Below are 144179 nucleotides of genomic sequence, written 5' to 3'. Positions count from 1 at the left end.
ATAATAACAAATCAGGATTTTTAAAAAATCTCCAGGATTCTACAGCTCTAACAAATCAGACTTCAGTTTTTTTCTCCTTCCCCTCTAGTTCTTGCCCTAGGCACCTGCCATTTTTAGTTTTAATCACAGCCTAGTATAAATTTTGCATTCTGGTTTTTTCTCCACTGAATGTTTTTGATTAAGAATATTTGTTCATGTTGCTGTAAGGTCTTTATAACTATCTTAAGAGGGCTGTAAATAAAATCAAATGAATATACTAAATTTAACTGCTTTTTTTTTTTTTTTTTTTTTTTTTTTTTGTCCACGGCTTGCAGGATCTTAGTTCCCCGACCAGGGTTTGAACCTGGGCCCCGGCAGTGAAAGCGCCAAGTCCTAACCACTGGACCGCCAGGGAATTTCCCTTAGCCACCTTGTTAAAGGACAAATTTTTTTAGGAAGTAAAATCATGACTCAAATACAAAATGAACATGTTAAAGATTTTAGTTAACTCATTAATTAGAGAACCAGTAAGACGTTTTAATAATAAGTCCAGTAGGAATGCTGAAATGAATTTGCTTAATAGATACAAAACTGGCAAAATTGGCCAGTATCCACAGACAATCAGTTAAATTCCACTGATGAAATCTGCATTTCTCTGCACAAGAATCATCTGCATTATCAGTTTCCCTCAATGTACATCATTGTAAAGTAGCTTAAAGAGAGTGAAAGGTGGAGACAACCCAGAAGGGGGTGGAGGGTGGATGGGTAACTGGAACACCCAGTAACTGCGGAGGGAGGGAAGCTCTTTCAAAGTCTTTCACAATGTTTCCTGACACCCTATTGTTGGTTACTTAGGTTATTTCCAATCTTTTGCTTTTATTAAAACAAAAAGTCAATATACATCTTTAAACACGTAGTTTTTTTCTTTCCTAAATATCTTGATTCTATAGGATAAAACACTAGAAGGAGGACTGTAGGGTCAAAAGAGATTTTTATGACTTTCAGTTCATGTTGCCAAGTTGTATAAGCCTTTCCCCACACACCGAAAACAAATCCCACCTACGTTGCATGGCAGAAAATGGGTTGTCCCTTCCATGGTCTCCTTAAAAAACAAGCACTTTCTTTTTCGAGACACTCACCCACCCACCCACTTTTCCCTCATGTTCCTTGGTCAGAATTAAATCTGTGGAGAATTGACTGATCTGGACCAGAGACACATCACCCCTTCCCCAGTGCTGGCTCCCCTGAAGCCCAGAGCCCCTGAGCCCCAGAACAGTATCCAGGATCTACTGACTTCATTTTCCTTTTCTTCGTTTTTGTTTTATTTTTGAGAAGCATGACGGTTATATTCACAGTCCTAAGATTCAGGAGAACTCTAATTCTGCTTCTGACCTTTGCTACAGCTTAGACACTGAACTACCCTGTTTCTGAGTGTTTCCATTTGTTGAATGGATTCGGGGTGGGGGCTGGGGCATGCATGGTAGGTCAGAGTGACCAGGTGAACTTTAAGATAACTTCCAACTCTAAAACTGTAATTATCATGTGGCCACACACCTCCCCCGCCCCCCAATAACCAGGATGACAGTTTTGACTACAAAAAAACATTCTACTGACCCCTATTTGTTCCAGGAAAGGGCTGGCCACACACCCTCTGCCCCTTCCTCTTTTGAAATGTCCCCAAACTGCCTGGCCCCTTGCAGCTAACCGAGGATGCCCAAATGTACTTGACCAGTTAGTCTGTCCCTCGCTCCACAAATCCTGCCTTACGGGAACGTTTTCCAATGAGATACTGCGTCAGTATTTCCTTTTTATTCAATAAAATATACTCCCTGACACCTTTGAACCGCTGCTGAAGCAAAGGTGACAGCAAAAGAGTTCCCATGCTGCAAGTTTCTGAATAAACAGGCTTTATTAACTTTATCTTGGACTTAGATTTGTCTTTGACACATGTGGGATGTGTGTCTGTAAGAATTCTGCCCTCAGCATGCACCTGCTTCCTGGATAAATGTGGGTTCACTTTGGTTGACAGCCTTGGACTGAACCGTGTTCTTAGGAACCACCGAGAAAGCAGAGTTTAGGGATTCTTGTTCAGCTCTCTAATTAAATTCAGTGAATTAATAAGAGACAGCTGACACCAAAAATGCATTAAAATTAAAATGCCAAGGGCAGCACTCCCCTGGCTTCTGCCCAGAGTGGGTCTTATGAGTTCCCCGAGTTCCCTACATGCATTGGGCAGATTGATTACGGACCATCAGGAGCCAGGCTTTGCAGCAGCTGCCCTATAGAGTACACGGGAAAACAGCTGCCAGCTTTTATTAGGAAGGTGGAAATATTTGCTAGTGAGTATGTAGGTCTGATATATTGTTGGATCTGTCTGCCAAATGCCACTGTAGTTTTTCCTAGTTTAGAATTAATTTGTATATTTCTCAAAGCAATAGATGCCCAAGATTTAGGGAAATAAATTCAGTTAACCACAGAGTATGGTATGCCATCCCTGTGATCAGTGCTGTTCTAGGTGTTAGAAGTGAATACAGGATAGGAAAGAGAAAGGTGCCACCTGCAAGGACCTTCCATTCTAGTGGAGTTCCAAAACATGAACAAATAAATAATGTCAGGTATCCAGAGTGTGACAGCAGTGAGGAGAGCGGTGAAGTAGCCAGCTGAAGGCTGGGAGGAAAACTGTTCTAGGATAATGGAACAGCAAGTACAAAGGCTCTGAGAGGTGGTGAATTAGTGGTGCCAGGAAAACAGTAAGACCTTTTGAGGACAGCAGAGGTGTGAGGGGCAGAGTTGAGCAAGGGCCAGGTAAGGCAGGGTGTTACATTACAGGTTTATATAGTGAGCATGGTGGTGGCACTGGTGGATTTCAGCAGGGGAGTGATGTCTGTTTTTAGAAGATGTCTCTGGAAACTGGAAAATTGAAGGAGATCATGGTAGCTGGTCTCCACAGACGGCCCCCAGTGATTCCTATACTCCCCTTGATTCTGGGCTGGCCTCATGACTGCTTTCACCATTAGCAGGCAGTGGAAGGGATGTTCTGGGACTTCCAACCCCAGACCTTAATAGGACTGCCAGCTTCGACTTCCTTCCTCTTGGAAGCTACACGGAAAGGCCAAATGGAGGAGAATTGAGGCCTGCAGCCCACAGTCCCAGCTGGCGACTCAGCCAACTTCCAGCACCAACTGCCAGCCAGGTTGAGGGAACCACACCTAGACGTTCCACCCAGCCAAGGCCCCAGCAACAGCACATAAACGAACAACCAAGGCCCCAGCAACAGCACATAAACGAACAACCAAGGCCCCAGCAACAGCACATAAACAAACAACCACCTCACTCAGCTCAGGGAAACCACAGAACTGTGAGATTTAAGACACGGGTTTCGAAGTGGTTTATTTCACAGCCATGGATAATTGAAACGGGGGTAAGGAGGGAAGCACACACCAAGGAGCTGGCTGTTGGGGTTGCTTCGGCCGGAGATGAAGGAGGCCTTGACCCGACTGGTAGGAGCGAGGGTCGTAAGGAAGCGGTCCGGTTCAGGACACACTTTAGCAGTGTGACTTTCAGGCTGGACTGTGAGGGAAAGAGCCCTCCTTTCCTGCCTGGCCCTTACTCCAGCCAATCCATAGAGACAACTAGTTCAAACTCCTCGCTCTCTCTTCTACAGTTACCACCGTGTTGCACCAATTGCTTATACTGTTGTTGTTGTTGAAGAATATAAGATTAAAGTAAATCTTTGGAAAGAGCCTGCTTAATCAAGAAACAGAATCTCAGAGACATAAGGGAAATTATTGATAGACGTGATCACCTAAAAATGAAATAAAGAACAAAACTGCTGTATCATACAGAATACCATAAGCAAGAGAGCCATAATGGAGAAAAAATTTTTGCAAATATAACAAAAATCTCATACCCTAAATATATAAATAATTCTAAAGAAAAAGGCAATTTAGTAGAAAATAACATTGAGCTACTCTAAGAATTTTACATTACATTGCTGTGTCTCGACCTATCACTTTTAGATATCTATCTTCTCATGTGGCCTCTTGTCCTCCAGTAGACATGCCCAGGCCTCTTCACAGCATGGTGGTCTCAGCTCTACCCTGCACTAATGTGATCGGTGGGGTGGGGAGGGGAGAGGGGGGCAGGGGGACACCCCTCCCCCCCACACACACTCCACAGCATGCTATGGACAGCGCAGGGTGGAGCCCTATCATTCTCCTTGCTCTGCACTAAGCAAAGGTAACAAAGGGGCAGCACCCACCCCCTCACAGCCAGAGTGTGTGGGGAGGGTTACAGAGAAGGGGGAGCTGCAGAAAGAGATTCTTTCAGTTTGTGTATGAAGTCCTGGGCACACACTCAAGTGTCCTATGCGTGAAACCCACCAGAATTAACATACCAAAATCTTTGAGAACTGAACTGTGAAGTGGAATACTGCATGGTTTCAGATTGGCCTCTGGGTAGCACACAAGCGAGGCAGACCAAAATAGCCCTGAATTTGGAACTAAATTGACATTCAAACACACAGACCACAAAAGTGAGCCATGATGTGCATTCTGAACTGAAACAGGTTGAATGCATGCTAAAATGGAAGGTTTTAAAAGGGAACAGAGTCTTGTAACATAATACCCAAAAAGTCCAGGATAAAATCAAATATTACCAGTCTGAACTGGAATGAGAAAAGGCAATCAACAGATGCCAATATCAAGATGACACAGATGTCGGGACCATCTGACAAGGATTTTAAAGCAGCCATCATAAGAAAAAAGGAAGAGGGGAGGGGGAGAAAGGAAAAGGAAAAGGATCAACAAGCAACTATTAACACTCTTGAAACACAGAAATACAAGATATAAAGGAAAACCAAATGGAAATTTTAGAACTAAAAAATACAAAAATAAAAAACTCGTTGGATGGACACAGTGGCAGAATGGAGATGACAGTGGAAAGAAGCAGTGAACTTGAAGATGTACCAATACGAATTATATAACCTGAACAAAGAAACAATAGATGAGAAAAACAAACAGAACTTTAGGAGCCTGTGGGACAATACCCAATCCGCCAATATTTATGTCATGGGAGTCCCAGAGGAGAGGAGAAAGAGTGCAGTGCATTAAATATACAAACAAATAATAACTGGAAAATCCCCAAATTTGGCAAAAGAACATAATAAACCTTCAGATTTAAGAAGCTGAGTGAACCCCAAACTGAGAAGACATAACAGTCCTAAAATAGTATGCATTAAAAGCCAAATTCATAGAGACAGAGAGTAGAATGGTGGATTCCAGGGGCTGGAGATGGAGGAAACTGGGAGATATTGGTCAAAGGGTACAAACTTCCAGTTGTAAGATGAATAAATTTTGAGATCCAAAGTACTGCATGGTGACTATAGTTAACAATACTGTATTATGTACTTGAAAGTTACTAAGAATGTTTTCACCACAAAAAACGAAATGGTAGTTATGTGAAGTAATGGCGGTATTAACTAATGCTACTGTGGTAATCATTTTGCAATACATAAGTGTATCAAATCATCACATTGTATACCTTAAACTTATACAATGTTATACATCAACTATATCTCAATAGAGCTGGAAAAAATGCAAAGTGGAAAAAAATCTAGAACAGAATATCTATGAATTGTGGGACATTTACAAAAGGTATAACATACACATAATGAGAAAACGAGAAGGAGAAGAGAGAAAGAAGCAGAAGACATATCTGAAGTAGTAGTGACTTACAATTTTCCAAAATTAATGATAGACACCAGACTACAAATCCAGGAAGCTCAAAAAATACCAAGCAGGATAAATACCAAAAAATCTACACCTAAGCATATCATATTCAAACTGCAGGAAACCAAAGACAAGAGAAAATCTTGAAAGAAGCCATAGGGCTGGGGGGACATCTTACTTGCAGAGGAACAAGGATGAAAATTACACTGGACTTTCTCATCAGAAACCATGCAAGCAAGAAGAGAGTGGAGTGAGATATCCAAGTGCTGAAAGAAAATAACCACCAATCTAGAATGTTGTATCCAGCAAAATTATCATTCAAAAATGGAAACACAAACTCTTTCTCAGACAAACAAAAAAGTGAAGGAATTTGTGCCAAGTAGACCTGCCTTGCAAGAAATGTTAAAAGAAGTTCTTCAGAGAGAAGGAAAATGATATAGGTTGGAAACTCAGATCTACATAAGGAAGGAACAGTATCAGAGAAGGAAGAAATGAAGGTAAAATAAAATCTTTGTTGCTTGTATACCTACCTAATCTTAGAGATAATTATTTGTCCAAAGTAATAATAGCAAGAATGAACTGGGTGATTATAGCATATGGAAAGTGAAATGAATGGCAGCAATGTTATAAGGGATGAGAGGGAGGAATTGGGAATACACTGTTATAAGGCACCTGTACTGTATACCCATGAAGTGGTATAGTGTTATTTGAAAGTGGACTTATAAATAAATATCAAATCACTATGTTATACACCTTTCAGGTAATATAATGTTATATGTCAGTTGTACCTCAATAATTAAAAACGTAAAAGAAAGTGGACTTAGATTTGTTGCAACATATATTGCGCACTCTACGGAAACCGTTAACAACGTTTTTAAAGAAGTAATTGAGAGAAGAGAGAAAATGGAATCATAAAATTAGAACCCAGAGAAAGTCAGGAAAAGAGGGGGAATTTTTAAAATAAAAATAAAACAAAGAAAAAGCAGGATGAATACAAAACAGTTACAAAACTGTAATAGCAATAATGACTTTAAATGTGAATGGTTTAAATACACTAACTAAAAGATCAATTCAAATCCATTGTCAGCGTGGATGAAAAAACAAGACCCAATTATATGTTTTCTACAGGAAACCCACTTTATAAAGACACACATGGATTAAAAAGTAAAGGGATGGAGAAGGATATACCATGCCAACATCAATCAAAGGAAATCTGGAGTAGCTATATTAATTTCAGACAAAGCAGACCAGAGCAAGGAAAATTATCAGGGATAGAGAGGGGCATTACATAATGATGGAGTCATTCTATAAGAAGCAATACAAATCCTTAATTTGTATGCACTTAACAACAGAGCAAAAAAGAATATGCAAGGCAAAAACTGATAGGACTGTAAAGAGAAACAGATGAGTCCACTGTTAGAGTTGGAGATATCAACACCTCTCAATCAGTAATTGACAGATCCAGCAGGCAGAAAATCAGTAAGGATATAGGTGAACTGAATAGCACCAATGATCAACTAGATCTTACTGACGTTTACGAAATACTTAACAGCAGCGGAGTTCACATTCTTGTGAAGTTCACAGGGAACATTCACCAAGACAGACTACATTCTGGGCCATAAACACACCTTAAAGTTTTGAAAGAATAGAAATCATACAAAGTTTGCTTATAGACCACAATTGAATTAGTTAGAAATCAATAACAGAAAGACAACTAGAAAATCTCAAACTATTTAGAGATTAAACAACACACTTCTAAATCGCACATGGCTCAAAGAAGTCTTGAGAAATTTTAAAATATTTTGAGCTAAACCAAAGTGAAAATACAACTTATCAAATTTGGGGGATGCAGTAAAAGCAGTGCTCAGGGGGAAATTTATAACATTAAATACATACTTTAGAAAAGACCATTGATTAATCTTTTTGCTTAATTATTGATTAAGCAATTATCTGAGCTTCTACCTCAATAAATGAAAGAAGAGTAATATAGGCAGAAGAAAAGAGATAATAAAAAATTAGACTAGAAATCAATGAAATTGAAAACAGGAAATCAACAGAGATCAATGAAACCAAAACTGGTTCTTTGAAAAACAATCAAGTAAAAAAGAAAGAAAACACAAATTACAAATATCAGAAATGAAGGAGGGGTCACTTTTATTGATCGTGTGGACATTGAAAGGATAGTAGAGGAATATTATGAATAGCTTAATGCCTACAAATTTGGTAACAGGTGAAATGGACCAATTCCTTAAAAAACAAAAACTACCAAAACTCATAAAAAGTGAAACAGATAATCTGAATAGACCTATATCTATTAAAGAAACTGAATCAATAATTAATAACCTCGCAAAACAAAAAGCACAAGGCACAGATGGTTTCACCGGCTAATTCTACCAGACATTTCAGGAATAAATGATATCAGTTCTCTATAATCTCTTCCAGAAAATACTTATAGAAGCAGAGGGAATACTTCCTAACTCATTCTGTGAGGCCAGTGTTACCCCAATACTAAAAGCAGATTAAGACATTTATAAGAAAGGGATATTACAGACCCATATCTCTCATAAACATAGATGCAAAGATCCTCAAAAAAATCAGCAAATTGAATCCAACAATGTATAGGAAATTATACAGCATGACCAAGTGAGATTTATTCTAGGTATGGAAATCTGGTTCACCATTCAAAAATCAGTTATTATAATCCCTCACATCGATAGGCTGAAGGAGAAAAATCATACGATCATATCAATAGATGCAGAAAAAGCACTTGACAGAATTTAACACCCATTAATGATAAAAACTCAGTGACCTAGGAATAATAGGGAACGTTCTCAAACTTATTGATAAAGGGCATTTACAATAATACTACAGTTAGCATCATACTCAGTGGTGAGAAATTGGGTGCTTTCCTCCTAAGATTAGGAAATGCAAAGATGTCCTCTCTCACCACTCCTATTCAGCATCACACTGGATGTCCTAGCTAATGCAGTTAGTAAAAGAAAGGTATATAGATTGGCAAGAAAGAAATAAAACTGTCTGTGCACAGATGACATGATTATCTATTTATAAAATCATAAAGACTTGACCAAAAAAAACTAGAACTAATAAATGATTATAGCAAGGTCACAGAATATAAAATTAATATGTAAAAATTGATTGCTTTCTTATATGCCAGCAATGAACAGTTGGAATTTGAACCTAGAAACACAATACCATTTACATTAGCACCAAAAGTGATTAAATACTTAGGCATAAATCTAACAAAATATGTACAGGGTCTACATGAGGAAAGTTATAAAACTCTGATGAAAGAAAGAAATAAATGGAGAGATATTCCCTGTACATGGATAAAAAGATTCAATATTTTTAAGATGTAAGTTCTCCCCAGTTCAATCTATAGATTCAACACAATCTGAATGAAAACCCCAGTAAATTTTTTTGTTGACATTGACAAACTGATTCTAAGTATATATGAAAAGGCAGAAGATCCAGAACGGCCAGCACAATACTAAAGAAAAGTTAGAGGATTGATACCACCTGACTTTGAAGCCTTATTATAAAGCCACAGTAATCAAGACAGTGTGGTATTGGTGAAGGAATAGACAGATTGATCAATGGATAAATAGCCCCAAAATAGACCCACACAAATATAGTCAACTGATCGTTGACAAAGGAGCAAAGGCAATTCAATAAGGGAAAGGATAGTCTTTTTAACAAATGGTGCTAGAATAATTTGACATCCATAGGCAAAAAAAGTGAAGCTAGACATAGCCTTTAAATTTACCACAGAAGTAAATTCAAAATGGATCTTAGACCTAAATGTAAAATGCAGCACTATAAAACTTATAGAAGATAAATTAGAGCAAATCCAAGTGACCTTGGGTTTGATGATGAATTTTAAATTCAGCACCAAAAGCACAATCCATAGAAGAAAAATTGATTACACTGGACTTTATTAAAAGTAAAAACTTCTGCTCTGTGTTAGAATGTTAAGAGATTGAAGAGGGAAGTCACAGATTGGAAGAAGATATTTGCAAAACACATATCTGATAAAGGACTGGTATCCAAAATATACAAAGAACATTTTAAACTCAAGAGTAAGAAAACAAACAACCCAATTCAAAACTGGGCAAAAGATCTGAACAGACACCTCACCAAAGAAAATGTACGGGTGGAAAATAAGCATGTGAAAAAATGCTCAACATCATATGTCATTAGGGGATTGCAAATTAAAATGAGATATCACGCCATACCTTTTGGAATGGCTAAAATCCACAAAACTGACAATACCAAATGCTGACAAGGATATAGACCAAAAAGAACGCTTATTCATTGCTGATGCAAATGCAAAATAGTACAGCCACTTTGGAAGACGATTAGCAGTTTCTTACAAAACTAACATATTCTTACCATACGATCCAGCAATTGTGCTCCTAGGTATTACCCAACTGAACTGAAAACATGTCTACACAAAAAAACTGCACATGCATGTTTATAGCAGCTTTATTCATAATCTCCAAAAACTGGAAGCAACCAAACTGTCCTTCCATTGGTGAAAGGATAAACAAACTTTAGTAACAACAAACCTTGGTAACCATCCTTTTGAGGAACTACCTATATTACTATATTGGTTCTCCTGGAATTCGAGGGAATGTGAATGTGAAAGACCTTCTGGCATAGCAAGCACTCAGCCTTTTTCTCTGCTCTGGAAGGATCCTACCCACTCAGAGAAAGTAGCAACAACTGCCAGGTCCTACAGGGAAAGGGAGAAGCCCAGCCATCACCTGCTGCATCTGCTATTGCCCCTGTGGCCACCTTGCTTCCATGAGATCTGTACCCTTGGCTAAATCCTTTTGATATTAGGGTGTGCATTTGTGTGTGTGTTCTCTTCAGGCAGCCTGGTGTCCCCACGGCCATCAGTTTAAAAGTGGAAAGGGAGCAGAGATTCGGAGCAGGGAATGAGGCTGCCTCTTAACCAACTTCCCCTGCAGCACAGCCTACAAGAAAGGAGATGGCCGAGTGACAGGATTGAAAGAGGAGGTCATTTGGGGCCCCAGTCCGGGCCTGTGGGGCCTCTGCAACAGCTGGACACTGTGAGGACATTTCTGTACAGGCTGGGAGAGTGGTGGCCACAGTGGCAACCATGAGGCAACTCCAGTGGCAGGGCTCACTGGCAGTTGGGGGCATCCAAAGCACTGGAGATCAGCCCCTTCACGTGAGGGGGGCATTACAGCGCATTAAAGGCCTACGGATAGCTAGGCAGCTGGAGCAGGACGGGTAACAGCAAGCAAGGCTGCAGCAGCGTGGGTTCGACTCCTAGAGAGGTGTCCAGGGTTGCAGCAGGCATGCATTTGTCACTTGCTTCTGCCCCTAGGCCCGACCTCTCCATCACCCAGGCTGAGTAAAGCAGGGGAGGGATAACCCATCCTGTTGCAAGCACAGAGAGGGTGTGACTTCTTAAAGACACACAGCTTGTTATAACGAGTTAGGCCTGGGACTCAAGAGGCGATGGCTCCCTGTTCTGGGCTCCCTCCCTCCTTCCCTCATTCACTCCTCTCTGGGGATGCCCAATGGTTAAAGCTTGCGTTGATCATCAAAATGACACTTACCAGGGAATGAGCACAGTGGAGGGCCAAGGGTGGGCAAAGGGAGGCTGCGCAGTGCAGGCAATGAGCGGGGTGTTATCTGTAGAGAGTTTAGAAGCAATAATGAAACCACTGAAAGTTGCCTGCTTTTTATTATCACTCTGCACTGGCAATTCTAACCGAAGTCAGTGATTAAATTTCTCCTCCTGGTAAAAATCTTTTGTTAGTCTAGGTTCTAAATAGTCACTGTAGTTACTGTTAAGTTTTAATAATAGGCTATTAGCACATTTTAAAACTACTTTTCCTGTAATAAACACTGTGTTCTGCATGGAAGCTAATGCAGAGAACTTCATCATACACTTGGCTCCCAACACACCCAGATTCAACTACAGGCATTCGTTTCAAGTTTGGTAACAATTTGTAACGGTTAAACTCAACTCCAGACACAGCTGGTGCACCCTCCGGTGTTCTGCACACCCCTGCACCTGAACAGCAAGTGAATAAGCAGTGACAGCGCTCTGACCATGAGGGACAGAAACGGAGCCCGACTGACCTCACGCCATCGCTCCATGTGCAGATCACACTCCAAACTTCTCGGATTCACTTTTTTGGAAGCATTTCTTAATGTGTTGTTTTTTGTAAAAAAGAAAAAGACATTAATATGACTTAAAAGTATTAATTCATTACTGTTTTCCTTTTTTTGTACTATAATACTGTATTTGTTGATTTAATGCATTATTTTTCACTGCCACAGTTATATAAATGTGAAGTCTAATAAAAGAACATTTTCACAATGAATTTTTTTTCTGTACATTATTCTTGTTATTTTATTTTGTGATTATTTATGACAATAACTATGTTGCATACAGGAGGGGGTAGTGAGAAAACAGCTGATCATGAAGACTAATTCCTAGTCAGGCTGTGCTCAGCCCTGACCTCACCCGAAACTTCACATTGACCCCATGAGATGGGCTTTTGTAGCCCATTTTACAGGTGAGGAAACCGAGGTTCAGAAGGGGGGAAAGAACCCAGGATTACACAGTTAATAAGTGGCAGGAAGAGGATTCAAATCCAAGCTTGGCCTGACTCCAGAGGCCATGTCTGAAATGCCAGCAAGTATTGGGACCCTGCCAGAGAAATGCACAGGGACATGGACTGGGGTGGTCAGGGAGGGCTTCTTCTTGGAGGCTGTGGTGCCAGGAGGGCCTATGGGGAGCAGTGAAGCATGAGGACCACGTGAGGAGTCAGAGAACAGGGGTTCCAGCCTGAACCCACGTCACTCCCTGGCCATATGGCCTTGGACAAGTCCCTGGGCCTTGGTGTTTCCTCTCTGGAGTTTTCAAAGGCCCAGGATTCACGAATCAGGCTGAGACAGTGGTCTGGGCAGTGAGCTTGGCTGGTGACCGAGTATGATCTTTCCCTGCCCCGGCTAAGAACTGGACCCACAAGCCCTCCCTGGCCCACCCGACCCCAAACCTCTGGGGTTAGGAGCCCCGCTTCTGGCTGGAAGTCCAGATGGAATGAGTTACAAACATAAGGCTGGGTACTGGACAGGCCTGGCTTTGAGTCCCAGATCCACCACCTCCTTCTCAGATGAGTGACCTTGGACTTGACACTTCTTGTCCCTGTCCTCAGTGTCCTAAACCTTAAAGTAGATCATATTGATCTCAAAGAGCAGTTGTGAGAATGAAACAAAATAATAATACCTGATATTTACTGGGCAATTCTGATATGCCAAAACTGCTCTAAGAGTTTTACATTGATTTTTCTCATTAAATCTTCCCAACGACCCTGTGAAACTATTATTCTCATTTACAGGTGTGGCAGCTGAGGAACAGAGTCATGTCACTTGTCCAAGGTCCCACCTCGTTCTGCTTAGCTCAGCGCCTGTCCCACAGCAAGTGTCTCATAGTTATGATCGTAACTACAGTAGTTCTGACACATGGGTCCCACACACACATTTCACTGGTTCTGGAATGAGGATGTGTCCCACAACTGATGTCCAAGGAACATGCCAGCCAGCAGGCAGAGGGGGAGTTTGGTGTCCTCACTGTCTGCTTCCAGTTGCTCGGGTGGCTGAGATCCAAGCCTGATGGAATTTTACCAGATTGGATCCCTAATTATCACTTAAAGTGACTTCTAAAGTGATGCCACCTGGAAATAAAAGGTTATTGAGTGTTCAGAAGGCTATCATCAGCCAGGCAAAATAAAAATTGCTGAATTCATCCAAAGAATGTGAAGAACTTTGATCAAGTCACCAAAGAGACTGTGATGTGCAATTTTAGAAATAAAAACATACTACTGTCCATTTTTAAAGGGCACACCTAATATGCTTCTTTTTTTCACCAAGAAGTTATTAAATACTGTAGATATATTTTTCTTTAAAAAAAAAATCTAACAATTGATGGTGTCATAGAACCAAGTAAACCCCAAAATGGTCATGATTCTTTAGGTTGTGAGCACCAGAAAACCCACTTCAAACTGGCTTAAGTGAGAAAGGTATTTTATTGGCTCTTGGATAAGGAAAACCTAAGGGTAGGCAGTAGGCTTCAGGCACAGCTGGACTGGAGAGACCAGGCTACAGAGCCAAGCCCTGACGCCCCGGTCCCCAGCTCTGCCTGCTCTGCAAAGGCTCCATTCCCAGCAGAGGCAACTACAGCCGCCAGCCCTCCCAGGTTTGATGCTTCCATTCTTCTCAACATTTGGGACAAGTCCTAAGCCCGACTGCTGGTGACTGGAACAGGGCTGCATGACTACCCCTTGGACAGTTCACCGGAGCCTCAGGGAATGGAACTCAGGCGTCGGCCTGGCCTGGTCACTCTTGTTCCCTTGTAGTCAGGGGTAGACTCAACTCCACCCACTGCACGAGGCTGAGGTGGGAGGAGGAAGGCTTCCCCTGAAGAAAACTGGGGGTTGATGCCATAAGAAGGGAAAGTGGATGCTGGGTGACCCCCAAATTACAGCCATCTTTGGAAGATAATAATTGGTGATGAAAGGAAGGTTCAGAGGGGTGACTTGTACCAGATCATCCACCTGGGCAGCTCAGGTGGCCCCAGAAAGGGAAAGTGCTGTTGGCAGACCACCTGTCAGAGTGGGAAGAGTCCTTGGAGGTCCCTGGTGTGGTAGGGATGGGAAGCTAGAGGCCCAGAGAGGGAGAATGACTGGTCCAAGGCCACGCAGCAGCCCCCGGCAGGGATAAAACCAGAACACAGACCTCGGGTATCCTGGTTCCCCATCCAGTGCTCCCAGCTGAACTTGTGAGGGCAAGAAGGCTTCGGGAGGGGGGCCTCCAGCTGGTTCATCATTCTTGGAGGAGAAGCCCCATCGGCCTCTTTGGAAAAAGGGCTTTCTCCCAGCAGATGTAGTGGAGTGGCTTTAACAATCCCCCGCCTCATCCCTGCTGCACCGGGGGATCCCAGTCTGTCTCAGTTGGGAGTTGAGTAAGAGGTGCCCTAGATTCCCACGTGCCTTCCCAGTCGTTGGCGGTGCCAATTTGACGCCTTAATCTTGTATAAAATGCAAGCCCCAGGCCAGCGCCCCTACCTGCTCCAGCTACCCAGGCCTTCTGGAGATTCTGGAGCCACCACCGCTGGCCAGGCTGGGTCTTCCCGTGTCTCCCGCGGCTCTGGGAAGGGCCAGTCTTCATCCAACCGTATCCTAAGAAACCTGCAGTGTTTCCTCACCTTGTGTTCAAAGCTGGGAACCGGGCAAGAACGAACCCACCAGCCTGAAGTCTCCGGAAATTCTCTGTGGGAGGAGCTTGGGTGCAGCAGTCTGATTGGGGTGGGAAGGAGGCCGATCTTAAAGTTTCATTTGCGTAATAAACACGTCATTTTATCTAGATGGTGCGTCTTTTTAGGTGGTGGAGGTGCTTCTGATGGAGATTAGGAGGTTCTTAAGCACCCACGAGCCCACCCCTGGGTGCCACCAATTTAAGTTAGAGGAACCAGACCTAACTCAATGTTAGGGCACCAGTGGTGGAAATCCGGGCGCCTCAAATGGTACGGGGTGGGGGCTGGGTGCATGGACAACATCTCCCCAGCATGTTAGGACTTTAAACAAGGATAACTGAGGACTATATTTATGACATAGAAAGCTGTTAATGCTTTAAGTGAATAAAGGAAATTTACGAGAAAATGTGGGGGTGGGGTGGGGTAGGGTGTACAGAGTTTATGGTGGTTAAGAGCATAGGATTTGGAGCCACACTGACTAGGTTCAAATCTCGCTTTCACCTCTTACTTATCTTGGGCATTTTATTTAAACTCTCTGTGCCTCAATTTCTTCATCTGTAAAATGGGGCTAAATAGGGATAAGGTGCGGATTCCTCTAAAGCGTTGAAGGCAGGTCCTGGCATACAGTGAGTGCTCAAAAGATTGTTAGTCGTTAATCTCATTAGTCTCCTGCGCAGAGACCTCGTTCCCAGGCTTTGTGGCCGCCAGGCCCCAGCCGGCCCCACCCCTGCTCCGGAAACCAGCAGCCCCGCTGCAGCCGCGGCCCATTGTTCCCACCTTCCTGCTCAGCCCTGCTCTGGGAAGCCGGCGGAGCAGCTCCAGCCGGCTGGGGGCGCATCCGGGCTGAGGGCCCCGCCCCCGCGCCCCGCCCCGTGTGGCGCTCCGCCAGGCCCCTCCCGCCTTGAGCGCCGTGGGTTGGAGCACTGGACTGCGAGTCCCGAGGCCTCGGTCCTACTCACCCCAGTTTCCTCTCTGGAAAAATTGAAAACAGCGGAGGTGCTCAACTCACAGGGTCGTCTGAGGGTTCAATGAGATCACATGTGCAGAAGGCTGAGCCCCACGCCTGGCTTCCCACCCTGAGCGCGGCCGTCCTCGCAGGTACTGTCTCTCTGGGGTCGGCTCGCCAGGGTGCAAGGGGGACCCGTTCAGTCCTAGTGTCTGGGCCTGAGTGGAGTTCTTAGATCACGCTGCCTCTCCTCATCCCACCCGCTCCACCTCTCCCCCAGCACAGGCCAAAAGTGGGTGAAAGGGCTGGGCAGCTTTCCCAGGCTGGCAGCCAGAAGAGATAGGACCTGGAGTCCTTGCATCCTGGCTCTGCTATGGAATTGCTGTGTGACCTTGGGCAAGGCCTTCCCCTCTCTGTGCTCCAGTTTCCATCCTCCAATGGCTGTAGAACCCTGGCTGTACCACTGGCTGGCTGGGTTACTGTGGGAAAGCTGAGCCCTCCAGGACTCAGTTTGTCCTGTCTGCCACATGGCCTGCACACCTAGATTAACGGGATAACTCCAGATCTCGGGAAGTTTCTTTCTTGTCTTTCTGCCACCCTGTCCCCCATTTCTGCGCTCAGAGGAGGAGTTGTGCCACCACACTGGGGCTGGCCATTTGAGGCTTCTGGAAGTGTGCATCCAAGCCTTATCGGCGTGTCTCTCTGCGCTGGGCAGGACCAGGATCCGGTTTTTGATATGCTTTCTCTCCATCCTCTGCCCAGGAAGCAGAGCAGGCCTCCGTGTCCACCGGTTGGCTTTGATGTGACACGGACAACACAGAGCAGCATGTTGAGTGGCCGCTGTGCAGGAGTGAGCCTCCTGTCGTCAGAGGGAGTTTGCTCAAAGCCTGAGGAGTGGGAAGGAACTGGGGCTCACATCACATCTCACCTCCAAAGCCTCGCCCTATTCTGAGAGTAGCCTCCTGCTGCCTTCATGCACCCAGAGGACTTCCCTCGCGGTTATGTACCCGCCACCCTCTGTCATCACGCTGCCTTCCCTCTCCTGCTCCCCTCTTTTTGCTCCCCCATCTTGTGGACTGCCACAGGAACCCCCAAGTCTTCTCTTCCTGTTATACAGAACAATTGATCTGTTCCCAGTTTCGATGGGGGGGCTTGGATGCCCCCATAATCTCCATCAACTCCCCCCAAACCATCCCAAATAAACAAGGTCACCCCCAAAGAAATCTTAGGAATATTTTGTGCTTTTTAAGCACAGTCTTTAAAATAAGCCCCTTCCAACCCGCCTCCCACAAGCTCCTGCTCTCAGATTTTCCCACAAGAGTTCATCAAAGGGCTCAGAGGGCAGAGGGTCTTCCACTGAAAAGTATTTCCTTCCGTGGAAGGCTGCTGGGAGTATAAAGGCACATTTCCCCATGTTACTCATGTATTTTAATTAATCTTCACTAAAATCTGCCGGTTGGGAAATACTGTTCCAATTTTGCAGAAGAGGAACCCGGCTCCTGGCTGGATTGGAAGGCCTGTCTGGCATGACAACCCCAGGCTCTGGGGTGTCAGATGTCTTTCTTCTCTTCAGCCCCCTCACGCCAGGTAGGTCCCCGCTGGGCTCAGTGCAGCACCACCCCACCCCCAAGACATAGCTGCTCCCTCAGCCCCTGCGCAGGTGACCACAGCTGCCTGGCAGACACCCCAGACAGAGGCCTGAGGTGGTCCTCAGTGTCATTCTCCATATTATTTCCCAGGCTGCGCCCTCCAGGCATGTGAGTAGATGGCACTTCCTGTCTCCTTGTGATCGAGTGGGGTCATTTGTCCAGCCCTGGCCGATGAGGTGTGAGTAGAAGTGACTTGTGTCACGTCAGGCTGGAGCATTCAGTTGCCAGGTGGAGACCCTCTTCCTCCGCTGTGGCTTCGGACGGGCTTCGAGGTGGTGGCTGCTGCATCGCCCGGGCCCTGGGGGGGTGGGGGGCGGCTGGAGAGCCCGGCCAGCCCTCCACAGACGTGCAGGTGCCTGGGAGATAGCTTCGTGTTGGGAGCCGCTAAGACTTGGGTTATTTGTTATTATTGCAGTACGACCTCGCCTACCTTGACTAGTACAGATCTCTGGAAAGGAAAACCAAGATGGAGCTGAGAAGTGGCGTGGAGGACATTCTGTCTCTGGAGACCTGTTTCGTATTCTTTTATGAGATGGTCCATCGGCTGCGGCCACAGAGGAGACAGAGGAGACAGAGGAGAAGCTCAGGAAAACAAAGGTCCTTCTACGCACAGGTCCTAGAGACAGGAGGCATGCATGCCACATGTGGAAAAACCCAGGGTGGTCAGGAGGGGGAGGGGAGAATGCTTAGGCCACAGCCTTTATTGGGGTTTCCATGGGAAAGACAAGACAGGGCAGGGTGAACACTTTGGGCTAGACTGGTCTGAATAATTATAGTGGGCTCTGGGCTGTAGGGGTCTTTAGCTGCTGGGCCCCTGGCCCTGGGGTGTTTGAGGCAGAGGAGTATGGCCTCCTGGGGTGCACGGCCTGATAGAGAGGTCTGGCTCAGCATGTGTGATGCCAAAAGCCCAGGCTGGATACCTGTGGTGTCTCGGCCCAGCAGGGACCAGGTGCCGCTGAGTTGGCCCTTTGTTGGATCTTAGCACATCTTGACATGAGTGACTGAGATTGCTTGTTGCCTACCCAGTACCCACGCTTCCCTTGTCCTTTGTAACAGAGCCCCAAGATTATCTGGCAATGTGCCCAGCCTCGCATGCCACTGCGTGGCCATGTGATTAGATTCTTGCCGCCTAAGTAAGTTGAAGTCCACCTGGACTTCTTAGTGGGCTTCCTACAGGAGCTGACTCAGCTGGAGGTCCTTCTGCCTCCTCCTTCCTGCTACTAGAAACATAGCTGTCGAGGCTGCAGCCCCAGCAGCTGTCTTGGGTGGTGCAGGTGGTAGACGGTGAGTGTGAAAATTGTGAAGACTGGGAAGATGTTTCAATATCTAACGAAGGCGTCATAAAATCTATAAAAATTGACTGTCCAGGAAGATGGGCCCCAATTCCCATGTGGCTTTGTACCCAGCTAGCAAAGCCCTACTATATCAAGTAAGTCACAGAAGGGGCTGGAAGAGATATCTCTGGGTGGGCTGAAGGCACTGGGGACATTTCTCCAGCCCTGGAGGAGGGCAGTTCTTCGGCAGAGCAACTCAAAGAACTGGAGAAGCAGGGCTTTGAACGTACATTCTAGGGCTCACTTCAGCTTCCTTCTCCTGCCCAAGTTGCACCAGGGCCCCCGCACGCCCACCCCACAGCCGCCCCCAGAAGCTGGCTCTCCGCCAGGCAAAGGTAGGGGGGAGGGGTTTTCCCAGCTGGCTCTCCAAGCTGCCTTCAGAAGAGCTGCCGGGCCTCCCCAGGAAATGGGGCAGAGAGTTAGTAAGAGAAGGCTGGTGCGGTGAGACCCCAGACCTACAATGACTGCTTCTGAGCTAGACAAATCCCTCCCCCCAACTTAGGTTCCCCATCTATAAAGTGGGATAATAGTACTCACCCTGCCTCCCTCCCAGGGATGCTGAGGGGTCAGCCTGCTGAGCTAGGAGGCGCACAGGAGGCGGGTGAAAGGCAGGTGTGCAGTCTGGAGGGGTGGGGGGCTGGTCCCAGTCACAGGAAGCAGAAAGCAATGACATATGTCCTGGTGGTCCCCAGCCCTGGCTCAGGTGTCTGATGGACCCAGGCTCGATAGCGTGACCTGCCACTCACGCATCTTATGATCCTGGACCTGAGCTTTCTCATCTGTAAACTGGGCATTATTTCTGTAGCTAAAGATTGAAGCTAACAGATGTGAACCACTTGGCGCAGTGCCTGGTGCATGGCAGCCCTCAGCAACTGGTGGGTCTTTGACCACCCGTTCCTGGTCTCAGTGGACATCTGCATTCTTACTGGATGCCCTGTTTTCAAGCCGCCTTCCCATGTCTGGTGAATGCCCCACCTAATGACACTTCCAACAGAGCAGCCTCAATTTACCAGCACGCTTTGCATAAGGGCTGAGCACAGGACCCACACTCCCCCAGTCACACCCCCCCAGCACAGAGCTTTGAGGGAATCCATGGCCAAGGAGGCAGGGGCACACAGACCCACTTTGGCAGTGCCTACATCCAGTGTCTGGAGTCACCAGGGACAGAGGTTCTGCAGGGACTGGCCAAGGTCTGGGTGTCAGCGGGACAGGCTGCCATGTCAGTGCCTCATGGTGGGGGGCTGAGGGGTGATCTGGCCATGAGGCCTCCAGGCTGGGCTCTCTGAGTCTCTCAGAGGTTATGGGCTCCCCAGTAACCTTTAATAAGTTCCCTTCCTGCTTAAGTAACCCACAGCCGGTTTCTGTTGATGGGTGATCACAAACCCCAGCGGACTCCCCTCCTCAGGCCCAAATGCTGACACTTTCCCTACCCCAAGTTGCCTGTGTAGATTTAGATGCTCCTCCTGTGCCTCTGGCCAAGAAGCTTGGCTGTAGCAACCAGCTTTCACCAGCAAATTACAAAGTTAGACCCTGGCCCAGACTAATGAGGGTACTCAGGCACAGCCACATTTATGGGAGAGCAGCATTTGCAAGGGGAAAGCGGACAGATTCTGGGTTCAAATCGCAGTTCCACGGCTTACCACGTGTGATCATGGGCCCACAGCATACCTCTCTGAGCCTCAGTTTCTTTTTCTGTCACAACACCCCAATGGTCATTTTTTGTATGTTTTAGGGGTTTAAAGGAGGTAAGGGATGGAAAGCCCCTTGCCTCATGCTTAGCTCACTGTAGGCATTGGATCTGAGAAGAAACTGGGTCTGGAAGGAGCAAGACATTCGTTTTCACGTTATAGTTCACATCTCAGTCACCTGGAAAGGTAAGTCAAATGCAGAGCTGGATGCAGCAAGCCTGGCTGTGCCCCTGGGATCTGTATTTTTAGCAAGTGTTCCCTGCCCATAGGTCTTTGTTGCAGGTGGCTGGGGTCAGTGCACTTGGAGAAATACAGGATCCAAGGGCAAGAACAGAGGAGGGGAGGGCGCAGATAGCGGGGCCACCACAGCAGTGGGGCCTCTGAGGACCTTAGCTTCCCTCTTGCTGGAAGCTTCTACAGTGACCGTCTCAGGGAGGATCCAACCTGGATTTATGTTCCAGAAAGGATGCAAGTAATTTCTGTTTGTTTGATCTTTGATCACATTTAGAACAATAATGGATACATTTTTCTCACTTGGATAATGCAAAAATCCAATAATGTGCATATTATAATAGATCAAATTTAGCTGGCTCTTCCCATGAGCCCCGCAGTACTTTGTCTGTGCTAATAAATACAAAGTGAAATCATTCTCCCCATCTCACAGGTGAGGAAAATGAGGCCCAGAGAGGTAAAGTGACCTGCCCAAGGTCACGTGGCCTAAGCGTAGGGATTTAAGCCCAGGCAGGCTGGGATTCCACAGCCATACAATATGCCGTGGCCCCTTTAGGATATCACTTTGGGGTACTGTAAGGGCATTATAGGTTGTGGTCTCTGGCAGGTGCCTGTGCTTCCAAGCAAGGGGCTGGGGTCCTGGGCAGGACTAAGTGGGGTGAAGAGTGAGGGGGTCAGCCCCCCGCCGGGCCTCTGACTCACCAGGGCCCTTGGCCACCACCTGGGAAATCCATGACTCAGCTGCGTGGGGATGGGAAAGGCTCCTGGAGCCCCAGTGTCTGCATTCAGTTCACAGCCAAGGCCTGTTCACACACTCAGGCTGTGTGACCTTGGGCAAGGTGCTCCACTCTCTGAATCTGGGGGCTGCTGGGAACAATGTGAGACCGGGTTCTACCCCATGCCCAGCAGAGTGCCCAGCATGCAGACGGAGCACTTCCTGTTATCATTCAGTGGTACTGATGCAGCTGTGGTGATGTAACCTGGGTTTTCTACACCATCCCGATTCCATGCAGAGGGTAGAAGTGCACAGCTGGTGCTTCTGTCTGCCCAGCAGCCATTCCCCCTTCTTCCCCAAAAAGCACCCCCATTTTCACTTGAACCGATGACTTTTGTTTCTGTAACTTGTAGCTGGACTCATTCCAAGAGGAAGTTGGAAACTTACATTTATTGAGTGCCACCTATGTCCTAGGCACTGCACATGATTCATTTAATCCTCAGGACAAGCCTGTAAAGCAGGTACCAACACTCCATTTGTAGATGTCGAAACCGAAGCTCAGAGAGGTTTAGTAACTTGTGCAATGTCACAGATCTGGGACACAGATCTGATGCCCCAGCCCAGCCCATATTTTAAATGAGTTAGCCATTTCATTTATAACTGTGATTGACTTTTCTAGGAGGGGCATTCATTCACTCAATAGATACTTACTGAGAGCCTACTATGTGCCGGGCATGATGCTAGGCCCTATGGATAAGAACCCCACAGACAAGTCCCTGCCCTCAGGGAGTGCCCATTCCAGATGGCACAGAGGTTTCATCTCACAGGCCAAATCCAGGTGGCACTAGCTACCTGCAACATTATTGTTAGAGAATTCTGAGCCGCCTCTGGGCTCAGCAGGAAGGGGTAAAGTGGCTGATTACTCAGATCTGTGAAGGGTGGTGGTAGAGGGTTTCCAAGTATATGGTCCATATTGGATACCCATGGTTTAGACTTTTGAAGATTGTTCATACAAATGTACAACAAAGCAGAAACATATCCTGGTCAGAGCACAGGTTCCAGTTTTCATTTTGAAAATAGCCACTGTAGATCTAATAACTAGGCCATACCCTCAAGGAACTTAGGGTCTAATTTGTAGCCTAAGACAGATGAACAATACAAGATGATTACTATGAAAGAACAGAATGGAACAGCACAGTCTGATCCAGAGCTCAGAGGCGGGACGGGCCACGTGGATGGGGGTGACAGGGAGACTTCCTGGAAGACGAGCTCAGTGGATTTGGCCAGGCGGAATGGGGGCAGGGGGAAGGCATTCCGGGAGAAGCAGCAGCACAGGCCTTTGCCTGGAAGTGTGAGGTGGGAGTGGAGAGGACTGTGGCTGGGCTGGGGTAGAAGCACTGGGGGAGCAAGGCTGAAATGGTAACGGTGGGGACGGACCATGAGCCTCAGTGTCAGGCCCGGGAATTTAGTGCTGCTCCTCCCCCTCCCCCCTTCCCGCTGCAGTGGGGAACCACTGAAGACTGAGCGAGGGCATGGCAACAAAAAGTCCTCTTGTTGGCTGGAACAGGGGAGAAGTCAGAGATGGAGGAGGCTGTAACACCAGGGCATGGAGTGAGTGCCCCTGCATGTAGGTGGAGGTGAGGGGATGTGGGTTCTAGTCCCAGATCTGTGCCAATGTGCTGTGTGACCGCGGGCAAGTTCCACACCCTTCTGGAAAAGGCCCCTTTGAGACCTTGGCTGAGTGAACTGAGGTATGTATGGGGGCAGGGGGTGTCACTTGGTTCAGTTAGGGTCTCTATTTTCTACTTTTCTTTGGTCTTGAAGACCTGACCTAAGGTGGGTCCATCACTCATGGTTTACCACATGCTTCAGGACCATATGGCTCAGCCCTTGGGTGTGTCCACACCTCAGCTTCAAGTGCATTTGTCTCACAGAAGAGAAAACAGAACCTTGGAGGCACTCTGCAGCTGTGTTACTTGAGAGAGGGACTTTGCCTGTCACCTGCTTCACAGGGATGGCAGGAGCCACTGAGATGATGACTGTGAAGCACCTGGGGCAGGACCTCGTACTCTGCAGGTCATGAGGGCTCCATTATTGGCCACTGCCTTTCTTGCTGTTGTCTCCAGTGTGGGCCTCTTGGCTGTAAGCCCCTGAGGCTGGCAGTGTCTCCTGCATGGGCTGAACACCAGCTGAGCCCCGGTCGGGATCTGACACCCAAGGCTAGTGCCCCTCTGCCCAGGATCGTCACGGGGACTGTGACGTGGGCCCGCCTGGCCTGCCGAGCAGCCCCGACGCTCACCCCACCCTGGGCGACTGCCCTGCATCATTCCTCCTGGGACCACCCAGCACAGGGGGGGCGGCCCTCCGCAGGCGCCAGGTGTGACAGGTACCTCTATACAACCAAACCCACCAGGACCTCAGCTAAATTCCTCCCCCTTTTCTGTTTAATTTTATATGATTATTTGGGGGGATAGTCAAAAAAAGTTAAATTTTTTCAAAATTTAAAAGGCACCAAAAAGTGCGCTATTCAAAAATCCCCTCCCACCTCAGCACACAGCCGCCTAGTTCTCCTTCCTGGAGACAACCCATCTAAATTCCTTTTTAAAACAATTAACCCTAATTTGATCCCCCCGATTACAAAAATCATAAACATTCAAAGCAAAAACTAACTTCAAAAGAAAACAAAACAAAACCCCACCACCTTGAAACAGACACAAAACTACAAAGCAAAACCCCACCCACAATCCCACCATCCGGATTTCCAGCGTTTTAGGATATGCCCTCCCAGACTGTTTTCAGTGCATATTCACTTTTCAAAAAATGAAGACAAAACACAAGATGGTTATCACAATATTGATTTTTCAATATCTTGCTGGAACATTTCCTCATGGCTTCTTCCTTAAATGACGTTGACAGCTTTGTGATCTTCCGCAGATGCTGCCTTATTTAACTGACCCTAGCGATGGGCATTTGGGGATCTCTAGATTTCCCTATTATAAGAAACACGGTGATGGGCCCTGAGACCTCACTGCCTACTTGTTTATTTTCTTGTAACAAATTCCTAGAAGAGGAAATGCTGGGTCACAAGGTATGGCCATTTTTTAAGACCCATCAAACTGCCCTCAATGAGTTCAGCAGGACTAGTTGTCCAATCCAAATCTGATTTCCTCAAGGCCAAGAAGTCTTGGTTCATAACCCTCTCAACAGGAGCTGTGAGCCCCTAACCCCACCTCCACATCCAGACTAAGGCCAAAGCCCTCCTCTGAACCTGGTAACCTAGGGGCGGGCTGACTCAGCCGCAGGTCCTTACCTGGGCCCATCCCAGTCCTGGGTGAGTCAGCTGACCAGGGAGCAGGAACCCAGCTGGGACAAGGGCCACCACCTTCCAGGGAGGGGACCAGACTCCGTCAGCAGTGGCTAGAGAAGGACGAGCAGCAGCACCTGGCCTGCAGGTGAGAGCGGGGCAAGGGGCCCCTAGAGGTGGGGACAGGGCTAAGGGAGGCCTGCTCTCACCTGTCTTCTTCCCTCCCTGTCCCGACCCTGCTGGGACTTCCAGGCCTTCTTCTCTCAAGGTGCTTTTCTCTGGCAGTGAAATGTGAACTGGGGTTTCCTCTTCTGAGCCCAGCCCTGGGCCAGGTTCGAGGGCTGGGTGATCTTTATCCAGACATCACTAGGGCTCCAGGCTCCTCCTCACTGCCTGGGTCAGTTCTCACGGAGACGGGACCCACACTTCGCTCCTTGAAATGGGCCCCTGGAAAGCCAAAGAGCAACTCCCACAAGGAACTGAGTGCAGGCCTCAGTTTCTGTCACTTACTTCTCTGCCTGAAGCTGTTTCCATTAACAAGCTCCCTACCACCGCAAGGAGAACCTGCTGGGGGAGCTGGGCCAGTGGCCTGATCTGAACACTGGTTCCCTCCTGTGGGGACTCCCATGCAGTCAGGGGAACTGAATGAGGTAATGGATATAAGGGGCTGGAACGTGCCCTCCACACAGCCAGCCTCAGAAAATGGTGCTTAAGATGGGGCTGCTGTGTGCTGGGCCAGCACTGCACTGGCTGCTGTACATACGGTGGCCCCAACTACTAACAACTGCACCACCATCACTTCTCACCTGGGCTCCCTGTCCACCCGTGCCCCCTAATCTATCCTCCAAACGAAAGTCAGACCATGTCACTCTGCTGCTCAAAATTCTCCAGGGGCTCCCATCTCATCAGAGTAAATGCCAAGCCCTCAGCATGACCCACAGGCCCTACAGGATCTAGTCCCTCTCGCTACCTCTCCAGTCTCGTCTCCTACTACTTCCCCTATGAACAACTGACTTCAGTCTCACTGGTCAGATGTTCCCTAAACAGAGGGCAGTGGCTTGCCCTCAGCCTCAATGCTTTTCCTTCCCCACTTAGGCTTTTGCTCAAAAGCCACCTGTCACCCCCCCACCCACCCCCTGGCAGTGAGGCTCTTCCGGACCTCCAGGCTCTACCCTCCACCCTGCTTTATCTTTCTCCCCATCACTTCCCACCACCTAACATGGCATAAGCACTTATTTAATCCAGCTAGAAAGTGACACTCAAGGACAGATTTTTCTTTTGTTCCCTGCCTTATTACTTGTACTTAGAACAGTACTGGGACTTAGGTGCCCAGTAAATGTACTGAATGAACAATAGCTAACGATTATTGCATGCCCTTTATGTACTAGTGCTTTCTGTACATATCTCTTTTATTTAAGAATCTTTTAATTAATCTCCACGATAACTCTGTGATGCAAGTATTGTTACCCATATTACAAAGGAATAAATGACATGCCAAAGGGACTTGTCCATGCTTGCTCTCCCAAGTCAGAGGCAGCAGTCTGAATCCATCCTGCCTGCCTCCAAGGTCTTTGGCTCCCGCTCTGCCTCTCCTGGGCCTGGGTTCAGGAGTGTCCGCACTCCTTGAAAAAGTCCACAGCTTTTCTCCAGCAGGTAGTACAGCCTGAGAGAAGGAGAGGAGTATATGCTGGTGGCTTAGCAACAGCCTCTTCCTTTCCAACTCACCACATCCCTGGGCTAATTTGGCCTTCCAGGAGCTATTCCTCTGACACTCTAACCCACGCTTCCCTCCCGCACACTGTCTTCTGAAGGATGGATGAGTTGTCCACAGGAACAAGTGGGCGTCCCGTAGTTTCAGCTCTTTGGAACAAAGTGTTCCAAAGGAGTGTTCTCATTCCAAAGTCCAAAGATGGGGGCTGGCGACCCCTTTTCAGCCCTGCTGGTCTCTGAGGACCTGATTGCTGCTTTGTTGTGGGAGTTGTTATTGCTCAGAATATTACAAAGTACAGAAGCTCAGGGATGGAAATCCTGGAAAATGCAGTGGGAGAGGAAAATTTCTCTGGGTGAGGTAGGTTAGATCGGTTCCTTTCTTTTCAGAGGAGCTAGTTAATTTCAGGAAGTCATCAGCACGGAACTGAGCAAACTCTTCCATTGTCAGACTGCAGGAACCAGCCTTTCAATCTACCTCATCAGGGCACTGTTTTTACTCCCCTTCTAGTCCCAGGGATTTTCTTCAAAGGACTTTTTGGGGCTTTCTCTTCCCCTTGGGTCTGCTTTTCTACTTCTTTAAGAAACAGTAACTGGATGCCTGCTGTGTAGCAGGCAGTGGGCACAGCACTGGGGCTTCAGAAATGAGCCACATTCCTGACCAAAGAGGGCGACAGGCAAACAAATACAGCTCAGTGGAAATCCAACCCAGGAAATGCAGAAGACCTTGCTCACAGTGGGTGCTTAATAAACAGTAGTGGAATGAATGATGAATAGGCAAATATGAGATTCTGTGGTCTAGAGAAGGGAGGCTTGCCTAACTCTGTGTTTGGTTTTGGGGATTTGGGGGGAAAAGAAAGAGGAGTTCACCAGATGAACAAGGTGGTGGTGGCTGGGGGGAGGTGTCAATGGCATTCAAGACAGAGGGGACAGCACCTGTAAAAGCACAGAGGCATGAACTAGCAGGGTGAGTTTTAGGATCAGCAAGCAGTCTAGAATACATGAAATGCAGGGTGAGTGTGCAAGAGTGAGGAGGTCACCAGGAGTCAGTGGAGAAGGTACCAGGGGTCACGTCATAGAGATTGGAATATCAAGTTGAAGTCCCATATTTTCTCCTGAGGGCAAGAGCTGGGTATGGCTGGAGAGCAGGAGCTAAGGATAACTCCCAGATTTCTGGCTCAGACCATGAGGTGCATTTGGTGGTGTCACTGTAGAGGGGCAGCAAAGCTGGGGAAAAATGAGTTCAATCTGAATAAACTGCAGGAGGTAGTAAAGATCTGGGAGGCAGCTGGACTCTTGGGCCTGGGCCTCCCTATCCCTGGAGTAATACTCCACGCTCACCCTGCTGAACCTCCATCCTTCAGGGTCCACTCGGCGTCTCCTACCTTCCTCCAGGCCTTCCCCGTTGCCCTAGACTTTTATCCTGCACCCCGCAAACCCAACTGCCCGAATCTCTAAAAATGTGCAGTGGGTCCAATGTTGCTGTGGAAAGTGATCTGCCTGGCCGAGCCCAAGACCTCTACCCTGGGGGGCAGGCACTCAGTCATTCTTGGGTGGGATTCCAGAATAAATCTTCGTGGAGTGGGGGGTGGGGGGTGGCACGTGCAGTTCAGCACTAGGACAGGAAGGCAGCGCCAGGCAAGAAACCTGGCACGGTGGGAAGGACGGTGACGTCACAACGGTAGGGCATACTCGGGGATCCAAGGAGCTTCCGAAATCGTAGGGAACGAGGGAGCTTCCTCTTCATTGTGAGCAACAGGCAGCCCGGAGCGCAGGCGTGTCAACTTTGCCCTCCTCCCTCCCACAGCTGCCTTAGGACGGAATCTTATCAGCCAGCAGGGGGCGGCTCAACCGCACCCTCGCCCCTTCGGGAGGCCGTTAATGGACCGGGGGTCGGGGGCGTGGGGAGGCGAAGGGACACTCGCCCCTTTAAAGCGCGATTTGATCCGCGTAGACTCCAGGCACGTAAAGAGCGGACGCGGACCCTGACTGAGGCTTCCCATCCCTTACTCTGCTGCTTTACCTGATTTTGTGTGTGTGTGCGCGTGTGGGCGCCAGCCACGAGCGCCTGGAAAAAGCAAGAGGCCGGGTGAATTTAGCCGGCCAGCAACCCGCGGTGCAAGGAGACCGCCATTTGCCACCCCGCAATCGCGGGATACCCTGCGAAGCGCCCGTAACCATGCGCAGCCCTGGGTGGGTGACACGCATGCGCCCTAGCGGCCGCTGCGCGTTCCAGCGGCTTGGCGGGATTTCTGCGCAGGCGCCGTAACCCATAGCAACCAGGGGAGGCCTCACGCAGAGTTTGGCGCTACCGGAGCGTCAGGGTGGGGAGTCGTTTGGAGAGCTTTGATCCAAGATCGTTGGACAGATTGGGAAACTGAGGCCTGGGGTGAAGAACAGGCCCTAGGAACCGTTGGGGCTTTCTCCGGTGCCCGAGTGCTCGGAGTTTTGTGCCTGGCTGCGTTCAAAAACCGGGAAATTGAGGCTGAGGGAGGGGGCGGGTTCGTCTTGAGTGGTGGTTCAGTGCCCCCCCCCCCACCCAAGGTTAAAAAAAAAATCAACGTGATGCCCTCTCTGTACTATAAAGGAGAAATGAGAGCAATGAGCAATGAAAGTAATTTATAATAAACGAATATGCCCTTCACTATGTAAAAGCTCAGACTGGGTGACACCCGGTCACGTCTGTACCTAACTTAAAATGAGAAAGTTTGGATTTAATAGATAGTATTCAACTAAATTTTGCCAAAGTTTACATGCGGCATCTTTTTTTTTTTGGCTGCGTGGGGTATTAGTTCCCCGACCAGGGATGGAAGCCTCCTCCCCTGCATTAGAAGGCGGATTCTTTACCACTGGACCACCAGGGAAGTCCTTATATTTGGCGTCTTGAGTCAAAGGTTAAATGTGTTTGTATACAGGCGTGGCATCACTGTGACAGCTACAAACGCAGACACACATGGGTGCGTTCTGGCGACTCACCTGTGCTCAGAAGGATTGACAGTGATTTTCCACAATGGTGAACAAAACAAAGAATAACTTCCTCGGTTAAGCTGGTGTATACATTTCTGGATCATATATTATATATTAAAACCAGGGAAAGTTTCATTGTATTGGTATATAAAACAGGTTATAAACAGGTTTTTTGCCTCCATGAAGGTTTGGCAGGGTATTGGAAAGTTGTGCAGGACAGCTTTGTCGTGGTAAGCTGTTCTGTGCATTACAGGAGGTCCGGGCCTCTACTCCCTGCTTCCTAAATGCTAGTAGTGTCCCCTCAGTCGTGTGACACCCAAAAATGCCCCCACAAATTTCCAGTCTGTTCCTTGGAAAACCACTGATTTATTCAGTCGAATAGCAATTTTTGCCGGCATCCACGTGCTGGGTGCTGTTTTGGTGGGGAGGCATAGGGTGGTGAACAGGACACAGTCCCCACCCTTCTGAGTTGGGGCCCAGTATGAGGAAATACCCAGGTAATAATCATATAATATGATAAATAACTTGACAATAGGGACAGTACGAGTCAGTTTGGGAACACATGAAGACCCGGCCAACTAACAGGGCGTCCCATGGTCTGAAAAAGCCAACCAGAGAAGAAACATTTGAGCTGAGCCTTGGAAGAGCACCATGCAGAGAAGGGTGGTGTGCCAAGCAGAGGGATCAGCACGACTGAAACAGGGCCAGTGTTGCTAGCACGCAGTGGACACTCAAATGTTGTGAATGAGTAGATGGATGACTGAATGAGACACGCATATTTGCTGGCAGGGAGCCATTCCCCACTATATATCATGAACCGCTACATGGCAGGCGAATACCTGCCTCTTGATTCCACCCAGAGCCCAAACCTTAGTTGAGACCCAGAGTAGGTGGCAATGGTGAAAGGGTCCCAGACACAGAGGAAGGGTTGTGTGGTCTTAGCCTGGGAGTGATTTCCAGGAAGTAGATCTCTGATTCTGCTCTCCCAGAGGGCAGCTGCTAAAAATATAACTGGCTCTGCTGCTTCAGTGTTTGAAAAAGCAGGGCAGGGGTGCCTCTTATCTTCACACCTGTCGTTCATGTGTGATCCTGGTAGCAGGGCATGTTTTTGGCAGATGGTACCTCCTGAGGACTGTCCTGAGATAAAAGTCTCCCAGAGTGTGTGCGCAGTGGGGAAGACCACAGACAAAGTGGTCTCTTCCCCCAGCTGATTTAAAGGAGGTCAGGGACAGTCTCTCTCTCCCCCTAGGACAATCCCTGTCCTCTTGAGATGATCATTCCTGCCCCAAAGGCTAAGGCAAAGATCTGGAGCTGCCTGCCTGCAGGAGCCAAACAGGCAGCGTAAGTCAGCTGGATGGGCACTTCAGGAAACAAGGAGGCGTGTGCAGCCCCATCTTATGGCAGGCTGCAACTCAGGCCTGGCTGACTGTTGCCGTGTATGATTTCTGCTCTTGCATTGCCAAATAGTGTGATTTTTCTTTTCTGTACAAGTTAGAAGTGAAGAATTTTATATTTCCAGATTTTAAAATGTTGGCACTAATTCAAATGAAAACAAAAAACAAGCCTGTGAGAGGCGAACAAAACCTGTTTGGGACCTCTCATCCTTGTTTCCATCCTAGGAAGGTGCATGTCCATAGGACATCAGAGCTTTACTTTACAAGGAGAAAAGTGGAAGCCCGGGCAGAATGCATTGCTTCTGGAAATTTTATTGCGTTGGTGTCCATGCTAGGGGCTAGGAGTTCCATAGCAAATTAGAAGGTCCAGTTCCTGCCCTTCTGGAACTCCCAATAGGTAGACAAAGAAGCAACTACAGGAGTAGTGAATGATCAACAGAGTAAGAACATGAGTTGGGTGAGGAGGGGGGTTTGGGGGCGGGGGGAGCACAAGTCAAGACAAGCTTCCTAAAAGAAGAGCCCTCTGGTCTGGGACTTGAAAATAATTGGGAGTTAGCTAGGTAGGGAGTGGAGGGGGTAGAAAGTTATTCCAAATAGAGGGAATAATAATACATGCAAAGGCCTGGGGACATGAGAAAATTCGATTAATTCAAGGATCTGAAAGCAGCTCATTATGGCTGAAGCTGAGGGTGGGGGTTGGGAGAAGGACGTGTGGAAAGAAATAAAGCAGGAGAATTAGGCAGGGGGGCGCAAGCAAATGTCTATAGGGTCTCAGTGCCAGTGAGTAAAGCGGTCTTGATGTAAGAGACAGCAGAGGCTGGTGGGGTCTGGGGCGCCCGGGAGTCAGCTGCGACTCAGCTGTAGCCACTCAGCAGCGGTCCAGGGTTGCCAGAGTGTCCTGTTTTTCAGGAGCAATGTGAAGTTAGATTATTAAAAGCAGCGTCTTGGACTTCCCTGGTGGAGCAGTGGTTGGGAATCTGCCTGCCAATGCAGGGGACACGGATTCGAGCCCTGGTCCAGGAAGATCCCACAGGCCTCGGAGCAACTAAGCCCATGCACCACAACTACTGAGTCTGCGCTCTAGAGCCCCTGAGCCACAACTGCTGAGCCCGCGTGCCTAGAGCCTGTGCTCCGCAGCAAGAGAAGCCACCGCAATGAGAAGCCTGCGCACCACAACGAAAAGTAGCCCCCACTCGCCGCAACTAGAGAAAGCCTGTGTGCAGCAACAAAGACCCGACACAGCCAAAAATAAAATTAATTAATTAATTAAAAAAAAAAAGCAGCGTCTTGAGTTCTGCATTCAGTGGGCTAGTTTGAACGTATAAAGCACTTGGCAACAGATTTGTTTTTTAACATCTTTATTGGAGTGTAATTGCTTTACAGTGTTTGCATCTGGCCTTTGAGCCACCAGTTCCAATCTTTGGAGGAATCGTAAAGGGAATGTGGGCTCGATTCTGAGAGTGCGGAGCCACTGGGGGCTTTCAGCAGGGCATGACATTCCAGGCTCATGCAGAACGGGCCTGTTGGCTGGAGAACAACAATAGAGGAGCTAGGACTCATTGGAGATGTTGTGGTACCTGCAGAAGGGCGGGGAGATGGTGGAGGTCTGCAGACAGCATGGGGATTAGGGATGGCATGTGGGAGAGATGGGATTTGATGGCAGATTAGGAGGGATGGGAGAGGTCGTTGGGGAGTGTTAAGGTTGATACGAGGGTCAAGGCAGCAGGTACAGAGGAAGGATGAGGAACAGTGATGGATGAAGATGACCTCAGCCCCTGTGGGTCACTCAGGGGAGATGCGCAGAGGATCTGGACCTGGTCCAGAGAATGTGGGCCCAGTGGGGTGAATAGGACACCCCTTGACCCCAAGGAACTGCAGTTCAGGTGGGAAGACAGACTAAGGACGATTGAAGAGTCCAGGGCCGGAGGCTGGCCTAGAATCTCTTCTGTGGGCAGGGTCTTTGGGAGCAGCAGTGACCTCATTGCCTGAGGAGCCAGGGTGGGAGGGCGGGGCAGAGACATCCAGCTAGTGACGGCTGGCCCAACAAAGGCCCGGAGATGTGACAGAGACAATGTGCTAGTGGGTAAACGGAAAAGAATCCAGAAAGACAAACTGCTCCTTCCTCACATTTCAACTAGGAAGGAAGTAAAGCATTTCTGTGAGGTAATTTCTTTGAATTTCTTTTGGTACCTTGCTCCGAGGTCCTAGTGGTTCTCCTCTGGACAGGTAGAAGGCGTTCAGTAACTGTTTATCGTGCTTCCCCCCATTTCCTTCTCCCTCTGGAGCAATACTCTGCTGAGTGTATAAATTCTGCTACAGTTTGTGTGCATGTTTTTAAGAGTTTCCTTTGGTCTTACCTCATTGTGGTCAAGATCAAGAGTCGCCAGCGAGACCGGAAATGGCTGGTATGCGGTAGGAACTCAGATGCCCAGAGACGGAGAGGCGTGTGGGGGGCTGGGGAGGACTTCTAAAGTGCCTGCTGCCTTTCTGTTGTAATATCAAGTCCCCGCCCACTTGACACTGGACTGAACCCCGCGTAGTTGCGGGATGATGCTGAGCAAACCCCTGACGGTGGCCGGGTATACAGCAGGTGCTCACTACCCACCAGCTGGACTGGATTTAGGTCTTGAGTGATCAGACCTCATAAGCCTGTCTGACCTTTGAAACAGGACAGGGAGGGACGTGGCCCCCAATCCTGTTTTGCCTGGTCAGCATGTGCTAGGTGACCCCGGGTCTCAGGTTCTAAAGCCCAGAGTCAGCTGAACATGGTGGGATGGGATTTTTGCGGGGTTGAGAGCACGGGCTTGGGAACCAAACAGACTTTGGGTCAAATCCCAGCTCCCCCATCTCTAAAATGGGGACAGTAATACCTTTGTGACATCTCTCTCGTCCTGAGAGTGCTGAGTGGCACACGTCCGTGCCTCCTCTCAGCCCTCAGCCCTCCCCACCCTCTGTGCCCTGCAGCGTGTTCCAAAGAGCAGCCATGTCCGCCCTGTACCCATCTCTGGAGGACCTGAAGGTGGACCAAGCCATGCAGGTAAACTGCCAGGCCATCAGCCTGGGGTCCCCTGACGGGGCCTTCTGGATTACGCCAGGGTAGCTAAGGGAGGCTTGTCTTGGGTCAAGTGTTGGGGACCGCTGGGAGTTCCTGACTGGCCCCAGGGCATGCAGGTCCCCACTGCAGGGCCTGCTGGGCAGAGCAGGTGTCCAGAGGCCAAGGCAATGGAATTACAGCAGGTGGAGAAGACCAAGCAGCTGCAGACCGGCCCGTCTGGTGCCTGCTCTATCCCAGTGCTTCCTCCATCCGGGTTCGTGTAGAACCCATGCTCTAGGACGAGCTTCCAGAGTAAACCCTGTGGCCGTGGCGTTTGGCCTACTCAGCCCCCAGAAGCCCTTTTCTCCTTCCATCCCACATGAGGTCCTAGTGGGTTTTGAGAATTGGGGGCTTTTTGACTGAAAATTTGCCTTGGCTGCCTCAGGTAGTAAACGAGTTGTGACATTTGGTGGGTCGCGGGCCCCTGGGAGAACCTCCCTCCAGAAGCGTGGACATCTGCAGAGGCCACATTTACTCCAAGGGTCATGGACACCCCCCCTCAGGCCGCCAGCATACCTAATGCCCTGACCCCCAGCCTCAGGGAGCCCCAGGCCTCAAGGGCTCTGGGGCTCATGGCCACAGCTGACCGGCACTCCCCATCCGTCCCCAGGCCGAGGCCAGAGCCGTACCCAGGATGCCCGCCCTGCCACGGCAGGGAGCAGACTCCCAGCCTTCAGGTGAGTGAGTGGGCTGGGGTTCTCCTGGCTGAGAGTGACCTCTGCTGGACATTTCCAAGAGCCTGCCTCCTTCCTGCCGCTGAGCTGTGGGCACTATGCAGGTTGACCCTCCGTAGAACCCTTTGAGGGGGTCACTGAGAAAGCTGCAGCTTTGTGAGGGCACTGACCGCCCTGACTTGGGGCCACCAAGGAAGGTTGCATGTGGAGACCGGGATGCGTGTGGTGGCCCTGGAGCTGCTCGTGGCCCTCTTGATTCAGGCCCTGTGGTAGCAAACTTGAACTCAGGCCCAGCTCTTCTCCTCACCACGCAGTTCCCCAGAGCTGCCCTCGGGTCTGGCCGGTGCCAAATAAAGTCAGTTAAATTGAACACCAAAGTGATACATGAGGTACTCAGTGTCCCAGGCCGCTCCTGGAGAAAGCAGACCGTCTGAGGGGAGGACCCACAGTGCCAGCGAGCGTTCCTGGGAGTGTGGAGCCATCTCTGGGATATACTGCATTCTTGGGAGTAAACAGCATCCCCAGGCCCTGTTTCTTAATAAAAATGAGTGACCACCTGGGAGCCAGGCAGGTGTGGCTAATCTCAGGCCCGGAGTAACACCTTTCTTCTTCCTTCCTTCCCTTCCCATCAGTTCTGTACCCAAACTTGGCGGAATTGGAAAGTTATATGGGTCTTTCGTTCTCCAGCCACGAAGTCCAGCAGAACCTGCCTCAGATTCCAGAAGGTGCCAGTGTAGGTATTTGTCTTTTGCCTGATGTGGGCCCTCCTTCTTGGTCTTACCATTTAAACAGACTTGAATCTCCTCTTTCCCCAGCGTTGCTGCGGCTCTGTTTTTTGATGGCACTTTGTATTTTCAGCCTTCATTAAAAGTGCTGTGGGGTTTCGTGGTTTCCCGCGGGCCTTGGGGCTGAAGGGCCACTGCCTGCCCTTTGACCTCTGACCTGCTGGCCTGAGCCTGCTGGATGAGACTGGAGGACATGAAACTCGGCCTGAGCCTGGGCGCTGCTAATGAAGGGCTGCCTGTGACTTGACAGCAGCTGCATGGTTAGGCAGAGCCCAGTGGGGAGGAGCTTGTCATCCAGCCCCACTCCCCAAATTAAACAATAATGCTTGATTCCTGCTCCCCATGGCTTCAGGGAGCAAAGGAAATCATAACATAGAAATATTCACTCCTGAAAATGTATTCACTTATAGAATCAGTCCCAAACCCTCTCCCAATCAGCTCCAGCCTCCCTGCGGGCCATCTGTCAGTTGTCCTTGTCTGCCAGCCCCTCCCCGGTCCAGTGCAAATCGATTGCAGAGTGCAAATGCAAATCTTGCTAAGGCTGCAGGATTTCATGAAATTGATGGAAATGAGGATGAGAACTGCCACACTGACAAATGAGGATTTCATAGGAAAAATCAGAAAGGATGAGGACATGTGGGACCCTGAGAAAAACTGGTGACACCCTGGGGTGTTTCTCCAAAATGACCCTCCTGACAGTCATGTAGGGAAGTACACACATGAAGCAAAGTAGGTCATGTTGTAGATAGTCCAATTTTAATCCATCGATTTAATCCCTCTTTGGTCCAATAATTAGGACAACCTAAATTTTGATTAAAAATGACAGATAATACATTTTTATAATTAAAATTTTAAAATTATTTTTATTTCATTTTAACTTTCTACTTTTAAGTAATCATAAATTCATAGGAAGTTGCGAAGATAGAGAAGTCCTTTGTACTCTTTACTCAGTTTTCCCAGTGGTTCCATTTTATGTAACTACACTGTAACGTCAAAACCAGGCATTTTACATTGGTACAATGTGTGTCTGTGGTTCAATGTCATTTTATCACCTGCAACCACCAGCACAATCAAGATAGAGAACTATGTCATCACCACAAAGGTGTCTCTAGTGTTGCCCCTTCATAATCGTTCCCAGCCTCCCCCTCACCATCCCCAACCCCTTGGCAACCACTAGCGTGTTTTTGTCCCTATAATTTTGCCATTTCAGAAGGTTATGTAAGTGGAATCACACGGTGTGTGACTTTTTCAGATGGACTCTTTCCACTCAGCATCATGCCCTGGAGATCCTTCGAGGCTGCCTGTATCAACAGTTCATTCCTTTTTATCGCTGGGTTGTGTTCCATGGTGTGTCTGTACCCCCAGTTTGTTTAACCTCTTGAGGGACATTTTAGTTGTTTCCAGTTTTTGTCTATTATAAACTAAACTATTATGGATGTTTGTGTACAGATTTTTGTACGGATATAAGTTTTTGTTTCTCTGGGATAAACCCCCAGGAGTGCAAGTCCTAGGTAATGTTATAAATGTATGGTTAATTTTTTAAAAAAGAAACTGCCAAACTATGTCCAGAATGGCTGTACTATTTTATTTTCCTGCCAGCAATGCATGAGTGTTTTCAGTTTCTTCACATCCTTGCCAGCATTTGGTATTATCACTATTTTAAATTTTAATCATTATGGTAGGTGTGTAGCAATGCCTTATCATTGTCTTGATTTCCATTTCCCTAATGCTAGTGATGCTGAACATCTTTTCATGTGTTCATTTACCAGCTGTATATTCTTTTCGGTAAAATGTTTCTTCATATCTTTTGCTCATTTTCTAAATGGATTGTTTTTTTAAGTCAAATTTTGAGACTTTATTCTAGAGTCCTTTGTCAGATATTTGATTTGTAAATATTTTCTCCCACTGTGTAGCTTCTCCTTTCATCGTATTAAAAGGGTTTCTTGCAGAGCAAAAAGTTTTTAATTTTGATGAGGTCCAATTTATTGAATTTTTTCTTTTGTGGATTATGCTTTGGTGTCCTAAGAAATTTCACTGAGCCCTAGGTCCTAAAGATTTTCCCTTTTACTTTCTTCTAAAACTGCTATAGTTTTATGTTTAAATTTATGATTGAATTTGAGATAATTTTTGTATAAGGTGTGAAGTCAGTGCTCATATTTTGCCTACGGATGTTCAATTGCTCCCGCACCATTTGTTGAAAAGACTCTTCTTTCTCCAGTGAATTGCTCTTGCACCTCTGTTAAGAAGCAGTTGCCCCTCCTTGTGTGAGGCTACTTCTGGATTCTCTCTTCTGCTCCATGATCCATGTGTCTGTCGCTCCCCAATACCACACTGTCTTAATTACTATAGGTATATAATAAATCTGGAAATTTGGTAGAGTGATTTCTCCTGTTTTATTCTTTTTATCAGAATAGTTTTAGCTATTCTAGTTCCTTTGTCTTTTCATATAAAGTTTAGATTAACCTTGCATGTATCTACAAAACATCTTGTAGAGATTGTGATGGGAATTGCATTAAATCTGTATATCAGTCTGGGGACAGTTGACAGCTTTACTATGTTTTCCCAATCCATGAATACAGAATGTTTCTCTATTTATTTAGATCTTCTTTGATATCTTTTATCAGTGTTTTGTAATTTCCAGCATACAATTCCTGCATATGTTTTATTAGATTTACACCTAAGTATTTCTTTTTTTTTTTGAGTGATTGTAAGTGGTATTGTATTTTTAATTTTAGTTTCCACATGTTCATTGTTAGTATATAGTACAATTGATTTTTTTGTATACGTTGGTCTTGTATCCTGTGACCTTGTTGAACTCACTTATGAGTTCTAGGAGTTTACTTGTAGATTCCTTGGAATTTTCTAGTGAAGTATCATCTCATCTGCAAATAGAGACCATTTTATGTCTTCTTTTCCAGTCTGTATGCCTTTTATTTCCTTTTCTTGCCTTGTTGCTCTGGCTACTTCTTCCATTACTGTATTTAATAGTAGTGGTGAGAGTGGACATCCTGTCCTTGTTCCAGATCTTAGGGGGGAAAGCACTCACTCATTTTGGTACTTTTACCTTAATTTTTTTAAAGGCAGAGATCAAATTGAGCACCTTTCCCCCCCATCGTTCACTATTTTCTGTGGAACTTTTATTTTTAAGTGGATTTTAAAAGGCTCTTCTCCTGACACCAGTTTGCCTTGGAAAACGAGGACCCCTTTCCTATTTACCTGTCCTCTCTTCTCGCCCTACTTTCCTGGCTGTTTTTCAGGGGTGTGGACTTTGACGCCCCCTAGTGGTTTCATTGAGCCATGTTCCCTCTCGCCCGCATGCGGGAAAGTGTGTGGGCTGGGGTGGACTGCGGCCCAGGGTCCACTCCATTCTCCTTACCCCATCCCTGCTCCCACCCCGGGGACTCTTGTGGCACGAGGCCCCAGGCGCTGGCTGACCGCCTGCTCTCCTGATGTCTGCAGGCAGCGGTCTCGGGCCCCTCACCGGACCAGGTGGTGGCGCCGGTGTCCGGGAACAGCATGGGCGTGCTGCCTGGGGAGGTCAAGCCTGGGGTGCGCGAGATCCACCTGTACAAGGACGAGCGCGGCAAGACGGGGCTGCGGCTGCGGGCCATCGACAAGGTGGAGCTGGGGGTCGGGGGGGAGAGGAGGGGCCCCGCGGAGGGCGGAGGGCGAGGCGGCGTGCTGGACAGCGCCCGCCCGCCCTCAGCCCGAGCTGCCCGCCCTCCTCCGCGCGCCTCCGGGGTTCTGGCCGCCTCGTCCACCAGCGGGTGAGGAGGCAGCGCGGGGAGCCCCATCCACAGTAAGGAAGGGGCTGCGCGGGCTGGGAGCCGAGGCCCACCTGACCCCTAGGCCAGGCTCTTCCTCTCAATCCCCTCCTACAAGGCCCTAGGGCTGGCTCTGGGTTGCGCCAGGGATCCTCTACCTGCCCCTCCGTGGGCTCCTTGCCTCCTTGCCCCCCAGTCAAAGGGATCTGGCTTCTGGGCGGCTGTCTGCAGACAGTGGAAGCCGAGGGCCCCGGATGCCAGTGTGAGAGGCCTTGTAGTCCAGTGGTTGGGGGTGCAGCCTCCAGTCGGGGTTGAATTCCTGACTCCGTTGCTTCCTAGCTGTGTGGCCTGGAGTGTTTCCTCGCCAGGAAAATGGGGTTGCCTGTGTCTGCTGCGCAGAGCTGCAGCCCCAGTGCCCTGTAGGCTCCGGGAGGATCAGGGGGCAAACAGCAGCTTGGAGGAGGGCCCTGGGCTCATGGTGGGCCGGGAGGGCTGACTGTGGGGACTGCCTCCCCCAGGGGCTCTTTGTGCAGCTGGTCCAGGCCAACACCCCCGCGTCCCTGGTGGGGCTGCACTTCGGGGACCAGATCCTGCAGATTGACGGGCGCCAACTGTGTCGGGTGGAGCACAGACAAAGCCCACCGGGTGGTGAAGAAGGCGTCAGCTGAGAAGATTGTCATGGTTGTTCGGGACAGGTGAGTAGCTGGGTCCCAGGAGCCTCTCTGCCCACCCCCAGCCACGCCCCAGGCCCAGCTCACGGTCCCTCCCTGCCAGGACATTCCAGCGGATCGTCACCATGCACAAGGACAGCACAGGCCACGTCGGCTTCACCATCAAGAAGGGGAAGGTCATCTCTTTGGTCAAAGGGAGTTCTGCGGCCCGCAGTGGGCTCCTCATCAACCACTACGTGTGCGAGGTGAACGGGCAGAACGTCATTGGGCTGAAGGTAAGCTAGGCAGAGCAGCAGCTCTGTCCCGGGACATCAGGGGCTGGGACACGCCAGGCGGTGGGCAGGTTCGTGTCTGCGGGTGGGCTGCTGCCCCGACCCCAGCCTCAGTTACTCATCCTAAGGCTGCTACAGGGATTCAATGTGACAAGGTACACAGAGCTTCAAGCACAATGCAGGCACAAAGTAAGTGCTCAGTAAATATAAGCTATTGTTACTTACACATGGAGGCCAGAGGTGTGACAGGGAGCCGGGGGGTGGGGTGGGGGGGGGTGATGACCTGTGTAAGGACGTAGGTGCCCAGGTGGCTCCTGGCTGCATGGACACCTCCCTACTCTGTGTGGCACTTCTGTTTGTATCCTGGATCTTGTTCAGTAATAGGAATACTTTAGAAAATTGCTCTTCAGAGGTCCATTGCTTACCTCTTTTTTTTGCCCTCCCGAGGGGGTTTGCCTGGTGAGTTTTATCTTTAAATACAAGAAGGAGCAAGTGTCCTAGGCCCAGTGCTGTGACCTGGACTGGGGGGTGGGTGCCTTTGGGGAATCGAGCCTGGAGGAGGATGAGTCACGCCGCTTCTGGTCCCTGGATAAGCGAGAGTGGTTTATCCCGACTTGATGCCACCAGGACCGAGAGTGCTTCTTAATCCCAGCTGTGATTTAGAGTGAGGGTCCCTGCCGTCCTGCAGCCAGGGCTTCGGGGCTCACAGGTAGGGCTCCCCGGGTAGAGGTGGCTTGGGCGGTGGCATCTCACTCCACAGGTGGCACAGTCTTTTAAGCCAGTTCTCCTCCCCTTCACAAGGGCCATCACCATCACCATTCCTGTCACACATCTTCTTCCCTGTGCTTGACAGTCTCCCCACCTTCCTTGGAGGCTTGTTCTGCTGGCTCATGAGCGTTGTGATCAGGAAGTTCTTCCTAATGTCTGTCTGACATCCCTCCTGCTGCATCTCTCCCCTTCCTTGGGGATCAGGCATGACAATCCAAAGGGAATCCATTGTAGCTAAAAAGCTGAGTACAGTAATACCAATTCTGAGTGGCTGGCTCTACTGGGTGTTAGTGAACTCACTCCTTTCAAAGCATGACAGTTCTTTGATCTTAACTGTTCTGGAGAGCAGTCATTCTAAAACGTGCTGCAGATTCTCTCGTCCTCACTGATGGTTCAAGGCTTCACTCTGAACTTAACAGTTATCCTACCAAACAATGGCGTAAGGCTCTAAGGACCGGACCTGTCCCTTTGCTGAATGGCCCCAGATAGCTATGCTTCTTGAGATCATTTATCTTCTCAAAGGTCTGTCTATTTCTACTCTGGCCATCACTAGTCCCACCTAGCACATCCTCTCCCATTTATCCTGGAACAGCTAAGAAAACATATACCTGGGTTAGACATCTGTGTAAAGTAAAGGTCGTGGTGTCGGAGTAAGGGCCAGAGGCTCTTCTAATGGCCATAGCGTTTGTCTTTGGACTGTTTGGCACACTTTGTGTAGATGCCTTTTGTTTCTTGTTCTCCCCATGATCTGAATGGCTTCTGCGGGCCTCTCTTTTCGCTAGTCAACAAGATGTAAGAGGAAGAAGTACCACACGGGCTCGGCTCAGGCTGACAGGAGCCCAGTGAAGGGGGTGGGTGGGAGCCCCTGCTGTCCCCCCACTGCACGGTTATTCTCTTTGTGCTTTGGGTCCAGAACCCGAGTGTGACAGGGTCCTGGGAAATGGCATACATGTGTGCTTGGTGAGATTCCCAGGGCTCTGTGGGGGAAGTCACGTTTGTGAGGCCCTGTTAGGCGTCAGGCCCACACAGGCCCTCGAGCTGAGGGTGGGAGGGGCACGCTCATTTTACTGAGAGGGCCTCAGGTGGGAGGCCCACGTTCTTGCTCACCTGAGGGGCAGCCCTGCCCCTGACGTCAGAATGTCAGTGGCATCCTTCAGTGGAGGCCATGCTGACCTCTGCACAGAGGTGCCTTCAGAGTTGCCCCTGGCCCCCGGGGTGACCGCTCACTCACCCCTTCTCCAGGACAAAGAAGTCATGGAGATTCTGGCCACAGCCGGGAACGTCATCAACCTGGCCATCATCCCCACTGTGATCTATGAGCACATGGTCAGAAAGTAAGGCTGCTCCCCTCCTGCCTCCCCCCCTCCTCCCCACCTCCCGTCCACCCCGGCTTCCTCAAGGCTCCTGCAGAGCCCAGACCAGCCTGCCCTCCGCTCTCCTGCCCTTGCCTCCCTTCACGCTAGCCAGTGGCTTCTGGTGATTTGAAAGTCTTAGACTTGGAAGTGAGGGCCCACAAGGCATGCACAGGCTTTGCGGGGAGGGGAGAAGGTGCTGCCAGTTTGGGCGACTGTCCTTGTTGCTGTATCTAGGTTGTCCCCAACCCTGCTTCACCACACCATGGACCACACCATCCCTGACATCTGAAGCCACGGGAGAGCAGCTCAGCCCTCTCACCCTCCAGCAAGAAAGGGAGAGTCCTCAGGGGACAGGCTGTGGAGGCCTGCTGCCTGGGGGCGGGGCTGTCTCGAGGTGGGCGTGTTCTGGGTGGGGCAACATTGGATCACATGGGCCTGTCATTTATACACACTGGCCTCCTTGGAGCCTCAGCCGCTTAACTGGGCTAAGGCAGGGGCAGGGCCCACAGGCAGTGATTCTCTGAGCCGATTTAAATGCTGGGCACGTAGGCAGGCCAACTAAACACTTCCTAAAGTTGCAGCTGGGTCCCTTTCAAAATTTTGCCTCTACCAGTAAAACATTTCCACGGTTTGAGAGAACAAATACATGTTTTTGTGAGAATTGTTTCTTTTTCCTTTACTTGTTCTTTGTCACAAACGGTATTTAGTTATAACCCTTCACTGTCTTTTGAATAAAGATTTGATTTTACATAAAATCACTTCCTCAAAAGTAACTGAAATTCCAGAATCTTCTGTCTCATGACATGCCAGAGCTGGTTTTCTTTTAAGCAGTGATGAGACCAAGGCCTTTGCTACGTATTGCCTCTGAGCGCAGTGACTGTGCTTTGCCACCATCACATGCCGCCTGTCTGGGGCATGGATGACTAGAAGGGGACGGTGTGGGGCTCTGGAAGGGGGCCCTGGCTTTCGCGCACCCCCTGCTCAGCAACTGCAGCTGGCTTCCGCATCTGCAGAACGGGTGTGAGAACCACTTCAAGGGTGCTGGAGAGGATGGAACACGTGCACTTACAGGGCCCCGCGGGTCTGACGGGGGGCGTGGGGTGCACCAAGTGACCCCCTGAAGGGGAGTCAGAAGCACGGCAGAGCTGAGCCAGCACACAGCTCTCTGGTTCCCTCAACCTCAGGAAAGATCTCTGTCCGCTCAGCTTTTTCCAGGATGCGTGTTATGACTCCCATGCAGGTGGGGACAAGTGTGAGCCCCCTTCATCCCCCTCGCCCCCACCCCCAAAAGACACAATATAAAGAAAACAGGCCAAGGGTCTTGTTGTGTTTTCATGCTTTAATTCAGAGCTGTCTGCTGTAGGTACAACTCTGTCTGATCAAAAGGACAAAGAAGACAAAAGTGAAGACCCTCTCCCCACCTCCCCCCTTCCTGTATCCCCCGAATTCTCTGTCAAGGGCATGGCTGAATGTAGCAGTGCTCTGTGACGTGTGTGCCCTGATTCCTAGGTCAGAGGGGGTCATGAGTTCCCTGGGCAGGCGCCCCTCTGTAGGCCTTTACCCCAGAACCTTGTCATCTGCCCCCACCCCACCCCCCAAGGTGCTGCCAGATACCCCTGTGCTAGTGGCGACTGGGAAGGGTATTCAGTGAAAAGCTAAGTTATCCCCTTGGGAGATATTTGGGCTAAACTCCATTTGAGGCCAGCTCTCTGAGCAGAGTCCCGGCCCCGGACTCTGATTTCTGCTTTGAGCCTGGACCACAGGGGCAGCAAAGCAGCTCTGGCCTGGACCCTGTAACTTAGGAGAAGCCACTTCTGTCAGTGGGACTCCAAGGGACCAGCAGTTCCAGGAGGTGGTTCCTGAGAACACGGTCCCTTAGGATCTAATCAGCTCTGGCCAGAGGCTGGGGAGAGGGGAGACCCCAAAGATTTCTGTGCAGAAGCGGAGGGCGAGAGGGAAAGGTCACAGCCCAGCAGGAGGTGGTATTAAGCAGGAAGGAAAAGGGGAGCCTTGGAGGATGAGCACTCAGCGGGAGGCCCCCGGGCCCCGGCCTTGCGTCCTGGCCCCGCATCTTGTGTCCTGCAGTCAGGGCTTGGTGCCTGAGCCCGTGGGCCGCTGCGCCTCCCTCCGCCTCCACCGTTGGGAGCTGCCCAGGCAGCGCTGCCCCTTTTGCATAGATGCAGGATACCGAGCACACACACGCACACACGCACGAGCCGGGCCCTGGCCGACATGGTCCCAGCGTCTGTCCCAGGCCTGGGCCAGTGAGCTGCCTCCTCCACCGACAAGAGGCAAAGCCCGTCAAGGTCCCACCAGACCCCCCAAAAGAGACGCCCCCTCCAACACTGTCGGCTGGAGCCCCTCTGACCAGACAGGCAGGTCTCGAGCCACAGCAGGAGCAGAGGGCGGCGCCAGCTCCGCTCACCTGGTCCACAGTCCTTGGTCCACGCTCTTCACGAGGGGCTCCTCCAGCAGCAGGGACAGAACGGACCACAGCCCTGGCCCTGACCACGTCCATCAAAACACAAGACACAGTAGGAAGGCCACAAACACCAAGACGCAGACCGGAGCAGAGGGGCTACGCAGCTCGACTAGATTCCAGTGGTGAAAAATATATAGATTTTATGTTGTCAAATATAATAGTCATACATTTATTTTCTCGGCAAAGCTTTTGACTATTTCTAAGGAGACACCACGCAGCTCCGTGAGTACGCGGCACGGGAGGTGGGGTCCGCAGCCAGTCCTGGCTTGGCTTTGGATTGGGTTTGTCCACTGCCCCTCCACGTCACGACCCCCAGGTCCTGTGGGGCAGCCCAGCCCGGCCCCCAGAGTTTGGGTTTGGTTCGACTGGGGTGGAGGGGTGCTCCACAAAGGATGGCAGGTCTGAGGTCCAGAGCGAGGAAGGGGAGCTTTGGAGGCACAAAGCGCGTGGCAGAGGGGCTCTCCCCCCGATGGCTGGGCCGGCTGCCCACCCCCAGTGCATGCAGGCATCCCCCCTCAAGCAGGGGGCACAGAGAGGAAGGGCAGAGCCCACGAGTCAGGCAACAGCCGTCGGAGCAGCGGGGGTTGGCAAGCAACCTTGGCAGAACCAGAGTGGCCCCTAGGCCGGAGCGGTGAGTGAGACACAGGGTCCCACCAACACCGCCCCACCCCCAATGTAGGGCCTAACTCTGAAGAGCGGGTGGGATGACGAGATAGGTATAAGCCCTGCAGAGGAAGAGGAATGGGCTTACTCTGTAAAATAATAATGCTAATAAAATGTCAGCAGCTTTGCAGGGGACCTAGATGTGGTCCCGGGGAAGGAGGGGGGCCAGTGAACCTTCCCAGGCTGACTGGGCTTGGGCTGGGAGCCCCACTCCACCCCCTACCTGGGAAACATCCCAGGGCACCCTGCTTAGGCCTGGACGAACATCATGGCTTCAAAACCTCATCTTGCCAGTCATCCTGCTGGAGTTCCCCTCAGAGGCAGAAAGGTGTAAGATTTAGGAATCCTCATCCTAGAAAGCAAGCAGCCACCTCACAGGAGACCCTGGGATGCGTGAGAACCAAGCCCCAAAGTGAACACAGTGCAAAGCAGAAGTTGGTCCTAAGGTCCCCGGAAAAACGAGGGCAAGCTCCAGGGCAGTCAAACCTGGAGCAGTCAGCTGGCCGTTGCTGAGTCCAGCCCTGCCTCCCAGGCTGCAGGGCCCTGTCTCAGAAGGCTGGAGGTGCCCCCTTAAGCTGCCAGCCCCCGCCTCCTCCTTTCCTGCTGGCAGCGTCTCCAGACAGGAGCTGGGCTCAGGCTAGCATTCACACCCCGGCACTCGCCTGTCCGGCTCTCACAAAATTACCTGACACACTCAGAAGCGCCAGGAGGAAAACAGATGTGGGGAAGCTCTGGGATGAACAGACAGACACAGAACCCACACTGCCCTCTGCCCATCACCATCTTTCCTCCAGCCCATGGCCTTGACTGTGCTCCCGAATCCCAAAGCGGGGAGCAGCCTGAAGGGGGTGGAGCTCAGCCCAGGCCAAGCGGTTCCAGACCTGCTCGGAGTCCCGGTCAGGTGCCTGTACTTTGGGTCACAGCTGCCTCCATCTGAGGAGATAATACCGGCCCAGAAGCCCGGGCTGAGGGCAAGGGGTGGCTTGGGAGAGAAGGCTTGGGGTGAGCAGGGAACTGGACAGGACATGGGGGTGGGGGACGGGGAGGCTTGGCAGACAAGTCAAGCCCGGCCTCCCCAGATCAGCACACCAGAGACTTCCTGAGCAGGGGCTGCCCTGTGTGAGAGGCCAGGTGGGCAGGGGGGCCAGGTTGGGGGCCTCACCACCTTCCTTCTCTGCAGTGGGTCCCATCCCTGTGCCTCCCTGCCCTTGGCCTCTCTTCCCTTCTCTCCTGTTGAAGTTTTGGGACACCTTCCCCCAACCCCCACTCCCAGCCCCTGTCACTGTTGCCATTCTGAAAACACCACCTCCAAACCCAAAGCTAAATAAATAAGATGATGCCCCACGGGAACGTGCGAGAGGGAGGATGGCACCCCTACAATCGGTAGTCAGGCCGCCGGAGCCCGGGCCGGGATGGGGCCCGCTCAGAGCTGGGAGCTGCCGCCTGCCGTGCTGGCGCTTGGGCCCTGCTGGCTCAGCGAGCGGCAGCTGATCCGGCGGATGGAGTGCAAGGCCACGGTGCAGCAGCCCCGCAGCAGGGAGCTGATGTTGTAAATGGGCTGGCCCTGGCGCCGCTGGGAGCGGCAGAGCCAGGCCACCGTGGGCACGGCCGGCACCACCACCGCCAGCAGATCCACGATGTAGTGGCGGCTCCAGTAGCTCTTGGGCTCCTTCTCGGCTGCGGCCGCCTCCTCCTCCTCCTCCTCCTCCACGGGGCACGCCACGCTCACCGACGGGCTGGGGTTTGGGTTGGCACCAGGGTGGTGTGGGGTGGGCCCCCGGGTGATGGGCTCCGGGGCCTCGAGCTCGTCACCCACCATCACCACCACTGCAGAGTTGGGGTCTCTGGACCCCAGGGGGTGGGGATCCGAATCCGGGCACCTGTCCCCTGGCTTGGGGACCGTCCCGCAGACCTGGGCCTTGGTCACTTTCTCCAGGATGGTGTCCAGGTCCGGCTGGTACTGCACGAAGTCCGTCTGGATGGCGCGCTCCTGCATGCAGCTGGCCTGCACGCCGGCCTCCGTGCCGCACAGCAGCTTCTCGTAGGTGTTGCTGGCGGGGAAGCGGGGGCCCAGGCTGAAGGAGCCGTGCAGCGAGGAGCCCTCCTCGGGGCCGCAGTCCACCCCCGAAGACAGCAGGCTGCTGGCCTCCAGTGCGTCCGTCCGGCTCAGAGTGTCGTCGGTCGCCACGAAGCCACTGTCAGCCCCGTCCTCCACAGAGGCGCCGGGCTGGTCACCGGGCAGGCGGTCGCCGCAGACAGCGGGGTCGCTCAGCTTTGTGTAGGTGGAGCTACGGGTAAGGGAGCGGGCGGGGGACCCGCCGGCCGACTCAGCGGCGCCGTCCTCCTTGGCGAAGCCGTTCTGGGCCACCTCCATGCTGTGCAGCAGCGTCTCCAGCTTCTTGTTCTGGATGTTGATGTCCACGAAGTACTTCTGCAGCCCCTTGTCCTTGTCAATCAGGCTGTTCTTGACGGTGTCGATGACCTGCTTGAGCTGCTTGATCTCCTTGCGGGCCTCCTTCAGGGCCAGCTGGGCCTCCACGCGGTGGCACTCCTCCTCGATCCAGTCCTCCTGCATGCGCGACAGCTGCATCTTCAGGTCATCGATCTCCGTGTCCCTGTGAGCAGATGAGACACACATGCTCACCGCCTGGCCTGTCACCGCCACCAAGGACAGACAAGGAGGGGGTGTCCCCAAGGACACAGGGCCTGTGCTGCTGCCCCTCAGAGCTGAAAACAAAGGAACGACTCAGAGCTCCTTCCTCACCCTCTTCATTCCATCGGGGAAGCAGTGGGGACGGGAGAGGGGCCAGGGGTCAGGACACGAGAGGCCTCCTCTTCAGGGACAAGAATGAGCCACCACCTCATTCCCACCCTCTAGAGCCAAAATGCAGACGACTGTCCACATTTACATCCACTACCCAGAGAAGAGAGTAGACGATAAAGATTCTCAGTTTAAAGATGCTATAAAAACTTGATACATCCATTTAAAAATCTTAACATAAAACAACAAAAACTAAACCTAAAATCTCTACTCTGCAGAAGGGGATGTGGCCTCCTACAAAAGCCAGTGGTGGAAATTTTCAGTGGAGGGCTGTTTGGCCAGAGACGCCGGGGAGAGGGTGATGAGCCGCTTTGTTTCTATGAGAGAAATTACTGCCTTGAATGTAGCTGATAATTTTACATCTTCCCTCAAGTGGAGGGATGAGAAGAGGTGGATGAATCAGAGGAGAATGATGAGAACAGAGTGGCTGTCTTCTATCCATGCTAGATGTTTCCTCTCTGTATCTACCGTAGAGAGGGAAGACCCAGAAGATTGACAAAAAAGGCACAGAGCTATTCCCGAAAGAAGAGGCAAGAGCAGGCAAACTAGACGGTCAGAAGACTCCTGTCCAGAAACTCTCAGGCTTTTAAAATCCCTGAGGCATAGATGAATCCGGGGGGTGCAGGGGAGGGAGGTGAAGTAGAAAATGATGTCATCAAGTCCAGAGGTAAAGCCAGGGTGAGACTGAACAGGACGGACCAAAAGCAGTGAGAAAGGAGGAGACTCATTCATGGGACTGAACTCCCACCCTGGGTGTTCCTCCTTCAGCAAACGTCTTAGTGATCCGGCCCACACGCAGCCACTCAGCCCGAACCCTACATTCACGTACATAAAATCCAAAATGGCACGACCATCACTTTGGATTTTATGAGTCTAGCAGAGTGACCAACCCAGATCAAGCACCATGCGCTTTTCAAAGTCAAATTAGAAATTCAGGAAATGGGCCCAGGAATCTCACTCCACAAAACACTCAAGGGACTGGGCCTGCGGGGCTGCAGTGGCCACAAGGTCAGCAATGGCATCCACTGGAAGGGGAAGGAGGGGAAGGGCTGCCCAACAGGATACAGCTTGGTGATGGAGGTGGGATGGCAGCAGGGACCTGGAGCTGCTCAAGAGCCACAATAACGGACGTCCCCACAGGTGTGGGGATAATGTTCATTCCTCCTGCCTCAGGGTGGGGGGCTCAGTCTAGGATAACCCTCCTCACTGACTCTGAGCCCTGGGAGGAAGAGTGAGTTTGAAAGGAGGGACTGGGCATGCTCAGCTCAGCTGGGCCCCACTCCTCCTGGGAGCCAGCAGGACCCCAGAGCTATGGCTTCCCAGCCCTGTTTAGGTCTCAGGGGGCTGCAGGATGTTACATTTGAACTGGGTCTTATAGGATGAGTTTTCCAAGGAAGCAAGATGAGAGGAAGGGTATCTTAGAAGTGGAGACACAATATATGAAAGCACAGAGTGTAAAAGCAGAGCTCCTTCTTTGAGGAGGAAGTAGGCTACTGCAGGAATGAGAGGTATCAGACTGAATGTTCAGAGCCTGTGAGGAGGGTGACAATACAGCAAGTAAAGAACGGCCACAGGTACTGCAAGAGTATCAGGCGGAGAGGCCGGGGAGCTGAGGTGCAGGCATGTCCACTACAGGGCATCCTGCCCAAACCACACAGGGCAGACTGTCTGCTCTGAGCCACAGGGCGGCCCTAGAAAGGAAGCAGGGAGATGGGCTGTCTGCTTCCTGAGGACATCAGTGTAAATGGCCAAGCAGACCCAGGGCATCAGTGAGAAGACAGTGGGAAATATAAACAGAAATCCTAGCACTACAGACAAGGAGGTCCACAGAATGCCACCTCTACCCTCCCCAAGTTCAAAAGCACAACAGATACAAACTGGATCAGCTACCTGGCAGAGCTCTGGTCAAGAAAGACACGGTCATGCTCACTGTATGCTCCAATTTACATGGACTATAATTAGACAAATCCACAGGGGCAGAAAGATTAGTGGTTGCCAGGGACGGGGTGGCTGGGGAGAGATGGCGCGTGATTGCTACTGGGAACAGGGTTTCTTTCTGGAGTGATGGAACCGTTCTAGAATTAGATACTGTTGATGGTTGCACCATTCTGTGAATATACTAAAAATCACTGAATTGTCTACTTTAGATAGGTGAATTGTACGGTATGTGAATTATATCTCAATAAAGCAGTTATATTAAAAAGAAAGAAAGAAAGAAAAGATGAAGGAAGGCGTGGTAGCGGTGGCCTCCCCGCCTGCCCTCCAGCGCCCTGCACGGCACCCTGTCCAGCTCACAGTCGGCTGCGTATCCGAATTGACACAGTCTGGAGAAGACGGGTAGGTGATGAAGAGATCAGAGGGCAGCCCTGAAGCTTCGATCATAAAGATGAAGCTGCCAGCCTGGAAACGGGGAGGCCGGGAGGATCAGGTCTGGGGAATGAGCTCAGACAGGCCCACGGGGGCTCCTGGGAGACCCCTGTGCTGGCTGGGAGCTTAGAGGAAGGTTTCTCACGATCTTACATCATCTATAAGTGGATGAGGAGGACGGCTTCTGGGGCCTAAACTGGTGGGTCACGAGCCCCTGGTGACCCCCTGGGAGGAAGCAAAGGAGGGCTAAGGGGTTGTTTCTCCCCCACAGAGACAGGTCAGCCAGGAAGAGTGCCCTGTGCTGCTCCTCCCCTGGTAGAAAGGAGCCAGGGCATGAGAAGTGGCCAAAAGGGGCTGCCAGGCTACAACTGGGAGAGCACTGCCTTGGGTGGGAGGCCTGACAGACCCCCACAGGGGAAACTGCTCCCAGCCTGGCCCCAAGCAGCTACCTGATGCTTCAAGGAGCAGCTGAGGGGAGGGCAGGGACAGGTGAGCTTTTGCTGACAGAGGAGCCCCCAGCCACGCCTTCCTCCCAGAGACACTGCAGGGCCCTGGCCACCCGCTTACCGGTCCTGGAGCCGGTCCTGCGTGTCCTTCAGCCGGGCCTTCAGATGCCGGATGCACACCTCCTTCTGCTGCAGGGGGGTCAGGTACTGCTCCGGGGTGGGGGGCTTGATGCCATGGTTGTCACTGCACAGCGTGTACTTCATGGCGCGCCTGCCGGGGACGCTTGTCAGCAGGGAGGGAGGAAGGGGCCTGGCAAGGCGCTATGCCTCCAGGAGCCAGGGGCCCCGCCTACCCATCCTGGTCCCCTGGCCACTGGAGCGCTGCAGGCCAGGCCTCCCCCACGGGGCCCCTGTGGGCACGAGAACAGCCAGCCCCTTTGGGAGGTGGGTTTTTTTTTTTTTTTTTGGGAGGTGGGTTTTATTAAGACTCTTTCCAGTGACGAGCGCAGCCATCAGGGTGGGGAGCTCAGGGCTCCTCTAGATCGGGCTGGGGAGACACGTCACAGAGCGCGTGCACCAGCCTGGCGCCGCCCGGGGTGACGCCACCTCCGCCAACCCAGTCCCGGCGCCACAGTCCAGAGGTCAGGTGTCCACCCTCCCAACCCAGAGACCAAGGCTGAGGGTGGGAGAGGTCTCCCCCTCCGTGTAATTATCCTGGGGCCTGCACGGTGGGCAAGGGTTTATCTGCTGTGTGTGTGTGTGAGTGACTTCATGTGAAAATCTAGTAACTGTGCGGCCGCAACCGTGTGAGCCGTTTCTGTGTTGTCGTCACCACCACCGCCTCAGCATTCATCGTGTAGAACACTGTGTGCAAGACTGGCACTGAAGTGGCAGCCTGTCCTTCCACTGGCATAAGGTGGGTGATAGTTGATATAAAATTAATAATGCGTTCGTTTTCTTAGTGTTCTACAACTTTGCTTTCAAAGAATCACATTACCCTACAGTATGCCTTTCTCTCCTAATTGGAGAAGCTGCCTATCAGCCTATCATCACAGGTAAGTGGTTTTTAGAAAAATGTAACAATGTTTCTAATACCATATTTTGAATATGACTGTAATACTGTAGGCCATAAAAATTTTATAATGATTCATTCATTAGATAAGCTAGGCAACCATTGCTAGCTTCTCTGTTATCAATGCATGCACACTATACCTGTAAATAAATACGAATTTCTTTTTCACATGATCTTTTCATTTTTGATGTCTAGTCTTAGTAATACATGTAACAGCTACAGTGTTTTGTATCATATAAGACAGTATTGATGTACTGACAGATGATTCAATTTAAAAACAATGTAAACGTACAGTATCAATAAATACAGTATATTGCTGTAAATGTATTTTCTCTTCCTTATAATTTCCTTAGCATTTTCTTTTCTCTAGTTTACTTTATTGTAAGAATACAGTAAGTCCCCTACATATGAATCTTCAAGTTGCAAACTTTCAAAGATGAACGTGCGTTCCCATGTCCAATCACATAAGTTAGTTCACCTGGCTGGTGTACTTTTCAAGGTACTGTACTGTAAGATTAAAAACGTTTTCTTTATTTTTTGTGTTTGTTTTTTATGTATTATTTGTGTGAAAAGTATTACAAACCTATTACAATACAGTACTATATAGCCAATTGTGTTAGTTGGGTACCTAGGCTAACTTTGTGGGACTTACGAACAAATTGGACTTACGAATGCTCTCTTGGAACAGAACTCGTTTGTATATAGGGGGCTTACTGTATAGTTTATAATACATACAACACACCAAATACATGTCAATCAACTAATTACGTAATCAGGAAGGCTTCTGGTCAACAGTAGGATATTAGCAGTTACGTTTTGCGGGAGTAAAAAGTTATATGCAGATTTTCAACTGCATGAGGGGTCAGTACCCCAACCCCCTTGTTGGTCCAGGGTCAACTGCTCTAGGACGCCAGCTCATGAACACGTTCACACAAACGCAGGCAGACCCTTTCCATCTGCATGTGCACGCTCTGGGGGCACACGTGAGCACACATGTGAACACTGGCTGTCTCTGGGCATCACCCTGTTCACAGCTGTACCCTGCAGTGGCAGCAGGCTGGACGTGTACCGCTCCCGGCAGCCACAAACACCCTAGCACAGGGTGGCGCAGACGTGTGTGCGTGTGTGTGTGTGTGGTCCCACCAGGGCCGAGGAGGAGGAGTTCCCACCCGGTGGAGGAGGGAGGGCCGAGGCTTTCACCCAGGGAAGGGGAACACCCCAATGCCACCAGCAGACCACGGCCGGGCCACCTCAACTCACAGCTTCCTGCCGGCTGTTCTGTTTGGGAAGAAACCTCCTTGGATTTTGGCTTAAACACCTGGGCGTGTTCTCACACAATTTGGCAGAGGCCTTGCTGCCATCCAACTCTGTTCCTTTAGGGGACGGGGAGTCCCAGGTCTAGCAAGAGGCAATCACATTTTATGGGTGTAGAAAAGACAGGCCCTGGTGGGGCCCATTTGCCAAAGGAGCCAAGTTGGAGGCAGTTTTAAAAGTTTTGGGGAAGCTGTCTAATGTTAACTGAGGAAAAAGTATTTGTAAATCGTAAACTGTTGAAGAGAAAGTGTGGACAGAAGTGGAAGAAAAGAGAAACGATTCTCTTCTGCTCACTCAGCTCCCGGCCTCTAAGTTTAACTCAAGTCAAGTCACACACTGGCCTGTATTCTGTGTGGCAAGGGGCAGAGGCGTGGTGTCGGATGGGACCTCGGGGTCCCCTCTGATGGGCTCTAAGAAATCTCCTTCCAAAAGAGGGGAAGCCAGCAAGGGCCCTGAGCCCCACGTGTTAGGCCAGTAGACATCCTGGTGCCCTGCAAAGGCTTTGGCGAGAGGGACCCAGAGCTGTGGCGAGAAAAAGAGGCCTTTTCCCTCTGCCGGGGTGGAGGAACCAGGATTACTTAAACTAGTAAGAGCTGGGGATTACAAAGGAAGTAACTATTTTAACTTTTTTCCACTTGCTTTCACGAGTTTTCCTTCTCAATATAACATTTAACACTCATATAGTTTTAGTCACTAGCTCTTTGTGGGAAAAAATATTTTTTAATATAGTATATATTTACATATATACTATACGTACCTGAGAAGAGAAGTATACTACAATTCATGTCCCTCAGCTATTCACGCCTTGGAACACCTGGCTACTTATAGTGAGGCCAGAGCCAAGGCACTGCTCACCAGCAACTCTGATGGTGGCAAGGAGACCCTTGCATGGAAGCAGCTCTCAGCCTCAGGGTTGGGAATGCCCCCATGGGTTGCAGTTATGACATGTGTGGCAAAAATCTGCTACCAATAAAAAAGTATTAAAGTTGCCAATTATACACTTTTCAAAAGGTAAATTAATGCATCATCAATCTCACTCACACACCACCACCACCCCCATTCTGGGTGCAGTTACAGACAGGATGCTAGGGCATGGGTCCAGCATATGTGTGTCACCCATCATGCGTGTCATGGTGGAAAACTCAGAACTGCTGCCTCGGTGTGATCTGGTCACACAAATGACACTCACTCAAGACAAGCCTTCCCAGGAGGAGCTCTGGCCATGGGAGCTGCAGGCCAGAGTCTCCTGGCCTTCTCTTGCCTACGATTCTCAAGTTGAACCAAAGTCCTAATGAGAGCGGTTATGCGTTACGGGCCAGCAGCAGTGTGTGGTGTGTGCAGATATCAACTCCCTGAAGGCTCCAGGTTGTAAGTTCCACTTTACAGATGAGGGAGCGGAGACCCAGACTGAATCACATCCTAAGCCCGTGCTCCCCCCTCGCGCTCCTTGTATTTCAACGCAGGGAAGCAGGATGGGCGCCGCCATCACAGCCTGCACGTCCTGGTCTCTGAGGACCCACTGCTCGCCTTACCCGCCTCCCCAGCCCGATCCTGCCTTTCCTCTTTGCTGAGAGCCCAAAGCACATGCTGCACTTGTAACACACTTCACTTTCTAAACCAACTCCACTCTGCCACCCTCACAGTGTACCACCTAGAAGAGCAGGCTGGCGGACGCCATGAGTTGCCTCCCAATATCCATTCTTGCCTTTTCTCCAACAGAACTCCCAGTTTGCTTGGGTGGCCCTACACTGGGAACCTCTAACTCTCCCTGTAGCCAGTCATACCTGGCACCAGCCAGCACAGTATAGACAGAATTTCCTGGGGAATGTGTCCTGTCTCAAAAACACGAGTCTCTGGGGGTTCAGGGGCTTTGGCCTTTCTACCTTCTTCCTTCCTGGATGCTGACCTGATGCCTGGAGGTGTAGGAGCCAGCTGTACACCAAGGATGGTGGAGATGGGGTCCCTGACACTTCGGGGAGCTTCCCGCCTCTGGCCCCTTGTTCTGAAAGCATCATCCCCAGTTTGTCTCAGCTACTGACTCTGGTTACGTGCAGCTGGGTATGATCGTACCCATCTTACAGATGGGAACTGAGGCTCAGAGAGAAGTGACCTGCTCAAGGTCACACAGCCGGGAAGTGTGCTAGAGTTGGGGATGGTTAGAACGCCCACCTCCCTCGACCCCCAGGGCACTCAGGGCCCCAGCCAGCTTGGCCAGGCCGGGTGGGAGGGAGTGGCTGGTTACCTGGGCGTGGGGCTGCTGTCACTTCCCTTGCAGGAGCCCGAGTTACTGCTGCTGCTGAGGGAAGAGGTGCCGTGGGCATCCCGCACACTCACGGGGGGAGAGGTGCGCCTGGAGGCAGGAAGAAGAGGCAGGTGCTCGTTCTGGCTGGTGGGCAGCTGCGGACACTGGGCGAACACCGCCAGGCCGCTGCGGCCCAAAGGGCCCCCACTTCAGGGTCACCGCCGGGGAGAGAAGCGTGGCGGGGGGATGCACAGACAGGGGTGACAGAACAGACAGTGCAAATCAAGGTGGAAAACCAGAAGGAGGCCGGTCCTCGGGACTCCCCAGAAGGCTGAGCAGGGCTGCAGGCCAAGGGTGGGGTCCCAGCTACCCTTACCAAGGGTCCTCAACTTCCGGGGTCCCCCAAGCCCAGAGGGAAAGGTCCCTGCATAGACTGAAACACAGGTGGAGAGGAATGGGGCAGGCAGGAGGAGGGACAGGAGGAGGGGCACACGGGGAGGCCAGGGGAGCCTGGGTGGAAGGCTGCATGTCGTCCCTGCAGTACCTGTGAAGATCGAACAACAATACTGGTGACGGTAGGGATTCAATGGTTTAAGTCTTCAGAGAACTTTTATACCCACTGTGTCATTTGAGCCCATAAACAGTTCCTGAGGCCAGTGTCAGCAAGCCCATTTTAAAGATGGGAAAACTGGGGCAATGACTTGCTCAAAAACAAGCCGGTGGTGGACTGGAGACAGAGACCCTCCCTGCCCCCACCTTCAGAGGCCAAGGCTCTGGGCACTGGGGAGACTCACCTGCGGGATCCAGCAGAGGCCCGTCTACTGCCTGGCAGGGACATGGCCATGAGGCTGTGGGTCCGGGTGAGGGGCGGGATGAGCGGTGTCCCCGGGGCTGAGGAGAGAGGGTGGGTTGGGGGGGCCGCGGGGGTGGCCGGGCCCGGCCACGTCATCCTCTCGCTGGGGCCGCTGCCCGGCATGGCTTCTCCTCTCACCCTTCAGCAGGACACCCAGGACCGAGCGGGGGGCTCGCAGGCCAGGCTCTGGCCACAGCTGCCTCCACCAACAAATTTAGCAGGCTCTCACCCCACCACCCGACTTAAAATCATGATCATCAGAGCCTCAGGGCGGGCAGAAATCATCAGTCCAACCCCGTGTCCTCCAGATGAGTGAATGTGCCCCAGAGAGAACAAAGGCCTCGCCCAAGGTCACTGACACTGGGGCAGGGCCTCCTAATCGGCTCGGCCCAGCACTGAGTCCTCTACGCTATAAGCCAGGTCCCCGGACCCCTGACTCTCGGACCCCACCCCCGCGCTGGTCAATCCTCCCTCGGCGGGGGCTGCAGACTGGAGGACTCCTGGAGCAGGACCAGGAACCCCAGATTAGGCTGGGCTAGTCTCGATGTCACCTTCCCAGAGTGCCTGCTGGCGCGTGGCTCAGGGCTTCCCGTCTACAGGGGAGACAAGACAGACCAACACACCACACACGTGTAGAAAGACATATGGATACACGCGACTATGAAAAGGTACCACGTCCCCTCCATTCCAAGGCATGCCACACATGGCTCAGTGAACATGCTCAGGGGGCCTGCCCACAAGGCAGGACATGCAGCCCTCACCTGCCCCGCCCCCCCGCCCCCACTGCCCACATGCTGCACACAGGCATGCCCGCACCCATCCGTGCAAATGCTCATTTTGGGGTGCACCAGGAACTCAGGGCACAGGCTCAAAGCAAATGAGGAAGGAGACAGATGGGAGATGAAGACTCCTCCCTGCTCCCAGGGGGTGTCTCTGTAGGCTGGACCCAGTAGGAAGTGACCATGCCTGCAGAGATCCATCCTTGGCCCTCTTGACAAATCAGTAGAGAGACTCAGACCTGGCCTCCTGCCCAGGAATCCCAAGGCCCCTTTCCTGGGTAGAGGTTTGGGCTCCAAGGGCAGCCAGCCCTACAGAAGTTTAAGGAGGGGAGAGGCCCCATGCTGGGCTGGTGTTGGCTGCTGTGGAAGGAGGCCTGCACTGGGCATTAGCCCAGAGCTCCTGGAGTCCGAGGTGGAGAGGCCTGGGCTCTTTGCAGCCAACACGCTAGTTCTGTGCCAGCTCCAGAGACCCTAGTCCCCTCCTTCCATGCTCAGAGCAGGAACTAAGGACAGTAGCCTGGGTTACAGGAGACTCAGCCAAGGACACCGTGCGCTGGACCTTCCCCCATGCTGGGAGAAAAGCGGTCACCAAGCCCTGCTCCACACCAGACCCCGTGCCAACCACATTACGTACATTATGCCATCGACTCCTCCCAACAACCCTATGAGGAAGTGCTGAGATTAGTCCCTTTACAGATGAGGAACCCGAGAGGGAATGGACTGCCCAAGTCCCAGCCCCAGTGTGGCAGGGCCAACACCTGAACCAGGCCAACACCAGATGCTGAGGGGCTGGGTCTCAAACCCCAGAGCCCCTGCCCAGGGCACCCCCCCTTCCCACGTCAGGGCCTCTGGGGATCCCGGTCATCCCGGCCAGCGGCGGGGCTGCGTCCTGAGTGGACAACGGTGCTACTCAGGTGGCCTGTTTCCTGGCTGTGACACAGACGTGGCGTGTTCCCTGGAGGGCTCGGACATTGCCAGCATTGTCTGCCCAGAGGTGTCAGGTGCCAGGCACAGGAGCCGCCGACACCCCACCTGTCACCTGAGCTGCTCGTCCCAGCTTGGCGATGCATCCCACCCATCATGCCCCAACCGCCCAGGCAGGGCCTCCTGGACCTGCAGGGCCGGCCTCCGGAGAAGGAACAGTGAGACAGGGGCTGAGGGGACAACAGTGCTCCTCCACACTTGCCAGGAAGGCCACCAATGGCTCACCACCTCCTGGGCGCAGGAGGGCCTCAACTAGGAGCAGCTTGGGAGGGGCCGACAGTCCTCGCTCGTGGGTGGACGAGGGCTTCAAGGATCACCTGTCACTGATTGAACACTTCTGCGGCCAGGCGACCATGCTGAGTGCTTTTATGTGCCTTGGCCCATTTCTTCAAATAAAAATCCTTCAAGGCAGGAATTTTTATCACATTTGGGTCCAAGGTCACACAGCTGCCCGTCCAACAGACCCTGGCTTCTAGCCCCAGTCAGCCTGGCTTCACCGGCCATCCTCCCATCACCACTTCTGGCTTTTGGGAGGATGCTGCGCTTTCAGGAGGACTTCTCAGCAGAGGCAGGACTCAGAGCTGAGGCAGGGCCTCGCTCTTCCAAGCCAGCTCTGGTGAGCATTGCTAAGGAGCTCAGAAAGTCCGGGTGGAGCTCCAGGCCCAGGTCCTGGGAGGCAGGCACGATGCCTGCCTTGCCTTGGAGCTGCGTGTGGCCTCGGTACAATGAGGGTTTTGTTGTCGCTGTCCCTGCTCCTACCTTGCTTGGCAACCCCACGCCTCCCTCCTCTCTTGCTCCCTCTTCCTTCCTCTCTGGCCAGGGGGGTGGGGGTGGGAAGGGGATGGCATTTGTACCTGGATGGAGCCGACAGTCTCCTGGGAGGCCAAAGCCAGCCATTCATCTGGGACAGAGGTGGAAGTGGCATTTCCCCTGCTGGGACGGGACCTTGCAGGCTGGGGTCCCTCTGGGAGGGCAGAAGACACCCAGGCCCAAAGGGAGTTTCCTCCCCAGGATCTAGCCCAGAAGTGTCAGTGAGCACCCTGGGCTCTCTCAGGTCCTCCCTCCCCTCTGGGCCCCAGAGAGGAGGCAGATTGCCATGGCGTTTGCCTCCATGCCACCTGCTCGGCCTGGAGTCCCGCAGGCCTGTCCCCAGGTAGCCGCTTGGAATGGAAGGTGGAAAGGAAACCCCTAGCCGTGGGGAGCTGGGCTGACAGTTGCTTATCACCTCCACCCCAGGTTAAGCCCAGCCCCATTTCCCTATCCTGCCCACACCATGGCCACCCTGCTGCATCTACCCCTTTGATTAGTGCCTCACACGCCCAACAGTGGGGGTTCAGGAGATAGAGCAGGATCCAGGGAACAGGAGATGGAAGGAGTCAGAAACAGTCAAAGATATCTGGGCTCAAATCCCAGCTCTGTCACCCTCCAGCTGCATGCGGTGGGCGAGTCACACCACTTCTCTGAGCCTTAGCTTCCTCATCTGTAAGTGGGGCTGTAACAGAATGCACCTCATGTGGTTACTGTGAGAATAACACAGGATCACGCATGCACAGGGCTTAGCCCAGTGCCCACCACACAATAAACACTCGAAAATGGGAACTGCCAGGATTTTGGCAATAGATAATTGCAATGCAACGTGAGCTTCAAGACAGAAACATTCAAGGCATAGTAGTGGCTTCAGGAGGGTCAGGGAAAGCGTCTCCAAAAGGATATTTACACTGGGTCTTAAAGGGTGAATAAGAGGTCACCAGGCAGAGGAAGTGAATGGGAGGGATGGAGAAGTGTGGGCAAAGGCTGTGAGTAATTCATCAGCATGGCTGCTCAGGAAACTAGGGGGCCTAGTGGAGGCAGAGGCACAGCGGGCCTGAGGCTGTAGAGGAAGGTGGGGCCAGGCCACACAGAGCCACAAAAGCCAGGATCTTGTCCTGTGAGCAGCAGGGAGCCATGGAAGGGCCTTAAAAGGGGGACGGACACAATCAGACTTGCGTTTTAGAAAGCCCCTGCGTAGGGGGCCTTTGTGGACTGTAGCTGGAAAGGGGCAAGAATAGAGGCAGGAGACCAGTTAGGAGGTTATCAAGAAATTAGAAGGGCCTGGGCCAGGGCAGCAGCAGGAGCAGTGGAGAAAAGGGCCTGGAGCCTTCTCAAAATTCATCAGAGGCCCCGGATTAAGTAAAAATTAGGGCAAAACTCTTGATCCTGGCATTCAAGGCCCTCTTGTCTATACCCTTTCCAACCTGCTCTCAGCTGCTTGCTGACCCCAGAGGAAAGCCCTGTTCGTTGCTCCCATATCTTTGCAAAGGCTGTTTGCCCAGCCAACAGCACCTGCCCTGCCCTGCCCTGCCCTGCCCTGCCCTCATGCACACATCACACTTTCTGTAAGGCTCTGCCCTACAGGACTTTCCTCCTGGGACTTCACCCGTCACTTACTCTCTTGACCACTTAGCATGCCATGCCTTAGGTTGAAACTCAGGGAAGACCCCCCTCTGCGGAATTTCATAAAAATAAACACAATCAACACGCAACCGTTAGAAACGCAATGAGTTAAACAGGCACATCTGATAGACCAAGGGGTTGGATTAGATGGTCTCAAAGACACTTCTGGATCCAACATTCTCTGATTCTAGGGCTGTAAATGAAATAGAGTTCTAATTGATGCTTTCTTCCCTTTCAATTACTAGGACTCCTGGATTTCAGTTTCTACATCTGTAAAACTAGGAAGCTGCATTCTTCAAAGAAATACTATGGCATTTTGCTCAATCAGCAAGTCATAGGGGAGAAACCAGGCACTTAGGTTAATCTAATATTCTAGCTAAGTGAAAGTCCCTGTATGCACTATAAATTATCTTTTTTTTCCCAAAGAATTAGCCATCAATAAGAGAAGAAAGCTATCCTAAAATCCAAAGGAACAGAACAATCTGTGTCTGATGACTCAAGCCTCTCACAATTGTGGAAAGCAGAGCAATGCAACCAATAGAACAGAACTTGGGAGGAATCTTCTCTCTGCCAAGGCGACACTAGAATGCAGAACATTCCACCCGTCAAACAGCAGAGCGCCTGGTGCTCCTAGAATGCTAATGCAGAGGGAAGCGGGAGACGGGCCTGGGAGTGTTCCGGCCGCCCTCTCTGGACCTCAGAGGATTAGTGCTATGAGGGATACTCATGGCTGAGGAGTTTGGTAAACCTTCCATTGGCTTCACGACCTCATCAGCCACTATGCTTCTCTGCACTATCAGCAAAACCAGGGCCTTTCTTCCTAGACTCGGGAAGGGAGGCAGTGGTGGCATTTCTCCAGTTTGCTTCCTGTTTCCTACACAAGCTGTCCTCAGAGCTGGAACCATAGATGGAGCCACTGGACTCCTTCTCACTGTGGCAACCCCAGTACAGCGCAGGGCAGACCCACAGCTTGGCCAAATGCTGTGAGGGCTCCCACGGCAACCAGGATGGCCGTGAGGGCTGAGGCGTCTGCTATGCAGGTAGTCTCTGGTGGTTCGACTCAGATTCCGGAGCCTGGAGGGCACCAAGAGCCAGTGGTCTTCAAACCACCTAGAGAACTTGCCTCTGGGACTATGAGGGGGTGGGCTCAGGCCTCCTTCCCCATTTCACCTCGAGAGACTCCTCTTGTACCTGTTCTACATATGGAAGGTCTGAAGTAAGCTGACATTTTTAAAAGGGTTTTGCAGGTTAAAAATCTATGTAATATATATTTTCCACAATGAGATACTATTTCACATCCACTAGGATGGCTATAATCAAAAAGACAGACAATAACAAGTACAGGCGAGGATGCAGAGAAATTGAAACCCTTGTGTATTGCTGGTGGGAATGTAAAATGGTACAGCCGCTGTGGAAAACAGTCTGGCAGTTCCTCAAAAAGTAAAACATTGAATTACCAAATGATCTAGCAATTCCACTAGTGGGTATACACCCCAAAGAATAGAAAATAGGTGTTCAAACAAAAACTTGTACAGGAATGTCCATAGCAGCGCTGTTCACAGCAGCCCAAAGGAGGAAATGACCCAAATGTCCATCAACGGATGAATGGACAAACAAAATGTGGCCTATACATACGATGGAATGTCATTTAGACATAAAAAGGAATAAAGTACCAATACACGCTACAACATGGATGAACCTTGACAATATTACGCTAAATGAAAGAAGCCAGACACAAAAGGCCACATATTGTGATTCCATTTATATGAAGTGGCCAGAATAGGCAAATCCATAGAGACAGAAAGCAGATTAGCGGTTGCCAAGGGCTGGGGGAAGGAGGAATAGGGAATGACTGTTAATGGGACTGATGAAAATGTTTTAGAATTAGGTAGTGGTGACAGATACACAACTTTGTGAATATACTAAAACCCTTTGTATTGTACATTTTAAAAGGGTGGATTTTATAGTATGTGGCTATATATCAATAAAAAACAAAAATAATCTATATAATCTATATTTTAAATGAACCATTGTAAAAGGACAGGCATGGTCCAGGAAGGGGAAGGGAATAGCCCAGGATGGCTCAGCAAGTAGTGACAGGACAGGAGCTAGAAGCAGCCCTCCTGCCTCTACCTGACTTCAGGCAGCTGGGCCCAGGGCAGGTACTGCCCTGGTCCTCCTGACTCTGGGTCAGCCTGGAGGAGACAGGTGACTAAGACTGCCCCTTTGAAGGTTTGGCATATCCCCAACCTCATCTGATCCTCACAAATTCCCTGTGGAGGGAGGCCAGGTGGAGACTGATCCATAGGACACATGGGAAACCTGAAGCTGCGGAGCTTTCGAGATCACTCAAGGTCACACCTGGACGTCTAGGTCGTGAGTGCCTGCATTTCTACTGCATCATGACTGTCTCATCGTACAAGAGAACTGGGACACATACCGCTATGCTGTATGAAAAAGCAGAAATCTACTTTCCCAGGAGATTCTAAAATACCAGGGTGGAGATGCGGGGGTTACATCCCCGCATCCTGGGCTCCTCATGCTTCCATAAAAGCAGGACATCGCATGTGGAGAAAAGGGAACCCTTGTATACTGTTGATGGGAATGTAAAATGGTGCAGCCTCTGAGGAAAACAGTGTGGAGGTTCCTTAATATACCTAAAATAGAACTACAGTATGATCTAGCAATTCCACTCCTAGGTATATATCCAGAAAAAACACTAATTTGGAAAAGTACATGCACCCTAATGTTCAACAGCACCACTATTTACAATAGCCAAGACATGGAAACAACCCAAGTCCCATAAACAGACGATTGGATTAAGAAGGAATGGTATATATACATACACACACACAAACACACACACACACACACACACACAATGAATATTATTCAGCCATAAAAAAAGAATGAAATATTGCCATTTGCAACAATGTGGATCGACCTAGAGAATATTATGCTTAGTGAAATAAGTCAGACAGAGAAGGACAAATATATGATATCACTGACATGTGGAATCTAAAAAATAATATAAATGAATCTATATACAAAACAGAAATAGACTCACAGATATAGAAAACAAACATGTGGTTACCAAAGGGCAGAGGGAAGGGGGAGGGACAAATTAGAGGTATGGGATTAACAGCTATGAACTACTATATATAAAATTGATAAGCAACAAGGATATACTATAAAGCACAGGGAATTATACCCATTATCTTGTAATAACCTAAAGGAATATAATCTGAAAAAAATACTGAATCACTAAGCTGTACACCTGAAACTAACACAATATTGTAAATCAACTATACTTCAATAAAAAGATAATAAACAAAATAATATATTCCTGAAAAAAAGAAAGTGGACATCACAGAAACAGGAGGTTAGCAGAGCAAGGAAGATTGTTTAAAAAGAAATTCTTCATGTGTCTTCTCCCTAAACAGTGTAAGTCTCTCCATGTCCCTCCAAGAATCAGCCACGTGGGCAAAGGAGAAGCCCTCACCATGAGGACCACTGTGTTCAACTCTTCCAACATCTGCTGCATCCTGCTCACTAGCCCAGGTGCTGTGCGAGCCCAGCACTGAGAGACCCTCAGCTCCTCAAGCCACATCACATGGTCCCTGTCGGTGACCTTGCACCCTCGACCTGAGTCTCAGCTGCCTCATGCATTCAGTGGGAACCACCCTCCTGACCCTGCCTTATCCAACCAAGGCAATGAATGGAGCAACGGGGGAAGTTCTAGACAAATAGAGGACAGAACATTTCTTGCCATTACTACTGCTACCACTACCTCTTATAGGGGATATTTTCTCCTTTTTCAGAGGTATTATTCCTTGCTTTAGGGCAAGTCAGAGCAAGCCCAGGTGGTGACTCTGAAATTACTGGCACCCTCTGCCAGGCCGACTGCCCTGGGGTGGCGGCTCTCCAGGCCAATGCCTGGCAAGTCTCCTACATGGGGAGGGGCAGCAGGGGCAACACTGGTTTCCATCCCTCCACAGCTGTGCCAAGGCTGCCCCTCTGCAGACAGCCATGGGGAGGTGTGGGGGACAGAGGGGACCTGGTGCCAGCCCCAGCTTGGCAGCTGCTTGGCAAGTGGCTCCTGGCAGGTGGAGGTCCTTCAACGACCTTGGCCACAGCATATGCTTCCCTGGGCTTCCCGGCTGATAGAGCTGTCAAGCCGCAGCCTGGCTCCTCTCCTGCCACCGCCTCCTCCTGAGGTTCCAGCTTTAAAGCATCATAGGATGGGGCCTCTGACCCTATGGACTCTCTCTTTTCTTCAGATCTCTGCTGTGGCTCTTAGGATCCTTGAGTCAGCGTCCACCCCTCCCCTGCATTTACCTCAAGTACCTACAGGAGCTAACACACTCACAGAATTCTAGAATGGAAGGAATCTTGGGTAGACTTTGTCACAGCCCATCGTTTTACAGAGAGAAACTGAAAGCCAGAGGGAGCATGCCCTATGTCTAAAGTTGCTCAGCCAGTGGAGCACAAAGCCTGGGTTGGGCGCTCAACTCCTGACTCTAGTGACAAAGCTTCTGCACTGCAGCCCCACCCCACACCCCTGTTTGAATCCAGGCAGAGGTCTGATAAAATAAGAACAAAAGGCGGCTTTTTGAGTAAAGAAGTCATGGAAGGAAAGCCAAGGGTAAAACAGAAGTCTCACCAATTTTAAGGCAGCTCACAAATGACACAGTAAAATATACATTGAAACCGAGGCCTGGGGAAGCAGGGAATACCACAGCCTGACCACACATGCAAACGTGGCAGCAATAACGAGGTTCAGATTCCACTCTGAGCTTCCTGGCCATCAAAGCAAAAAGAGAAATTATGTCCAGTCTTCTTGTTCTTATAGTCAGGGGAGAGCGGGAAGCAGACTAGTTCTTTAGGAGACATAAAGCTCTCCCTAAAATGAATGCTAAAAGACACATTATTGCATGTGATTTGCTGTAGGGATAGAGGACTGCCTATTGTGACTCTGCAAGGAGGATCCCAAGATAAAGGAAAGATGGTGGCCTCAGAGCTCAGCCAAGTTACCCTGTATGTGCTGTGCTCTGCTGACATGAGGTTGAAGGACCCATGGAACACAAGGACCAAAGGGCTAAAGTGATGTGCAGATGTCATCTGATCTGCCTGGGACCACAGCTCCTTTGCATGGAGATAGCCCCCACCCAATCTGAGATCAGAGAGCTCTATCTTCCTGGGAATCCAAAGCAGGGAACCACGTAAACTCATGCTGTCTCTTGCATTCTCTCTCGCTCCCGCTCTCTCTCCCGGCATTTCATGACAATCTAGTCCAACCGCCACATTTTCTAAGCAGAAACGGACGACTCGCCAAAGGCCACAATGTGAGCTGTAGGAACAGGGGACACGAGACTGAAGGTGGGCCAGCTGATTCCAATCCCACCAGCCACTGTGGGCATGCTGCTCCCGTTGGACGCCAAGTCTCACCTATCTTCTTGAGGCTCCTGGGGGCTTTGTGTGGAGATACAGGCCCAGCTCACCCAACTGTTCCTGTTTAGCCCAGGAGCCATGCTGATCCCAAATCAGCATCCTTCACCTCTCCTCCCAGACCTGCTTTCTTTCTCCAGCTGCCAGCTTCCCTGCCATCCTCAGCAGCTGATTCCTGTCCAACTGATTTCCAGTGGCACTTCCCCCATCAAGCGGAATTCTTTTGCCTTCATTAAGATCCAGGGCCTCTGACAGCGCCCAACATGGCTCACACTTGCTGAAAGAGGGTGGGTAATTATAAACCTCTCTCCCCAAAAGACCTCCTACTCTGGAGAGGCTGCTCCACCCCTTAATTTAGTTCAAATGTTTTCAAAGGGAGACTCTGTAAAAATCTATGTCTGTGTTAAAATCCCTTTGTCTCAGAATGAGTTTTTCCCCTTTGCTGGGAGGCTAAGTGAACAGAAAGAAACGATGGCTTTGGGCTCAAATATGCCAGGATTTGAATTCCAAACTGCACCACCCACTATCTTTATGACAGTGGGAATACCACTTAACTTCTCTAAGCCTCAGTCTCCTTATCTGTAAAATGGAGCTAATTACAGATATCGTGCATGAGTACAGTCACGATTAGCAGTTATACATGCTAAATGCCTAGCAAGGACCTGGCATAGGGAAAGCACTCCATATAAACAGTATTTATTTATTCACCTAAATAGTCTTATGCTTAATGTTGTTCATATATGTTACATCTTTATTCCACTCCAAAATCTTCATCTGAAATATACTAGTTTGTATTTCAGGGGTCTCTTTCTTTCTCCCCATGCTTTATTTTCTCCACAGTCCTTAGCAATAGCTAATATATTTATGTACTTTGTTTATTGTCTCTAGAATATAAGCTCTAGGAAGGTAAGACTATTTGCCCATTTAGTTCTTAATTTAGTTCCCAGCACTTAGACCAGTGCCTGGCACCCCACAGGCCCTCAACAAATATTTGCTGGATGAATAAGTGGTTCTGCACTCACTTGGGTTGATATCACTACCCAAGTAAGTGCGGGCTTCTTAGCAAGTCAAAAAAGGGGCAAAAAAAGCTTTGCAGTACTTAGGTTATATTATTATAGTCCTTCTCACACATGGCGTCCTATTTAGGTGGGCTGGTCTCTCCTGCTAGATTTGTTAAGCCAGGGATTTATCCATTTCCGAATCCTTAGTATCTAGCAGGGTCTTGAGTACAAAACTCTTAAAAACTGCATCTTGGGCTTCCCTGGTGGCGCAGTGGTTGAGAATCTGCCTGCCAATGCAGGGGACACGGGTTCGAGCCCTGGTCTGGGAGGATCCCACGTGCCGCTGAGCGGCTGGGCCCGTGAGCCACGACTGCTGGGCCTGCGCGTCTGGAGCCTGTGCTCCGCAACAGGAGAGGCCGCGATGGTGAGAGGCCCGCGCACCGCGATGAAGAGTGGCCCCCACTTGCCGCAACTGGAGAAAGCCCTCGCACAGAAACGAAGACCCAACACAGCCATAAATATAAATAAATAAATAAATAAATAAAACCAAAAAAAACCAAAAAACTGCATCTTAAGGGAAAGCATGAAAGCACAGTTTGAAAGCTGTCATTTAATCAGCCTCTTGCCAGGCACTGTCCTGGGTGTTCCACATTTATCCTCTCAATTCACCCTCACGTTAGGGGATGTGCTCTCCATTTTACCACCAAGGAAGCTCAGGCTCCAGAGACCAGCGAACTTGCATGAGGGCACGTGGAAAGTAGGTGGTAATACTGAGAGTGGAACTCAAACGATTCCAGCTGCCCCTCTAAATTACATCTCCGCAATCAGAAAATCCAATTCGTTGTGTCAACAACCCCAAATCCTGACAGCAGCCCTCAGAGAAAAGTGAAAGATACATTACAGTGGATCCTCATGGTCTGCAGATTCTGTAGTTGTGAATCATCTACTTGCTAACGTTTATTCATAAGCCCCAAATCAATACCCAGTTCCTTCACAGTCATGGGTGGAATGCACAGAGTGGTGAAAAATTTCAGTTGCCTGATGCCCATGTTCCCAGTCGAGTGGAACAAGGCAACCTCTCGTTTCATTTCTTTTCTTCTTTCTTTTTTTTTAAAATAAAACTGAGTTTAAAAAATAGTATTTTAAACTGTACAGTTTCCAGAAGTATACAGTTCTCAAAAATGCACACACTTCACTTAGCTTGGTTCATTTCTTATACTATAAACAAGTGTCCTTTTTGTGGTCCATTTAGAGCTATGTTTTTAACATATTTTGTGCTTTGCTGGTGCGCGGGGGGCGGCAATTTTGCTATTTAAAATGGCCCGCAAGCATAGTGCTGAAGCGCTGTCCAGTGTTCCTAGGCTCAGGAAGGCTGTGACGTGCCTTACGGAGAAAATAAGTGTCAGATAAGGATCGTCCAGGTGTGAGTTATAGTGTTGTTGGCACGAATTCAATGTGAATGTATCAACAATGTGTATTAAAGGTGTCTTTAAACAGAAACACAAATAAATAAAACAAGGTTATGTACTGATCAGTTGATGAAAATGTTGTGACCAGAGGCTCCCAGGAACCTAATTCTGTATTTTCCCTCAGAAGCAATGGTTTTGTACTAATTCCGGGTTCACAACTGGTTTATAGAACATCACTATTGCAAATAACAAGAACTGACTGTATTAAGCACAGGTGCCCAGCACCCAGATTTGCACACAACAGGTCCGGTTGCGTTCATGCACAAGTACACATACAACCACACTCGGCTGTGTGCTCAGCTCCGTGTACTCAACACTGCCATCCGCACCAGCACCAGCCGAGCCCTCCGGGGGCCGTGAGGACTAAATGCAGGCGCTCAGGGGGTAGAGCCAATCACTCCTGGATTCAAACCCCAGCTCAGCGGGGAGCTGTGTGCCTGCAGGCCTGTCATAATCAGGGCCAGTTTCCTTATGTGTACGTGAGGTTAATCATTGTCACGATGGTAAAGTGGGGCTGTGCAGGTCAAGCTGCCAAGCGCAGTGATAGGGATAGGGATAGGGCTTGGGGCAGGCAGCAGGACAGAGCCTTTTAAGCCCTTGTATCTGTACAGGGCATGTATGGGGCCCAGGAGAGCCAAACTGAGGGCCTCCCCCTCCTTGGCAGACTGGCCTCCCTGCTCTCACAGGCCTGGGCCTCACTCTGCCCAGCGCTGCCTCGAGGAGCACCTGGAGGCTAGGAGGCCAGGGACCAGAAGGTCAAAGCCAGAAGGTGCTCAGAGACAGGCAACTCCAGGGGTCCCAAACTGGCAGCCCATAGGCTGTATCGTGCCTAAAGACCACTCTCCTTTGGCCTGCATGTATGTGTATTTTAATTTCAGTCAACATTTATAACTTGAGAGATTTCATACTTAAAGAAACCCAGATTTTTAGCTTGTCTTAACCCCAAAGATCCTGCAGCTCTGTGCCTGCATTCCTGCATGGCAGTGATGGGCTGAGGCTGAGGAGTGGCCCCTTTTTGCCAGTTCTTACCTGCACTTGTGCTCTTTACCTGGGCTGTTTCGTTTGTTAGCTGCCTGGCATTGGAGTTTGGAATCTCCAGTCTAGTCCAATCCCATTTTATAAATAGAGGATCTGAGGCTGGGGGGGGGGGTGGGGCGTGGGGGGAAGGGGTGGCACTTGCCCAAGGCCCCAGGTAAACTGGTGGAGCTGAGATTTGAACCCTTGCAGCTCTGAACCCAGGGTGCTGGACACACAGGGAGGCTGGGAACACAGAACGGGGGACTTGGGCTGAGGGGCAAATCCTGTTCAGGAAAAGGCTGCTGGTGCCAAAAGGTAAAGCAGAGACCAGCCGCTCTGGCTGCAGTCAGCAAAAAGCTCTCCTTCCCACCTGCAGGCAAACACCGGCCTCCCCCACACTGTAAGATAAACTCCTCCCCGGCTCTGTTGACACAGGGCTCTCAGGTGTCCCTCTGCCCTGCCTTTTCCCCTGAGCAGGCAAAGATCTTCATAATCGCAGGCGCCCCCGGGGAAGGTGTGCAGAGCAGGGGCTTTTCCTAGAGCAGAATCCAGCTGGAAAACCTAGGTCTCAGCAGAGGACTGACCATGGGCTTTAGCTTCCTCATCTGCAACATAGGGTTTCAACTGCGAAGATTTAATCAGATAATGCTTGTGAAGAGCCCTGGCACACACTGCCCAATGAGCAGTAATTTCTTTCCCTTATTTTATAAACCAAGGCCCAGAGACAAGTGAATAATTCACCCCAAGAAGGTCACGGAATTAGCTCCAACTGGGTAATTTTTAAATGTTAAATATAGTTCTATTTATGAATGTTGTTATTATAGCTATAAAAGTAGCACACATTTTTTTTAAAAAAAAGCCTCCATTTTTGCTACTCAGAGATAAACCACGGATTAATTTGACTGCTGCTCCTCCTAGTTTTTTTCTAAGCATAGAAGAAAAACTATTTTGGAGGCAGGTTTTGTTATTTTTACATAGTTATAAACATGGTAGAGAGGCACCTTTATATCTTTTAAAAAAATTTAACATGGTTTATGAATTGCCCACGATATGGCATATTCTTTATAAAAAGTATTTTATGGGCTGTATAATAGTCCATTTCATGGGTCCATCACTGTTACCTTAACATCCCCCTCTGTTGAACATATAGACATTTTTCCTATCAAAAAGAATGCTACAACAGACATCTTCATGCATAATTATTTTTCTGTATTTAGAATTATTTCCTTAGGAAGGATCCCCAGTAGTAGATTTATAGGGTCAAAAAGTATGAATATGCTGCCAAACTGCTTTTCTAAAGGGCTGAGTTGCTAGCTGATTCTCCCCCCATAACATATGCACAGCAGCTGTGTTTCCCCTTGACAAAACCACAGGCACTTAGCCTTGCCTCCTGAAAGGCAAGGAGTTCGAGCTCAAAACAGGAATTACCAGAGATGGTCTTTCTGTGTCTCTGTGGCCTTGTGACAAGTGTCTTCACCTCACATGGCAAAGAGGGAAACTGAAGCCTCCTGGAGAGACGTAGCTCAAAAGTGGCCTAGCTCCAAGATTGGAAGCAGGTCCCCTCAAGTTCCTCCTCCCTCCTAATCAGAGTACTTCTTATCTGTGTGGCAGCTGTGGCAGGGACATTTCAGTCAATGTTTACCAAGTGTCTATGTGCGCTGGGTTCTCCCCAGTCGTAATCAAAGCGTGTGTCAGGGAGGGGCTGGGCAGAGGACGGAGGGAGTCTCTCTGCAGAACTCAGGAGCAGGCTTCTGCGGATGGATGCACAGCTGTCTGCGGAGGAGCATTCCAGATTCAGTGCAGGGAGTGGGGGTCAACATTACAGAAACATGCAGGAGAAGGGGAGATACAAAGGGCTGGGTACACGAGACCAGACAGCGTAGGGACAAAGGGGGAGCAGAGGGGAGACCAGGCACTGGGGGAGCACCTTTTGAGCCTACAGAGAAAGTTCTGAGCAGAGGAAGGGCGAGGTCAGGTTTAGATTATAGAAGATAACCCTGTACCAGCTCTGCTGGGAATGGGCTGGAAGAGATGAGGAGGGGCACCAGGAAAGCCAAGGCGGGAGAAGAGGAAAGGAAGTGAGAGAAGTAAAGATGGCTTCGAGAGAAATTTAGGGAGCAGACAGGGACCGAAAGAGATGGGCCGTGGGAAACCAGGGAGAGGGAAGAACCGTGATGATGCCCAGGCCTCTGGGTACGTGGGGGTGAAGCCCACCCAGTGTTCATCGCCCCTTCTCCCTTAATAACAGAACCCTATTTTTGTTCAGGGTTGGCAATATACCCAGCTTAAAACATACAAGTATCCAGAGTGGCGGTGGCAGTTCTGGCCTGTGCACTGTGACAGCAGCACCCGGGCTTGAGAGTCCGGCTAGCTGTCATTTAGCCTACGAGGGCCAAAAGAGAAGTGGGCATCACGCCTTCAGTGGCTCAGTCTCCCACGCGCCAGGAGCAGGGCCAGGTTCAGAGTCAAGGGCTAGCAAACACGAGCTGAAGGAAGTCAGGCAGCCAACCAGGTGATCTGGGACCTGAGAACCCCATGCACAGTCAACCTAGTACCAGGAGAATGGCCTCGAGGCCACCGTCCATCTCCCCTGGGACACAGCCCAGCACAGGAGAGAGAGCACAGAACTGGGAGCCCGTACGCTCAGCTCTGCCACTGACTCACAGGCCTGAGGGCACCCTTCTTTTGAGTTGGTACTTCAGTGTCCCCATCTATAAATGGAGATAATGCCCCCACCTCATGGAGCTGTGTGACCACCTGGCCTCTGCCATCACATCTTCCCAAATATCCTCACTGATTCACCTCATGGATTCACCATGCTTTCGCCTATGCAGTGCCCTCTGCCTAGAAAGCCCTTCCAAGCTTCTTCTACCTGCTTATCTTCTAAGCTCAATTCAAACATGGATGCCCACGTGTGGCTCCACAGGAGACAGAGTTCACAGCTCTCGCCATGGTGGCCCCATTGCACGTGCTCTTTTGTTATACCAGGAGGACACAGGCTGTTTACACACACCCGCTGTGGATCACTATCTTCCATTTTTTGAGGGTTTCTAAGTCTACATACACATACACACAGACACATAGACACAGAGGCGTTTGGCTTAAGCAGCGATGTGCCCTGCTGGCGAGCTGTGAGAGGGCACTGGCAGAAGAGGTAATGATGCCCTCAGCCAGGCTCCACACACCCAGAGCACAGCAGAGAAGGTTGCCCTGCACTGTTCCAGACAGTGCATCTCGAGCCTGGCCCAGAGTGGAGCTCAACAAACATTCCTTAATGAACATATGGCTCCTCCTCCTCTGTCTCCCAAGTGCCTTTTGTGACAATAAACGGTGCTGACACGCTCCTTGTCCTTGGAGTTGAGATGATCAGCTACAGAGCTCTGCACCTGCCTCTCACCCACAGAAAGGCAGTGCCGTGCCTATTGTACAGACAAGGTGAGGGAGAAAGGTGACCTGCCTCACCAAGTGTCACCAGAATCAAAGGCATCAAAGCACCCAGCATGGGCCCTCTTCCTCTAGAGATCAGAGGTCTGTGTGGGCTCTGACGCTACACCCCATGGTCTCAGGGACTCAGGCCCCCTGTCTGCAAAAGAAAGCTGTGGAGATGTGCGAATTTTAAGTACCTCTAGGTGCTGTCCTGTGATTCTACATGATAGTAGAGAAGGACTGAATTCAGAGGCTGCAATCTCTCAGGAAGCCAGTCTCTTTCTGAGTCTCTCTCTCTCTCTCTCTCTCTCTCACACACACACACACACGTACACATGCACACTGAGTCTGAAACTCCCACAGGGCTCTCTGGGGCAAGACACGGATTGGGAGAAAATAGCTGCAAAATATATATTTGACAAGGAACTTGTATCGAATATGTATAAATAACTCTTACAACTCAATAATATTAAGACCAACAGCCAAATAGTTAAATATTTAAAAGTTGGCAAAATACTTGAACAAATAATTCACCAAAGATATATGGATGGCAAATAAGCACACAAAAAGATGCTCAACATCGTTAGTCATTAGGAAAATGCAAATTAACGCCATAAGGAGATACCACTATACACCTATTGGAATGATTAAAATTAAATAGACTGATCATACTAAGTGCTTTTGAGGATGTGGAGATACCAGAACTCTCATACGCTGCTGCTGGGAATGTAAAATGGTACAACCACTCTGGAAACACTTGGGCAATTTTTTAAAAAGTTAAATATACATTTACCAAATGATCTAGCCACTCCACTTAACTCCTAGGTATTTACCCTAGAGAACAGGAAGGTATATCCATACAAAGACTTATACACAATTGTTCACAGCAGCTTTATTTGTAATAACAAAAAACTAGAAAAAAACCAAATGTCCATCAACAGATGAAGGGCAAAACAAATCATGGTTTACCCTTACATACAATGGTGTACTATGTGTACTCAGAAATAAAAAGGAAAAAACTACTGATGTACACAACAACTTGAATCTCTAAATAATCATGCCGGGTGAAAGAAGCCAGACCCCCCCCCCCACCTTCCAAAAAGTATATTCTGTATGATTCTATTTATACCAAATTCTAGAAAATGCAAAGTAATTGATAGTGACAGAAAGCAGATCAGTGGTTGCCTGGACAAGGGAGGGGAGAGGGAGGCATGAGAGAAAGGAATTACAAAGGTGCAAGAGGAAACTTTGGGGGTTGATGGATGTGTTCATTATCTTAATTGTGGTGATGGTTTCATGGGTTACATACTATGTCAAAACTTACCAAACTGTACACTTTAAGTATGTGCAGCTTGATGTATGTTGTCTATACGTCAATAAAGCTGGAAGGAGGGGAAGGGGCAGGGGAAAGAGAAGAAGGCAGGGCAGCAGCAAGCAGGAGGAGTCTTTCTGGGAAGCCTGGCACACGCACGGACCCGGACACAGACACACAGACGTACATGCACTGAGTATGAAACTGCCACTTGGCCTCCAGGGGAGTCCTAAGAGTCTCTCAACTCAGGATTCCATCTGTGAGAAACACCAAGGCTACTTGCCATTTGCTCATTATTCGTCCAGAGTACTTCCTGTGTGCCTGGCTTGCGCTGGGCACTGGGGATTCAGAGATAAATCAAACACAGGCCTTGCCCTGGGCAGTTCATGCTACTGGCCATGGCGTAGCCTTCCCAAAATTCAGCCTAAACATTTAGCTTCATGCCCCAAATATACCAGCCAGGTTCCCTTCACAGGATCTATGAGAACTCTTCTTCTTGGACCCGATTTTGTTTCTAGCCTTGCCATCTCTTGGGAGAAAGCTCATAACACCATCAGGATTCTGTCTTGTATCTGTGCTAAGCAGACATCCAAGCTGAACCCCAACTGATTTCTAATAACTGACTAATGAGATCTGAGTCAAAGTCTTCACAGAATTGCAGAAATTCAGGGCAGGAAAGAATCTGAAGGTTTCAAAGCCCAATATCCATCTGATTGAAGCTCCACTTCTCTGAATAACATTCCTGTTCTGCAGTCACCCAGACCCAGTTTGAATACCTCCAGTGAGAGGGGTGCTCACTACCAACTGAAGATGTATCGGATCTTTGCAGAACTAGAGAAGTTATAAAGTTCTTTCCTTCTAACTGTGGATGGAAGGGTACTGGCATTTATTAAGCACCTACTGTGTGCTAAACCCTGTGCTGGGGGCTTTACACATATGGGATTTCTAATCTAGTTTAATTCTCTACCCAGCTTTGCTCCTAGGAGGCTGGGATTATGATTATGATGCCCATTTTTACTACTGAGGAAACAAAAGGTCAGAGAAATCAAGTGACTTGCCCATGGTCACAAAGTAAGTCCATGGTCGAGACCAAAATGGCAGTCCAAGCATGTCCAACTGCAAAGTCCATGCTCTCTGCTCTTGACCACTCAGAGAATAAGGCGAGGGGTCTGACACTGTCTAGGCTTGGATCCTGGTGTCCTTCATCTGAAGGCTAACCTCTGGGATTCCTTACAATGGCGATCTCCTGCCAGTCCTAACAAACTCTGAAGCCCATCCTCTCCCAGGCATGGACCCCACCCCCCTTCCTTCCAGAAGGAAGCCACAAAACAGAGAGTTGGCTCAAGGTGTCCTACAGCTCCAGGCTGGGCCCTGGGTACTGCCCAGCATGGGCTGCTCTCTGCAGGGCAGGGAATGGGAGGGCATGCAGGGTCAGGTGCTCTCCGTCCTCTGAGAGCACAGACCTTGGTCTGGTGACTAGGAGCCTGGGCTCTGGGAAGGAGCTGATGAAGAGGGACCCCTGAAAGATGGCATGTGAGCTGGGCCTTGAGACAAATGGGAACATGGGGAGATAGCAGTAGTGGTGGGAAGAAAATTTCAGGCAGAGGGAACTGGGGTGAGTAAAAGTAATTTAGGTAGAAAGGAAAGGCCCATGGAGGGAATACTGCTGACCTGGGATAGAATGTGACCAAGGGTCCCTTAGGGACATTTCTGAAGTAACAAAATGCCTTTCTCTAGCTCTTAGGCCGGCTCACTCCAATCAGGCCCAGGGCTGGTAATCTTACTTGTAAGAGCCCAGCTAAGGGCTGAGGAGGGACAAATGGATACTCACAGGCCTAAGAGAACAGAAATAGAGAGAGAAAGAGGATGAAAAAGCAAAGGGAGAAAAAGGGGTGGAGAGAAGGTGGGCTCTGGAATCAGATATTTGGTAGCTAGGCCGCATATAACAGACAAGTTGCTTAAATTCTCTGTGACTCAATTTCCTCTTCTATAATAATACCTTCCTCCCAGAGCGGTAGGAGGATGCGCTAAGTCACACATCCCTGCACCAGGTAGGTGGTGCCCCTCTTATCATTCACCTGGACAAGGGCTGGGACCCAGTGGGCAGAGAAGCGACTGAGGCCGTGCAGAAGAGGGGCATTTGTGGGGACATCTGCTGTATGCCAGGCCCTTTCAGCAGATCATCGCTCTCCTTTCAGGCAGGAATGATCGATCCCTCTTTGGTAGATGAGAACATGGTCCGGGGGTAAGACAATTTGTCTGAGGTCCCAGGCTAACAAGTAGCAGAACTGGAGATGAGCCAGTCCTGACTCTGAAGCCAGGGCTCACCCTGAGCAGCAAGCAGCCGCTAGGAGGCCCAGGTCGGCTTCAGCTCTGTGCCCCAAATGCGAGGAAGGTGGCCTTTGTCAGACGCTGCGGGCTTCGCCTCACTGCAGAGGCCACGTTTGGCACACCTTTCTCCCAGGGAGCTCAATGTCCAAAGTCTGCCACCTCTGAAAGGGAGGGTGGGAGGAGGTGAGTGGTACAATGAAGAGAGGAGGGAGGGATGGCTGGGAGGTAAGATGGGGGTGTGGTGCCAAACCAGCCTCCTAATGAGGAAAGATCCAGGACTCACTGTGCCATTTCCACCATTTAAAAAGCCCCAGAGAACAGGGGAATGCCCTTTGCTGAGAAGCACTAACCCTACAGCCCAGCTAGACTGGCGGGCTCACCGCCCTAGCACTTGCTCACCTTACCCAGTTCTACTCCTCTCCCTTTTCGCAGCCCTTTAGATCCTGCTCTAGTTCATCCCTCAGGAAGCTTTCTCAGACAGCTCCAGCCGACAGTTACCCTTTCTTTTGGGGTTGTCAGTGGTACCCACCACTTGCATCACCTGTGACCAGTCCTATACTAGAATTCCAGATCCTCTAGACTGTAAGACTGTCAAGCACAGCCATTCCAAACCCCATTACATTGCAAGAATTCCTTCTAGAACATCCAGACCTATGTGAGCTGCCCCGAGATGAGGAGCTCGCTCTCAAAACATATTGTTTCATTGCTAGATGGTTTTTCAATTTAGAATGTTCTTCCTAGAACTGAGCCAAAATTTTCCTCCCTGGCTGGCACTTGTAAGTGCTGGTCTGGGCTCTGTCCCTCAGGGCATATGGAAGCCTGGGCTCTTTCCTGTGACTGAACTTTGAGTATCTGGAGACAACTATCTTTACCCTCAATGGCTACTATTCTGCCCCAGCAGTGTGGGAAGACATGTCCAGTATGCCTAGATTGGGGTCCCAACCCTACCACTTCCTGGTTATAGAACTCTGGCCAGTTCCTTCTTTCCACTAGTCCCAGCTTCCTCAATTATAAAAACTCCTAACCTCACCAGGTGGCACTGCCTCACCTGTCGAATGTGGTAGTTTTATTGCTTTGTTCATTACCCACTTCTTTAGAGGCAATATGGCTTAGAAGAAGGAACATAGCTTCGATGCCAAACTGACCAGCATTTAAGTGTAGGCTCTGCTACACAGCAGCTGTGTAACTCTGAACAAACTACTTCCTCTCCCTGAGCCTCAGTGTCTTCATCTATAAAATGAGGATAACATATGCTAAGTGGGCCTGAATTGTTTTGCGTCCTGTTTTCTCTGACCCATCTGTGTCTTGGCCTTTCTTCTGGATCTGCCCAATTTTCCAAGTTAACTATAATGCAGCTACCCTTTTATTGAGGACCAGTGTGTGGCGGGCACAGTGCTGAGTGCTTCAGATGAGGATTCCATTCAATCCCAGTACCCACTCTTTAAAGCAGGTACTATATGGCTAGTATCTTTTACTCAGAAGGCACACAATTAAACAGCAGCTGTTATTAATATTCCTATGAGCCAGGCTCCATGTACCATCCATATATATTTATCAGCCTAAAAAGCTCCCTAAGGGGAGAGACCACATCTTGGGGCCTGCTTACAGAGAAGACACTCTGTACACACTGGCTGAATGAATGGATGGAAATACTTCTTTGCATTCTCCCACAGCGGCCCGGATAAAGCCTGACCACAGTAGGTGCTTGATGAATATTTGATTAACTAGAGCCACAAAAATGTAAACTGTCCTCAGTGGCTTTAGTCTGAATCCCAGAATGTCCTGAAAGCATGTCGGCGGGGCTCCTCCTGCTAATTAGGAACTCCTCTGAGGTCCTTCTCTGAGAAGGCTCCAGGCTTCCTCCACACGCAGATCCCAGCTTTTCCTCGGTGGGGGCTGTGTGGCAGAGCTCTCTACAGAGAGACCACTTGCTGTCCAGACCTCATCACAACCCAGGCAGAGGTGGCAGAACCAGCATGGCTTCCGGAGAACAGGAAGCACCTCTCCCGCTGAGGAGCTGCCAGAGCCTCTCCTCCCGCCTGCCTCTCGAGGGTGGCTTCTGTGCCGGCTTCACACGCCATCAGCCAAGTTCGCTCTTCTGAGGCTGCCCACCAAGCTTCCAGAGACCCTGTGGTAGGGAGGCCGACCAGTGACAGCTTCAAGGGGGCTCAGAGGTGCCTGGAGGCCTCAGTCTCTAGAGACTCCATTCTGACAGTGTTGCCAGAAGGGAAGGGGCACTAATTGGGCCTTTGAAGCTGGGGGCCCAGAAGCAGAAGATCACAAGTGGCCAAAGTAATATGTTCCCTTGCCTTGCAGACAGGGCATCCCTGGCCCAGGCCTGCACTTCCAGCCTCGTTTCCCTTCTCCGCCCTCATCCTCAGGGGACAACTATGAGCACTACGCACCTGGCATCTAACACTGTACATCAGGGGACAGAGACTGATGGCCTGACACAGACACATGTTAATGGGTGCGTTTTAAAGTGTTTCCTAGTTGGCCACATTAAAAAAATCAAGAGGTGTCACAAACATCCAGATTTCTTACAAATGAGAAGATGTGACAACATGAGGCCCACATTCTTGCACGGCAGCAGTGGCGAGAGCGGGCTAGCAGCCACGTCTTTCAAGCAACACTCTCTAATTTGCTATCATCCCCAAAGAGCCCAACATAGACAACAGGGATTGAGGTCCCTTGCTTTTCATGGTTTATCATGGCATGCGGACCTCCTAATGACCTTATGAGGTAGATAGCATCATGTCCCCATTTTACAGATGAGGAAGCAGAGGCTCTGAGAGAAAAAGTAACTTGGCCAGGATTCGAACCCAAGCAGCCTGACTTCAGAGCCAAACACAAGGACACTGGTCTGCAGCAAAAGTATGGACAATGCAGTGAGTTTTTAATAAAGCAAAATGCATTCAGTTTGAAGGAATACTTTTTTCTGATTTTATATAGCCTCCTTCCTTTGGGGCTACAGGTATTAAAATGTTCTTTCTCTGACTATATGATAGTAATAGTAAATAGAACTAGTGTCATGTGTCTTTACCTGGCAGAATAAAAAGTTGGCCAACCTAGGATACATTCCCAAATGTACTGATCTTTGAAATCTAAGTCTGAGGACCATTGCTCTGCTATACAGCCTTCTTGTTGCAGAATGACAGCATGTTTCTGCTACGCCTCCTGGTTCAAAAAAACCCCACCTCTATCTACGTCTCATCCTATCTTTGAAGAGGTGGCTTTTGAACTGACCTTTTCCCAAGCCCTCTCCCTCCAGCAAACTCACAGAGCATTTGCTCATTCCTCTTGTTATATTTATCTCCTTCTTCCTCAAGTTACAGTTATCTGTATCCTATCCACTCTTGTACCCCCTAAAGTGGTTCTGGAACAGAGGGAAGAGTTACTGAATTATTAGCCAGTCAGCACTTGAAGAGCCCTTAGAGTTCACCACCTCTGACTATCATTTTGCAGTGTGGAAAAGCAAAGAGTCTCGTCCCAGGCCACCCAGGGAGTCCTGGCAGAGCTGAGGTGAGTCCCCAGCCCCTCGGTGCTGGCTCTTTCCACAGCACCAGGCTGCTTCCCAGATGCTCCGTTTTGGTTGGCTCAGCACCTCAATTCGGAGGTGCTAGCATGTGACAAACACTTCATAAATATCTCTCCACTAAGCAGTAAAAAGCAGCCTGGGAGCACAGGCCTCATCCTCTATAAGGGCCTTCAGCTCAAGCTTCACATCACCTGCATCAAACCTCCCACTCAGTGCAAGCTGCCCATCAAATGAAGAAACAGCCCGTCAGGTCCCCGTTGACCCAGATGTAGAAAGATCCACATATGGCTCAGAAATGCAATTCCACTAGGCCACAGTTCTGATCCCAGCCTTGCTGAGTAATCTTGGGTAAATGCCTTCAGCTCTCCAGGGGTCAGGTGCTCCAGACAGGTGAAAGAATGACATGAGGAAGAAGTTCCCAAGCCTATTGGATTGTTACAGGCACTAGACAGGCTTTCCAAGAGGAGCCTCAGAGTCCTGCCTCTAGAGGCCTCTGATGACAGGGAAGGTTCAGGCCCACCTGAGACAAATGGATGGTTCCTTTGGAACTGTGCCATAGAGTGAGTTTGGATGGTCCCTCAGACTCTGTGGCCACTTTTTGGGTTGCTGGGGTCAAGAGCCAAGAACTGTTTGGAAATGTCCTAAGTTGGGTAGAACATTTATTATTATTATTACACACAAATTCAACACAGAAAATGGCATCACCCTCACCTTCCTGACCCACTGAGTAGGAAAGGCCATCCCCCCTCCCTGTCCCATTACACCCACATCAGTATTATCACAGCTCCTAGATGGTTCATCGTACCTACACATTTAGATATTTGTCTCCCTCTGTTAGCCGTGAGCGTCTTGAAACTAGGGATCGCCTCTTACTCCTTCCTTTATCCTGTGCACTTGGTCTAGGGCCTGATAAATAAATAATAAACAAAGGCTGATACATGTTTAGCTAGACAAGGAATCCCCTCCACTCCTGTTCTGGGATAAGGCAGCATTTAGGCCCTTTAGAGCCAGAGATGCATCCAGCCCATTTGTGACATGCAGAAGGAAACTGGCCAATCCAAAATCACTCGGTCAGTGAGAGGGCTCAGACTAAAAGCAGCCTTTTCAACTCTCAGTACAGTGCATTTCCAGCTAAACTGTCTCGAGTTCTACCACACATTAGCTGTGTAACTCTGGGCGAGATCCTTTGCCTCACTGCCCTGGCTTCCTCACTTGTAAAATGGGTAAAATTGTAGTGCTTACATTATAGGATTGTCTGAGGAGTACGTGAACCTGTGTAAAACAGAGCACAGGACATAGGAGGAGCTCAAAAAGTGTGCCTGTCATGATTGTCATTCACTCCTGGCTGTTCTCCTTGGTAAAGGGGCACCCACCACCCATCAGCAAGGCAGAGCTCACAGTGCAAGGAAGACTTTCCAGCACTGACTTACTTACATACTCTTCAACCCAGCAAGTCCCCTGCAACAATCCCTTTGGGGAAATGCCTGATCTTTTGTCACGAATCCTTCACAGCTTTCCCTCCTCCAAAGCCCTATGCACGTGTGCAAGTGTACACACAATTCACAGTGATGACAAGGGGAGGCTGTGAAACCTTTGCAAGAGCTCACCCTTTCAAGTCAGATAGACCGGGTGTCAGATAACAAGTCTGCCACTTCGAGCTGTGCAGTCTTAGGCAAGTCACTCTCTCTAAGCCTCAGTCTCCTCATCTTTCAAAGTGGTATAATCTGTTATGAGGATCACCTGAAATATGTAATGGTCTGCTATTCCATAAATGATACTGAGAGTAATAATAGTTGTCTCATTTTTATTTAACAAAATCCACTTGACAAAATGTCAGAACCAGAAGGGGCCTTAGGGATCATGCGGTCCAGTCTTCTCGTTTTATAGCTGGAGACCCAGAGGTCTTGAGTGGAGGTGTGATTGGCCCAAGGTCACACATTGAGGTGGTGGTGGAACAAGACCTGGGACCTGGGTCTCCTGATTTTTTTGCTACATGTCCATTTTGGCCCGTTTGATTCTCTTTATCTGCCCCCTCCCCGAAACACAGGAAGTGGCTGGAATCACTCTTTTCCCATCCTCTTCCCTTCATGCTTATCTTTCACCAGCCAGAACCATCTGTTTGTCAACAGAATCACACCCCCCAGGCACATCTAATCCCTTCAAGCCTGACTTGAGGAGAAGGTAAAACAACTGTTGGCCCCTGGCAATAGCAATAATAACAGTACGAGCAATAAATAATGACAATCAACAACTGGCACAGTACCCTATACTTTAAAATGCTTTTCCCTACACTGTCAACACATTCTCACAGTTTCTCCCTAACCTGGTTGGCTTAGGGACATAATTTCCTCCAACTTATTTGATTCAACACTTCCTGAGGACCCACTTTATGCCTAGCCATGGGCTCGAGATTGGAGACACAGAGAGGAAAAAGTCCATGCCTCTGCCAGGAGAAGCTCACAATCTAATGGGGATTTAGGGCGGGTGGGGACATAACAATTCCTTTTGGCCCAAATGGTGCAGCAGTAAAATGCCCTGCCCCACCCTATGGGGAGGCTTCTTTATCATGCTGTCAAGCGGCAGAATGTATCTTTGAAATAAACTGGAGCCAGAAAAGATGAATGAAAGGCTGAACAGGACAGCAGGAGGGAAGATAAAGAATAGAAAATACAGACACCAAAAACTTGACCTCCTTGTCTCATGGAGATTCTAATGAGAGATTCCTGGGAGGGCAAGGGAGCAGCAGTGGGATCCATGGGAAACCAGAAAGCCACGGTCCCTGCCTCCCTGCCAGCACACAAGATTCTGATGTTTCTGTTCCCTTAGGGACTCTGCCCTTGGATGCCAAGATTTTCCAAACCCAGTGCTGGGCTATATATGCCTCCTTGGGACCATCATTGCTGGAATGATGTCAGCGCCCTTGCAGTGGAAATGTTTGTACCTCCTGATTGCTTCCTAGGCCCCTCAGCCTGGCAGCCCAACACACTCCAGCATTCATTATCCCCTGGCAGGGAACCATCCGCAGGGATGTAAAAGAGACCGGTGGGGTGGGGGAGGTGGGAGAGAACCTGACTAAGAGCAGCCACCCCTCCTCTCTTCCTCCAGTCTATCTCCCAACTCCTGTGTCCCTGAGAACCTATTATGTGCCAGGCACAGGCACTATTTTAAGTGCTTTCATATATGTCTCATTCAATCCTTATATCAACCCTCTGAGATACGTACCCTTCTTCCCAGATTTACAGATGAGGAAACTGAAGCTTGGGGAAGGGAGGTAACTTGACAAAGGTCATCCCAGTGATGGCGCAGAGATGACAATATAGGACTGTCTGATACCTCCAGTTCCACGAAGCCCACACAGTCAATGTTTCACTTGAGAAGTCTCGAGTTGAAAAAGATCAACTGAGGAAACCCCAATTATTTCATAGACCCAAGTTTAAATTCTGGGTTGCTTTAATAGGGATGTCCCCCTGACATGTAAGAGCTGCTTGAATGGCATATTAAAATTGTACAGACCATCTAATCCAACTCCTGAATTTAACAGATTAACAGACAGACACCCACACCTACAGAATTTTAAGATGGCTACTTGTGGCCTACGAGCAAGCTAAAGGACTAGAACCCCAGTCTCTGGCACTTTCCCTACTCGACCCTGCCTGCAGAGATCACCTTTTTCTGGGAAGCAACTCCAGCCCATCCCACCTCCAGATGGGCAGAGAAGGCAGAGGAAACAGGCAGTGTGTCTCCAGGCCTCTCCTCAATCTGCAGGGCTGAGTAAGGGAATATGGGCGCTTCCCAGGCTAGTAGGTGTTCCCAACAGCCCAGCTCCCTGCTGAGGAGCAGAAGAAACCATCACATCCCGTGGAGAATCCATGGAGACTGAGGCTTAGATCTCCTACTCTAGGGGTCATGGACATTTTTTCCAGATCTACTGCAGGGCCCTGGTTCTTCTCAGGGGAGAATATGGGAAGGAAGCAGTCATTGGCACTTGACCTTGGGCTGGGTGTGGGGTTCCATGCTTCCCCCACCCCCAGGTACTCTTGCTCCTCCTCCAAGAAAGAAAGAGGCTTAAACGTTTGCCAAATGCCGTAAGAGGAAAACAAATAGGAAAGGGGTGATCCCTCAAATCCTCCAAATAGCCCACTTTGGGCATCTTCTCTGCTGCCACCAGCATCCTCTAATTAGTGAATTTCTAGGTGGTGGTGGTGGGGCGCTTCGAAGGATGTAGGGGAATGAAGGGATGGTAAGAATGAGTCACAGTTAACCCTTCCTCGGCTGGTGCCCTCTGAGGGATTCTACCGCAGAGAGCAGCCCCCGCCCGCCGGCCGCCGCCCGCCGCGGTGCCGCACAGGCCCCCATCCCTGCTCCGCCGAGGCCTCCTCACCTGAGTCCACTCGCCCTCCGCAGCCCCGCCGGCTCTCACCACTCCGGCCCGGCTTGGCGCAGCGCCTCTGCAGTCGCTGCTGCAGCTGCCTGGCCCAGATCAGCAACCTGCGGCGGTGGGGAAAACAGACAGACAGGGGCGGGTGAGCGCGGGCGGGGACAGCGGGCCGCCGAGTCCCCGGCCGCTGACAGCTGGGCCGCCGCGGCCGGAAAGCCTGGAGGGCTGGCTGTCCGCCTGGCGCTCCGGCCGCTCCCCTGCGGGGCCCGCGCCTCCCCTCCCCCCACCCCGCACTAGGCACTCCGGGCTGCGGCGGCACTGCTGGGCGGTGGGCCGGAAGGTTCCTGTCATCACCTGCGGAGGCTTCCATGGCTTCGGCTGCCCTGCCCAGGCCGCCGAACTGCTCTCCGGAGCCCCTGCTGGAGGCGGCTAGCTGGGTGCTCGCCGGGGCTGGAGCTGCCGGGAGGGAGGGAGGGAGGGAGGGGAAGGGAGGGTGAGGTGGATGGAGGGGACCAGCCAGTCGGCGGCTTGCCGGCAGCTGCGTAAGCGGCCCGCTTCACTTTCCTTCTTAAAGAGATAGTTAGTGTCTTGCTCCAGAGGGCGCGGGAGGAGACGCCAGCACGCATGGAGTAGGGGCCTCTCCCACCTCCACACTGGCCTGCACTTAGAGCTGGGCGGCGGGGCCTGGCGGAGAGCACGTTGGCCCACTGACAGGTCGTGTGACCCTGGGCAAGCCCCTTCACCTCTATGGGCCTCAGCTTTCTCATCTGTAACATCGGATGATGATAGCAGTCTTACTCCCTGTCACACGCTTGGCTTAAATAGTAATTTGATCCGAATTCCTCTGAGAACATTTTTCACACCTCAAATCAAGTACCTCTGAGTATTTAATGCAAACAGCGCTCACACTACTTAGAAAAATGATAGCAAGAATCTTAAATATGTGAAAACAAAAATGTTTTTCCTTGAGGTATTAAGATGGTGAATCATTGGAAAGATGGAAAGATATGCACTCACAACCTAAAGTAAGTGTTTATTATACACCTTTCCCCTCTGTGTCTGTCTTCCACCCACTATCACAGGGGAAGAAGAGGAAAAACAAGTGGGAAAAGTGAAGAAAACTGGACTCTCTGCCTAGCGTTTCCACTTCTAGCCCTGCAACTTCAGATAAGTTAACTCACTCTCTGGACCTGGTTTCTTATCTGCTCCATGTGTGGGAAGTGGGGCTTAATGGGAAGGGGCTCCCTCCTTCTGAACCAGACCTAACTATCTGATCTGTCATTCCTCTGCTCAAACCATCTGTCACTTCTTCCAGATCTCTGCTCAAATGTCACTGTCCCAGGGAGGCCTTCCTTGACCACCCAAAATAAAATAGTGATTCCCTCCTCCCTCACTTCCTCTGCCCTAGTTTTGCTGTATTTCACCACCAGATTGTATTTTTACTATTTGTAGTCTTTCATTATTACCCCCACTAGAATGTACACTCCATGAAGGAAGGGACTTTGTTTTGTCTCCTGCCATATCCCCAGTGCTTACAATGGTGCCTAACACATATCAGGTGCTCAATAAATATTGACTAAGTGAATGAGAGAGCAAGCATGCATTGTGCCAGGCCCTAGTCTTCTATAAGAACACAAGGCCAGATGCTATCCTAGTCTCTTAAGACGTTTAAGTCCTAAAGTCTCTGTCTACTTTTGGCAAGGCTGTACTTGGTACCCTCCACCCTAAACTGTATTTTCCAAGAGAAGTATTTGTAAAGTGACTTCACCGACTTCATATCATGACTCTGCAATACTGCCCTGGTGAGAAATAGTTAATATTTACGATGTACATGAAAAAAATTATTATTTTAAATTAACTGTTACTTTTCAAAGTTAAATCTTTTTTGTAGATCTGATTTGTGGTTAATCCATCACTCTATAACAATACATATAAATTTGCAACAAATGCCTATAAGTTTTTTTTGCATTGGTAATATTTTTCCCTCATTCAATTAAACTGAATTCTCCTATCAGATGGCCATCATTACATTATGCTTTGTGGAAAAACATGACAGCAATCGTGGCAGAAATAGGAAATTGTAGTTGAAAAAGCCATGTGAAATAAGGCCTTCTGTTTAAAAACAAACAAACAAAAAAAAAAACTAATGCTAAATTAGTAAGTTAATTGATGAAATGTTTTATCTGCCCTAAGGCCCACCTAAATTATATGTGACTTATTTACACTTAAAGCAAAACCAAAGGAAGCCATGTAATTTTTGTTTGTTTATCAGGAGATAATTTCTGAGATCCTTATTTTAAAAATATTTTTTGTTTCTCCTCAGGTTTTTTCCCTTGGTACTTAGAAGACTACATTTCCCAGAAATATCCACAAGGAACTTTACCCCACAAAAAGAGAGAGGACCTCTACCCACATTACTCCCATCTGGGATGGTGTTAGCTAGTAAAGAGTCTCTCCTCAGCAACATAAAGCATGTGATTGAGAAGAAGAGAACCAATGTTTAATTACAACATAAATTGTAACAAGTGAGGATTTTAAGCATAAAACAAATTATTCTAAAGAAATTAGTAGTTTTTGTTTTGCACACATTGGGAAATACTTAAATTTGTTTAGTTTCAAAAGCAATTTTGGTTCCAGTTCTGGGTAAGCACATTCCTCCCACTGAATGCCACAATAAACCTGAACAAAATGTATGTAGCAGCTACTTGAGGACTCCGAAAATACTAGCAGGAAATTGGGGAAGAAGGGTAGAATCTGACATACCACTGACTAGTGAATTTACCAGTTTTTCGTCCTCTGGTATCCCCCAGCCTGGTCTGAAGGCTGCCCCAAACCTGGACTTGGGGAATCAACACAGAGAGAGTGCCCATGAATCTCCCTAGTTCTGACTTTAGGGTTAGGAAAGGAGACCCCTAATGCTCAGGGTGAGAGGGGGAAATAATTTTTCTTTTATTTTTTAATCTTTTCTCCATTATCTCATGCCCCTGCTCCCAGGGAATCCTGCAGTGGTGGCTGTGACATCAGGGACCCACAGACCCCTAAAACTCTGAGGGAGGAAAAACTTCTCCAATCAAGTATCTGTGGTTCTAAGAGAGTGTGAGCCTCTGCTGGTTTTTTGTTTTTATTTTTATTTTTATTTATTTATTTTCTTTTGTCTCTCTCTGTCCTCCCACCATTTGGCTCCAGATGCAGGTGCAATTGTGGGGAGAAGGCAGCAAAACAGAGCAGAGTAAATAAAGCTACAAGCTCCAGCTTTCTGGTGAACCCCAAAGAGGATAAACCAAATCATAATAATGATAATAATAGAAAAATAATGATTCCAGTTACTATTGAAGACTAAAAATAAAGAAAAAAATCTTGCAAGCAATCAGAGAAAAATGATGTGTTAATTACATAGGAATAAAGATTTGAATAACTGTGAATTTCTCAACTGAAACCATGAAGGGCAGGAGAAAAATGGAACAAGAATTTTAAATTGCTGACAGAAAAGAGCAGTCAACCAGGATTCTATACCCAGCAAAAATATCCATCAGGAATAAAAGTAAAATAAAGACATTCTCAGATAAAGGTAAGTTAAGAAAATTCATTGTCAGCAGACCTGCTCTGAAAGAACTGTTAAAGAAAATTCTTCAGACAGAAGGGAAATTATATTACAAGGAAACTTAGAACATCAGGAAGGAAAGAAGGACAATAAAAATGGTAAATATTTGGGTAAATTTAATAGACTGTCCTCCTCTTGAATTCTTTAAAATATGTTTGACAGTTGAAAGCAAAAATCATAACACTGTCTGATGGGGTTTCAATGTAGGTAGATGTAATATATAAGACAATTTTGATTACAATATAAAGCAGGAAGTATAAAGGAAGTTATATGGTACAAGGTTTCTGCACTCCACTTGAAGTGGTAAAATACTGATTCTAAGTAGACTGTGAAAAGTTAAGTATTTATTTTGTAATCCTTAAAGAAACCATTTAAAAATATCTATAACAAAAGATATAGTAAAAAAAACAACAGATAAATTAAAATGGAATTCTAAAAAAAAGTTCAAATATTCCAAAAGAAGGCAAGAAAGGAGGAAACAGAGGAATGAAAAATAGAGGAAACAAACAATAAAATGGTAGGTCTAAATCCAAACATGTCAATATTTACATTAAATGTATAAACACATCAATTAAACAGAGATTTTCAGGATGGATAAAAAAATGACTTAATTAGATGCTTTCTACAAGAAACTCACTTTAAATATAATGATATAGGTAAGCTAAAAGTAAAAGATAGGGAAAGATATACCATAATACGAATTAAAGGAGAGCTGGAATGGCTTAATATGAGAAAAAGTAGACTTCAAAGCAAAGAAAATTACCAGAGATAAAGAGAATCATTATATAAAAATAAAAGGGTCACTTCACAAGGAAGACATAACAATTGTAAATAATTGTAGAAGAGCTTCAAAATACATGAAGCAAAACTTGTCAGAACTGAAAGAAGAAATAGATTCACAATTATAGTTGCAGACTTGAACACTCCTTTCTCTGTAATCAATAGAACTAGTAGACAGAAAATAAGCCATGATATAGAAGAACTGAATAGCACTAACAACCAACTAGGTTCAATTGACATTTATAGAACATTCCACCTAACAACTGCAGAATATATTCAAGTGCCATCCATCAAGACAGACCCTACACTAGGTCATAAAACAAACCTTAATAAATTTAAAAGAATCAAAATCATTTAAAGTATGTTCTCTGACCATAATGAATTAGAGTAGAAATAATTGCAGAAAGGTAACAGGAAACTCTCCCTTGAAAATTAAACAACATACTTCTAAATAATCCACAGGTCAAAGTGGAAGTCTCAAGGGAAATTGGAAAATATTTTGAACTGAACAAAAATGAAAATACAACATGTCAAAATTTGTGCAATGCAGCTAAAGCGGTGCTTGGAGGGAAATATATAGCATTAACTGTTTAAAGAAGGTCTCAAATCAATTAAGCTTCCACCTTAATAAAACTAAAAAATAAGAGCAAAATAAACTCAAAGCAAGCTGCAGGAAGGAAATAATAAATATCACACCAGAAATCAATGGAATTGAAAAAGAAAAGCAAAGGAGAAAATCAATGAAACCAAAAGCTGATTCTTTGAAAAGACCAATACAATTAATAAGCCTCTAATATGATTTAAAAGAAAAAAAGAGAGAAGATACAAGTTAACAATACATGGAATGAAAGAGGGGTTATTACTATGGACCCTGCAGACATTAAAAGGATAATTAGGGAACACTCTAAACAACTCTACACACATAATCACCAACTTAGATGAGATGGAACAATTCCTTGAAAACCACAAACTACTAAAACTCACCCAAAATGAAATAGATAATTGCATAGCCTTACAACTATTTTAAAAGTTGAATTCATAGTTTAAAACATTCCAAAATATAAATCTCCAGATCAGATGGTTTCATGGGTGAATTCTACCAAACACTTAAAGAAGAAATAGTACCAGCTCTACACAGTCTTTTCACAGAAAAATAAAATAGGAGGAAACACTTTCCAAGTTATTTTTATGAGGTCAGTACTTCCCTGATACCAAGATCAGAAAAAGGCAGTACAAGAAAAGACAAATACAGACCGATATCCCTCATGAACACAGATGCAAAAATCTTAAACAAAATACTAGCAAATCTATCTGAAAAGATGATCAACATCATTAGTTATTAGGAAAATGCAAATCAAAACCACGAGATATTACTTTATACTCACTAGGATAGCTATAATCAAAAAAGGGGCAATAGCAAGTGTTGGTAAAGATATAGAGAAATTGGAACTCTCATATATTGTTGGTGGAAATTTAAACTGGCACAGGTACTTTGGAAAACAGCTTGACAATTCCTTAAAAAGTTAAACATAGAATTATCATATGACCTAGCAATTCCACCCCTACATATATATCCAGGAAAGATGAAAACATGTATACACAAAAAATCATAAACTATTGTTCACAGCAACATTATTCATTATAGTCAAAAAAATGGAAACAGCTCATATGTCTACCAACAGATGAATGGATAAACAAAATGCATATCCATATAATGGAATATTAATTTGGCCATTAAAAGGAATGAGGTACATATACATTTTACAACATAAATAAACATTATGCTAAGTGAAAAAAAGCCAGAAACAAAAAGCCATATATTATACGAGTGACAGAAAGTGGATTACTTGTTGCCAGGAGTTGTGGGGAAGGAGGGAGTGAAGAGTCATTGCTTATGAGTATGGGGTTGCTTTTTGAATGATTAAAATGTTCTAAAATGAGATAATGGTATTGGTTGCATAATACTGTGAATATATGAAAAACCATGAATTTAACACTTTATAAAAAGGGTTTTTTAACACTTTAAAACTTTTATTGTATGTGAATTATATCTCAATAAAGCTGTTAAACTATATTAGCAAATTGAATCTAATGATACATAAAAGAAATAATATACCATGACCAATTAGAGTTTATTCTGGAAATGTAAAGCTGGTTAAAAATTCAAAACTTGGTTGGTGGGCTTCCCTGGTGGTGCAGTGGTTAAGAATCTGCCTGCCAATGCAGGGGACATGGGTTCGAGTGCTGGCCCAGGAAGATCCCACATGCTGTGGAGCAACAAAGCCCACGCACCACAACTACAGAGCCTGCGCTCTAGGACCCACGAGCCACAACTACTGAGCCTGCATGCCACAACTACTGAAGCCCGTGGGCCTAGAGCCTGGGCTCTGCAACACGAGAAGCCACGACAATGAGAAGTCTGTGCACTGCAATGAAGAGTAGCCCCCGCTTGCCACAACTAGAGAAAGCCCACGCACAACAACGAAGAGCAAACACAGCCAAAAAAAAAAAAAAAAAAAAAACTTGGTTGGTGTAATATTTAATAGTATAGAGAAAAACCTCAGGATCTAATCAATTCAGAAAAAGCATTTAACAAATTTCAACATCCACTCATTTAAAAAAAATAGAAAACCAGACTCCCTCTTGTGAGAGCACTGGAATCACAACTAACTGCTGAACAATCATTGACAGGAAGACACTGGAAATCACCAAAAAAGATCCCCGCATCCAAAGACAAAGGAGGAGCCACAGTGAGATGGTAGGAGGGGCGCAATCACAATAAAATCAATTCCCAAAACTGCTGGGTGGGTGACTCAAAAACTGTATACCACAGAAGTCCACCCACTGGAGTGAAGGTTCTGAGCCCCACGTCAGGCTTCCCAACCTGGGCGTCCAGCAACGGGAGGAAGAATTCCTAGAGGATCAGATTGTGAAGGCTAGTGGGATTTGCTTGCAAGACTTTGACAGGATTGGGGGAAACAGAGACTCCACTCTTGGGAGACACACACAAAGTAGTGTGTGCACTGGGACCCAGGGCAAGGAGCAGTAACCTCATAGGAGACCGAACCAGACCTACCTGCTAGTGTTGGAAGGTCTCCTGCAGAGGCAGGGGGTGGCTGTGGTTCACCATTAGGACAAGGACACTGGCAGCAGAACTTCTGGGAAGTACTCCTTGGCGTGAGCCCTCCCAGAGTCTGCCATTAGCCCCACCAAAGAGCCCAGGTGGGCTTCAGTGTTGGGTCGCCTCAGGCCAAACAACCAACAGGGAGGGAACCCAGCCCCACCCATCAGCACTCAATCGGATTAAAGTTTTACTGAGCTCTGCCCACCAGGGCAACACCCAGCTCTACCCACAACCAGTCCATCCCATCAGGAAACTTGCACAAGCCTCTTAGATAGCCTCATCCACCAGAGGGCAGACAGCAGAAGCAAGAAGAACTACAATACTGCAGACTGTGGAACAAAAACCACATTCACAGAAAGATAGACAAGATGAAAAGGCAGAGGGCTATGTACCAGATGAAGGAACAAGATAAAACCCCAGAAAAACAACTAAATGAAGTGGAGATAGGCAACCCTCCAGAAAAATAATTCAGAATAATGATAGTGAAGATGATCCAGGACCTCGGAAAAACAATGGAGGCAAAGATCGAGACGATGCAAGAAATGTTTAACAAAGACCTAGAAGAACTAAAGAACAAACACTTAGTAGAACTGAAGAACAAACAGACAGAGATGAACAATACAATAACTGTAATGAAAAACAGACTAGAAGGAAGCAACAGCAGAATAACTGAGGCTGAAAAACGGATAAGTGACCTGGAAGACAGAATGATGGAATTCACTGTCATGGAACAGAATAAAGAAAAAAGAATGAAAAGAAATGAAGACAGCCTAAGGGACCTCTGGGACAACATTAAACACAACAACATTCGCCTTATAGGGGTCCCAGAAGGAGAAGAGAGAGAGAAAGGACCTGAGAAAATATTTGAAGAGATTATAGTCGAACATTTCCCTAACATGGGAAAAGAAATAGCCACCCAAGTCCAGGAAGCTCAGAGAGTCCCAGGCAGGATAAACCCAAGGAGAAACACGCTGAGACATATAGTAATCAAATTGACAAAACTTAAAGACAAAGAAAACTTATTGAAAGCAGCAAGGGAAAAACGACAAATAACATACAAGGGAACTCCCATAAGGTTAACAGCTGATTTCTCAGCAGAAACTCTACAAGCCAGAAGGGAGTGGCATGATATATTTAAAGTGATGAAAGGAAGGAACCTACAATCAAAATTACTCTACCCAGCAAGGATCTCATTCAGATTCGATGGAGAAATCAAAAGCTTTACAGACAAGCAAAAGCTAAGAGAATTCAGCACCACCAAACCAGCTCTACAAAAAATGCTAAAGGAACTTCACTAAGTGGGAAACACAAGAGAAGAAAAGGACCCACAAAAACAAACCCATAACAATTAAGAAAATGATAATAGGAACATACATATCGATAATTACCTTAAATGTGAATAGATTAAATGCTGCAACCAAAAGACACAGGCTTGCTGAATGGATACAAAAACAAGACCCATATATATGCTGTCTACAAGAGACCCACTTCAGATCTAGGGAAACAAACACACTGAAAGTGAGGGGATGGAAAAAGATATTCCATGCAAATGGAAATCAAAAGAAAGCTGGAGTAACAATACTCATATCAGACAAAATAGACTTTAAAATAAAGAACGTTACAAGAGACAAGGAAGGACACTACATATTGATCAAAGGATCAATCCAAGAAGAAGATATAACAATTATAAATATATATGCAACCAACATAGGAGCACCTCAATACATAAGGCAACTGCTAACAGCTATAAAAGAGGAAATCAACAGTAACACAATAATAGTGGGGGACTTTAACACCTCACTTACATCAATGGACAGATCACCCAAACAGAAAACATATAAGGAAACACAAGCTTTAAAGGACACAATAGACCAGATAGATTTAATTGATACTTATAGGACATTCCATCCAAAAACAGCAGATTACACTTTCTTCTCAAGTGTACATGGAACATTCTCCAGGATAGATCATGCCTTGGGTCACAAATCAAGCCTCTGTAAATTTAAGAAAATTGAAATCATATCAAGCATCATTTCTGACTACAGCACTATGAGACTAGAAATCAATTACAGGGAAAAAACAGTAAAAACCACAAACACATGGAGGCTAAACAATACGTTACTAAATAACCAAGAGATCACTGAAGAAATCAAAAAATACCTAGAGGCAAATTACAACAAAAACAGAATGATCCAAAACCTATAGGATGCAGCAAAAGCAGTTCTAAGAGGGAAGTTTATAGCAATACAAGCCTACCTGAAGAAACAAGAAACATCTCAAATAAACAATCTAACCTTACGCCTAAAGGAACAAGAGAAAGAAGAACAAACAAAACCCAAAGTTAGTAGAAGGAAAGAAATCATAAAGATCAGAGCAGAAATAAATGAAATAGAAACAAAGAAAACAATAGCAAAGATCAATAAAACTAAAAGCTGGTTCTTTGAGAAGATAAACAAAATTGATCAACCATTAGCCAGACTCATCAAGACAAAGAGGGAGAGGACTCAAATCAATAAAATTAGAAATGAAAAAGGAGAAATAACAACAGACACCACAGAAATACAAAGCATCCTAAGAGACTACTACAAGCAACTCTATGCCAATAAATTGGACAACTTGGAAGAAACAGACAAATTCTTAGAAAGTTATAACCTTCCAAGACTGAACCAGGAAGAAATAGAAAATGTGAACAGGCCAATAACAAGTAATGAAGTTGAAACTGTGATTAAAAATCTTCCAACAAACAGAAGTCCATCACCAAATGGCTTCACAGGTGAAATCTATCAAACATTTAGAGAGGAGCTAACACCCATCCTTCTCAAACTCTTCCAAAAAATTGCAGAGGAAGGAACACTCCCAAACTCATTCTATGAGGCCAACATCACCTGATACCAAAACCAGAAAAAGATACTACAAAAAAAGAAAATTACAGACCAATATCACTGATGAATATAGATGCAAAAATCCTCAACAAAATACTAGCACACTGAATCCAACAACACATTGAAAGGATCATACACCATGATCAAGTGGGATTTATCCCAGAGATGCAAGGATTCTTCAATACACGCAAATCAATCAATGTGATACACCATATTAACAGATTGAAGAAGAAAAACCATATGATCATCTCAATAGATGCAGAAAAAGCTTTTGAAAAATTCAACACCCATTTATGATAAAAACTCTCCAGAAAGTGGGCATAGAGGGAACCTACCTCAACATAATAAAGGCCATATATGACAAACCCACAGCAAACATCATTCTCAAAGGTGAAAAACTGAAAGCATTTCCTCTAAGATCAGGAACAAGACAAGGATGTCCTCTCTTGACGCTATTATTCAACATAGTTTTGGAAGTCCTAGCCACAGCAATCAGAGAAGAAAAAGAAATAAAAGGAATACAAATCGGAAAAGAAGAAGTAAAACTGTCACTGTTTGCAGATGACATGATACTATACATAGAGAATCCTAAAGATGCCACCAGAAAACTACTAGAGCTAATGAATGAATTTGATAAAGGTGCAGGATACAAAATTAATGCACAGAAATCTCTTGCATTCCTATACACTAATGATGAGAAATCTGAAAGAGAAATTAAGGAAACACTCCCATTTACCACTGCAACAAAAAGAATAAACTACCTAGGAATAAACTTACCTAAGGAAACAAAAGACCTGTATGCAGAAAACTGTAAGACACTGATGATAGGAATTAAAGATGATACAAACAGATGGAGGGATATACCATGTTGTTGGATTGGAAGAATCAATATTGTGAAAATGACTATACTACCCAAAGCAATCTACAGATTCAATGCAGTCCCTACCAAATTACCAATGGCATTTTTTACAGAACTGGAACAAAAAAATCTTAAAATTTGTATGGAGACACAAAAAACTCCGAATAGCCAAAGCAATCTTGAGGGAAAAAAACGGAGCTGGAGGAATCAGATTCCCTGACTTCAGACTATACTACAAAGCTACAGTAATCAACTCAATATGGTACTGGTACCAAAACAGAAATATAGATCAATGGAACAGGATAGAAAGCCCAGAGATAAACCCATGCACCTATGGTCAACTAATCTAGTCAAAGGAGGCAAGAATATACAATGGAGAAAATACAGTCTCTTCAATAAGTGGTGCTGGGAAAACTGGACAGCTAAATGTAAAAGAATGAAATTAGAACACTTCCTAACACCATACACAAAAATAAACTTAAAATGGATTAAAGACCTAAATGTAAGACCAGACACTATAACTCTTAGAGGAAAACATAGGAAGAACACTCTTTTGACATAAATCACAGCAAGATCTTTAGATCTTTTTGATCCACCTCCTATAGTAATGGAAATAAAAACAAAAATAAACAAATGGGACCTAATGAAACTTCAAAGCTTTTGCAAAGCAAAGGAAACTACAAAGAAGATGAAAAGACAACTCTCAGAATGGGAGAAAATATTTGCAAACGAATCAATGGACAAAGGATTAATTTCCAACATATATAAACAGCTCGTGCAGCTGAATATTTTAAAAAAAAACCCAATCCAAAAATGGGCAGAAGACCTAAATGGACATTTCTCCAAAGAAGACATACAGATGGTCAAGAAGAACACGAAAAGCTGCTCAACATCACTAATTATTAGAGAACTGCAAATCAAAACTACAATGAGGTATTACCTCACCCCAGTTAGAATGGGCATCATCAGAAAATCTACAAACAATAAATGCTGGAGAGGGTGTGGAGAAAAGGGAACCTTCTTGCACTGTTGGTGGGAATGTAAATTGAAACAGCCACTATGGAGAACAGTATGGAGGTTCCTTAAAAAACTAAAAGTAGAATTACCATATGACCCAGTAATCCCAATACTGGGCATATACCCAGAGAAAACCATAATTTCAAAAGACACATGCACCCCAATGTTCATCGCAGCACTATTTACAAAACCAGGTCATGGAAGCAACCTAAATGCACATCGACAGACGAATGGATAAAAAGAAGTGGTACATGTATACAATGGAATATTACTCAGCCATAAAAAGGAACGTAATTGGGTCATTTGTGGAAACGTGGATGGACCTAGAGACTGTCATACAGAGTGAAGTAAGTGAGAAAGAGAAAAACAAATATCGTATATTAATGCATATATGTGGAACCTAGAAAAATGGTACAGATGAACCAGTTTGCAGGGCAGAAAGAGAGACACAGATATAGAGAACAAACGTATGGACACCAAGGGGGGAAAGTGGCGGGGCGGGAGGGTAGTGGTGGTGTGATGAATTGGGAGATTGGGATTGACATGTATACAGTAATATGTGTGAAATGGGTAACTAATAAGAACTTGCTGTATAAAAAAATTCATAAAATTCCAAAATTAAAAAAAAAAAACTACAATGAGGTATCACCTCACACCAGTCAGAATGGCCACCATCAAAAAATCTACAAATAATAAATGCTGGAGAGGGTGTGGAGAAAAGGGAACCCTCTTGCACTGTTGGTGGGAATGTAAATTGATACAGCCACTATGGAGAACAGTATGGAGGTTCCTTAAAAAACTAAAAATAGAACTACCATACGACCCAGCAATCCCACTACTGGGCATATACCCTGAGAAAACCATAATTCAAAAAGAGTCATGTACCACAATGCTCACTGCAGCTCTATTTACAATAGCCAGGACATGGAAGCAACCTAAGTGTCCATCGACAGATGAATGGATAAAGAAGTTGGGGAATATATATGCAATGGAATACTACTCAGCCATAAAAAGAAACGAAATTGAGTTATTTGTAGTGAGGTGGATGGACCTAGAGTCTGTCATATAGAGTGAAGTAAGTCAGAAAGAGAAAAACAAATACTGTTTGCTAACACATATATATGGAATCTAAAAAAAAAAAATTGTTTATGAAGATCCTAGGGGCAGGACAGGAATAAAGATGCAGACGTAGAGAATGGACTTGAGGACATGGGGAGGGGGAAGGGTAAGCTGGGATGAAGTGAGAGAGTGGCATGGACTTATATATACTACCAAATGTAAAATAGATAGCTAGTGGGAAGCAGCAGTATAGCACAGGGAGATCAGCTCGGTGCTTTGTGACCACCTAGAGGGGTGGGATAGGGAGGGTGGAAGGGAGATGCAAGAGGGAGGGTATATGGGTATATATGTATATGTATAGCTGATTCACTTTGTTATAAAGCAGAAACTAACACACCATTGTAAAGCAATTATATTCCAATAGAGATGTTAAAAAAACAAACAAACCAACCAAAAAAAAATCTACAAACAATAAATGCTGGAGAGGGTGTGAAGAAAAGGGAACCCACATGCACTGTTGGTGGAAATGTAAATTGATACAGCCACTATGGAGAACAGTATGGAGGTTCCTTAAAAAAGTAAAAATAGAAATACCATATGACCCAGCAATCCCTCTACTGGGCATATACCCAGAAAAAACCATAATTCAAAGACACATGCGCCCCAATGTTCATTGCAGCACTATTTACAATAGGCAGGACATGGAAGCAACCTAAATGTCCATCAACAGAGGAATGGATAAAGAAGGTGGAATATTACTCAGCCATAAAAAGGAACGAAATTGGGTCATTTGTAGAGACATGGATGTATCTAGAGATTGTCATACAGAGTGAAGAAAGTCAGAAAGAGAAAAACAAGTATCATATATTAACACATATATGTGGAATCTGAAAAAACTGGTATAGACCTTATTTACAAAGCAGAAATAGAGACATGGATGTAGAGAACAAACGTATGGATACCAAGGGGGAAGGAGGAGGTGGGATGAATTGGGAGATTGGGATTGACATATATACACTACTGATACTATGTGTAAAATAGGTAGCTAATGAGAACCTACTGTATAGCACAGAGAACTCTACTCAGTGCTCTGTGGTGACCTAAATGAGAAGGAAATCCAAAAAAGAGGGGATATATGTATACGTATAGCTAATTCACTTTGCTGTACAGTATAAACTAACACAATATTGTAAAGCAACTCTACTCCTATTATAAAAACAAAAAACAAAAAACATGCACTTACCATATGACCCAGGCCTAGATATTTACCTTAGAGAATTAGGAACTTATATTCACACAAAAACTATACACAGGTATATGTAGCATCTCTATTTATAATTGTCAAAAGCTGGAAACAACTTAAATGTCCTTCAGGGGGTAAATGGATAAATAAACGGTGGTATATCCAGACAACAGAACACTACTCAGCAATACATAGGATTGAACCACTGACGCTTGCTACAATTTGTACTAAGCTCAAAGACACACCCAGTGAAAGACGCCAGTCTCAAAAAGGTTACATACTATGTAATTCCATTTGTATGACATTCTTAAAAAGATAAAACTATAGTCATGTAGAAGAGTACTTGCCAGGAGTTAGAATGGGGGAAGGGTGTGACTACTAAGGGATAGTACAACGTAGTTTTTTGGTATCCTAGTTCTGGTGGTGGTTACAGGAATCTATACATGTAAAATTCATAGAACTGTGCACCAAAATTAGAAAGTCAATTTTTTCTGTGTGCTGATTAAAAATTAAGGGAAATTTTTAAAAAGGCAATTTTGACATTTAAAACTTATAATTAATACATTCAAAGGGGCCATTTAGAATTTAGTCTGTAGCATAATTCCAGATACAATAGTATTTTAGACAGTCCCACAGGCTTCATTTTACAGCACACTACGGAGCTCACAGACCATTACATGAAAATTTCTTAACTTAAACTTCAACTAAAAAAAAAGAAAAAGAATGGTTTTAATGTCAAAAATGCTCAGTAAACACCACATAAAGAACATTTATTTTAGTGACCTTTACTTGAATTGTAGCTGCAGACAACATGCTGAATAAGTGTCCGTTAATTTTTTTAATGTTAAGAAGCAGTTTTGCTGATACATAAATAATGGTCATAATAATCATTAAATAGTATATAAACAGGTTGAATGATCTATTATTAGACTAAAGCCACTCAGATAATTAAAAACTAAGATGAATTTTATAACTCTTCAATTAAGATATTAGATTAAAAGCCAGGGCACATCAAATCAAGAATGATATGCATTAGAATCAAATAAATTATTGTCTGTGGGGAAATAAGAAGGTGTTAATTATTAATTAATCCCATAAAATTTAAGTAAATAATCCAATTTTTAAAAAATCCTTGAATGTTTCTTGAAGGCATATAGTATTTTAAAAATGTATTCTAAATGCAACATTCAAGTCAGGGAAATGGTAAATGATATGCATTCAAGTCAACTAAGTTAAAATATTACTTAGCTATAATTAAGTATTTCTGTAAGCATATAGGTTTCCAATTCTAGCTATGATTAGTCTGAGCTTACAAAGAGGAAATAGGAGATCAACCTATCTATGAAATGGATCAGACCTTCAGCTGCTTCCAGACAGCTTTGGCATTAAACTGAACAATCTATAAAGAAATTCCAATGGCGACATAAATCTGCATGTTCTGGATTTCCTTCACATTTTATGGAACATTGGTCCCACTGTAGCTATAATATCTGCATAGGGAGCACTCTGGCTCAGCTCAATAGCTCGCTGTTTTTTTAGGACAAGAAAGCTATAAAATTTGGCTGCAGCTTGTTTTCGGTCATTATTTCTGCAGAGCTTCATCAGACTAAAGTACTGCATTCCCATCTTGTTGGATTCCTGGGAAAACAATTGTAAAAGAAGAAAGGAAAGGGAAACAAGATGATTAGAAATAAAGCAGGCTGTGGATGCATAATGAACAACAAAATATTGATATTTTTGATAAGTGACTGTGAAATTCTTAAATGGAGAAATGCAAATGACTCATTAGGAAACATAAAAAACATCATAGGTCACTGAGCACAGCTTGGTTCATTGAGAAAATACATGCAAAAGAACTCTAAAGTGTTACACAAATTTCTAATGTTATACAAATGTTAGGTCTTTTAAAAAATTGATGTTAACATAAATGGCTCCTGGAGAAAGTGTAAATTAGTTTAGACTTGCAGGCAGAAAAAAGTCCACAGGACCTTGGGAATCTTCAAAATCAATGAAAATTATCAGCCTATCAGGCTTGTTTTCTTTAAAGGTACTGCAGGATGGGGGTGACTAAACAACTCTAGTGGTAAATGTAATGGCAGGGGAATATGACTAAATACATCTCCCAGTTTCTTTGCACAGATTAAAAAGATGTTGGATTCACTATAGGACACCTGTGAATCTACTAGAAAAAACTGAGGTACAATAAAGTGTTTAATTAGACTATGTACTTGGAATCAGATTTCTAGAACAGCAGTATTGTTTTTTAGTTAGAAATACTGTGGTGAATACTGGTCAGTATCCCTGTGAGTATTGTACTAATTTGATAGCTGTGAAGCATTTTTTTTTTAATAACATATACAAGGGTTGTTTTGTTTTTGTTTGGTTTGTTTTTTTTTTGCCAGTCCATAACATTTAACAAATTAATAAGTTAAATAATTTATCATACTTTATCTCAACCAAAGGAGCAGCCCAGTGTCAGCAACCTTTCAGAGATGGCATGCCAAGCCTTCATTTATCCCCCGCTCTTGAGGAGACAAAATGTGGATTGGGTGGCTTTTTCCCCAGGGAGAGAGCAGGGACAGCCTTCTCAATTTCAAGAATCCTTTTGAAAAACACCCTGAGAGGATTATTCTGTTTCCTCCAGAAACTCCTCTAAAATGAAGGTAAAGGAATAAAGGAAGGAGAGAAATACAAAGTGGAAGACTATCAGACTTAGAGAAAGCCGAACCCTACATGCCAGCAGAGAGGAAAGCCAGCAAAAAGCAAGCCAACTTGAGATACAGAAATTTGACCCTGTTTGAGGAAAGTCTTTTAGGAACTTATTTGGAGAACAAGGATTTTTGAGGAATGCACTAACCATTCTGCCTCTAGACTGAGTTTCTTGCTGGCTGTTCTAATCTATAGATCCCAGACTTGAACTGCAACATCCAATTGGATTTTCAGCCTCCAGCCAGCCCTGCTCACTTCTGACTGGCCAGACCCTACAATCTGAATTGGCTTGAGCCAATTCTTTAATCTATCTTGTTGCTACTGCTTCTCATGACTAATAGGGATTTTGTACAATTCAGTGGTTTTTGTATAGTAACCAAAAAAACTAGTTTGTCTAAAGTCTGAAGTCAAGGGGAGATTCTGTCAGCAAGCAAGGACCTCTCAGTTCAGTCCTGAATGGGCTTTTCCTCTAATTGCAACCCAAAGCTTTACATCTGTCTTCCTGTCCCTATAGAGTTTACTTGTGCCACTAAACGTGGAAATGTGTATAGACAGAATGTTACGACCCCCAGATTCTCTAATTATTTAATATATTCTACAACTTCTAATATATCACATCCTTAAGGCCATCCGTCCGTTTATCTTTACATTTCAAAAATCTGGACATAAGGCCAGCATATACTTCTGCTCAGTATTTAATGGTGAAATTTAAGTACAATAAAACATGAAAACTGTAAAAAAAAAAAAAAAAAAAAAAAAAGCATTTCCAGCAGTGACAGCCTCCCCACGAGTACGTGCCTCTTGCAAAGGATCTCCTTCACCCCTCTCCAAAAGAGAAGAGGAAACATGAGAAGAAGCACCTGGTCCAGAGCCCCAATTCCTACTCCATGGTTATGAAATGCCCAGGATGCTATAAAATCACCACCATCTCTAGCCATGCACAAACAGCAGGTTTGTGTGTTGGTTGCTCCTTGTTCTCGCCAGCCTACAGGAATAAAAGCAAGGCTTACAGAAGGATGCTCCTTCAGACAGAAGCAGCACTAAAAGCATCCTGAATCAAGATGAGAGGGATACCATCCCTATAAACACACTTGAATAAAACAAAAAACAAAAGCCCAAAGTGAAACAAAACCTAGGAAAAGCTCAGGAATTGTAGGCAGCAGTACGTCATAAGCTGGAAATGAGGGGTGAAGCTAAAAACATGAGAGTTCCTTAAAAGGCTACTTGGGAACAGTTAGATCCTCAGGTCTACTCCACCACCTCACAGAACCGGAAGACCACTACTCCCATACCTAGCAGGAAGCAGGAAGTTGTCTTTCTGGAGATATCAACCAGTGAGGTTCTAGACTTGGAATAATAGGCACTGTGGATGGTGGAGGAGAAGTGTTACAGACTGGAGGAATATGGGAAATTCTAATGTCTAAACAGTGAGACTGCCAGCCTCTCCCTTACTCCCTTTGGTTCCTGAACCACGGGCATCATGCTTATATCTCCTAGGCAGTAGATCTGAAGATTAAGCTGGGAAAAGTGAACATTCCAAGGAAAAATATCCTATAGATAATGATGTGTGTGTGCGTGTGTGTGCGTGTGTGTGTGTGTGTGTATTGGGGGGGCACCACCCAATTATCTCACTATAAAGACCACAAGTCTACAAGCCCCATCCATGCTTATCTAACCTCCAATCAGCTTTTTGGTGTCTCATCACTCTTTAAAAAAATAGAGATCTAAGAGACATTTGGATAAAATGTCTAACATTCAAGAGCAGAAAAGAATGCATTCAAGAGAATCACTGAGGAAACAGACAATACAGGCAGCCGAAGAAAACTATAACCTCTGAAAATTAAGAGAAGATACTGCATCCACAAAAAATGATTAGGATGATATTGAGAGAAAGCATCAGTGATTGCTTGGGGATGGGGGAGGGGGACAAGTGGGAGAGATGGGACAAGGGATTATCAAGAGACACAAGGAAACTTCTGGAGGTTGTAGATATGGTCACTATCTTGATTTTGGTGATAGTTTCACAGATATATACATACGTCAAAATTTATCTAACTGTATATCTTAAATAGGTATGGTTTATAGTTGTGTTAATCATACCTCAATAAAGCTGTTAAAATAAATAAATAAAAAGATTAGGATGCTATAAAATAAAAGAATAATTAATAACTAAGAAAAAAGTCCTAGAAAACAAACCAAAAAAAGCAATAAAGATGAAGTTGAAGAAATCTTCTAGAGAGCAGAAAAATAAAAAGACAAAATTAACACAGGGGGTAAAAGATTTTTTAAAAAGTAAAGGTGCACTTATCTTTGATAAAGGAGGCAAGAATATACAGTGGAGAAAAGACAGCCTCTTCAATAAGTGGTGCTGGGAAAATTGGACAGGTACATGTAAAAGTATGAAATTAGAACACTCCCTTACACCATGCACAAAAATAAACTCAAAATGGATTAAAGACCTAAGTGTAAGGGCAGACACTATCAAACTCTTAGAAGAAAACATAGGCAGAACACTCTATGACATACATCACAGCAAGATTCTTTTTGACCCAGCTCCCAGAGAAATGGAAATAAGAACACAAATAAACAAATGGGACCTAATGAAACTTAAAAGCTTTTGCACAGCAAAGGAAACCATAAACAAGACCAAAAGACAACCATCAGAATGGGAGAAAATATTTGCAAATGAAGCAACTGACAAAGGATTAATCTCCAAGATTTACAAGCAGCTCATGCAGCTCAATAACAAAAAAACCAACAACCCAATCCAAAAATGGGCAGAAGACCTAAATAGACATTTCTCCAAAGAAGATATACAGATGGCCTACAGACACATGAAAGAATGCTCAACATCATTAATCATTAGAGAAATGCAAATCAAAACTACAATGAGATATCATCTCACACCGGTCAGAATGGCCATCATCAAAAAATCTAGAAACAATAAATGCTGGAGAGGGTGTGGAAGAAAGGGAACACTCTTGCACTGTTGGTGGGAATGTAAATTGATACAGCCACTATGGAGAACAGTATGGAGGTTCCTGAAAAAACTACAAATAGAACTACCATACGACCCAGCAATCCCACTACTGGGCATATACCCTGAGAAAACCATAGGTCAAAAAGAGTCATGTACCAAAATGTTCATTGCAGCTCTATTTACAATAGCCAGGACATGGAAGCAACCTAAATGTCCATCGACAGATGAATGGATAAAGAAAATGTGGCACATATATACAATGGAATATTACTCAGCCATAAAAAGAAATGAAATGGAGGTATTTGTAATGAGGTGGATGGAGTTAGAGTCTGTCATACAGAGTGAAGTAAGTCAGAAAGAGAAAAACAAATACAGTATGCTAACACATATATACGGAATCTAAGGAAAAAAAAAAAAAAAGCCATGAAGAACCTAGTGGCAAGACGGGAATAAAGACACAGACCTACTAGAGAATGGACTTGAGGATATGGGGAGGGGGTGGGGTGAGATGTGACAGGGTAAGAGAGTGTCATGGACATATATACACTACCAAATGTAAAATAGATAACTAGTGGGAAGCAGCCGCATAGCACAGGGAGATCAGCTCGGTGCTTTGTGACCACCTAGAGGGGTGGGATGGGGAGGGTCGGAGGGAGGGAGATGCAAGAGGGAAGAGAAATGGGAACATATTGTATATGTATAACTGATTCACTTTGTTATAAAGCAGAAGCTAACACACTATTGTAAGGCAATTATACTTCAATAAAGATGTTTAGAAAAAATAAAAAATAAAAAAAAAAATTAATTCCAAAATTAAAAATTTCTTTTAAAAGATAAAAAAAAAAAAAAAAAAAAAGTAAAGGTGCAATTCAGGAGAGCCAACATCTGACCCATAGGTAGTGCAGAAAAAGAGACTAGATTAACAAGGAGGAAATCCAAGACATACAAAACAATTTCCAATGCAAGAACATGAACTCTCAGAATAAAGAATCTATTACATGTTTAGCACAATAAATGAAAAAGACCCATACCAGAGCACATCATCATGAAATTTCAGGCCACTGGGGATAAAGAAAAGATCTAAGAGCTTCCAGAGAGAAAATAAAGGTCACCTATAAAAGACCACCAACCAAGCGGCATCTGACTTTTCAATAACAACACAGATGCCTAGAAATGTTACAAAGCCTTCAAGATCTGAGAGGTATTATTTTCAAACTATGTTCAGATACATCCAATAAAGTTAAAGGTAAAATAAAGATATTTTCAGACTTGTATGTAGGGTCTCTAGCTCCTATGAACTTTTTTTTTTAAATTAATTAATTAATTTATTTATTTATTATTTTTATTTATGGCTGTGTTAGGTCTTCGTTGCTGTGTGCGGGCTTTCTCTAGTTGCGGTGAGCGGGGGCTACTCTTCGTTGTGGTGCGTGGGCTTCTCACTGTGGTGGCTTCTCTTGTTGCGGAGCACGGGCTCTAGGCGTGCGGGCTTCAGTAGCTGTGGCACGCAGGCTCAGTAGTTGCAGCACATGGGCTTCCTTGCTCCGCGGCATGTGGGATCTTCCCAGACCAGGGCTCAAACGCATGTCCCCTGCATTGGCAGGCAGATTCTTACCCACTGTGCCACCAGGGAAGCCCTATTTTTTTTTTAATTTAATTTAATTTATTTATTTTTTATACAGCAGGTTCTTGTTATCTATTTTACACATATTAGTGTATATATGTCAATCTCAATCTCCCAATTCATACCACCACCCGCCCCCCACCCCCCACCCCCCCGCCACTTTCCCCCCTTGGTGTCCATGTTTGTTCTCTACATCTGGCCTCTATTTCTGCCCTGCAAACCGGTTCATCTGTACCATTTTTCTAGGTTCCACATATATGCGTTAATATACGATATTTGTTTTTCTCTTTCTCACTTACTTCCTCTGTATGACAGTCTCTAGGTCCATCCACGTCTGTACAAATGACCCAATTTTGTTCCTTTTTATGGCTGAGTAATATTCCATTGTATACATGTACCACTTCTTTTTATCCATTCGTCTGTCGATGTGCATGTAGGTTGCTTCCATGACCTGGTTTTGTAAATAGTGCTGCAATGAACATTGGGGTGCATGTGTCTTTTTGAATTATGGTTTTCTCTGGGTATATGCCCAGTACTGGGATTGCTGGGTCATATGGTATTTCTATTTTTACTTTTTTAAGGAACCTCCATACTGTTCTCCATAGTGGCTGTATCAATTTACATTCCCACCAACAGTGCAAGAGGGTTCCCTTTTCTCCACACCCTCTCCAGCATTTATTGTTTGTAGATTTTCTGATGATGCCCATTCTAACCGGTGTGAGGTGATACCTCATTGTAGTTTTGACTTGCAGTTCTCTAATAATTAGTGATGTTGAGCAGCTTTTCATGTGCTTCTTGGCCATCTGTATGTCTTCTTTGGAGAGATGTCTATTTAGGTCTTCTGCCCATTTTTGGATTGGGTTGTTTGTTTTTTTAATATTCAGCTGCATGAGCTGTTTATATATTTTGGAGATTAATCCTTTGTCCGTTGATTCGTTTGCAAATATTTTCTCCCATTCTGAGGGTTGTCTTTTCATCTTGTTTATGGTTTCCTTTGTTGTGCAAAAGCTTTGAAGTTTCATTAGGTCCCATTTGTTTATTTTTGTTTTTATTTCCATTACTCTAGGAGGTGGGTCAAAAAAGATCTTGCTGTGATTTATGTCAAAGAGTGTTCTTCCTACGTTTTCCTCTAAGAGTTTTATAGCGTCCAGTCTTACATTTAGGTCTTTAATCCATTTGGAGTTTATTTTTGTGTATGGTGTTAGGGAGTGTTCTGGTCTCATTCTTTTACATGTAGCTGTCCAGTTTTCCCAGAAGCACTTATTGAAGAGACTGTCTTTTCTCCACTGTATATCCTTGCCTCCTTTGTCATAGATTAGTTGACCTCCTATGCACTCTTTGTCTCAGAAAATTATGAGAGGATGTTAACCACCAAAAAAGTTCAAGACAAAGATCAAAGCACCAAAAATATGGGAACTAACATAGGAAAGAGACAAAGGAATTCCCATGTTATGGTAAAGGAATGTCCCAAGACAAAAACTGTGGAGCAGACCTAGAGAGCAACTAGTCTAGATTAGAACAAGAGGAGGATGAGCTCTGGGAAGGATATTTTCAAGAAAAAAAAAAAAGGAGCTGATGAATCAATTGATGTATTTGACCATACTAAAAGGGGTTTTATCTTATTGTCAGAGAGTTTTGAAAAAGAATTAAGGATGGGTATATAGATACTAAGCAAATGGGAAAAATGAGGTAATGTTTAACGCCAAAATAAAAAACCCATAAAGTTGACAAGAAATGTAATTATGCTTATGAAGCCTCAATTTAAACTAATTTTTACATAGTGGTGGCAACTGATGGTTGTCCCTTAATATCCTTTCTCTTCTTCCTCCATAGTAATAGAATTATTAGCTGGTCCCATGGTTGCCAGATAAGGACTACATTTCCCAGCTAGATGTGGCAAGGTGATTAAGTGCTAGTCAGTTAAATGTGAAAAGTGATACATACAATTTCTGGGATGTACCCTTAAAGGAAACTTTGCTGCTGATTGGAATGCAGACATGGTGGATAGTTAGCCATTTTGGATCCCAAGAATAAAGAAAATGAGATAAAGGGAACCTGGGCCTCTGACAACTTTGTGAACATAGCTGCCATACCAGATAGTACTCTACCTGACAGAGAAATAAACTTCTATCTTTTTAAGCCACTGACGTTTCGGCTCTCTGTCACAATCAAACCTGCATCATGACTATTCTAACTATAACACTGTAAGCACTGAATACTGTGCTGAAAATAGACTGGGGTGGGGGAGATATAACTAAGCTAAATTTTCATTTTCTTCTGAAAGAAGTCAACAGATAAAATATAAAGCTGAAATATTAGGAAAGAGCAGTAAGAACATGTAATTAGAAGTATAGATTTAAATACTAAAAGAAACAGTTTATATAGTTTCCTCTGGTAAGCAGAACTTAGGAATAAGGAGGGGTGGGACAAAAGACTTGTGTGTTTCCCTTTCAGCCTTAAGCATAGTACTACTGAACTTTCAAAATTATATACATGTATTATTTTGATAAAAATATAAGTTAAATTTTAAAATTATCTGTTTCATTCTTAAACTGTTATAAATTTAGTTTCACGTTGAGAATTAGTTGACAGACTGCTAAACACAAGAATGGGACATAGAATAGATGTCTAGGGACATGAAAATGGGTAAGAATTGATTAGGACATGTAGGCACTAAAAACAAACTCACATTTAGCCTCAGGTATACAGCTTAAAAATCATTTCACTCTAGTGTAATTTGGCCTCAACAAAAACACAATGAAAATTGTTTTATTTTTATTAATATTTAGAAGGTTGAACTCAACATTTTACTTATTTTTAAAAGTAAAAATAGGGTTGACAAACCCTACTGTCTTACCCGCAAGCTATTTAACATCTGACGTATTCTTCGATTCCATCTCTCTGCCTCAATATTTTGTTCATTCCCCAATGACTCCTGTTTGAATAATTGATATAATATTTCATTTAACCAAATTTTACTGAATGTTTACTATTTGCCAACCATAGTGTTAGCTGCCGCAAGAAACACAACTGTAACACTGGGTCCTGCCAAATAAGGAGCTTATAGTCTGATAATTGAGAGAATAAGACTAACATACAAGTATAGCTCAGTCTTTACAGGATTATATCTATACTCCCAGGCTATCTTCTGACAAGGGGTTCCAGAGTTTGAGATTCTGCCATCTCTATTGGTGATGCAACCCAGGCATTGTGCACTTACTTTTAAAAGTAAAGATGACCACTTTTGGCTAGGACTGTCCCAGCTCTGGTCAATCTGAACTCAGATGACAGGAGTAAACAAAAAGCTACAGAAGAACTACCTTGTAAAGGCCTTCATATGAATTTATCTGGTGATATAAAAGCTGTAACAATAACTGATGTTTAGTAGGTTGTGTACAATTGGGTTAGGAATCTTACAAATTTCAAGGGTGCCTTGTCCGAAAAAGATCAACCCACGGCCTTTCATGTTATTTGAGTAGATTCAATCTTTTTAGTTTTTAGCCACTTTCAGAAACACCTTAATATTTAAAAATTGTAGAGTTGAAATCCCTTCACAGGAACTCATTCTAAGCCCTTACCAACTAACACCTTATAAGCTGAGAACAGAATTGGGCATAGGAAAGGTGCTGATGAGTCTGATAAAAAAGCAAGCCTACAAAGGGTTGGGGGAGGCAAGTGGCAGTGGCACAGATCTGACCTACTTTATAATTTTCCCAACGCTATCTCTGACCATGAAACCTAACAGCTTCTGTGTCACCCTTATCACAGCTCCACTGTTTGTCAAGCTTTTGTGTATACCTCTGGAGCCCAGACACTTCTTAAAATTGCATTCAATTTCATGGACTCCAAGATGATTTCAGAAAGCTTCAGAATATCCTGTATGATATTTTAAATCTTTTGAGGCTAAGGGGACTGCCAAGTCCCCATTCCTGCTAGCTGTACTGGCTTCCTGGTTCTGCCTATACAGCATCCTTTCTTACATTCCAAAGATACTGATCTGAAAATATGGTCAATTTTATTCTGAAGAGTTTTCTAAATTCTTCCAGGTAAAATTTATGTTTATTCCTTTCTGGTTTATTCTGGGGTAAACTAGTTCACCCAATTACTAACGTTTATTTTATTGTTAAATATGCAAATGTATTTTTCGAATGTAAAAAGCAATGGCCCAACTCTTTGTTAAAGATCCATGAGACTGCAGCTTCACCTATATTGCACAACTAAACCAATCAGGAAAAGGCTCAGAAAAAAATAGTCTGTGCATTTTGCTGAAGCCTATCCACTTGATCTATCTGGACACCCTACAGCTGAGTCCATTGTATGGAAAGCCCCGTGGATTATTAAAACAGCTGAACTTGTGCTGTGTTGTGGTTTTCTTGACCATGTATGAAAATAACCTGTGTCTAGAAGCAAAGAGAAAGGGGAAAGTGACTCAACTCTCTTCTGGCTCAGCTGTTTGGATGTTTCAGGTAAAAATTTCATGTATTTATTCTGTCCTAGATTATCCAGAGAAGTCAGTCATATGAAAAAAAAATTTAATAGTCTTGGAACTCATTGTAAAGATAATTTATTTAAAAACAAACTAACATTAGGCATTAGTAGGTGTTTTCATATTATTTAACTAAGAAACTTTTGTTAAAATTCATTACAATCTTAAAAATGCCTTCAGCACTATGGGACAAGGACTAGAGAAATAAAGACAGTAATCTATATGGAGTCAGGTGAGTCACATATTAGCTCTGGCTTTGCTACTGACTTGTGGTCCTCCGTGCAGACCATTCCCTTTTTCTGATCTCTAGAAGTCTTGAGTCAGACCTTGGTCTATATCAGCCAAGGTCTTGGTATAGACCGTGAGTCATTGTTTTGGGAAATAATGCCCATACCTTTTTCTTTAAATAAAATTTCAAATGCCCTAGGACATAGCCATAATATAACTCTGCTTCTTTAGAGATGTTATAAGAATAACTTAAAACAATGATTCTCAACATTTTAAACCCATGACTACCTTTGATAAGCAAAAAAATCCCATACATTTCTTTAAAATTATTTAAAGTTTCAAAATAAATTAAAGAATAAAAGATCAAAGCAATTCTGAATATGTTTTATCAAGCTACTCATACACATCTTTGTTAAGATCACAAATTTAAATTGTAATTTTAGAGAGTAACATGACAGCTAAAAACAATTTTTAGGTAAATAAGGTGTTAACTATTTAGGAACAAAGTTTTAAATAACATTCTCAAGACTATACATCTATTTACCAATTCAATTGGACAATTTTCAATTTCTTGTGCTAAGATGGCATTCATTAAAGATGATTCCTCAGCAGCTGAAGATACCATTTCAGCAATATCCTGCTAAATCAAATTAGGGAAATATAGGTAAGTTATCACAGTAGTAGTAGTCATCACAGGAACAATCTCATTTTGTTAAATGCTTTAATCACATGGATGCTCATTTCTAAAACTAATTTAAAATACTACCTGCATTCTCAAAATATTATTTCTGAAATATCCCAAATAGGCAATACCTGACTTAAATACTCCTGTTTTCTTTATGCCTCCCACAATGAAGAACTTGCATGTTCTGCCCTCCTTGCTACCTATCTTTTCCCTTCCTATTTCCCTCAACACTACAGATGTCATATCAAAAGTCTCTGCTGCTGCACGGCTGAGACCACTTTCTTTGAAGCAGTTTGTCTTTGCCCCAGTCCCCTACCTCTATTCTCATGCCAGAACCAGGTAGCAGAGGAAGAAGACCTGTAAGCAGAGGGAACGAGAATGGGGGAAGGGATATTAATATCCCTACCTAGGGCCATGACAGGATTCTTGCCACTGCTGCTGGAGCTGCCACTAGCAAGAGGGAAGAAAAACTGTGTCCTCTGGAAGGGGACCGAAGACATAAAGGAAGATGGAAAAAGAGAAATTCTCCATTCACCAACACCCTCCTTTCTCATTGCTATGGAAGCTGTTGGCCCCTTTTTCATCTTCAGCCTGTCTCCAAGCTTCATTCCCCAGCTGTTATCTGTGATTGTGATTAAGTTAGAAGCTTCCCACAACATAGCTTATTTGATTTTTCATTTTAGCTTTTAAAAATTTTCATGAGTATGAGGTTGCATTTTATTCTTTAATATACATGTTTGTGGAGCCCTATCATGTTTTTTCCCTTTTAATTTCTATGAATATTCTACATTTTAGATACTCTCAATTGTGCAGTTATTTTACAAAAAATTGTTTGAATTTTTGAAAGATTTGAAAATGATTATCAGAATCAATATTTTTCTGTCCATTTAAATTGACTGTGCTTCCATTCCTGACTATTTCGTATCTGTTCACCATTTTTGGAAGCAGAATAAGAATGGAATTGAAGGTTAAAGCATAAGTATAGGGTAAAGGAGTAAAAGGTTCAAAAGAAGTAGTGCAACAATCTTTCCTTCACTCCAAGCACCAAAATTTTGTCACTATGTTAAAAAATAATAAACTAAACAAGCTTGCCTAATCATAATTTCAGTAGGTGCATTCTAAGAAATGGCTGAATCCAAATAAGGAAGAGAGTAGTACTGGCAACCCAGTATCTCAATATCCAGTATATGATCAAATTAAAACACATTCTGTTTTAATGTATTATGAAATTGTCTTTCCTTCCAAGGGCATTCAGTTTCACTGTGGATTGACTCTCAATTCCCTGAGTGGTTATCAAAATACAGTGATGATGGAACAAACCAGAAAAGCACTGGTTTATTTTTATCTGGTGTGGTATAATATTTACACTTGTACAGTCAATAAAGTGACATTGGGAGAATATTTTACAGCACACTGTTTCCAACTATATTTTTTAAATAACTATGTTTTTCAATAAAAATTATGTCTTTAAGTAAAAATTAAAAAAAAATTTTTTGGTCATAGATCTTTAGTCTTTCAGATTCAAGGCTAAGATAATTGGTGGGTCTAACACATATTATTCTTAGAGTTGGGAAGGGTGAACTTATGATCAGAAGCAAAACATAGGTGTATTTTCTAGAGTCCTAAAGGATTCCACAACATATTGAATGTGAGACCTCAGCATATAACCAGATTCAGGTATAATCATTTATTCAGTGTACCATGCAAAATACTATTTCAGTATGAAACTACTTATCTTGTGATTTACTATCCTAAACTTCTAGAAAATACTGTTCTGCAGATGGAAATTATGTTTTACCCTATAGTACTGCTACATACTAAAGAAGTTACAGAATAACATAAGATGAAATATAAACTATAAATATAAGACGATATACCAGAGTCTCAATGTTCCTTCACTGTATGTGTCAGGAAGATAATAATATTTTTATTACTCTCTTTGGTTAACTTACATCATAGTTAATATTTTTATTGGTATCCTCACGATAGCTACACTTAGATCCATCAGTCGCTTCCTTCCAAGTTTTGGATTGACTTAGCTCTTGCAGGGAATTTGGCTCTTCCATCATGGAGGTCTCTGAATTATTAAGGAAGTAAAAAAGATTTCACTAAAATATCTTTCAAACTTAAAATTGGGATATGGTTGTTACAAAAGAAAACTTCTGACAGACAACTTAGAATCCAAGAATTTAAGGGTGCACAAACTTTCTTATAGCACCCCAAGTCTCACATATTTATCTTCCATTTTCCCTCATCTGCCTCTTTATCACCTCTACTTCCCATGTTCCACCACCTACCTCCTCCACACTCGTTCCCACACATTGAACTCACAAGACAACATGGATATACCAAGCCCATCTTAGTATATTGTTCAGCAGATTTTAATGCCTTCAGTAAGCAGAGGTTCACTCACCACATAAGTTGGCTTTATTATTCCTTTATAATAGTCACAATAATAATTCATTATTAATATTATTAAAATTTCATGTATCCTCTAGGTGGATAGATATATCTATATCTCAGGTTAACTGTATTGTTTAAATGCTATTCTTATCACTAAGTGATTTTTCATGTTAGTTGTCTTAAAGTGAAACATTATCCTACGAGATATAAAAATTTTCTTTGTTGAAGGCTTGTGAGTACTGCCTTTGGGGGTGGGGGAGGTGGGAAAGAGTGAGATTAAGAATAGTCCACATAGTATATATACTTCATCTTTTTAAGGTAGTTTGTTGGACAAAAATTAATCCACATAGAAGAATGCAATGCTGATCTAACAATTTCTTTTAAGTTCAAGTACTCTTCTAAGAGCATTTATACTTGGGAATATGGAATTGGATCCCATCTTAATTTTGAAATGTAAAATCAAATTTTTGTTTCTACAACATTCCCCTAAACACCAACAGAATTAGGATGTCTCACCTACTATGTTTTTGCTTCCCATTTCTTCCCTTACTGACTCCTTCTGCATCAATTTTCTTCCAAGTTTAAAGCCAGAGGACACAAAGCATTTTGTAAACAACTGTAAAAATATACATTTTTGTTTCTCACTTTTGTACAAGTAAAGCAATTCAACAAAATACAAGCGTATATGCTAAAAAGTTAAAACTATTATTCATGCACACACATCCAGCAAATTAATTCAAAAGGGGGTATTTTTTCACAAGTTTAAATTCCATTGTATCTATGAATATAAATATGTATTTATTTATCACCAAACATTGCACCCATGTAAAAGAATGGAAACTATTACCATTTTCAGTTCAGCATGAGTCAGATCCTGGGCAGCAGTTGACAGAAGTGTGTCTGCCCCTCCCCTCTGCTTCCACATCATCAACCTTTGGGTAGGAGGTGCAAGTTCCAAAACCATGAGTGTGTCCGTAAAGGAAGTAAGCTGTCTATGCATAATTTTGCTACTGATCTCCTTGACTGGATCTATGAGCAATTTCCTCTTTTTGCCTTTTCTTTTTTCAGCAATGTCTAAATATAATAAATACATACAAATGTGATAGGTTGTACAACTTTGTATAATGATATTCTAGGCACTGCATATCTAAGAAATGTCTACCACAATACAACCTACAGAGTTGACTTGGGAAGAAAATCCCCTTCTCTCTACTGAAAATTATGTTTTATATGGTTTTTGCACAGCTAGTGTGTCTCAGCAGCCAAGGGTTAACACATTTTGTAAAGTGCTTAGGAGGCAGGCACCCTGTTGATCTACTAAGTGGACAACTGAGAAATGTGGAGCAGAGTATATTGAGAGGGAAGTCACTCAGTTCTGAAGTTCCTTAAAATATCTACCTAACAGGATAACTTTTTAAAACATTTATTTGTATTTGTACAGTGTATTTTTCCCTCCCCCATTGAAATTCATATACAAATTCCAAGTAGGTAGTTAGGGCCATGGGATTTTGCTCCTTTAACTAATTTGGCCAGGTAGAAAGTAGAAGTCAAGCTTTTCCTTAGTAAAGATGCAAAAGGGGAGTGGGGGGCAGTTACATTTTCTGGAATGGGTGGAGATCTGAGATCAGATGGAGCCAAAGGAACTTGCTTGCTGATGTGCCTCAGTAAAATCTTGGGAATATAACAAGATTCCAAAGGGGCTGGCTGTGTGATGACTCCAGAGGTTATGTAGGCTGGGACACTGGGTATCACAAGGTGGTGTGGCTGATGACCAGAGGTTCCCTTCCACCTGCTGTACCCCTCCCCCAAACTTTGATACTATACATGGCTCAGGGCAGATAGGGGAGGTTTGCAGATTGAATTTCTTGCCAACCAAGTGGGATAGAGGCTCAGAGTTGAATTTCGTAAAGAAAAAGTTGAATGCTTTATTCTTTGCATGCCTGAGTTTATAAACTGAAATATCAATTATACAACTTAAAACTAGGATATTCTTAAAAGATCTAGTTATATATTAGATTCATATTCAGTGCCTCTATTCCGATCCTTTTACTCTGTCTTATTTTATATTGCATGCTTATTTATCTCCTGATCACACTGTAAGCTTCTTAAAAGCAGGAACTATGTCTTCATTTCTGTGCCCAGAATAATGGCTTGATAACTATTGGAACTGAACTCTGTTTTACATTTTCCAATTTCCCAAGCTGGATAGATGGTTTGACCAGGACTGAATATAATGAAAGGACCATCCCAAATTTTCTTCACACTTTTCCTTTATTGTATTATAAATGTTATTACTAGATTGACTACCTCCTATAGTATTTTAAGAATTATTAAAATATCTCAGGGTAAATAAGGTAGTAGTGCATCAAAACTAAAAATAAAAACATGAATGACTCTGACCTGAAGTATCAATTGGGTCAAGGGTAAATCCTTCCTCTTCATTTGATAATGTGGTTTCATCCATTTTTTCATTTTCAGGTGGACATACACACTCTGGATTATCTGGTTCTACTAATCAATGTTGCCATAAAAGGATTTATTAAGAAAAATAATGGTTATGTTGCAAACTAGAGGACTGTATGAGAATTAAAGTGAAAGACAAACTAACTGTAGATTTATATTGCTAACTGGAGCCACATCTGAATTCTTAGAATCATGTATTTAATAGAGTTGAAGAGATTCAGAGATTATACAGTCTGGGGCCCGCAGTGTTCAGGTGAGTCAAGTAGTATCACCCTCTTTTGCACCTGTCACGTCTAAGGCTGGGCTACAGTCACATCAGAAGTGAAAACAGAGGTAGGAACCACAATAAATGATTGACATAAATTTGACAATATGTCTGCTAAAAAATTTATGTTCTGTTCATGATTAGCTGACCCATAAAGAACCACACATAACTAAATTTTTATTGCCTCTTTTTACATTTAAAATTTCTACTACTGTGTTAGAAAGCAAATGTAACATCAAAAAGAGTGAAAAATCAAAATGGGGCTAATCATTCTTTTAATTCTTAAGAAAAATCAGACTACAAGGCTTCAAATCATCTGAGGTACTTTCACATCAATTTCAAGTAGAAAATATCCCCAAATTTGTAATTTATATCAAATTATATAGAGATTGTCAAGCTATATTAATATTAATGTGATATTAATAATTAATAACTATGTTAATGTCAAACATTAATGATGTTTTACTATGTAACATATATTATTTTAATGATTCAAAAGCAGGGTATTTTGGCAGAGTATTTAAATGTGCTCTCATAACAAATAAACCTAATCCCGATTAAATACCCATCATTGTACTTTTCCCAGAATTTAGTTTTCTATTCTATATTATCTAAAGTCAGACTAAGAGTTTGAGGGACAACACTCTTTATTATCTTTCACTATACTATACTGCTACTTAAACCCGTGAGTTTTAAGGCTTAATTTGAATATTAGTATCTGTTCACATTCTACACAAAAGAAACAACATACCCACTATAGTATCGGGAGGCTCAGGAAGCACGGAAATTTCTCTATTTAAATGCATGTCTTCTAACAGGATATTCTGATCTTGCAATAGATTGTCTTGAAAACACAATAAACACTTTGGTTATACAGAGTTGAATCTGTCATTTGTTCACTAAACACTTGACAGTATTGCATGCAAGGAGTTGTGATGGGATAAAAAAATGAGTGAACCCTACTTAACTAGATTTGACTGGTTATATAGACTACCATATTTCATGCAGTATGACATAGAATTTTATATATTTAATTTCCTTTCCTTTATTAAAAGTCTATTTTTAAACGTTTATTTCAGGAAATATTTACTAAACTACCAAGATAGTAGCCTTGTTACAAAGCCATGTTTAGATTTCAAATTAAGAAGTAAAAGTTTTCAAACTCCTTTGGTAGAGATCTAAGGTAGAGCCACTATTTTTCGTAGTTTTCAAATTTCAAAAAGTTTGCCATAACCAGCCTTTTACTGTAAACTAGAGAATTAAAAAAAAGATTTGATATATAATGGTCAGTATCTTTAAAATTAAGTGGATTTCGATTTCCCAGTTTTCTCTATCCTATTTCTATGATGACTTTATAATAATATCATAATATAAATATAAAATAATGATATAAAATGCTGGACAGATCCTTTAGAATAGCTGTCCCACAATTTCTGCTAAAGAAAACAATGTTTTCTAGTATACAATCTAGTATATTTTGTGAGGAATATATTTACCTCACTTCTTCTACTCTAAAGACTAGAAATTTGTAAAAATAAAAACAAGAACCTATATGATCAATGTATTTAAACAGATAGCTATTTACTTGGAACTAGCCTAAAATTTTAAATATACTATAGATTCTGAAAACTTGTGTAAAACAATGTGTTGACCTATATGACACAGAAGCATATCTGAAATTTTAGTTTGATGGAATAAAACTTCCAGTATGTTATGTAATTTGACTGAAACAAATATCCAATTTCTATATGACCAGATAGCATACCAATCATTTCTCCTGCAGCCCCTTCATCTCCAAATCCATCTCCACTGTCATAGAACAGAAATATTTCTCCAATGAGGCTTCCAGAACTTTTTTCAACTAAAGGACCACTGGAATTTAGCAATATGTTGTCATCAAAGAAGCTATGTCTTCTGAGAATTTCAGGTTCCTCCTCTAAATAAATACATATAATTAATATTGAGTTAGTCATAGAAACACAGAATTTTAGGGTTAGAAGCTAGAATTTAGATATCATTTTGAATAGCTCCTTTCATTTTACAGATGAGAAAAATGAGAGCTAAAAATTTATTTGAATTATTCAAAGAAGACATACAGATGGCCAGTAGGCATATGAAAAGATGCTTAACGTCACTAATTATTAGTTAAATGCAAATCAAAACTACAATGAGGTACCACCTCACACCGGTCAGAATGGCCATCATGAACAAGTCTACGAATAATAAATGCTGGAGAGACTGTGGAGAAAAGGGAACCCTCTTGCACTGTTGGTGGGAATGTAAGCTGGTGCAGCCACTATGGAAAACAGTATGGAGGTTCCTCAGAAAACTAAAAATAGAATTACCATATGATCCAGCAATCCCACTCCTGGGCATATAACTGGACAAAACTATAATTCAAAAAGATACATGCACCCCTATGTTCATAGCAGCACTATTCACAATAGCCAAAACATGGAAACAACCTAAATGGCCATCAACAGATGAATAAAGAAGATGTAGTATATATATATACAATGGAATACTACTCAGCCATAAAAAAGAACAAAATAATGCCATTTGCAGCAACATGGATACACCTAGAGACTATCATACTATGTGAAGTAAGTCAGAGAGAAAACAACAAATACCATATGATATCACTTATATGTGGAACCTAAATTATGGCACAAATGAACCTATCTACAAAGCAGAAACAGACTCAGAGACATAGAGATCAGACTTGTGGTTGTCAAGGGGGAGTGGAGGAGGGAGACGGATGGACTGGAAATTTGGGGTTGGGAGATAAACAACAAGGTCCTACTGGATAGCACAGGAAACTATATCCAATCTCCTGGGATAAACCATAATGGAAAAGAATATTTAAAAAAGAATGTATATATGTGTAAAACTGAGTCACTTTGCTGTACAGTAGAGATCAGCACAACATGGTAAATTAACTATACTTAAATTAAAAAAAGAAAAAAGAAAAAAAATTATTTGAATTATTCAAGTCATTCTGCTAATCAGTGGAGACTGGATTTCTAGTCTAACGCTTTTTCCAATACAATAAGCAAAAATTGCAAAAAAATGTCAGGATAGAGTTTTTAGTGGTGGTACAGTTTAATACTTCCCAGAAGGTTATTATTGACAGTGGAATGATTTCTTCTACCTTAGGTGGGTCATATGCCACTTGATCGAGTATTATTTCATATTATTTCATGGACAGTTGCTTGAGTTGTTTGTCCATAAGGAGGGATTGGAAAATAAGGAGTATGTCTGCCTTCTAAGTAATGGAAAGGTAGGTAAAATATTAAAGAATGGGCTTATAACATTTGTTCAATAAATATTTATTGAATGACTAGGTATTAGGCAATATGCTAGGGGTTGGATACAGCAGTAAAAAAGATAAAACCTGGTTAGCTAACATAAACTGAGTGGTTACTATGTGCATTGTATTATGTAGTAGAGGATACTATTATAATCCTCATTGTACAGACAAGGAAACATCCACAGAAAGGTTTCGTAACTTGCACACAGTCACACCCTAATAAATGATAGAGTCAGGATCTGAAGGCAGCAAAGATAGTCTTAGTAACGGTGTTAGAATTCTGGCAAAATGGAGACTAATGAGAGAAGACTCCTAAGACACTGACAGCAGCAGATAAAATGAACTCCCTGCTTCAAACTGACCTGCTTCCAGACTGGCTGTCAGTACATGCATATTCTTTCCCTTCCTTGGGTTTGAATCTTTGGGTCCAGAAGTCTGAAACCCCAGAGGTCAGAGTCTAGAAGTCTGAAATCCCAGAGGTCAGAGGTTGGTCCTCTCCTTCCTCTAGCAACCCACGTCACTGCTAGTCAGTAAAGAAACTCATGAAGTATCGCTCACTGGAAATTTTTCTACAGGCCTACATCTTCTAGAAAGAAAGAGCTAAAAAAGGCAACCTTCATTGTATTGGACTAAAGATTTGCTCAATAGAAAAGATTAACTTCTTCAAAAGAACTAAAAATATTGTTCACATCTTCCAGGTACACCTTGATAGCTTCCAAAAGAAAAATCAGTCTTGGTCAATAAGATAATAACATTTATGAACAGACAGTATATGCTGATCACTGAACATCATGAGAATCTGAGAGTACACCAAAAAATTAAAGAAATAATCTTTGCTTTCACTCTTATACTATAATCCAGAATAGGATGGATTAACATTAAATATTTCTTAGAGGACATTAGGTTTGAACTAGTTTTTGAAGGAGAGAAAATCCCTTATTGGTAGAGAGTACTAAAGGAGAGAATAAGGGAAATAACTGTGATGTTGCTAGTAATATCCCGATTTTACATATAGGGCAGTAAGGCTCAGAGAAGCTAGGTGATCTGCCCAATATCACACAGCAAATCAACAGAGGAAGCCCAGATTCAAACCCAGGTCTGTCAGTCTACTCAGGACATGTTCTTCCCACCTTCTTGAATTGCAGTAGACAGAACTGAGAACAACTAAATTGTATTGGTTGACTGGTAAGACGTTTGCTTGACTAGAGCAAAAAGTCTATATTAAGGTAAAACAAAGTTAATAAAGATGGTGATAAATTGGTAGAGGGCCTTGAGGAGAGGCAGGAGTATCTATCAGGAAGTTATAGGGACCCAAGGCACTTAAGAAGAGAAATGTGGTGTGGAAAAAAAATGGAATTTAAGGATAATTCCTCTTGCAGAGCTGTATAAAATGTGGGGCCTGGAAGAAACTGTGTAGGAGGGTATACAGCACTTCAGCACTTGAGTACTGGTGAACTAAATATATATATATATTTAGTACTGGTGGCTAGGGAAACAGAAAGAATACCTAAGAGACATTTCCAATTTTTTTTTTTAATTAGCACTGGTATGAAGCTTATAGAAAGCATAGTTAAGAGTGATCCTAAAGTTTCAGGGCTGAAGAAGAGCAGTAGCATTTACAGGGAAATGTGTAAAGAGTATCTTGGGCAGTAGGAAATATGATTAAATTTTTACCAATGTGTTACATTTCAAGGTTTGGGGTAACAGCCAGTAAGGGATGCGTGCTACTCAAAGTAGGGTCTGTGGACGGTGTTGGTCCACAACAGAGTAAATACACAAATTAGAGGTAAATGTTTACAAAGTTTTAATATAACGTCGCAGAGTAATTTTATACATGTTGGATCTAATAACAAAAACTTGAGGCTTACATGTTGATTTTTAAGTAAGTTTTTAAATTTTTCTAGTAATTAATTTTTATTATATTCTACAAAAGTATCATTCCATGACAGATAGGAAATTGACAAAAATTATAAAACTGGTCCTTCACCACAGATCATTTGAGAAACACAGCTATAGATCATAGAGTTATGGAAGGAGAGTCAGGATGAGAAGTGGAGGTTATGAGGTAGCTCAAGCATTACTGATGCTTGATCACCCTCCTCCACCTAAGACAAATTTAGGCCAGCCTTCTCCTATGCTCACTGCTTTGGGCACTATAAGAAAGTCAAAGATGAATGTGACACAGATCTTACCCTCATGGAGTTTTCAGAACAATACAGACCAATACAATAAATATCATGATACAAATCAGAGAGTGGTAAACGCCATAAAAAAGAACAAATACTATATAGTTAAATTACACCATATAGCTTTAATTCTAAAATACATTCAACACTTTGTTTCCCAATCAATGTGTATTTAGTGTGTATTTTCTCCTCACTCCCAAGCTATTTTAAAATCTGTTATTGATATCATATTTAGAGGAAATATATTTTGAAGGCTCTGTATGCAGCACATGTGTAAAACCTTGTGTATATGTTAACTACAGCAACTGTTTATTTATATGTCTCTCTCCCAGCCTGAAGCTCCTTGAGAGCAGGAAGTACTTCTTTAAACTTTGTATTGCCCATGCCTGTGATAGCACCTGACATATAGTAGATATTCAATAAACGGTTGTACACTGAGAAGGGAAGCATAGGCTAAGCCTGAGTCTTGGCATTGACACCTATAGTAGAAAAAGGCAGGAATAAACTTATTGGGGGGTTACATTTATACATCAAAAAATTCATTCTAAAGATATTTCTACTGGCATAGAAATAGCTTTGGCATTGTTGTAATACAAAAAAGCAAATATAATTGATTATGACTTGTAATTTTAATTTCTCAAATATTCTCACCAAAGCTCCCAGCGTGGAAAAGTAGATCATTGTCATAATCTTCTCTAAGTGTGATTTCTTCTGGTTTGCTTTGGTTCTGAGTAAAGTGTTCTGAAACATCAATAGCACTATGGAGAAATATAAGATTGAGGAAAACATGTGAACAGAACACAATGATTTTGCAGTATACTGCAAAACAAACAAACACCCTTAAACAGAAAACATGTTTTATTATAAAAACAAAGGAGAATTTTATTTTCTCAATAGTATTCCTTACAAACACTAGTTCATCATACATATGATATAATGAACTATGATCTCCAGATTGTCAAATCCAATGGGCAATTCTCAGCCCTTATCTTACTTACCATACCCAACAGCATTTGAAATCGATGTTCACTCCCTTCCTCATGGAACACATTCTCCTCTTGGCCTCTGCAATACTACTGTCTCTTGATTTTCTTCCTACCTCACTGGCTGTTCCTTTTCCATCTCCTTTATTAGTTCTTCCTCATCTCCCAGATTATTAACTATTAGGAATGACCCAACATTCAGTCCTCAGACCTCTCTCTCTCTCAAATCTACACTCATTCCCTCAGGGATTTCTTATGACTCATGGTTGAAGTTCCATCTACATACTCACAACTCTCAAATTTATATATCCCATCAAACATCTTTCCTGAGTTTCAGACCCAGATATTCAACTACCTACCTACTCCCCTTGGATGTGTAACAGGCATCTCAAAACCTATATCCAAAACCTAATTTACTTCCTTTACCTTGTCCTCTTTAAACTTGCCATGCTCTGGTTATCCTAATCTCATTAAACTGGTAACTTCATTCTCATGCCAAAAATCATATAGTCAACCTTCACTTCTCTCTTTCTCTTCAAACTATATCCAATCCTTAGCAAATTCTGTCAGCTCTGCCTTCAAAATATATCCATAATTTGACTGCTACCACCTTGATAAAATGAAGACTGAGAACTGATCACAGAGATCTCTTGTCTGGACTTCTTACTGCAATAATCTTCTCACAGGGTCTCTGCTTCCTTCCTTTCCCCCTTATAGTATGTAGCCAGAGGAAGCATGTTGAAGTCAAGTCAGATCCAGTCTCTTTCCTATTCAAAACCCTCCTGTGCTCCCTATCTGAGTAAAAGAAAAGTCCTCATTATAGCCTATGACACCCTCCATCATCTGCACCCCAGCTACTTCTCTGACCTCATCTCCTACCACTGGGCCCTTCATTTACTCCACTCCAGTCTCACCTGCCTCCTTGCTGTTCTTTGAATAGGTCCAACATGCTCTGCCTTAGAGCCTTTCCATTTGCTTTACATGGAACATTCTTCCCCACATTACTGAATGATTTGTTCCTTCATTTCCTTTAGATTTCTGTTTGGACCTTATTAGAAAAGGCTTTCCTGATCTCTCTATTATTTTATTTTCTATTTCTCTTCATAATGCTGATCATCTCCTAGCATACTATATATTTACTTGTTTGTTTATTCCCTGTCTCCCCCAACTGAAATATAAGATTCATGCGGCCAGGAGCTATCTCCTCAGTGCCTAGAACAGTGCTTGGCATATGGCAGGCACCCAACAAATATTGAATGAATGAATATACTGTCAATATTGCAAACTATATTCAGCAAATATAATGATGCATTTTTAGTTTTGTACTTCGAAATTTCACACTAAATTTAAGTCTTTGTCAACTGCATGTGTACTTCAGTTGTTAACTATGTTCCATCTGCATTCATGAAATCTGAAAATGTAAAACAACAAAATATCAGGAAAATCAAATTGAAGGAAAATAAAATAATTTACTTCACATTTTGGGGATCAAAATCATGAAATTCTTCTGGCAATGTGATCGCATTGTAAGCTGCTTCGAGATTCTCTTTTGGAAGGTCAACCAGTCCTGAAAAGGATAAAATACCACATTCAATAAGCCATGATGCTATATAAAATAAACTTCCAACTAAATCTCTACTTTCTCTCACTGGACTAACTGCTTAGTCTCCTACCTTGTTTCCCTGTATCCACTCCTGCTCCTCTTCAGTCTCTTCTCTACAAAACAGCCAGAGTGATATTTTAAACATGAAATTAGATCAGATCCCCCTCATATGTAAAATGACTCAGGGACTTCCCTAGTGCACTTAAATAAAATCCAAATTTCTAATCAGGGCCCTGTATCCCTACAAAACCTGCAGGCATCATCTAACAACACCTTCCCGTACTCACTCTACTCCAACCGTACTGGTCTTTTTGCTCTCTGAATGAGTCAAGCACTTTACCACCTCAAGACCTTTGCTCTTGCAGCTCCCTCTGCCCAGAATGCTATTCCCTCATGGACTTCTTACATGGCTGGATACTTCTCATTCTTCAAGTCTGAGCTTAAATTCTATCCTCTCAGAAAGGCTTTTCCCAATTAGCCTAACTAAAATACACTTCTCTCTTATTTTCTGTAGTAGTACTCTTTTTATATTCCTTCATAGCACAATCTATAATTATTATAATAATTTTTTTAGAAAACCTTTTTCATTTTCTGATTTTCTCACCAGGCTCAAAGGGACCTTATTTGTCTTGTTTGTCCTTGTATCCCAGAGCCTAACATAGTGTTTCACACAAAGTATGAGATCAATAAATATTTATGGAATATATAAGTGAAATAATGAACAAATTTATTTCATTGAACCATATTTGATATAATTATAAATCTACTAAGAGATTCTACAGATATTTTAAATAAAGAAAGTAAACCCTTGTCAATCCTGATTCACCCATTTTAACTGAGGGAACAGTATGTGCAAGGCACTGAGACAAGTACTATAAGAGATTCAGAAAATAAGTATGACAAAGATGTTGCCTTCAAGGAGCTTGCAGACTAGTGTGAGAGGCAAGGTCTGTACCTAGATAAACATAATACAAGGTGGAAAATGACTAAAGTCTTAAAACTAAAATTAAAATTAAATAAAAATTTGAAAGTTTTCTATTTATGACACATGTAAACCTCTAGCACTTTGGAATGCCTAGAGATTTTCTATAATATTTCATAAATAGCATGCTATGGTAATTAGAGTCTTGAGAATTGTGAAAACAATGACAATTATTGATATCTAGGTTTTGTCAATCACACTATTTCTAATTTATCTCATAAAGGCAAAAACAGATATGGCAAACCAAGTGACCCATTAAAACTGAATAACAGTGTTTCTTACACAAGTGTGGTAGCATTAAGTATATTTCTTGTGTAAATATACAGGAACATTCCAAGTTTTTGAAAGCATAACCTCTTCCTGCAAACACAGGAAAAGAGCAAGGAAAATAATATAATTTATTCTTAACCATGGAAACTTAGCTTCAGTCAGAAGGAAGTTTACATTCACCATACTCACGCTGGAACTACAGAGTGCTGCCAATTAAAAGAGCCCACCCAAAATAAAAATGCAAAAGGGAACAAAGACGAGTGAGACAAATCAATATTGCATGTATACCTGGGCGAAATGTCATCTTCATCTTAAGCAATGCTTCACTGCAATCTGCCAAAAGATATTTTGCCTTCCTATTATAGATTCGAACAACTCCCAAAAGAAGGTGTCCTGAAGTTCGAAGTGCAATTTTCACCTTTCAAAAATTTTTTAAAGTATTAGAATATTAAAAATTAGATTCATAAACTCTGTTCTTTGAAAATTATAAAATAATAAGAATTTCTTCTCTTTAAAAAGCAGACATTTTTTATTCTTATTTAAGGTGAATCACTTAACTTTTACCTCACCTTGTAAAATGATTAACTTTTTTATTCAGTGAAGATAATCTAATGTGGCATTTAAGTGAAGTATGCTATTATTGGTTTTATGCGAAGTATATAACCTTTGCAGTCGGGCAGACTTGGGGTGAAGCCTTGGCTCAGTTGCTGAGGCTGAGTCATTTAACCTTCCTGAACTTCAATTTATTAATAATGGCTACAATTTATTATATACTTATTTTGTGCCAGGCATTGTCCTAAGAGCTTTTCGTACACTAATTTATTTAATTTTGACAACAACCTCTATTTACAGAAGAAAAAACTGAGACTCAGACATGATAAGCAGCATGCCCAAAGTAACAAAACTATTAAGTGATAGAGGAGGAATTAAATTTAAATTTGACCAGCTCAGAAGTTCATGCGCTTAATTACCACACTTCACTGAGGCTAAAAGAAGCCTATCTCATAGGGTTATTGTGAAGATAAAGTAAACTAATGAACATACATAAAGTCTAGCCCAGTGCCTGACACATGGTAAATTTTCAATTATAATTCATCCTTCTCTCAAGAAGAAAACTACTTAACCTATAAAAATATTAAAATGATATTTTAATGCAAATTCTAATAGCTTGTTATAGTGTTTTATAATGAACATAGTACCTTGCTTATGAAGTGATTTCATATATATTTTGATTTATACTCAATCCTCCTTTCTTTCTTCTCTCCCTATTCATTCACCCATGATTTTTCTAAGAAATACTCATTTGGTACCTACTATGTATACAGTATTTTGTTAGGGAATAAGAAACAATCACAAAATATGTATAAAACATGGCCTTTATCCTTCAGGATCCAGTCAATTTATGATAAACATATAAAAGAGTTAATTACCAACAGAAATCAATATACGTTTATGTCCAGACAATAAATGCTATAGGAAATAAAAAAGAGAAGACCATTTAAGAGTAAAGCTTCCTTGGAAATATATTTCATGATATAATGTATTTTAATTCCTTTCCTCTCCATAAGTCATAGCAAATACATACTATAATTTTAATGAATAACATACCTTAGGTGAAAGAATTTTTTCAATGGTTATTTCTAGATTACATTCAAATACATGGGCCTTTGTGAGTTTCTTCTCCCAGTGAGCTGCAAGCCAGATTTTGGCCAATGGCCCTCGCTTACTCATAAGCACATGTGTGTAGAACATGGTGCCTGTATTCCTTAGTAGTATTTAATGAACTAGAGAGAACATTAAAAGACATTTAAATTTTGATACAAAAATCTTTCAGTGCTATTTTACAGCAAGCAAAACCATTTTTCACTAATTTTATAAAATAGATTATCTTCTAATTCAATGCATTATTCAATTCAAATTATTTTCTTATAAAAAGAAACTTTTATTTAAAATACAAAACTATATTGGGCTTCCCTGGTGGCACAGTGGTTAAGAATCCGCCTGCCAATGCAGGGGACACGGGTTCAAGCCCTGGTCTGGGAAGATGCCGCGGAGCAACTAAGTCCGTGCACCACAACTACTGAGCCTGCGCTCTAGAGCCTGTGAGCCACAACTGCTGAGCCCGCGTGCTACAACTACTGAAGTCCACGCGCCTAGAGCCCGTGCTCCGCAACGAGAAGCCACCGCAATGAGAAGCCCACGCACCGCAACGAAACGAAGAGTAGCCCCCACTCGCCGCAACTAGAGAAAGCCCGCACGCAGCAACGAAGACCCAACACAGCCAAAAAATAAATTAATTAAAAAAAAAAAGAAAAGAAACTATAGGAAAAGAATCAGAGGAAGGGAAGAAAAAAAAGAATCAAATTTAATGTTTCGAAATAAGAATGGTAAAAGAAAACCTTCACTTAAAGACAAAATAATTATGCACATTTCCACAAATTGTACTATTCTCAATAACATCATAAGGCTCCAGTATTAGGCAAAGGGATGTCATAACGCTTTGGCTGACTTCTAGAGAAGAATCAAGTCATTATTTACATATAAGTAATCTTAAACTGCCACTAGAGAAGCATTTTTTAACTTCTTTCCTACTTAAAGTTCTGATAAAAGAGAAAACTGAACCAAAGCGAATACAAAAACAAAATCAGCCACGGAATTAAAAACTTAGATGAACTTTGATCAATGCCCATTTCCGCCCCAAGAATCAAATCATTGGGCCCAAAATAAAGGTTATGCAATCTACCGAACCACATTCCTCAATGGGACAGCTAGAGATTTTCATGTGTATGGCCTATGCCTGCCTTGGCTCCACTTTCTTCCTTTCTCCTCTGTGTGTTGGGTATTTTGGAATAAATTCCAATTTGTCTTTTTCAATTGCTCCCAGGTGTATGATTACTAGTAAACTTTAAGACAAAAACAACCCTGCGATTCAGTATTCCTGAGACGTTGATTTTCCTGAGCACTCTGATTTTCCTGAGACGTTGATTTTCCTACCTCACCCCACAAAAAAATCCCCCACAGAAGCCCCGTTGTCCTGTGAGTTATTTCTAGGTTGAATTGACTTCATGCAAAGTAAAGCTAAGGATAGTACATGGAACTGGGAGCCAGGGAGGAGGCTTAATTCGTGGAAAAGGGTCCCAGTGAGGAGAGTGAGGGCGGTGGGCGAAGGGGAGCAGAGGGCGGGAGGAAGGGGCAGAAAGCGGACCCTGGAGGTGGGGGGGCGTCGAGGGGGAGAGAGCCACAGAGGGCGCTCCTTCCAGGGAGAGCGAATGGGGGAGGGGCGAGGAATGGAAGGTGCTGGGGTCGGGGAGCGGGGCAGGGATGTGAGAAGACGGCGAGAGCCAAGGGCTCGGACGCCTAGGGCTCCCTCCACACACGACTCCTCAGAGTTGAAGGCCGGGTACTCAGAGAGGGACACCGAGGCTGAGGAGTGACCCCAAGCGCTCGTTTCCTCCCCTCAGGCGGGGTCCCTCAGGGCTCGTGCCGGTGAAGAGCCCGGCGGGGCACGTGTGGGGATGAGGGTGGCCGCGGCCCCCGTGATCCAGCCCGCCTCCAGCCCCCGGGTCCCGCCCGTCGCCCTACTTCCAGCGCCGGGTCTGAAGCGAGGCGCGCCCGAACAGGGGCTGGAGGAAGAGTCGCCAGATCCGCGCGCGTTAGATCTCAGGCGCTCCGCTCCCTGAGCTTCTGGGCTTCTGGGAGTGAGCGGCCGGGTGACGGGCAGGGCGGGGCGGGGCAGTGGGCCGGGGCGGGGCGAGGGGAGGGGCATATGGGGATGGCACGGGGCTATAGGCGGGGCAGTGGGCAGGGAACAGGGCAGGCCTAGGGCGGGGCGGCAGGGTGGGCGGGGCTAAGGGTCGGCGGCATGGGTGGGTGGGTGGGGCAAAGGGCGGGGCAGGGGCCAGGGACGCGGACGGGGGCGGGGATGGGGGACACTGAGAGCAGTTTCCCGCGTGGTGCTTGCTCGAGGAGCTTACCTGTTCAGCGACCCGGTCACTAGTCACTGCAAAACAATTATGAGGGGTGGTAATGTCTGACCCCTCTGCTTGGCCTCTGAACATCACTAGGATGATGTCTCATCTTTTGCACTTAGAGCGAGGAGGTCCCTGGAGAAGTTATTAAATCTCTTTAACCTTAGTTTTTCTCATCTGTAAAATGGAAATGATGATAATAAAAGTACCTGTGCCATGGGGTATTGTAAGAGATGAGTGAGATGAAGCATGTAAAGAGCCTAGCAATAATAAATGCTCAATAAATATTACCTATCATTATTGTTGTTGTTAAAAAGATCATTCACGTTGACCAGCACTTCAGGGACAGCAAACATTTTCCTGCCTGGAATATCACAGCTTTCAATAGCTAAAGGCAACTGCTACAACATAAGAAAAATCATACAAGAGCATATGGATCAAAGGCTGGTTTCCTCCCTTGAACTTCATAGTAAATACTGATAAATCTTGGAATAACAATGGCATCCAATATATAGGTTATTGATAAGGCCCCAGGCTCCTTGCTGATGGGTTGTCTTATTTACTCTTCAAACAACCTCACAAGGTAGTTAGTAATTTCCCTCCTTTTGAGATGAGGAAATGGCCTGGAGGGAGAAGCCACCTGTCCAGGGTCACATAGTTGGGGATGATAGAGACAGAATTCAGCTCGGGTTTAGCTCCCCTTTTCCCACCTCAGGGCACGGTGTCACAGTGACCACTCAGGCAGACATCTGGGAGATGCCCTTGATGCCAACCTCACGTCTACCCTAATATCACTCCATAAGCAAGCCCATCACTCCACCTTCAAATAGGACTTTATCCGCTTCTCACTGCCTCTACCCTCTCCACACTGGTCTAAGCTGCTTCCCTCCTGGAAAAGCTCCAACAGCTTTCTCAGCAATCTCCCTCATGTCACTTGCCTTCCTTGAGCCCATTGTCCACACTGAAGCCAGAAGGGTCTCCCCCTTTAAAGCCCTTTAAGTCCTCCTGTTGCTCTTAGAATAAAAACAAACTCCCTCCTAACAATTACAGGGTCCTGCATAGTCTCCCCCTCACTTATTATTCTAGCTTCATGTCCTATGGGTGGATTTATCCTGACCACAATGAATCTTCAGTTTCAGGGCCCTTGCTTGCATGGGCCCCTCCAAGGCCCTGGGAGAAACATAGCAGTGTGTTCACCTGGGTGTGTGTTTTTGTAAACATTGCAGAAGTAAGATATTTAACTGTAATCCTTTAAGATGGATGTCTTTCAGCTCTCCCTTTATCATACTGTATTGTGGCAATGGAGTACCTGAAGGATGCAGCTAAGGCACAGTTGAGTTAGGTGTACATTAATTTAGGTTCAGAGGTGTTATGGATTGAATGTTTGTGTCCCCCCAAATTCGTATGTTGAAATCCTAATCCCCAATGTGATGGTATTGGGAGATGGGGCCTTTGGGAGGTAATTAGGTCATGAAGGCTCCACCCTGATGGGTTAATAATATGGGATTAGTGCCCTTATAAAGGAGACCTTTCAACCTTTCTGCCTTGTGAAGACACAGCGAGAAGATAGCTGTCTGTGAACTAGAAAGCAGGTTCCCACCGGACACCAAATCTGCTGGCAACTTGATCTTGGACTTCCCAGCCTCCAGAACTGTGAGAAACAAATGTTTGTTGTTTAGCCACCCAGTCTATGGTAGTTTGTTATAGCAGCCTGAACGGACTAGGACAAGAAGGATCAATTTGTACGGTTCACAGCCCCTTTCATCTTTAGTTGTGTCATTGACGTCCGTCTCAGTGTAGGAATGGCTTCCAGGAATACCCCTATTGTCCACTGTGCTGACTCACCCTGCACCGTGACAGGAAGGTGCAGGGCCACATGTTATATGAGTGCCCAGCATCAGTGCAAAATTGGTGGAAAACAAGGTTTGGAACATACGGTGCCAGAGTTAGTCTACAGAAAATTCTTCTGATCATCAGATGTATTAAACTATATGCAGAGGATTTGGTTCCCCACAAAGCCTGGTTAAAAGCAGAAGTATATTTGGCAGTGCAACCTATACAATTATAAATGCACTGCACGTTTTTTCTTCCTTTCTAATAGGAATTGCACAAACTAGAAGATATCAAAGTCCTATGTTTGTAGGGATATGGCGAACTGTAAACAGCGAGTATGTCCATGAGGGAATTTGAGTGTTGTATGAGCTCATTGTGTTGGGTCATGCCTTACTTAGCATTTCTGCCCTAGCAATGTCTTACAGATGAAATGGCCTGTAGATGGTAACAAAAGTAGTATAGTAGGCCCTCCATATCCACAGGTTCTGCATCCGTGGTTTCAACCAACCTCAGCAAAAATTTTTGAAAAAAAATTCCAGAAATTTCCAAAAAGCGAAACTTAAATTTGCCACACAGTGGCAACTATTTACATAGCATTTACACTGTATTAGGTATTATAAGTAATCTAGAGATGATTTAAAGTATGGGGGGGGGTGTGAGTAGGTTATATGCAAATACTATGTCATTTTACATAAGGGACTTGAGCATCCGTGGATTTTGGTATCTGTGGGAGAATAATTGCCCCGCAGATACCAAAGGGCAATGGCAATTCATTAAGAGGAATAGATACATTTCAAATCAAAGTAATGAATACACTTGTAGATTGTTGTGATAATCTAATTAATTAAAAGGAGTGAATTATATAAATACATTTGGGGAAAGATTCAAATATCTCACTTATTTGACATGAAATACTGATATGGATGAAGACAATGAAGAATTCATATTATGCCACCACATGGTGATGCTGACAATAAAACTAGTTAATGTGCTGTCAACCCAAAAAGTATTTAAGCTTAGTCACTATATAAAGAGACTTATAGCTCATGTATGAAAGAAATTTAGAGGTTTTCTCAGATTTGACAATAATCCTAAGAATTTACATGGCATTAAGCTTTACAACTTAAAGAAAATTGTTTAAACTATCCACCAAAAAAGTTAATCAATCTTGTAAACACTAAATTATCATCTTCATATTTTTATAAAAAAACAACAAAATCATTGTCTTATGAGTATATGGTCAAAGAATATACAGCAAAAAATGTAGAGAAAAAATTATTATAGAACCATATCATGGCGGCTAATTAATTAAATAGTATGCTATGTTTCCAGATTTTATGATTTTATGATTGTCAGCTTTTAACATTTTATAATTTGTTGTTATTTCTTCTGTCATTCTAGAAACAATTCCCCTTTCTAACCTAGTTCTGTATTTATGACTTTATTCTTTTTCTTTAAGAAAAGAATACTCTACGTTTTATAAGCTTCAGGCCCCATAAAACCTGGCCCTGTCCCTGCCCAACCCTGTGCTCTTGCTCCCTGTGCTCTAGCCATATTGGATCCCCTCTATGCCCATTGCTTAGAAAATTGCCTGGCACACAGTGGTACCAGAAAACTATTTGTAGATGAATGAATGAATGACTCAAAAGTCAGAATGCTAGAATGTTAACTCCAGGGAAACATGAATTTTGTCTGTTTTATTTGTTCTTACATTCCCACATCCAGAACAGTGCCTTGCATACAGCAGGTGCACAATAAGTATTTTTCTAAATGAATCCAGACCTGTTTTATTGCAGATAATGCTTCTTTTCATTGCCTCCAGTTATTCCATTTACAAAGTACTTTCCCAAGATCTCTCCATAATTCTCAGAGATGTCATTTTCATTTTAGAGTTAAAGTTCAGAAAAGGAGAAGTGACTTGCCCCAGGTCATTCAGTCAGTGGCAGAGCTGAACTTCAAACCTAGATCTCCAGGGCCAGAAAGCCTCAATGTCCACAGCACTCCCAATAACCTGTCCCACAGTAGGAAAGCAGACAGTGAAGAAGCCACTCTCACAACGCAGAGCAGGCCGGTTCCCAGAAGAGTTACTCTGCCTGGCCACCAGGTGGCGCCATCCACCGAGTAATTACCTTAGTCTTTGATAACAACTTGCTAAGGTCAAAAAAGTTTATCAGAAACCAAAGTTTGAACCCCCAATTTCATTTGCTTTCAACTGCCCTGCTTTTCCTTCATTGCCCACTTGCTCTTTGGGTCTCAGTTTCCTTTCTGTCAAATGGGAATATTAACAGGTACTTCCTAACCAAGCGATATGTTATGGTGCCCATGCACAGCCCATATTCAACAAACATGCATCCTACTTCTTCCAACAGGGCTCACGGTAATCTCCAGCTGTACAAAATTCTTCTTAGCCCTGCACATTGCCAGAGAATGATTTCCAGCAGGAATGAGAAGGAAATTCCTTTTTGTTGATCACCTACTGTGGTAGGTGGAAAAATGACCTCTGCATCCTAATCCCTGGAGCTTGTGAATGTTACTTTACGTGGCAAAGGGGGGATGGGGGGGTCCTCCTTTGCAGATGTGATTAAATTAAGGATCTTGAGATGGGGAGATTATCCTGGATTATCAGGTGGACCCTAAATACAATCGCATGTATCCTCAGTAAGAGGAAGACAAAGGGAGATTTTACACAGACAGAGCAGAAGGCATAGGTGTGGCTTCAAATCAAAGAATACCAGCAGCCACCAGAAGCTAGAGAAGGTCAAGAACAGATTATCCCCTAGAGCTTCCAAAGGGAGTGCAGCCTGGCCCACACCTTGATTTTGGTCCAGTGAAACAGGAGCAGAACTGCAACCATGGGGCAGAGGCAGGGCAGAAATCCCACCTATGAACTGGGTTCAAGATATGCTGGAGGCAGGGAAGGGGGCACACTACTGGGGACATCCAGACTCTAGGTCTGCTCACCAACCATGGTGATTCCAGAGGGTGTTGTCTAGAGATGTCTTTGAGTTCCTTTCACACATACAGAGACTGTCTTGCCCCAGACTCTGCCAGAAGGAGTGGAGGGGTTGGTAGCGGGGCATGTGAGCCCAGCATCTCTGCATCCTCTTTCCCACGGCACCCCTCCCTCCGCTGCTGCTGATCGGAAGAGCACCATCATGCTGTGGGTCAGAGCTCTGCTTAGGCAGAAGGTAGATCTGAGACTTACTCAGTGTGTTATTTTGGGCCACCTAGTTCCACTAAAACTCAGTTCCTTCATCCGTAAAATGGAGATGTAATATCACCCTTGCAGAGCTGTTGAGTGGGTTCAGAGCAACAATATCTTTACAATGTTTCATATGGTGCTGGTAGTTAGGGTAGATAATTGATAATGAAAATGAATAGTTTACATGGCACACACACAGCGCTTATTAGATGGCAGGCACTGTTGTAAACGTTTTGCATGTCTTTTTTTTTTAATGGGACTAGAAAAGAGTTTTATTTGAGCCAAACTGAGGACTATAGGCAAGGAGACAGTCTCTCAGATAGCTCTGAGGCACTGTTCCAAAGAAGCACCGTTTTCAACACAGCTTTTGTCAGAGCAAAGAACATCAAACATTACAGAGTACATTCCTTCAAAATTTCAAAGGAGACAGATGAGCACGTACACAGCAAATCAGCCCGGCCTTGACGCCTGCGAAGAGAGTATTATCATCAAAGGAGTATTAGCATTGATGTTCCAGGAAGGGAGGTATTTATCTTTATCTTAAAAACAGACATTCTTTACTTCTGGACAATGCACCCTTTTCTTTAATGATTAGAGCAGAGGTACAGTGTATGATTTTTTTTTTTTTTTTTTGATGTAAGCAATATTTTTTTTTTTTTTACTCACATCACTCTGTTATTGGTCAAATCAGTCATACAATCAACCGGGTCATTCCATACTTGGATGACTTGAAAAATATATACACATATTTTTTTTTATACAGCAGGTTCTTATTAGTCATCAATTTTATACACATCAGTGTATACATGTCAATCCCAATCTCCCAATTCATCACACCACCACCACCACCCCTCTGCGGCTTTCCCTGCTTGGTGTCCATACATTTGTTCTCTACATCTGTGTCTCAATTTCTGCTCTGCAAACCGGTTCATCCGTACCATTTTTCTACGTTCCACATATATGCGTTAATATACGATATTTCTTTTTCTCTTTCTCACTTACTTCACTCTGTATGACAGTCTGTAGATCCATCCACGTCTCAACAAATGACCCAATTTCGTTCCTTTTTATGTCTGAGTAGTATTCCATTGTATATATGTACCACGACTTCTTTATTCATTCGTCTGTCGATGGACATTTAGGTTGCTTCCATGACCTGGCTATTGTAAATAGTGCTGCAATGAACATTGGGGTGCATGTGTATTTTTGAATTATGGTTTTCTCTGGGTATATGTCCAGTAGTGAGATTGCTGGGTCACATGGTAGTTCTATTTTTAGTTCTTTAAGGAACCTCCATACTGTTCTCCACAGTGGCTGTATCAATTTACATTCCCACCAACAGTGCAAGAGGGTTCCCTTTACTCCACACCCTCTCCAGCATTTGTTGTTTGTAGATTTTCTGATGATGCCCATTCTAACCGGTGTGAGGTGATACCTCATTGTAGTTTTGATTTGCATTTCTCTAATAATTAGTGATGTTGAGCAGCTTTTCATGTGCTTCTTGGCCATCTGTATGTCTTCTTTGAAGAAATACCTATTTAGGTCTTCTGCCCATTTTTGGATTGGGTTGTTTGTTTTTTAAATATTGAGCTGCATGAGCTGTTTATATATTTTGGAGATTAATCCTTTGTCCGTTGATTCGTTTGCAAATATTTTCTCCCATTCTTAGGGTTGTTTTTTCATCTTATTTATGGTTTCCTTTCCTGTGTAAAAGCTTTTAAGTTTCATTAGGTCCCGTTTGTTTATTTTTGTTTTTATTTCCATTACTCTAGGAGGTAGGTCAAAAAAGATCTTGCTGTGATTTATGTCAAAGAATGTTCTACCTATGTTTTCCTCTAAGAGTTTTATACTGCCCAGTCTTACATTTAGGTGTCTAATCATTTTTGAGTTTATTTTTGTGTATGGTGTTAGCGAGTGTTCTAATTTCATTCTTTTACATGTAGCTGTCCAGTTTTCCCAGAAGCACTTATTGAAGAGACTGTCTTTTCTCCATTGTATATCCTTGCCTCCTTTGTCATAGATTAGTTGACCATAGGTGCGTGGGTTAATCTCTGGGCTTTCTATCTTGTTCCATTGATCTATGTTTCTGTTTTTGTGCCAGTACCATACTGTCTTGATTACTGTAGCTTTGTAGTATAGTCTGAAGTCAGGGAGTCTGATTCCTCCAGCTCCGTTTTTTTCCCTCAAGACTGCTTTGGCTATTCGGGGTCTTTTGTGTCTCCATACAAATTTTAAGATATTTTGTTCTAGTTCTGTAAAAAATGCCTTTGGTAATTTGATAGGGATTGCACTGAATCTGTAGATTGCTTTGGGTAGTATAGGCATTTTCACAATATTGATTCTTCCAATCCAAGAACATGGTATATCTCTCCATCTGTTGGTATCATCTTTAATTTCTTTCATCAGTGTCTTATAGTTTTCTGCATACAGGTCTTTTGTCTCCCTAGGTAGGTGTATTCCTAGGTATTTTATTTTTTTGTTGCAATGGTAAATGGGAGTGTTTCCTTAATTTCTCTTTCAGATTTTTCATCATTAGTGTATAGGAATGCAAGAGATTTCTGTGCCTTAATTTTGTATCCTGCAACTTTACCAAAGCATTGATTAGCTCTAGTAGTTTTCTGGTGGCATTTTTAGGATTCTCTATCTATAGTATCAGGTCGTCTGCAAACAGTGACAGTTTTACTTCTTCTTTTCCAATTTGGATTCCTTTTATTTCTTTTTCTTCTCTGATTGCTGTGGCTAGGACTTCCAAAACTATGTTGAATAATAGTGTCAAGAGAGGACATCCTTGTCTTGTTCCTGATCTTAGAGGAAATGCTTTCAGTTTTTCACCTTTGAGAATGATGTTTGCTGTGGGTTTGTCATATATGGCCTTTATTATGTTGAGGTAGGTTCCCTCTATGCCCACTTTCTGGAGAGTTTTTATCATAAATGGGTGTTGAATTTTGTCAAAAGCTTTTTCTGCATCTATTGAGATGATCATATGGTTTTTCTTCTTCAATCTGTTAATACAGTGTATCACATTGATTGATTTGCATATATTGAAGAATCCTTGCATCCCTGGGATAAATCCCACTTGGTCATGGTGTATGATCCTTTTAATGTGTTGTTGAATTCAGTGTGCTAGTATTTTGTTGAGGATTTTTGCATCTATATTCATCAGTGATATTGGTCTGTAATTTTCTTTTTTTGTAGTACCTTTGTCTGGTTTTGGTATCAGGGTGATGGTGTCCTCATAGAATGAGTTTGGGAGTGTTCCTTCCTCCACAATTTTTTGGAAGGTTTGAGAAGGATGGGTGTTAGCTCTTCTCTAAATGTTTGATAGAATTCACCTGTGAAGCCATCTGGTCCTGGACTTTTGTTTGTTGGAAGATTTTAAATCACAGATTCAATTTCATTACTTGTGATTTGTCTGTTCATATTTTCTATTTCTTCCTGGTTCAGTCTTGGGAGGTTATACCTTTCTAAGAATTTGTCCATTTTTTCCAGGTTGTCCATTTTATTGGCATACATTCGCTTGTAGTAATCTCTTAGGATGCTTTGTATTTCTGTGGTGTCTGTTGTAACTTCTCCTTTTTCATTTCTAATTTTATTGATTTGAGTCCTCTCCCTCTTTGTCTTGATGAGTCTGGCTAATGGTTTATCAATTTTGTTTATCTTCTCAAAGAACCAGCTTTTAGTTTTATTGATCTTTGCTATTGTTTTCTTTGTTTCTATTTCATTTATTTCTGCTCTGATCTTTATGATTTCTTTCCTTCTGCTAACTTTGGGTTTTGTTTGTTCTTCTTTCTCTAGTTCCTTTAAGTGTAAGGTTAGATTGTTCATTTGAGATTTTTCTTGTTTCTTGAGGTAGGCTTGTATAGCTATAAACTTCCCTCTTAGAACTGCTTTTGCTGCATCCCATAAGTTTTCGATTGTCGTGTTTTCATTGTCATTTGTCTCTAGGTATTTTTTGATTTCCTCTTTGTTTTCTTCAGTGATCTCTTGGTTATTTAGTAACGTATTGTTTAGCCTCCATGTGTTTGTGTTTTTTACATTTTTTTCCCTGTAATTCATTTCTAATCTCATAGCGTTGTGGTCAGAAAAGATGCTTGATATGATTTCAATTTTCTTAAGTTTACTGAGGCTTGATTTGTGACCCAAGATGTGATCTACCCTGGATAATGTTCCGTGTGCACTTGAGAAGAAAGTGTAATCTGCTGTTTTTGGATGGAATGTCCTATAAATATCAATTAAATCTATCTGGTCTATTGTGTCATTCAAAGCTTCTGTTTCCTTACTTATTTTCATTTTGGATGATCTGTCCATTGATGTAAGTGAGGTGTTAAAGTCCCCCACTATTACTGTGTTACTGTCGATTTCCTCTTTTACAGCTGTTAGCAGTTGCCTTATGTATTGAGGTGCTCCTATGTTGGGTGCATATATATTTATAATTGCTATACCTTCTTCTTGGATTGATCCCCTGTTCATTACATAGTGTCCTTCCTTGTCTCTTGTAACAGTCTTTATTTTAAAGTCTATTTTATCTGATATGAGTATTGCTACTCCAGCTTTCTTTCGATTTCCATTTGCATGGAATATCTTTTTCCATCCCCTCACTTTCAGTCTGAATGTGTCCCTAGGTCTGAAGTGGGTCTCTTGTAGACAGCATATATATGGGTCTTGTTTTTTTGTATCCATTCAGCAAGCCTGTGTCTTTTGGTTGGAGCATTTAATCCATTCACGTTTAGGGTAATTATCGATATGTGTGCTCCTACGACCATTTTCTTAATTGTTATGGGTTTGTTTTTGTGGGTCCTTTTCTTCTCTTGTGTTTCTCACTTAGAGAAGTTCCTTTAGCATTTGTTGTAGAGCTGGTTTGGTGGTGCTGAATTCTCTTAGCTTTTGTTTGTCTGTAAAGCTTTTGATTTCTCCATTGAATCTGAATGAGATCCTTGCAGGGTAGAGTAATCTTGGTTGTACGTTCTTCCCTTTCATCACTTTAAGTATATCATGCCACTCCCTTCTGGCTTGTAGAGTTTCTGCTGAGAAATCAGCTGTTAACCTTATGGAGTTCCCTTGTATGTTATTTGTCGTTTTTCCCTTGCTGCTTTCAATAAGTTTTCTTTGTCTTTAAGTTTTGTCAATTTGATTACTATATGTCTCAGCATGTTTCTCCTTGGATTTATCCTGCCTGGGACTCTCTGAGTTTCCTGGACTTGGGTGGCTATTTCCTTTCCCATGTTAGGGAAGTTTTCGACTATAATCTCTTCAAATATTTTCTCCGGTCCTTTCTCTCTCTCTTCTCCTTCTGGGACCCCTATAATGTGAATGTTGTTATGTTTAATATTGTCCCAGAAGTCTCTTAGGCTGTCTTCATTTCTCTTCATTCTTTTTTCTTTATTTTGTTCCGCAGCAGTGAATTCCACCATTCTGTCTTCCAGGTCACTTATCCGTTCTTCTGCCTCAGTTATTCTGCTATTGCTTCCTTCTAGTCTGTTTTTCATTACAGTTATTGTATTGTTCATCTCTGTCTGTTTGTTCTTCAGTTCTACTAAGTGTTTGTTCTTTAGTTCTTCTAGGTCTTTGTTAAACATTTCTTGCATCTTCTCCATCTTTGCCTCCATTGTTTTTCCGAGGTCCTGGATCATCTTCACTACCATTATTCTGAATTGTTTTTCTGGAAGGTTGCCTATCTCCACTTCATTTAGTTGTTTTTCTGGGGTTTTATCCTGTTCCTTCATCTGGTACATAGCCCTCTGCCTTTTCATCTTGTCTATCTTTCTGTGAATGTGGTTTTTGTTCCACAGGCTGCAGGATTGTAGTTCTTCTTGCTTCTGCTGTCTGCCCTCTGGTGGATGAGGCTATCTAAGAGGCTTATGCAAGTTTCCTGATGGGATGGACTGGTGGTGGGTAGAGCTGATTGTTGCTCTGGTGGGCGGAGCTCAGTAAAACTTTAATCTGCTTGACTGCTGATGGGTGGGGCTGGGTTCCCTCCCTGTTGGTTGTTTGGCCTGAGGCAACCCAACACTGGAGCCTACCTGGGCTCTTTGGTGGGGCTAATGGCGGACTCTGGGAGGGCTCACACCAAGGAGTACTTCCCAGAACTTCTGCTGCCAGTGTCCTTGTCCCCATGGTGTGTCACAGCCACCTCCCGCCTCTGCAGGAGACCCTCCAACACTAGGAGGTAGGTCTGGTTCAGTCTCCCCTGGGGTCACTGCTCCTTCCACTGGGTCCCAATGTGCACACCACTTTGTGTGTGCCCTCCAAAAGTGGAGTCTCTGTTTCCCCCAGTTCTGTCGAAGTCCTGCAATCAAATCCCAGTAGCCTTCAAAGTCTGATTCTCTAGGAATTGCTCCTCCAGTTGCCAGACCCCAGGTTGGGAAGCGTGAAGTGGGGCTCAGAACCTTCTCTCCAGTGGGTGAACTTCTGTGGTATAAGTGTTCTCCAGTCTGTGAGTCACCCACCCAGCAGTTATGGGAGTTGATTTTACTGTGATTGAGCCCCTCCTACCGTCTCACCGTGGCTTCTCCTTTGTCCTTGGACGTGGGGTATCTTTTTTGGTGAGTTCCAGTGTCCGCCTGTTGATGATTGTCCAGCAGCTAGCTGTGATCCTGGTGTTCTCGCAAGAGGGAGTGAGAGCATGTCCTTCTACTCTGCCATCTTGGTTCCAATCACATTTTGCGTGTATTAACTCATTGTTCCTCACATCATCCTCAGGAGGTAGGTATATTTTTATTCCCATTCTATAGATGGTGAAACTGAGGCACAGAGAGTTTAATGACTTGCCCAAGCCCACACAATGAGTAAATGGTAGAGCTGGGATTTGAACACTGGCAGTGAGTCTCCAAGCTGTACTTACAGCCACTACACTATCCTGAGCTTTAAAATAGTAGCTGTTATTATTAATTATAATAGCTAAGATTGATGTGCCAGAACCATGTTGACTCACTGCATTTGCTCAATAGCTGTATGAGGTAATTTCTGTTGTATCCCCGCTTTATGGAGGAGCAAACAGAGGGAAGAAAAGTTATGTTATTTGCTTAACATCACAGAGCTAATAAGTAGCAAACCTGGGATTCAAACCCAGGCAGCCTGGGGTCAAGGCCCTCACTCTTAATCATTGCACTGTATTACCTGTGTATTGACGATGATGATGAAGGAGAAGAGGTAGAAGAAGAGGAGGGGGAGGAGAAAACACACCTACCTTATACCAACCACCTATGATGTCAAAGGCTGAGCTGATCCATCAGATTCTCTCTCTCTAGACTTTTGTTTTTTCTGAATTGTGTTTTATTTATTTTTTTATACAGCAGGTTCTTATTAGTCATCAATTTAATACACATCAGTGTATACATGTCAATCCCAATCGCCCAATTCATCACACCACCACCACCACCACCCCGCCACTTACCCCCCTTGGTGTCCGTACATTTGTTCTCTACATCTGTGTCTCAATTTCTGCCCTGCAAACCAGTTCATCTGTACCATTTTTCTAGGTTCCACATATATGTGTTAATATACGATATTTCTTTTTCTCTTTCTCACTTACTTCATTCTGTATGACAGTCTCTAGATTCATCCACATCTCTACAAATGACCCAATTTCATTCCATTTTATGGCTGAGTAATATTCCATGGTATATATGTACCACATCTTCTTTATCCATTTGTCTGTCGATGGGCATTTAGGTTGCTTCCATGACCTGGCTATTGTAAATAGTGCTGCAATGAACATTGGGGTGCATGTGTCTTTTTGAATTGTGGTTTCCTCTGGGTATATGCCCAGTAGTGGGATTGCTGGATCATATGGTAATTCTATTTTTAGTTTTTAAGGAACCTCCATACTGTTCTCCATAGTGGCTGTATCAATTTACATTCCCACCAACAGTGCAAGAGGGTGCCCTTTTCTCCACACCCTTTCCAGCATTTGTTATTTGTAGACCTCTCTCTAGACTTTGACAGAGAGAAATAGCAGGAGGGTGCAGTCTTTAGCAGTGGGAGCAGACAACGAAAATATGCAGAAAGAAGACAAAGTAAAACCCAGACATAGTTAAAGGAAACTGAAGCTAGGAGCTAGGACAGACAGCAGAACAGCCCCCGGCCCCAGTTCTCAGCCTTCCCTTGGGGGAGTGGGGGCTGTGGAAACTCAATCCCCCGACCCCACCTCAGAGGCTCTGGTTCAGCAGGCCTGGGTGGGCCTGGGTGTCCGCACTCCTAGTGCGCACCCGAGGAGCTTCTGGGGCAGTGGTGGAGACTGATGAGGACCCACTCTGACACGCTGAGGAAGCCGGTCTGTTGAGAGAGAATGGAGCATGTGTCTGACATGGGGGTGCTTGCCAGACTCTCCATCCACTCCTCACATTTCCCGGCCCCCACGCTGGGAAAGACCACGTGACTAACTCTAGCCAATGGGCTGTGGGCAGAAGGGACACATGTCACTGCCTAGCTAAAGTGTGGAAGAGACAGTGTATGACTCTCCTTATGTATCTTCCCTGCTGTAGCATCTGGTGACAGCGCAGATGGTGGCTGGGTCCCCGAGCAGGAGCCTCCTCTCCCCCCCTCCATAATAGGGCCATAGGACATGTAGTGTGAGCCAGGAATGGACCTTGGTCGTGTTGAGGCCTTGAGATCTCAAAGTTCGTTTGTCACAGCAGCAGAGCTGAGCCCGCCTCTCAGTAACACACTGAAACACAGTAATGCTGGAGTGATGGAGTGAACTCTTGTAGATCCAGACCTA

At 45.1% G+C, this 144179-nt stretch overlaps 3 protein-coding genes and 1 pseudogene across 6 annotated transcripts; 2 read left to right on the top strand and 2 right to left on the bottom strand.

Moving 5' to 3' along the window:
* The first annotated feature begins 33879 nt into the window (after positions 1-33879).
* SDCBP2 (syndecan binding protein 2) lies at positions 33880-42631 on the top strand. The gene is given in 9 exon segments (XM_068524176.1): positions 33880-33996; positions 34664-34730; positions 35360-35460; positions 38972-39130; positions 39795-39884; positions 39886-39971; positions 40051-40222; positions 42230-42321; positions 42577-42631. Coding segments are annotated over 9 exon segments (876 nt in total). The 5' UTR covers positions 33880-33942.
* Positions 42632-43758: 1127 nt separating this feature from the next.
* Positions 43759-85174, bottom strand: SNPH (syntaphilin). Of its 2 annotated transcripts, XM_068524678.1 has the most exons (6): positions 85073-85174; positions 84722-84828; positions 56544-56640; positions 55750-55857; positions 51243-51392; positions 43759-48102 (listed from the first exon to the last, which is right to left on the bottom strand). In XM_068524678.1, exons 3-6 carry the CDS (start codon positions 56591-56593, stop codon positions 46911-46913), a joined length of 1500 nt encoding a protein of 499 aa, XP_068380779.1. In that variant the 5' UTR covers positions 56594-56640; positions 84722-84828; positions 85073-85174; the 3' UTR covers positions 43759-46910. The 2 variants fall into 2 exon arrangements, with proteins under 2 accessions (XP_068380779.1, XP_068380778.1); XM_068524677.1 differs by lacking the exons at positions 84722-84828; positions 85073-85174 and having other exon boundaries at positions 56544-56803.
* Positions 85175-100636: 15462 nt separating this feature from the next.
* RAD21L1 (RAD21 cohesin complex component like 1) lies at positions 100637-128209 on the bottom strand. Of its 3 annotated transcripts, none has more exons than XM_068566172.1 (13): positions 128066-128209; positions 126746-126875; positions 125076-125169; positions 123271-123377; positions 118889-119059; positions 117875-117967; positions 116796-116906; positions 115243-115469; positions 114912-115011; positions 113945-114069; positions 111852-111947; positions 109451-109528; positions 100637-100921 (listed from the first exon to the last, which is right to left on the bottom strand). In XM_068566172.1, the coding sequence occupies exons 1-13, from the start codon at positions 128207-128209 to the stop codon at positions 100733-100735; spliced, it is 1665 nt and encodes a 554-aa protein (XP_068422273.1). In that variant the 3' UTR covers positions 100637-100732. The 3 variants fall into 3 exon arrangements, with proteins under 3 accessions (XP_068422273.1, XP_068422274.1, XP_068422275.1); XM_068566173.1 differs by having other exon boundaries at positions 111852-111944; XM_068566174.1 differs by lacking the exons at positions 116796-116906; positions 128066-128209 and having other exon boundaries at positions 126746-126816.
* LOC137778582 (small ribosomal subunit protein eS27-like) lies at positions 101941-103036 on the top strand (annotated as a pseudogene).
* Positions 128210-144179: the final 15970 nt, after the last annotated feature.

This window comes from Eschrichtius robustus, chromosome 16 (assembly GCF_028021215.1).
Source record: "Eschrichtius robustus isolate mEscRob2 chromosome 16, mEscRob2.pri, whole genome shotgun sequence".
NCBI lineage: Eukaryota > Metazoa > Chordata > Mammalia > Artiodactyla > Eschrichtiidae > Eschrichtius > Eschrichtius robustus.
This window is presented reverse-complemented; position numbering and strand designations above follow the sequence as displayed.

Bases quoted from the DNA above. Each gene is read 5' to 3' on its own strand.
- SNPH (XM_068524677.1), bottom strand. From the start codon at position 56,725: ATGCCGGGCAGCGGCCCCAGCGAGAGGATGACGTGGCCGGGCCCGGCC. The intron at 51,393-55,749 runs GTAACCAGCCAC...CGTCCCCGGCAG, and splicing joins GACAGCAGCCCCACGCCCAG to GCGCGCCATGAAGTACACGC. The intron at 48,103-51,242 runs GTAAGCGGGTGG...ATCTGCTCACAG, and splicing joins CAGGACCGGCTCCAGGACCG to GGACACGGAGATCGATGACC.
- RAD21L1 (XM_068566172.1), bottom strand. From the start codon at position 128,209: ATGTTCTACACACATGTGCTTATGAGTAAGCGAGGGCCATTGGCCAAA. The intron at 126,876-128,065 runs GTATGTTATTCA...AATTTTTGAAAG, and splicing joins AAAAAATTCTTTCACCTAAG to GTGAAAATTGCACTTCGAAC. The intron at 119,060-123,270 runs GTGAGAATATTT...GTATTTATTTAG, and splicing joins TTTCCACGCTGGGAGCTTTG to AGGAGGAACCTGAAATTCTC.